At 36.7% G+C, this 144,179-nt stretch overlaps 1 protein-coding gene, 1 long non-coding RNA gene and 1 pseudogene across 4 annotated transcripts; all 3 read right to left on the bottom strand.

The window, feature by feature from the left end:
- Positions 1 to 53,614: 53,614 nt before the first annotated feature.
- LOC122051974 lies at positions 53,615 to 106,761 on the bottom strand (annotated as a pseudogene).
- A 26,632-nt stretch (positions 106,762 to 133,393) lies between these two features.
- On the bottom strand, positions 133,394 to 134,111 carry LOC122053816 (pentatricopeptide repeat-containing protein At4g16470-like). 2 transcript variants are annotated; one of them, XM_042615769.1, is made up of 2 exons: positions 133,706 to 134,111; positions 133,394 to 133,611 (listed from the first exon to the last, which is right to left on the bottom strand). In XM_042615769.1, the coding sequence occupies exons 1-2, from the start codon at positions 134,093 to 134,095 to the stop codon at positions 133,582 to 133,584; spliced, it is 420 nt and encodes a 139-aa protein (XP_042471703.1). In that variant the 5' UTR covers positions 134,096 to 134,111; the 3' UTR covers positions 133,394 to 133,581. The 2 variants fall into 2 exon arrangements, with proteins under 2 accessions (XP_042471703.1, XP_042471704.1); XM_042615770.1 differs by having other exon boundaries at positions 133,394 to 133,608.
- Positions 134,112 to 134,487: 376 nt separating this feature from the next.
- Positions 134,488 to 134,846, bottom strand: LOC122053817. 2 transcript variants are annotated; one of them, XR_006132378.1, is made up of 2 exons: positions 134,772 to 134,846; positions 134,488 to 134,653 (listed from the first exon to the last, which is right to left on the bottom strand). It is a non-coding gene; the product is annotated as an uncharacterized LOC122053817 (long non-coding RNA). The 2 variants fall into 2 exon arrangements; XR_006132376.1 differs by having other exon boundaries at positions 134,488 to 134,663; positions 134,772 to 134,840.
- Positions 134,847 to 144,179: the final 9,333 nt, after the last annotated feature.

Here is a 144,179-nt window from a genome sequence, read left to right as displayed (position 1 = left end):
GGAGGAGGTATTACCTATTTTATTTTGTCAACCTATCTTATGACAAATAAAATTACCTCAAACACTGTGAATTTTGTATGCCGCCACGTTAGTGTGGACGTATACAAATTCAAATATTTTCAAGAGGGGGTTTACCTAGTTTTATGACAAATTAATAGTTGGTGTTCCTTTGGTCACGCAAAATAATAGCAGTGACTCCGTTGGGGAGGATACTATTGAATGTGTCTAAGTGTATACCATTACTTGATACTTAGTCCATTAAATAGGATTATGCCCCTTCAGTCAGAGAAGATCACACACTCCTAAATAATTTCCTATAACCATCCATAAAGGAAGTTTGATCTAGTGATCCGCAACAAACCCATCCGTTGTGGAGGGAGGCACTCAGAGCTAACACGCAAGCTTGATGCATCACTTACAAACCAGTAATGGAGACCGTGAAATTTATTTAAAAATCCCTTTCCCACTTAGTTATTTAAGGTGAGGAATTTTAACCTAGCAAGCACATATCACACACATCACAGTAAATAAAAGCAATAAATATGGAAATTAATTTTCTAACAATTATGGCATTTTCCATCACTGTCCTTCGCGTGCTGCCAACCCTAGGGTTCATGCTGTCGGGTCCATCGAGCTTCCTTTCCGCTGCGCTTCTGGTCCTCCAAGAGCACCACGCCTTGCAAGGATACGATCCGCGACAGAAAAAATAAAATTTTACATACATCAATCCTATATTCCTCAAGGGAATGTACATCAAGTCTAGATCAAACATAAATGTAAAATCCTAGGGCTAATATAGCTCCTGCTATATTAATTAAATACAATCATGAACACATAATAAAATGCCCTTGACTTGTCCAAGGGTCCAATCACACACAATATCTATAAGCTATAATAGTTAGAGCCTGCAACCACAGAGTTAGCATATCCTACTATTATCCTGCCTAAATTATGTATGATATGTACATAATTAAACTGAAAACCAAACACACAGAGGCAAACCCTAGCTCTGATACCAATTGTTGGTTGGTCCTAGGAAGATCGTACCGGTTCCACTATACAAAATTTTTGTACAAGTGTCGAACCTTTCCTAACAACCTATTGCATTCTTTAGAAATTAAATCCGAAATCACAAACAGAACTTAACATTATTGATTCCAAATTTAACTTATCTGTTCTTAATGGTTTAGACTTGGATCGCAAACGATACTTAACATTATAAATCCAAGTCCACCTAGGTTACAAATTTAATTAAATATTTATTTCGTAAATTGGCTCCCACGTCAAACATGGCGAGGCACTTGGTCTTCTTGGGTATGGGAACATCCACCATTGCCTCGTCAAAGCCTCTTAATGAAATTCAATATTTAATTTCCTTATATAATCTTAGGTTTAACTAAAAAGAACAATTGAATCACAAGATCAACAAATAAAATAAAAGAAACAGAACTTCAAATTACAAATCCGAAAATCTAGAATCTCTAGCCTCTTGTGTTTGGAATTCATACAAAGAAAAACTAGTATGATGTGGAAAAGAATTACTAGTTATACCTTTCTTTGTAAACAACAACCTCTTGATCTTCTACCGTATTCCTCTTCTTATCTCGGACGTTGTGTGGGCAATGATCTACCGAGATGAGAATCCACCAAGCCTCCTTCTTCCTTCTTCCAGGTTTCAGCCAAGCTAATTTCTACAAGAGAAAGCAAGTCTCGGCCACCTCCACCAAGCTCCAAGGGATGCTAGAAACAAAGCCTCCTTTTTCTCCTTCTTCTCCAAGCAAGATCCGGCCACCTTCCAAGCTCCAAGAGATAATGAGGTTCGGCCAAGGAGAAGAAAGAAAAAGGAGAAGAGAGAATAAGAGGGCCGGCCACCACCAAGGAGAAAAGAGAGAAATAATAGAAGAGATATTAGTTTTATGAAGGCACCTCCTCCCTCTTTTTATAATCCTTGGTCATGGTAAATAAGGAAATTTAATTATAATTAAAATCCCTTATTTTTCGTGCCATTGGTTAATAATGGAAATTTAATTAAAAATTTCTTTTAACCCCTTCACATGGCCGACCACCTTAAAAGCTCCAAATTAGGCAAGTTTTAAACACAAAATTAAAACTTCCTTATTTATTTCCAAAAATTTTTAAAATAAAAATTTCTCTATTAATTTTTCCCTTCATGGTTGGCTATAAAAGGAAATTTTATAAATTAAAATCTCTCTATTAAAACATGTGGATGATTTCCAAAAAGGAAAGTTTTCTCTAAAATCATCCTTTCAATTTACAAATAAGGAAAGATATCAAATCTTTTCTTAATCTTTTGTAGAAACTTATAAAAGGAAATATTTAATTTTAAAACTCTCTTTTTAAATCATGAACATGGTTACAAAAAAGAAAAGTTTTATCAAAAATTAAAATCTTCCTTTCAATCTACAAATAAGGAAAGATATCAAATCTTTTCTTAATCTTTTGTAGAAACTATAAAAGGAAAGATTTAAATTTTAAACTCTCTTTTAAAACCATGGTATCCACATAAGAAAGATTTTAAAAAATAAAATCCTTTTTAATTTAATGTGGCCGGCAACACCAAGCTTGGATTCAAGCTAGGGCCAGCCACACAACTTGGCTCATCCTATTTGCTTGGCTGACCCAAGATTGGGTTCCAAGCTTGCTTGGCCGACCATCTTAGGATGGGTATAAAGGTGGGTATAATACTTTATTAATAAGAGGCTACGATTGGGACCGAGAGGAGGAATTGATTTTTGTCTCCCGATGAAATTAAGCTTCCCGTGTTCACCCTGAACACCCAACTTAATTTCATCAATAATAATCCATTCCACTAAAGAATTATTATTGAACTACATCACCAATCCCAAATTACATTTTGGGCTCCTCCTTATCATGAGTGTGTTAGTCTCCCTGTGTTTAAGATGTCAAATTCCCACTAATTAAATGAGTTACTGACAACTCTCTTTAATTAATATCTTAGTCCAAGAGTAGTACCACTCAGCCTTATTGTCGTGTCAGACTAAGTCAACCTGCAGGGTTTAACATGACAATCTTTATGAGCAACCTCTTAGGGACAATATCAACCTAGATTACTAGGACACAGCTTCCTTCTATAATCAATAACACACACTATAAGTAATATCATTTTGCAACTTATCGGGCCTATTGATTTATCGAGCTAAATGTCACCCTCTAATAAGTCAAAGAAATAAATACTAAATATATGTGTTTGCTATTATATTAGGATTAAGAGCACACACTAACTATAAAATTACACTAGTACACTCAGAGTGTATTGAGCTGGACCATTTGAGATAAGTTCTTTTTATACTGACTGAATAAAAGAACAAGACCTTTGTTATTATGGAAGTGTGTGCTCTTAATCATGATATAATAACAAGCACATATACTTAATATTCATTTCTTTGATTTATCAAAGGGTGCGATTTAGTTCGATAAATCAATAGGTCCGATAAGTTGGGAAATGGTATTATTTATATGGTGTGTTGTTGATTATAGAATGAAATTGTGTCCTAGTATTATAGGTTGAGAATGACCCCAAGAGGAGCTCATAAGGATTGTCATGTTAAACCCTGCAGGTGGACTTATTATGACACGACAATAAGGTTGAGTGATACTACTCTTGGACTAAGATATTAATTAAAGTGAGTTGTCAATAACTCATTTAATTAGTGAGCATTCAACATCTTAAACACAGGGAGATTAACACACTCATAATAAGAAGAAGCCCAAAATGTAATTTGGGATTGGTGCGGTAGTTCAATAATAATTCTTTAGTGGTATGAATTATTATTGATGAAATTAAGTTGGGTGTTCGGGGCGAACACGGGAAGCTTAATTTCATCGGGAGACCAAAACCAATTCCTCCTCTTGGTCCCTATCGTAGCCTCTTATTTATAAAGTGTTATACCCACCTATATCCACTTTCTTACCCAACCTTAGGTGGCCGGCCAAGCAAGCTTGGAGTCCAAGCTTGGGCCGGCGAAGCATAAGGTTGAGCCAAGTAGAGGTGGCCGGCCCTAGCTTGGAGCCTAAGCTTGGTGTGGCCGGCCATATTAAAATAAAAGGATTTTATTTTAAAAAACTTTTCTTATGTGGATACCATGGTTTTAAAAGAGAGTTTAAAATTTAAAACTTTCCTTTTATAGCTTTCTACAAAAGATTAAGTGAAAGGTTTGATATCTTTCCTTATTTGTAGTTAAAAGGAAGATTTTAATTTTTGATAAAAACTTTCTTTTTTTGTAACCATCTTAATGATTTAAAAGAGAGTTTTAAAATTAAATCTTTCCTATTATAGTTTCTATAAAAGATTATGAAAAGATTTGATATCTTTCCTTATTTGTAGATTGAGAGGGAGATTTTAATTTTAAAGATAACTTTCCTTTTTGAAAATCATCCACATATTTTAATAGAGAAAATTTAATTTATAAAATTTTCTTTTATAACCAACCATGAAGGAAAAATTAATAGAGAAATTTTTATTTTTAAAATTTCCATAAACAAATAAGGAAGTTTTAATTTTATGTTTAAAAGTTGCCTTATATGGAGCAATTGAAGGGGCCAGCCATGATAAAGGGTTAAAAGGAATTTTAATTAAATTTTCCTTATTAACCGGTGGCAAGGAAAATAAGAAAATTTTAATTATAATTAAATTTCCTTATTTGCCAAGACCAAGGAATATAAAAGAGAGGGTAGAGGTGCCTCACCTCATAACAACTCTTCTATTATTGCTCTCTCTTTTCTTCCTTGGTGTGGCCGGCCCTAATCATCCTTTCTTCTCTTCTTCTTGTGGCCGAACCACATCATCTCTCGGAGTTCTTGTGGTGGCCGGATTTTTTTTGGAGAAGGAGAGAAAGGAGGCTTTGCTCTTGCATCCCTTGGAGCTTGAAGATTGGTGGCCAAAACTTGCAAGAAGGAAGTTGTCTTGGTGGTTCAGTAGATCATTGCCCACACAACGTCTGAGATAAGAAGAAGAATACAATAGAAGATCAAGACGTCATTGCATACAAAGAAAGGTATAACTAGTAATTCTATTCCGCGTCATACTAGTTTTCTTTGTATGGATTTTGAAATACCAAACACAAGAGGCTAGTGATTCTAGGTTTCAGATTTGTTTCGAATTTGTGTTTCTTTGTTTTTCGATCTTGTGATTCGATTGTTCTTTTTGGTTAAACCTAGTGTTACTATAAGGAAATTAAATATTAAATTTAGTTGAAAGGCTTTGTCTAGGAAGTGGTGGTTGCTCCCATATCCAAGAAAGCCTAGTGTCTCGCCATGTTTAACTTGGAAGTCGATCTCTGAAATAAATATTTAACTGAATTTGTAACATGGGTGGATTTGGATCAATAATGTTAAGTATCGTTTGCGATCCAAATATAAACCTCTAAGAACAGATAAGTTAAATTTGGAATAAATAATGTTAAGTTTCGTTTGCGATTTCTAATTTAATTTCTAAAGAACACAATAGGTTGTTAGTAAAGGTTCAGGACTTGTACAAAATTTTTGTACAAGAGAACCGGTATGATATTCCTCATAGCAACCAACAATTGGTATCAGAGCTAGGGTTTGCCTCTGTGTGTTTGGTTTTCAGTTTAATTATGAACATGTCATACATAATTTAGGTAGGATAATAGTAGGATATGCTAACTCTGTAGTTGTAGGCTCCAACTATTATGGTTTATGGTTATTGTGTGTGATTGGACCCTTGGGCATGCCAAGGGCATTTTATTGTGTGTGCATGATTGTATTTAACTAATACAGCTGGAGCTGTATTAGCCCTAGGATTTTACATTTATGTTCGATCTAGACTTGATGTACATGCCCTTGTGGAATATAGAATCGATGTATGTAAAATTTTATTTTTGTCGCGGATCGTATCCTTGCGAGGCATGGTACTATTGGAGGATGAGAGACCCGATTGCAGTGGCTAAAGATGGATGCGGCGACTGGACCCGATTGCGGTGACTAAAGATTGCAGCAGGTAGGGTTGGTAGCACATGGAGGACAGTGATGGAAGAAGCCATAATAGTTGAAAAATTAATTTTCAAATTTATTGCTTTTATTTACTGTGATATGTGCTTACTGTAACACCCATAAATTTTCTCTATTCAAAAAGGCAAAAAGAACTAGAAGAAGAGAAAAAGAAATAAAAATAGATTTAAAAATGGCCTTGGGCAGGATTGAACCCAAGACCTCTTATATATGATTGGTTAGAGTTTCCATTAGGGTGGTGGTAAAGCATCACACTAGCAATAGGAAACAATTCCTTATAAGCAGATTTTGGGAGAAGAGATGCTTCAACTTTCACTTAGTATAAAAGGTGAGGGAGGAGATCAAAACCTAAATCTCTTCATTTTCCCTTCTCCCATACCTAGCCGAAACACCTTCCCTCTTCTTCTCTTGTAGTTTTGGCCAAGAACTCTAGGGTTCCAAGGTTCTAGGTTCTTCAAGAAGAGAATCTAGAGGGGAGTACTTTTCATCAGGATTCGTACGTACGAGGTGGCGGGTTTGGAGATCAAGGCATACAAAAGAGAGTGTTGCTTTTCTTACACCCTATAAGAGTAAGATCTAGCGAAAGAAGGTAAGTACTCCACACCTGCAGTATAAGTTGTTTTGATTATGCATGAAGGAACCTATTTGTGGTAGGTTTGTATGATTGTATGCATGGTTAAGAAATTTCATGTTAAAGTGCATGTTAAAGAAGATATAATGCATGATATGTAAAGATGTCCCTCTAAGTTTTGGGATTAACAGCATGTGAGTACTTTGATTTGTTTCCCATTAAGTTTGTGGGACTAAGAAGCAAAATCAAGTGCCCTAAGATGCTTCCCAATATATGTGGGGGATTAAGTGCACATAAGGTGTTTGTCGTAATGACAACAAGTGCAATTATAAGAAAGTACTGAGTAGAAGAAAGTATTTTACTTTAAAATGGCATGTACTGGACACAAGGTCCATGGGATGGGCTCCTAGATTGCCCCTAGGCATAAGTTCGCCTAGTAGTACCTTAATAGGTTCGGGATTAGCTACCTCGGACTTTATTAAGGATGTGCGCTAGTAGTACATTGCTGGGCCCAAGAAAGTTGATTATTATGTTCACTAATATGTATGATAAAGTTTTCAAAGTGCATTGGTTTGTTGAAGTGAAACCATCATTAAGTGGAGAACTTGAGTTATGGAGTGTAGTGTTGGTGAACTCTATAATATGCCAGGATTTCTGTTTTTGTTACATTACTAGCAAGGTTTAAGTTGGTGTTTAGCATTTTAAAAACTGTTTAAAAATACATATCATGTGCATATTTACAAAGCATATGTTTTAGCGTGAACTATACTCAAGTGCATGTGTGTTGTGCTCTTTCCAAGCAGTTTTACAATAAAAAGGCATGTTCTCTTTAATGCGTAGTTTTGTGAGTAGATGGTACTTACTAAGCCTTTGCTTACAGTTTGCATTTCCTTATACTGCAGATAAAGGCAAGGGAAAGCTCGAGTAGGAAGGAGCAGCAGGAGCAATGTTTGATGGTATAGGTGACGGAACAATGGGAAGCGATCCTGAAATTTGCTAGTATCTGACCATGTTAGATTTTGGTGTGGATGGACATATGTTCTTATCTCCACTTAGTATAAAAGTACTATTAAGAATGGTGTACAACGAATTTACAGTTTGGTATTAGTTGAAGTGTCAAATATTCTTCCTAAGGTTGTAAGATAAAATGATAAGTCAAGAAGGAGTACAAAGGGGGGAGAACCACTCCTTTTTGGGTGCAGGGCGTGACCCCCACACGACCGTGTGGAGTCACACGACCCCAACCCTCTCCCTCTCGGCCAGGGTTTCATGGCCATTTGCCACACACGGCCATGCAAGGTTTAGCCTCTGGAAAAGTTGCACGGTCGTGTGCCACACACGGCCATGCAAGGCTTAGCCTCTGGAAAGGTTGCACGGCCATGTGCCACACACGGCTATGCACCTCTCCTCCTCGGGCAAAATGACACGGTCGTGCACCCCTTTGACTCAGCCAAGGTGACACGACCGTTTGATCCATACGGTCATGTCCCTCTTCGTTACGACCAAGGTGACACGGCCGTGTGGAAGCCACACGGTCGTGCCCTGCTCCAGCAGGGAGGATCGATGGATGTAAATTTTATTTTATGTTCGATCTAGTTTACATGTACATTCCTTCGAGGAATATAGGATCGAAAAATGTAAAATTCGATTTATGTCACGGATCGAATCTTGCAAGGCGTGGAACCTTTTAAGGACCAGAGGCGCAGCGGAACAAGGAGCAAGATGGATGCGACAACTAGACCCGGTGGCGGTGGCCAAAGATGGCAGCAGCTAGGGTTGGCGACACACGGAGGACAACAATAGATAAAAGTCATAATAGTTGAAAATTAGTTTTTTTATTTATTTCTTTTTATGCTGTGTTGTGTGTGCTTGTTAGTATGCATGCTAAGTAGGCTAGCATAGTCAAAATTCCTTACTTTAAATAACTGAGTGGGAGAGGGATTTTTTTTTAAATAAATTTCATGGTCTCCATTACTGGTTTATAAGTGATGCAACAAGCTTGCGCGTTGGCTCTGAGTGCCTTCCTCCATATCGGATGAGCTTGTTTGTGGATCACTAGCTTAAACTTCCATTTTGGATCACTATAGGAAGTTAATTAAGAGCGTGTGATCTTCCCGATCGGAAGGGGCACAATCTTATTAATGGATTTAGTGTCAAGTAATGGTATACACTTAGGCACGTCTAATAGTATCCTCCCCATCGGAGTCACTGCTATTATTTGTGTGACCGAAGAAAACCAACTATTAATTTGTCAAATAAATAGGTTGACAAGATAATAAAATTAAAAACTCCTCTTACAAATGTTTGATTTTGTATACGTCCACACTATCGTGGCATACAAAATTCACAGTGTTTGAGGTAATTTTATTTTGTCATAAAGATTTATTGACAAGATAATTAATGGGTAAAACCCTCCTCTTACAAATGTTTAAATTTTGTATACGTCCATACTATCGTGGCATGTAAAATTCACGGTGTTTGAGGTGTTGGTGAATTTAAATAATATTGTTTGAGGAATCAATGTTATTTTAAATTCAAAATGTTTTGACCAAATATTTGATCAAAGACAGATCAACTATTAATTTTATTCGTCATAAAGTAAAGTTAACGAGATAACAAAATTAATGGATAAAATCTCCTCTTTGATTTTGTATACGTCCACACTATCGTGGCATACAAAATTCATGGGGTTTTAAAGAATTGATCTTGACCAAATATTTTTGTGATTCTTAGGATTTAAAATGTTTGTCAATTCCCTAGTTGATATACTATAGAAAAGACTTAGTAGTCCCAATTGTAATGATTGGAAATTGGACTTGGACATTAAGGTAGACTGTCTTCTTAGAACTAAGAGCAATATGAGTGTATTTAATTTATTTGTTCTTGAAACATGTTTAGTGGTGTTATCTACCAGTACCTGGAGTGTAGATACAGATATCACTAATCATGTCTGCAATTCATTGCAGGGTTCCAGGAAACTCGACAACTATATGAAAAGGAAAACACTGTCTGCATGGGCACTACTACAAAAGTAGCAGCTGTTGCAGTGGGAGAGGTATATTCTCTAATAGGAATAAAATATGGATTTTACAAATTGTCTTTACGTACTAAGTTTAGAAAGAACTTTTTTTCAGTTTCTAAACTATTAAAGAATAGATATTGTGTCTATTTTTGATAACATAGTTGTTATCAAGAAAATAGAAAAGATATCTATTTTGGTATGTTAGTTGACAATTTATAATCCAATAACTCCCACGATGCAATAAATGGAAATTGATAACACATCCTTTAACTTTAATAAGAGAAGCAACCTTCGGAAATGAACTAATTATATCTTTGGCATCTAAGGCTAGGTTATATTAACTTGAGTAGGATTCATTGGTAGCTGATGAACTTTTGGGTTCATTAGCAGAGGAAATCTTTCCAACCTGCGAGTCTTACTTGGAAGGAAAAATAACCAAGAAGCTTTTAAGTCTAAGGGGTATGGAGCCAAAGGTATGTTGGAATTGGTTCATTCTGATTTGTGTGATCCTATGACTATCCAGACAAGAGGTAGTATTGAATATTTTATCTATTTTATAGACAACTATTCAAGATACAAATACATTTACTTAATGTACTGAAAGACTAAGTGCTTTGATTAGTTCAAAGAGTATAAGGCTGATGCGGAGAAACGTTAAAGTAAAAGTATCAAGTCACTATGGTAAGATCGTAGTGGCAAGTACCTCTTGGGACAATTTAGGAGTCACTTATCAAAAGTAGGGATTCAATCCCAACTAACTGCACCTGGTACACCCCAACAGAATGGTGTAGCAGAAAGAAGGTATAGGACTCTTATGGAAATAATTAGATTGATGATGAGTTATTCAGAAAATTACCAAGTTCGTTTTAAGGATATACTCTGAAAAAGAAAGTGAACATAGTACCTTCCAAAGACAGAACTCTCTACTCATATAGAATTTCTGAATAGACGTAAGCCTATTTTGAAGCATATTCGGATTCGGGTAGTCCATCACATATGCTGAAGAGAGACAATGATAAGTTGGATAGGAATTCACTTGTTTATGGGTTATCCTAGAGAAACGAAAGTAGGTTTATAGTCTTAAAAATTAGAAGGTCATTATTAGCATCAATGACTGATTTTTAGAAGAGAACTATATAATGAACCACAAGCCCATAAGTAAATTTGTTCTTAATAAAAGACACGTCTAATCTAGTACCAACTGTACAAGATGAAATATCACAAGAAACTGCAACACGTATCACAATTGATACACAATGCATCATCGTAGTGGGAGGGTTGTCAAACAACCTAAAAGATTCATGTTTTGGAAAAATCATTGGACTTGATCCCAAATGAACATGAGCCTGATCCCGAACATATGATGAAGCACTCCAAGACAAAGATGCAGCATCTTGGCAAAGAGCAATGAATATAGAATTAGAATATATGTATTCTAATCAAATCTGGAAGCTTGTAGAACCACCAGATGGTGTAAAATTCATTGGGTGAAAATATGTCTACAATAGGAAAAGATGGATAGATAGGAAGGTGGAAACTTTCAAAGCAAGGCTTGATGAAAAAAGGAAACTTTTTCACTGGTAGCCATGCTTAAGTCTATCTGGATTCTTTTATCTATTTGGCAAGTGGATGTCAAGACAACATTCCTTAATGGAAGTCTTGAAGAAAGCATCCATATAAAGCAACCAGAAGGGTTCATTATTGCAAAGGGCAAAGAGCATCTTGTGTGCAAGCTCAATCAGTCTATGGACTGAGGCAAAGCTTCAAGGTCTTGGAACATCCGGTTTATCAAAGTAATCCAGACCTATGGATTTATTTAGTAACCGGATAAGTCTTGTGTATACAAAAAGTGTGATGGAAACGTGGTGGTATTTCTTGTACTATACGTAGATAACATTTTTGGTAGTTGGAAACAATATCAAAGTGTTGTCAGAAGTAAGGGTATGGTTGTCCAAACAATTCGATATGAAGGACTTGGGAGAATGTATATATTCTTGGGATCAAAGTAATAAGGGATCGCAAGAAAAGAATATTTTACTTATCCCAAGCTTCATATATCAAAAAAATCCTTACTCGTTTTAAGCATGCAAAACTCCAAGAAAGGTTTCTTACCTTTTTGACATGGAGTAACTTTATCTAAAGAGATGTCTCCGTAGACATCAAAGGAGATAGAGGAAATGAAGGCAGGTCTTTATGCTTTGGCTGTCGAAAGCCTAATGTATGTTATGCACGAGATCAGAAATCTGTTTTGCCAAGGGCATAGTTAGCAGATATCGAAGTAACCCTGGACAAGGACATTGGACTGCAGTAAAGCAAATATTGAAGTACCTTAGAGGCACTAGAGATTATATGCTAGCTTACAAGGCAGTTAATTTGGTCCCTGTGTGTTGCACGGATTTTGACTTCCAATCAGATAGGGACAATAGTAAGTCAACCTCGGGGTTTTATGTTTACTTTAGGAGGTAAAGTCATAACTATGGAAGAGTGATAAACATAGGTGTTTTTCTGGACTCCACCATAGAAGCTGAGTATATGGCAAGCCTCTGAGGTAGTCATAAAAGCTGAATGACTCAATAACCTCAAGATAGACTTAGATATGATTTCTGGTTTGTCCAAAGATTATTACAATTTATTTTAATAATAGTGGTGCAGTAGCAAACTCGAAGAAACCATGAGTCTATAAGGCAAGTAAACACAATAGAGTGCAAGTACCACCCAATACGAGAAATCGTATAAACGAGGAGAAGTTGTTGCTGCCTAGATTGCATCAGATGATGACCTATAGATCTTTTCACTAAGGCCCTTAAGGAAAGAGCTTTTGATGGGCATGTTGAAGGGTTGAGAATCAGATGTATGGCAGCAGATATAGCAGCTTAGTCTTTTAGTATAAGTGGGAGATTGTTAGGATGTATACTAAAAGCCTAGCTTTTGGTATAAATATTTATCTAGAAATAAGAATCACATTGGTTAAATGTCTACATTTATGATAAATGTAGTTGTTCAATTAATTTATATTGTAGATAACATGGTGTGTGGTGTCACACACAGAGGATCATGTTATCAGTACCTTATAAATTATAAACAGTGCTCACGACCAAGATGGAAAGGAACAAACCATTGGAAGGTCGTAGTATAATTAGGTATTAGTTTATCTTAACTATATAATTACACTAGTACACTTAGAGTGTATTGAGTAGGACCATTAGAGGTCGTTTCTTTTATACTGACTTTATAAAGGAACAAAGACCTAAGCTATTATGGAAGTGTGTGCTCTTAATCCTAATATAATAACAAGCACATATATTTGATATTTATTTCTTTAATTTATCAATGGGTGAGATTTAGTTCGATAAATCAATAAGCCCGATAAGTTGAGAAATGATATCACTTATAGTGTGTGTTGTTGATTATAGAAGGAAACTGTGTCCTAGTAATCTAGGTTGAGAATGTCCCCAAGAGGAGCTCATAAGGATTGTCATGTTAAACCTTGCAGGTGGACTTAGTCCGACATGACGATAAGGTTGAGTGGTACTACTCTTGGACTAAGATATTAATTAAATTAGTTGTCAATAACTCACTTAATTAGTGGACATTCAACATCTTAAACACAGGGAGACTAATACACTCATAATAAGAAGGAGCCCAAAAATGTAATTTGGGATTGGTGCGGTAGTTCAATAATAGTTCTCTAGTGGAATGAATTATTATTGATAAAATTAAGTTGTGTGTTCGGGGCGAATACGGGATGCTTAATTTTATCGAGAGACCAAAACCAATTCCTCCCCTCGGTCCCTATCGTAGCCTCTTAATTATAAAGTACTATACCCACCTATACCCACCTTCTTACCCATCCTATAGGGGCCGGCCAAGCTAGCTTGGAGACCAAGCTAGGGCCGGCCATGGGTAGGTTCATGGGTGAATTCATGTGGCCGGCCCTAGCTTGAACTCAAGCTTAGGTGGTCGGCCCTATTAAAATTAAAAGGAATTTTAATTTTAAAAATTTTTCTTATGTGGATAACATGATTTAAAAGAGAGTTTAAAAATTTAAATCTTTCCTTTTATAAGATTCTACAAAAGATTAAGAGAAGAGCTAAATCTCTTTCCTTATTTGTAGATTAAAAGGTTGATTTTAATTTTGGTAAAAACTTTCCTTTTAATCATGTTCATAATTTAAAAGAAAGTTTAAAAATTAAAAATTCTCTTTTATTAGTTTCTACAAAAGATTAAGAAAAGATTTAATATCTTTCCTTATTTGTAAATTGAAAGGAGATTTTAATTTTTAGAGATAACTTTTCTTTTTGAAAATTATCCACATGTTTAAAAGAAAGATTTTAATTTATAAAATTCCCTTTTTATTAACCAATCATGAAGGGATAAAAATTATTGGAGAAATTTTTATAAATTTCTGGAAACAAATTAGGAAGTTTTAATTTTTGTTTTAATTAAAACTCTCCTTGTTTTGGGGAAAGAGGTGGGCGGCCATTGTGATTGAAAAAAGAAAATTGTTTTAATTAAAATAATTTTTCTTTTTTATGGCAAAGGAATTAAGGAAATTTTTATTTAAATTTCTTTATTTGCCAAGAACAAGGATTATAAAAGAGGGGGTAGAGATGCCTTCAGTGTGAACGACTCTATTCTTTTTCTTCCTCTCTTTTCTTCCTAGGTGTGGCCGGCCCCTAGAGGTTTCCCTTCCCCTTCTCTCTTCTCCTTCTTGTGGACGAGACTTCATCACCTCTTAGAGACATAGAAGTGGTCGAATCTAGCTTGGAGAAAAGGAGAGAAAGGAGGCTTATTTCTTGCATCCCTTGGAGCTTGGTTGGTGGAAAAAGTTCTTCATCCTTTGGAAGTTTTTGCTTGGCCGAAACTTGAAGGAAGGAAGAAGAAGGTGCCTTGGTGGTTCTCATCTCGGAAGATCATTGCCCACACAATGTCCGAGGTTAGAAGAGGAATACGGTAGAAGATCAAGAGGTCATTAAAAGTTCACAAAGAAAGGTATAACTAGTAATTGTTTTCCGCATCATACTAGTTTTATTTCTTTGTAAAAATACTAAATACAAGAGGCATGTGATTCTAGGTTTCGAATTAGTTTTCGATGTTGTGTTCTTTTGTTTTTTTTTCGAACTTGTGCTTCGATTGTTCTTTTTGGTTAACCTAGAGTTATTTAAGGAAATTAAATATTAACTTTCCTTAAGAGGCTTTGTCTAGGCTGTGGTGGTTGCTTCCATATCCAAGAAGGCCATGTGCCTCGCCATGTAGTCCTGGAAGCCAAATTTGGAAATTAATATTTAATCAACTTTGTGACCTAGGTGATTTGGATCGAACGTGTTAAGTTCCGCAGGAGATCCAAGTCTAAACCTAAAAGAACAAATAAATTAAACTTAGGATCAAACGTGTTAAGTTCCGCAGGCGATCCAAGTTTAATTTAAAAGAACACATGGTAGCTAGGAAAAGGTTCAGACCTTTGTACAAAATTTTTGTACAGTGGAACCGATAGGTTTTCCGAGTAGCAACCAACACCACCAAGTTCTACAAATGCTCACGTTTTCTCCCTTACCAGAGAGGAGGCAGCAAACGCTTCCACCGTTGTCACAGGTCAGATATGCATTTTTAATGAATATGCAACTGTGTTATTTGATATTTGGCAACCCATTCGTTTGTCTCCATAGTATTTGCTGAAAGAATAGGTATAGCCCCAGAAGTCCTAAGCAGATAATTCTTGACGACACTACCCTTGGGAGAGATAATGACATCTACACACTGGCCGTGAGCTGTGCCAGTCAAAATTTCAGACAGAGAACTGCACAGTGACCTGATCTTGTTGAACATGTCTGATTATGATGTTATTTTTAGGATGGACTTCCTGAGCAAGTATGGTGCTTCCATTGAGTGCCATAAGCAAAGGGTTCTATTCCAACCTGAGGTAGAGTCTAAGTTTGAGTTCATTGGAGATTCGAAGAAGAAAACCCAGAAATTTTTATCATCCATGAAGGCTCAGAAAATGTTAGTCGATGGATGTACTGGATTCCTAGCTCATGTGGTTAATACCCAGCAAGAAAGAGATAACGAGCTAGAGGAAGTTAGAGTGGTATGTGACTACCAGAAGTGTTTCTGGAAGAGTTGCCAGGGTTAGCTCCGGATAGGGAAATTGAATTTGAGATTGAACTCATTCCTGGTACCCATCCAATCTCAAAGGCACCTTACCGAATGGCTCCTGCATAATTGAAAGAACTTTAGGGACAATTACAGGAGATACTTGACAAGGGCTTCATTCACCCTAGTCACTCACCCTTGGGATCTCCGGTGTTGTTCGTAAAGAAGAAAGACGGGTCCATGCGAATGTGTGTAGACTACCGAGCGCTGAATAAGGTGACAATCAAGAATCAATATCCCTTGCCAAGAATTGATGACCTATTTGACCAGTTAAAGGGGGCTACAGTCTTTTCCAAGATAGACTTGCGGTCCGGATATCATCAAGTGAAAGTGAAGGCTGATGATGTACCGAAGACAACATTTCAAACGAGGTATGGGCACTATGAGTTCATAGTTATGCCTTTTGGAGTGACGAATGCTTTTGCTACATTTATGGACCTGATGAACAGAGTGTTCAAAGAGTATTTGGATAAGTTCGTGATCATCTTCATAGATGATATTCTTATATACTCCAGAACTCTAGAAGAACATGCTGAACACCTGAAGACAGTATTACAGATTCTCCAACAGAGATAGTTGTACGCAAAGTTCTCTAAGTGCAAGTTCTGGCTTGATCAAGTGTCCTTTCTGGGTCACATTATTTCTAAAGATGGGGTTATGGTAGATCTGACAAAAATAGATGTTGTGAGTAACTGGAATAAACCCAAGAATGTTGGTGAAATCAGAAGTTTCCTTGGGTTAGTAGGCTACTATAGGAAATTTGTAGAGAACTTCTCAAGGATCGCCTCTCCATTGATAGTGCTTACCCGAAAGAATAGGAAATTTGAGTGGACAGAGGATTGTGAGAAGAGTTTCCTTGAACTAAAAAGGAGATTGACCAGTGCTCCAATCCTAACTCTTCAAGAAAATGGCGAGAGCTTTGATATATACAGTGATGCTTCTAAACTGGGACTCGGAGTTGTACTGATGGTGAACAACAAAGTTATTGCCTATGCCTCGAGACAACTCAAAGATTATGAGAAGAACTATCCCACTCATGACCTTGAGTTAGCAGCAGTAGTCTTCGCTCTCAAAGTCTGGAGGCATTACTTATACGGAGCTCAGTGCAAGATTTACACAGATCACCAGAGTCTGAAGTATTTCTTCACTCAGAAATACCTTAACATGAGACAACGGAGATGACTTGAGCTGGTCAAGGACTATGATTGTGAAATACTCTACCATTCAGGGAAAGCAAACAAAGTGGCAGATGCACTAAGTAGGAAATCTTGTGCTGCCTTACTATCTATATCGGCTATGGCCTATCCCCTACAAAAAGAAATAGTAAATTTTGGGCTTGAAATTATTACCGGACAGCTCTCTACTTTGACACTAGTGTCAACCTTGCTTGACGAGGTACAGAAAGGGCAGGAGGAAGATCCTATTATTCAGAAGATCAAGCAGGGAATACAGGAAGGAGAAAATGGAGAGTTTCGAGTAACAGACGGTGGGATACTATATTATGGTAATCGTCTCTGTGTCCCTAATCAAGAAGAACTACGAAGGAAAATTTTAGAGGAAGCCCATAGAACACCCTATGCAATGCATCCTGGTTCCACTAAGATGTACCAAGATTTAAAGGAACGCTTCTGGTGGTCTGGAATGAAGAGAGATGTTGCTAGATACATCAGTACCTGTTTGACATGTCAACGGGTTAAAGCAGAACATCAGAGGCCAGGCAGAGTTCTGCAGCCTATCTAGATCCCAAAGTGGAAGTGGGAGGATATAGCTATGGATTTCATAGTAGGATTACCCAGAACTATGAACGATTATGATGCTATCTGGGTAATAGTAGACAGATTGACCAAGTCTGCTCATTTCCTAGTAGTTAGAACATCCTACTTTATTGAGCAGTTAGCACAAATATATGTTAAAGAGGTCGTTAGATTACATGGAGTGCCCAAAACCATAATTTCTGATAGAGATGGTCGTTTTACTTCACACTTCTGGGAGTGTGTTCAGAGAGCTCTTGGCACTAGGTTACGATTCATCACTACATTTCATCCTCAAACTGACGGGCAAATAGAACGAGTGAACCAAGTTTTGGAGGATATGCTACGGGCTTGTACCTTAGATTTCAAGGGCAGCTGGTGTCGATACCTATGCTTAGCAGAGTTTGCATACAATAATAGCTATCAAGCTACTATCAGAATGACACCTTATGAGGCTCTGTACGGGAGGAGATGTAGATCTCCTATTTGTTGGTATGAAGGTGGTGAAAAGAAAGAAATGGGACTCCAAACAAATCTCATCAAAAACACCACCCAAGCTATTCAGAGCATTCGCCAGAGAATAGAAACTGCTCAGAGCCGACCGAAAAGCTATGCGGATGTCCGTCGTAGACCGCTAGAATTTGAGGTTGGGGACTTAGTGTTCATCAAAGTAGCTCCTATGAAAGGAGTGATGCGGTTTGGGAAGAAAGGAAAGTTGAGTCCACGATATGTGGGGGCATACTTGATCACCAAAAGAGTTGGCAGGGTAGCTTATGAGCTGGAACTACCTCAAGAAATGTCAGCTATCCATAATGTATTTCATGTTTCAATGCTGAAGAAGCATGTTCCCGATGCAAATCATGTGATTGAGCCACCGAAGGTACATGTTCAAGAGGATCTCAGTTATGAAAGTCGACCTATTCAGATAATAGATCGAGAAGTTAAAAAGCTGAGGAACAAAGAGATACCGTTAGTAAAAGTACTGTGGCAAAGTCAACAGAATGAAGAGGCAACCTGGGAGTGTGAGGATGAGATGAGACAGAAGTATCCACAATTGTTCTAGTTCAAGGATGAACTTTTTATAAGTTATGGGGGATTGTAACACCCATAAATTTTCTCTATTCAAAAAGGCAAAAAGAACTAGAAGAAGAGAAAAAGAAATAAAAATAGATTTAAAAATGGCCTTGGGCAGGATTGAACCCAAGACCTCTTATATATGATTGGTTAGAGTTTCCAATAGGGTGGTGGTAAAGCATCACACTAGCAATTGGAATCAATTCCTTATAAGCAGATTTTGGGAGAAGAGATGCTTCAACTTCCACATAGTATAAAAGGTGAGGGAGGAGATCAAACCTAAATCACTTCATTTTCTCTTCTCTCATACCTAGCCGAAACACCTTCCCTCTTCTTCTCTTGTAGTTTTGGCCAAGAACTCTAGGGTTCCAAGGTTCTAGGTTCTTCAAGAAGAGAATCTAGGAGGGGAGTTTTCATCAAGATTCGTACGTACGAGGTGGGGGGTTTGGAGATCAAGGCATACAAAAGAGAGTGTTGCTTCTCTTACACCCTATAAGAGTAAGATCTAGCGAAAGAAGGTAAGTACTCCTCACCTGCAGTATAAGTTTTTTCGATAATACATGAAGGAACCTATTTGTGGTAGGTTTGTATGATTGTATGCATGGTTAAGAAATTTCATGTTAAAGTGCATGTTAAAGAAGATATAATGCATGATATGTAAAGATGTCCCTCTAAGTTTTGGGATTAAGAGCATGTGAGTACTTTGATTTGTTTCCCATTAAGTTTCTGGGACTAAGAAGCAAAATCAAGTGCCCTAAGATGCTTCCCAATATGTGTGGGGGATTAAGTGCACATAAGGTGTTTGTCGTAATGACAACAAGTGCAATTATAAGAAAGTACTGAGTAAAAGAAAGTATTTTAGTTTAAAATGGCATGTACTAGACACAAGGTCCATGGGATGGGCTCCTAGATTGCCCCTTGGCATAAGTTTGCCTAGTAGTACCTTAATAGGTTCGGGATTAGCTACCTCAGACTTTATTAAGGATGTGCGCTAGTGGTACATTGCTGGGCCCAAGAAAGTTGATTATTATGTTCACTAATATGTATGATAAATTTTTCAAAGTGCATTGGTTTGTTGAAGTGAAACCATCATTAAGTGGCGAACTTGAGTTATGGAGTCTAGTGTTGGTGAACTCTATAATATGCCAGGATTTCTATTTTTGTTACATTACTAGCAAGGTTTAAGTTGGTGTTTAGCATTTTAAAAACTGTTTAAAAATACATACCATGTGCATATTTATAAAGCATATGTTTTAGCGTGAACTATACTCAAGTGCATGTGTGTTGTGCTCTTTCCAAGCAGTTTTACAATAAAAATGCATGTTCTCTTTAATGCGTAGTTTTGTGAGTCGATGGTACTTACTAAGCCTTTGCTTACAGTTCGCATTTCCTTATACTGCAGATAAAGGCAAAGGAAAGCTCGAGTAGGAAGGAGCAGCAGGAGCAATGTTTGATGGTATGGGTGACGGAACAATGGGAAGCGATCCTGGAATTTGCTAGTATCTGACCATGTTAGATTTTGGTGTGGATGGACATATGTTCTTATCTCTGCTTAGTATAAAAGTACTATTAAGAATGGTATACAATGAATTTGCAGTTTGGTAGTAGTTGAAGTGTCAAATATTCTTCCTAAGGTTATAGGATAAAATGATAAGTCAAGAAGGAGTACAAAGGGAGGAGAACCACTCCTTTTTGGGTGCAGGGCGTGACCTCCACAAGGCCGTGACACGACCGTGTGGAGTCACACGACCGTGTGGAGTCACACGACCCCAACCCTCTCCCTCTCGGCCAGGGTTGCACGGCCGTGTGCCACACACTGTCATGCAAGGCTTAGCCTCTAGAAAGGTTGCACGGCCATGTGCCACACACGACTATGCACCTCTCCTCCTCGGGCAAAATGACACGACCGTGTGAATTCACACGGCATGCACCCCTTTGACTCAGCCGAGGTGACACGGCCGTGTGAGCCACACGGCCATACCCCTCTTCATTACGGCCAAGGTGACATGGATGTGTGGAAGCCACACGGCCGTGCCCTGCTCCAGTAGGGAGGACCTTACACGACCGTGTGGCACACACGGTCGTGCCCTGCTCCAACAGGGAGGACCTTACACGGCCGATCATCACCACACGACCCAGATCCTCAAGCAGTTCTAAACTTCATCTTAGCTCTACTTCGCTCCCAAAACATGGATTAACAGTCGAAATAAGTTCAGAGTAGATCTCTGAACCCAACAGTGAACATACAATAATGTCCTTAGTAGTATGAAAGGAGTAAAGTCCGTGGCTTGAGTTAGGGTTAAGAAGTGCGGTCGTTACAATATGAAAGGAGTAACGTCCGTGGCTTGAGTTAGGGTTAAGAAGTGCGGTCGTTACACTTATATAGTTAAAATTCCTCACCTTAAAAAACCATGTGGGAGAGGGATTAGTAAATAAATTCCACGGTCTCCGTTACTGGTTTGTAAGTGATGCAACAAACTTACGTGTTGGCTCTGAGTGTCTCCCTCCACAACGGATGTGTTTATTTGTGGATTACTAGATCAAACTTCCTTTATGGATGATTATAGGAAATTATTTAGGAGCGTGTGATCTTCTCCAACTGAAAGGGCACAATCCTATTTAATGGACTAAGTATCAAGTAATGGTATACACTTAGACACACTTAATAGTATCCTCCCCAACGGAGTCACTGCTATTATTTGTGTGACCAAAGGAATACCAACTATTAATTTTATTTGTCATAAAGTTAGGATGACAAGATAATAAAATTAATGGGTAAAACCTCTTCTTACAAATGTTGAATTTGTATACGTCCATACTAATGTGGCATGCATAATTCCCGGTATTTAAGGTGTTGGTAAATTTAAATAGTATTATTTGAGGAATCAATATTATTTTAAATTTAGAGTCTTGACCAAAACTTATTTTGTGAGTCTTAGGATGTCTTTCAACCCACTGTCTATTATACTGAAAGAGAACAAACTTACTGGTCCCAATTATATAGATTGGAAAAGAAACCTGGACATTATCCTAACTACTAAAGGTTATAAGTTTGTACTGTCAGAGGTTTGCCCTAATATGCCTAATAGTGATTCTAGTCAAGAGGAGATTGAGTATCATAAGAAATGGGTAAAGGCAGATGAGATGACGCGGTGTTACATTTTGGCTTCAATGTCAAATGTGTTGCAACATCAGCATCAGGATTTACCAACTACTTATGATATAATGAAGAATCTCAAGGATCTCTTCGGACACCAGGATCGGGCTACTAGGCAAGAAGATATGAGAAAATTAATGATAGCCATCATGTTAGAGAGGACTCCCGTAAGGGATCATATCCTAAAGATGATGGCTTATTTGAACAAAATACAAATCCTTGGGGTGAAATTGATGGGGAAACCCAAATCGATATTATTCTCCAAACGCTACCCAGAAGTTTTGAGCATTTTCGCCTGAACTATAATATGAATAAAAGGATGTATTCATTGGCGGAACTACTGACAGAACTTCAGGTAGTAGAAGGGGTATTTCGTCAAAATTCTCAAATTCACTTTGCTAAAAATGGTTCTACTTCTAAGTCGAAAGGCAAGAAGAAGAAGAAACAGGCTAACTCAGCAAAGAAGGTGAATAAATCTCTAGGTACTGGACCAAAAGCTGGAATGAAAAAGCCGAAGGGAAAGTGCTTCATCTGCAAGCAGACTGGACATTGGAAGGCGGACTGCCCTCGTAGGAAAGAGAACAATAAAGGTATATCTTATTCTCTAGTAGTTGGAACATGTTTAGCGGTGTTATCTACCAGCACCTGGTGTGCAGATATAGGAGCCACTGATCATGTCTGCAATTCATTGCAGGGGTTCCAGGAAACCCGTTGACTATATCAAAGAGAGATAACCGTCTACACGGGTAATGCTACGAAAGTGGCGGCTGTTGCAGTGGGAGACGTCTGATTATCATTCGATAGGAATAGAACTTTGGTTTTAAGAAATTGTCTTTATGTACCAACTTTTAGAAAGAATTTAATTTTATTTTCTAAATTGTTTGTGGATGGATATTCTATTTCTTTTGATGACAAAGTAGTTATCAAGAAGAATAGGGTTATTATCTGTTCTGGTACATTAGCAGGCAATTTATATACTTTAAATCCAATTTCTTCCACTAAGCAACAAATGGAAATTAATAACACTTCTCCTAATTCTAATCAGAGAAAGGAACCTTCGGAAATGAACCAAACATATCTTTGGCATCTAAGCTTGGTCATATTAACTTAAGTAGGATTCAAAGGCTTATAGACGATGGGTTCATTAGTGTTGGAAAACTTTCCAACTTGTGAATCCTGCTTGGAAGGTAAAATAACCAAGAGACCTTTTAAGGCCAAGGGGTATAGAGCCAAAGATGTGTTAGAACTGGTTCATTCTGATTTGTGTGGCCCTATGTCTATCCAGGCAAGAGGTGGCTTCGAATACTTTGTCTCTTTTATAGACGATTATTCGAGATACGGATACATTTACTTGATATGCCGCAAGTCTGACTACTTTGATAAGTTCAAAGAGTACAGGGTTGATGTGGAGACACATCATGGTAAAAGTATCAAGACACTACGGTCTGATCGTGGTGGAGAATACCTCTTTGTAGAGTTTAGGAATTACTTATCAGAGGTAGGGATCCAATCCCAATTGTCTGCACTTGGTATACCCCAACAGAACGGTGTGGCAGAATGAAGGAATAGGACTCTTATGGAAATGGTTAGATCGATGATGAGTTATTCAGAATTACCAAATTCGTTTTGGAGATTTGGTCTAGAAACAACAGTGTACATTCTGAATATGGTACCTTCTAAATCAGTACTCTCTACTCCCATGGAATTATGGAATGGGCGTAAGCCTAGTCTAAGTCATATCCGGATATGGGATAGTCCAGCACATGTGCTGAAGGGAGATACTGACAAGTTGGAATCACATACAGAAGTTTGTCTGTTTGTGAGATATCCTAATGGAATGAAAGGTCGTTTGTTTTATAATCCTAAAAATCAGAAAATCATTGTTAGCACCAATGCTCAATTTTTAGAAGAAGATTATGTAATAAACCAAAAGCCCATGAGTGAGATTGTTCTAGAATAAATTAGAGAGGACACGTCTACTTTAATACCGACAGTACAAGATGAAGTACCACAAGAAACTGCAACACGTGTCACAAATGATGCACAATTACAAACAGTGCCTCGTCGGAGGGTTGTTAACCAACCTGAAAGATTCATGTTCTTAGGAGAGTCTTCAGACTTGATCCCTTGTAAACATGAACCTGATCCCTGGTCATATGACGAAGCACTCCAAGATAAAGATGCAGCATCTTGACAAAGAGCGATGAATTCTAAAATAGAATCTATGTATTCTAATAAGGTCCGGGAGCTTGTAGAACCACCAAATGGTATTAAAGTCATTGGATGCAAGTGGATCTACAAAAGGAAAAGAGGGACAGACGGGAAGGTAGAAACCTTCAAAGCAAGGCTTGTTGCGAAAGGGTATACTCAGAAAGAGAGAATCGATTTTGAGGCGACCTTTTCACCGGTAGCTATGCTTAAGTCTATCCAAATACTCTTATCCATTGCCGCTCATTTGGATTACGAGGTTTGGCAAATGGATGTCAAGACAACTTTTCTTAATAGAAGTCTTGAAGAAAATATCCATATGAAGCAACCAGAGGGGTTCATTGAAAAAGGCAAAGAGCATCTAGTGTGCAAGCTCAATCGATCCATTTATGGACTGAAACAAGCTTCAAGATCTTGGAACATCTGGTTTAATGAAGTAATCTAGTCATATGGATTTATTCAGTGTCCAGATGAGTCTTGTGTATACAAGAAGTGTAACGGAAATATGATGGTATTTCTTGTACTATACGTAGATGTCATTTTGTTAATTGGCAACAATGTCAACGTGTTATCGGACGTAAGGGTATGGTTGTCCAAACAATTCGATATGAAAGACTTAGGAGAATGTGCACACATTCTTGGGATCAAAGTCATAAGGGATCGCAAGAAAAGGATGTTGTATCTATCTCAAGCTTCATATATAGATACAATACTTGCTCGTTTTAGCATGCAAAACTCCAAGAAAGGTTTCTTACCTTTTCGGCATGGAGTAGCTTTATCTAAAGAGATGTCTCCGAAGACATCAAAGGAGATAGAGGGCATGAAGGTAGTTCCTTATGCTTCGGCTGTGGGAAGCCTAATGTATGCAATGCTGTGTATGAGACCGGATATCTGTTTTGTCGTGGGCATGGTTAGCAGATATCAAAGTAACCCTGGACAAGGACATTGGACTGTTGTAAAGCATATATTGAAGTACCTGAGAAGGACTAGAGACTATATGCTAGTTTACCAAGCAGATGATTTGCTCCCTGTGGGTTACACGGATTCAGACTTCTAATTAGATATGGACAATAGTAATTCTACATCAGGCTATGTGTTTACTTTAGGAGGTGGAGCCATTGCATGATATAATAACAAGCACATATACTTAATATTCATTTCTTTGATTTATCAAAGGGTGCGATTAGTTCGATAAATCAATAGGCCCGATAAGTTGGGAAATGGTATTATTTATATGGTGTGTTGTTGATTATAGAATGAAATTGTGTCCTAATAATCTAGGTTGAGAATGACCCCAAGAGGAGCTCATAAGGATTGTCATGTTAAACCCTGCAGGTGGACTTATTACGACACGACAATAAGGTTGAGTGGTACTACTCTTGGACTAAGATATTAATTAAAGTGAGTTGTCAATAACTCATTTAATTAGTGGGCATTCAACATCTTAAACACAGGGAGATTAACACACTCATAATAAGAAGAAGCCCAAAATGTAATTTGGGATTGATACGGTAGTTCAATAATAATTCTTTAGTGGTATGAATTATTATTGATGAAATTAAGTTAGGTGTTCGGGGCGAACACGGGAAGCTTAATTTCATCGGGAGACCAAAACCAATTCCTCCTCTTGGTCCTTATCGTAGCCTCTTATTTATAAAGTGTTATACCCACCTATACCCACTTTCTTACCCAACCTTAGGTGACCGGCCAAGCAAGCTTGGGTTGGCCAAGCAAAAGGTTGAGCCAAGTAGAGGTGGTCGGCCCTAGCTTGGAGCCCAAGCTTGGTGTGGCCGGCCATATTAAAATAAAAAGATTTTATTTTTAAAATCTTTTCTTATGTGGATAGCATGGTTTTAAAAGAGAGTTTAAAATTTAAAACTTTCCTTTTATAGCTTTCTACAAAAGATTAAGTGAAAGGTCTGATATCTTTCCTTATTTATAGTTAAAAGGAAGATTTTAATTTTTTATAAAACTTTCCTTTTTTGTAACCATCTTAATGATTTAAAAGAAAGTTTTAAAATTAAACCTTTCCTATTATAGTTTCTACAAAAGATTAAGAAAAGATTTGATATTTTTCCTTATTTGTAGATTGAGAGGAAGAATTTAATTTTAAAGATAACTTTGCTTTTTTGGAAATCATCCACATGTTTTAATAGAGAGATTTTAATTTATAAAATTTCCTTTTATAACCAACCATGAAGGGAAAATTAATAGAGAAATTTTTATTTTTAAAATTTCTGAAAACAAATAAGGAAGTTTTAATTTTGTGTTTAAAACTTGCCTTATATGGAGCAATTGAAGGGGTCGGCTATGATAAAGGGTTAAAAGGAATTTTAATTAAATTTTCCTTATTAACCAATGACAAGGAAAATATGGGAATTTTAATTATAATTAAATTTCCTTATTTGTCAAGACCGAGGAATATAAACTGAGGTGCCTCACCTCATAACAACTCTTCTATTATTCCTCTCTCTTTTCTTCCTTGGTGTGGCCAACCCTAATCATCCTTTCTTCTCTTCTTCTTGTGGCTGAACCACATTATCTCTAGGAGTTCTTGTGGTGGCCGGATTTTGCTTAGAGAAGGAGAGAAAAGAGGCTTTGCTCTTGCATCCCTTAGAGCTTGAAGGTTGGTGGCCGAAACTTGCAAGAAGGAAGTTGTCTTGGTGGTTCTCATCTCGGTAGATCGTTGCCCACACAACGTTCAAGATAAAAAGAGGAATACGATTGAAGATTAAGAGGTTGTTGCTTACAAAGAAAGATATAACTAGTAATTCTATTCCGCATCATACTAGTTTTCTTTGTATGGATTTTGAAATACCAAACATAAGAGGCTAGTGATTCTAGGTTTCAGATTTGTTTCAAATTTGTGTTTCTTTGTTTTTCGATCTTGTGATTCGATTGTTCTTTTTGGTTAAACCTAGAGTTGCTATAAGGAAATTAAATATTAAATTTTGTTGAAAGGCTTTGTCTAGGAAGTGGTGGTTGCTCCCATATCCAAGAAGGCCTAGTGGCTCGCCATATTTAACCTGGAAGCCGATCTCTGAAATTAATATTTAATTGAATTTGTAACATGGGTGGATTTGGATCAATAATGTTAAGTATCGTTTGCAATCCAAATCTAAACCTATAAGAACAGATAAGTTTAATTTGGAATCAATAATGTTAAGTTCCATTTGCGATCCCTAATTTAATTTCTAAAGAACACAATAGGTTGTTAGTAAAGGTTCAGGACTTGTACAAAATTTTTGTACAGGGGAACCGGTATGATATTCCGTATAGCAACCAACACGATCTGCTACTGCTGCACTACTACCCCATGATATCCGACCGTTGTCGGCAGACCAACACCAACACATGAGCCTATTCAGTTTCCTATCTTCTAAAGTGTTGGTAACGAATTTTTTATTTACTGTTTACCTATTATACTTGCAAAAAGAAAGTGTAGATTGTTACACTATCCTACTTTTATCTTGTATTTGATAACCTCTTCCGGGGGTATCGAAAGAGGCATTTAGTGAATTACCCATGATAGGTCCACGGGGCCTGGGTCTCTTGGAGTAGGAGTCGTCGCAGGCTCCGAACTAAGTAAACCGACTGTGTTTGCGTACTTCCTTGTGTGTCTTTTCTGCTTCATTGTCTAACTTAGTTTTCTGCTGCGTACTTTGATCTTAGTTTTAAAAAGAAAAGATAAGTTTTTCAAAATCACGTGATTCAACCCCCTCTTACGTATGACTCGATCCAACAAGTGGTATTAGAGTGAGGTTCTGCTCTAAATTGGTGCAACCACCAATCAAGCCGGGGGAATAATTTTATTTTGGATTTCAGATTTTTAAAACTTATTTGAATTGGTAAAATTTACCTTTTCAAATAAATCTTTTTCGTACGACTTTACTAGAAGTTGGTGTAACACCACTCGAGTCATCTATAGTTCTTTTATTTCTCAAGCACTGCTAATCCAAGACCAAGTCTTGGTACCTCCCTCTAGTGTTCTTTTTCAGCAAGATTCATGGCCCAAAACGAGGGATACAGCACCGTTCATCCACCACTCTTCAAAGGGGATGATTTCCTATACTGAACAAAGTAGATGGAGATGTACCTGAAGACTGAGTTTGACCAATGGTTCAACATCACCAAGCGGTACAAGGTGCCAGTTGAAAACATTAGAATTCCAATGGACCAGAAGAATTGGAATCCAGAAATGAAGAAGAAGACCTAGATCGACTTCAAGGCCCTCAATACAATCCAGTGCGGGTTAACAAAGGAGGAGCTGAACCGCGTCGGCCTACATGAAAATGCTAATGAGCTATGGGACAAGCTCGTAGAACTACACGAAGGAACTGACGACACAAAGGTAATGAAAAGAGATCCATATTTAAATAAATTATTTAATATAAAAATATAGGAAGGTGAGAATGCTAGTCAGTTGCATGCGAGGATAAAAGATATGCTCAATGGACTTCACACAATCGTCCACCAGATGGAGAACCGGAATCTTATAAAGTACACTCTAAATGCATTTCCTCGAAATGCACTGTGGGCATCCATCGTGGATGCCTATAAGATTTCGATGAACTTATCCAAATTAAAGTAAAATGAACTTTTGTGAATTAGAGCTACACGAACAAACTATTTCCAAACCTAAGAAAGGTATTGCTTTTATTGCAGGAACATCAAAAGAAAAAAAACCAGAACCAAACTAGAACCTGAAGTTAATTCTAACCAAGACTTAGACGATAAAGAACACCTGGTGAACCTGGTAAGAAAGACATTCACCAGGAGAAAGAAGAACTTCACTAAAAGGGACCTGTAGAAGATCAACTCTAGCAACAACAAGACGGACGTCATGTGTTTTGGATGCAACAAGAAGGGACATTATAAGAACGACTACCTAAATCTAAAGAAAAAGAAAGTCCTCAAAGAAACGTGGGATGAATCGTCTGAGAATGAATCAGACAGCGATGAACCAAAACACACCAACTACCTCGCGCTGATAGGATATGGACCAAGATCGGAAAGCGAATCGGAAGACGGGTTCGAACTCGAATCGAGCCATGAGTCTGCAATTATTTCTTAAGGTTCCGATAAGGTACAATTTACTTTAAGCAAGAATTTTTTTTAATAATTGCTTGTCTACATAAGAGATTAATCTTGTATGAAAATAAAGTAAATGAACTAAATTTAGAAAATAAAACACTTAATGAACAATTAAAATCAATCTCAACGACCGAGCTGATTCAAGCTAAAACTCCAACTCAAGTTGCAACACTTGAAAAGGAGAATTTCAATTTAAAAGGAGAAATAGTTGAACTAAAATAACTGCTAGAAAAATTCACAACTTGATCTAAATACCTTGATATGATACTTGGATCACAAAGAGCAAATCTGGACTTGGATACGAGTCTAGCTCAACTAATAAAACATTTATATCTCTAATCACTCAAAATAAAAATTAAACTAAGGTCTGGGTTCCGAAAGTGTTCTTAACCATGCAAGTAAAACTCAACATATACTATGTACCAAAAAATAACATTCACTACATAAAGCAAAATAAATCAAATAACTCACCCTCAATTCAAAAAATTAATGCTTTAAACCAAAAGAATAAAATTAAATATAATAAACCTAAATTAAATAAATTCAACCTAAACTCAATCTATCATAACTATGGAATAAATCAACATAAACCTAAATTAAATAAAAACAAATTAAATCAAAGAAAAACTATAACCAAGTCTATCATAACTATAAAACAAATCGACACAAACTGAAAACCTAAAACTTAAGTCCAATGCTTGCTAGTTTAGTTTATGATAATGAAATATGATACAAAAAGAGCCCTTTACAATCATCTCCTAATTGGTACTAGGGCTAATACTACCAAATTTGACAAGCTATTTTTAAAAGTTTTTGTTACAAAATCACTTTCAAAAGTTATTTAAAGTTATTTGACAAGATATTTTTTCTTGCAAAAAATTTTGCTACTTTTTCAAAATGTATGTTTTACAAATTTACCTACAAGTATTTTGAAAACTGTTTTAAACCATAGTTTGAAAAATGTTTTACAACACCTTACCGAAGAGGAGAAGAGTAGTGGATAAACAACTTGTACATAGGCCTTGCATGTAGCACCCTAAGAGTTATGAACTAAGTAAATAACTGTGTCCATCTTTTTTATCTTAATATGTGTATAGTCTTGCTAAGGAAATAGCAAGAAAAAGAAAGAATTTTATTTGCAGGTGTGCTGCTCACCTCCCTTCCCCTCTAACGATCATTAGCACTTTCGTAGCACTCTCATCAATGAATAGATGGTTGATTCGATATCAATGTTAGAAATTAAATTTATTTGATTTTGTACATTCTCAACCAAAATTTTAGTTTTATGAAAGTTATTTTTCTAGAAAATATATCATTTCTGCATTATAATTTAAAATTTCTTAAATTATTTTTTGTGGTACTTGGTCATAATTTCATAATTTGTGGACATTTTTAAACAAAATTTTCAAGATTGACTAGGTTGTATTCCAAATAATGATCAATTTTAAGTTTAATTGAAAACTCAAAATAGATATATTTCATTTTATTTATACAATTATTTATCCTTATATCCTGAAATTCACATTTTGATATTAGAGGAAGGAGGAATAATTGTCAAGTTAGAATAATTTTATTTAATGATGATATAGAGGGAGAAAAGGATTAGAGAAAGTGATGTGAACCCAAGGAGAAGATATCTAAGAACCCACAATAAATTTAAGAAGGAAAGAAGGAAAGTCTAAATCGATGAGGTGGAAGAAAAGAACCTCAACCCAATGCTTAGGAAAGCACAAACCTTGGTATATAAGATGAAAGATGCCATAACTTTGGGATGTAGGTTGATAAGTCTTTGAACGGCATAAAGGGATGTCTTGATAAGCTCTAGTTCAATGAAGAACCAACGAGTGTTAGTGTTGGGAGCACTAGATAATTGAACATGGTTTTGATATTGGCAATGGTTCAAAGTTAAGACTTATTTGTGATCTAATGACTAGTGTGCAGGAAAGTCCCACTTGAGGCTAGGCAAAGAAGTCCTAGTCGAGTGGGTTGGGCAAAGAAGTCCTAGTCGAGTGGATTGGGTAAGGATGTCCTAGTCGAGTGGACTCGGTAAAAGTCTTGGTAGATCGATGACATAGAGCAAAAGTCCTAGGGTCGAGGACACTAGGCAGGAAGCCCTGGGGGTCATAGACACTAGCAGAAGTCTAGGCAGGTTAAGGATCGAATGTCTAGCGAGAAGTTCCAAAGGTCAAGATCATATGCAGAGCAAAAGTCTAAACAGGTAAGGAGGATCGGATCTTTGGTAACAGGTAAACTCTCTTGAGAGGAGTAGGTGAAGACGCGTTCCCCTTTGAGGGAAAATTAGGCATCTATCCGACCTAGGATTTTAATGAAATTTGAAAGTCAGGACTAGATAGTCCAAAAAACTATCAAACTATTTTATTTTCATACTATTTATTTCTGTACCAACTCTGTGAGGAAGGAATTAAAGCCTAGAAATGCTAATCCAGGCGCTTGGAAGGGATCTAGGTGCCCTAAGCTTATCCAGGTGCCTAAAAAGGATATAGGCACCCTGACCACCCCAGCTCGTGGCAAGATGAGGTGGTAACTTCTGATTGATCAGCGCACTTTAGCATCCACTCATCTGGAAGTGATCCAGGCACTTGGGATAGGATAGACTTGACCAAGATAAAGCTTCAATGAAGTGTCTCCACATTAACGGTCCAGGCGCCTAGGAGTAGTCTAGGTGCCTAGAAGTGGATAAGTTGGCAAAGAAGGTGGATTGAATAAGCCTTTATAGAGGCGCCTGGAAGGGATCCAAGCACCTAGAATAGCCTATAAAAGTAGCCTCAACCAACATCCTTCTACAACAATTCTTCTATGATCAAATAACTTTTGAGCTGCTCTAAAATGCTATTATGACATCAAAATACTACTATGATGAATATACTTTATATCTCTCTATAACCTGTATACTATTAGTGAATTATCCAGTTAAAGTGTTGGTACAGTTAGCATTAATAATCAAACTCATATTTTGATGTATGATAAAAAGTTAAATTTAGATGTTATATATTCTAATATATTTATTAAGTGTACAGCACTAAAAGACTTGATAGGACCTGACACCAAGCTAAAGTCCAGTTAGGTCTAGAAAACTTGATAACTAGAAGGAAGCCTAGATAGGTTGATATCTGATAGGAAGTCCAGTTGGATATGTAGGACCTGACAACTAAATAATGTCCAAATAAGGCATCTATCAGGAAAACTTGGTTGGTCAATGAGATCAGAGTCAAGTAAGTCTACAAATGGTAAGTGAGATAAGCACTAGGAGAGAGATTTAGTGAGGATAAGCCCCAGTGGGGCTATAGGCGCTAGTTCAGCTTATATCCATTTTGGAAGTCTAACTTGAGACCAAGACTAGATTCTAGTTTTGGTAAAATAGGATCTAATTAAAAATATTATATTATTTTTAATGTGCTAACTCTACTTTACAAGTTACCTTTTGTTATTTGGACTAATGTGTCTTATGTTATGAACCACAAGTGTATGGTTATATTGTCAGTAATACAAAAGATATCGAACCTACAGGGACTGTTGATTAAGCACTAATTAACTTCACACGGTGAATTATCTAGACAATTAAAGGTTGGTTCAAGAATGCTAGAAGAGAGGTTGAGAAGAAGGAAGAGAAGGTTTAGAGAAAAAGGAGGAAAGAGAGAATAGAGAGAGGGAAGGAATAAGAGGTGATCTTGGAAGGGGATGGATGATAGATGCTAGGATTTCAATTTTGTTATGATGCTAATTAATTTCCCTATGCATTGATCATCTACCTAACTCTATGCTTATACTCGTGTAGGGCTTCTAACTAGAGTTCGGTACAACCCCGCAGAAGTCACATTGGAGAGTCTATCCAAGTTCTAAAGCCATTAAGTAAAGAAGCAACTCTAGAATGTCCGATTAAAGAGTTACCCTCTATCATAGGGCCCCCAGTTATACGTTCCTAGAGTTATCTGATTTACTTCCTAATGGTAGATTAATGCAATTAAGTAAATGAGGTAACTTAGGAAGTCCGATTAAAGAGTTACCCTCTGTCACAAGACCCCACTGGTCATACGTTCTTAGATTACACAAATTACTTTCTAACATTAATTTAGGAGAACTTTCCAAACTCTAATTGATTCCCTATTAAAGAATTGATCCCTGTTTCAAGGGAATGCCATAGAAAGTAAGCGATACCTTCTGTCACAAGGTCCCATGGTCTTACAATCCAAGGCTCTTCCTCTTTATGGTGATTAAAACCCTACATCTACATGAATCGACCTCACATATATTTCGTCAAACACATACAAGGCACAACACACATAGAATATGATATAAACACTTCATTGCATAGGAAAATGTTCAAATATATAATTCATACATTACATTACATCATAACTACTTCCTACATCCTAAATCTAGAGATCTACTCCATTGCAAAGGATTTACAAACAAGAGACATGAAATTAAGCATCCTACAACCCTAAACACAAGATAGAAAAGAGAGGAATGTTTATCTATGCATCGTCGGTCTTCTTGCTTGCAATCCTTGCTTCAAAGATGGATAGATCAGTGAAGATGGAAGATCTAGGGTTCCCCCAAGGGGGAGAACCCTTCTCCAAGGAATGGGGGTGAGCCTCAAGCGAAAGATTCCAACAAAGGGGAGAAAAAACCCCCTTAAATAGGCTAGACACGGGCATGGCATGGACCGTGTCATGGCCATGTGGATCCACACGTCTACATTTTAGTCTAGTGGTACGACCTTGTGGATTTACACGGCCATAGTCTTCTTGTCCACTGGAAATCTCACATGGCCATACGGAATCACACGGTCGTACTCTTCTTACTCTCTAGAAAGTCAACACGTCCATGTGGATTCACACAGCCGTGGTCTACTTTTGCTCTGGAGAGTCCACACGGTCGTGTGGATTCACATGGTCGTGATCTTCTTCTCTTCTGGAGTGTGGCATGGTCGTGTGAGTTCACACGGCTGATACTTGCTTTGCCACAGGTAAGATCACACGGTCGTATGGTTTTACATGGCCTGAGCTTGATTTCTTTTAGGGTTGCTCTCATGTGCATTTTTGTTCCATTTTTGCTCCAAACAGTGTCTTGTCAATCAAAACAAGCAAAGACCAAATCTTCAAATAGAATATAATGAAAGTACAACATTATAATGAAATAGGGTGCAATAAACATAGATTATGCTAATAAAATACAAGTAAATGTGTATCAAAATATGCATAAAAGTGTATATAATCTACGCACATCACACCCCCAGACTTAAACCTTTGCTTGTCCTCAAGCAAAAACTGCATCTAAACTCATGTGATTAAATAGTGCATTATAATCTCTAGTAAGTCGATCTAATTCTATCAAATGATTTCATTGGTGAGCAAGATACAAAAGTTATTTGAGTATGGCCTTAGTAATAGTTCTCCGTGCTTAGTGCAATAGTGGCATAAATTTATCAAGTATCAATTCCTAAGCCTAGTCAAGTCATCATAAACTATATTCCTTATGCTTCTAGTGATAGGCACTTACATGCTACACACATGGTTCATATCTCTAAAACTGCACAAGGCCTCAAAAGACTACATAGAATCAAGAGAAACATAATATTTATTTCCATAGTAACCTAACTCAGTCTCAAAGGGGTAAATTATTAGTTTTCACTCACGACAATTATTTTTTATCCCTTATTTATATACTTTTTTCTTATTTTTCCTTTTTTTTTCTTTTTTTTAGTGTTTTAAAGGTGTAGCACTAACACAAATACCAAGATTTTGATTTTTCCAAGTGAGTTGCCATGATCTAAGATCATCCAATAACCAAAATGTAATTAAGAGATCACCATAGAACATAACTACTAGTCCAATTCTATGAATCATGATTATTTTTAGAGTTATTAATCATCAAAATTAGGCATAGTGTATAGAGATCATAAAATAAGGCTATCAAAGTACTTAAACTCTCATAGTAAAAATATTGCTCACTTCATGCTATCAAAGTCAAGAAAGATAGATCACTAAACATACTAGCACCATAAGTAACCAATAAACAACATGAAATCTAGAACAAGTGTACTGGTATTTTGTACTAAAGAACAAACAATCATGATATGATGATGATGCAACTAGTAAAAATTTTATTATGCAAAAAAAAATGTGTAAATACTAAACTACAAGTCAACACATCCCCCAGACTTAAACTTTTCATTATCCCAATGCAAATTAGATATGAAATATGGAGGAGATTTTTGAAGTTAGAGAAGTTACCAAGTGATAAGCTCTAAATGGTTGAAACATTCATATTCTGAAGATATTCCTCTATCTTATGCTCACATTCCTCCACAACTTTGAATTCTATAGAAAGAAATAGACAAGAAAAATTAAGTAAAGGGATTAGAGTTATTATGAATGAAGTAAAGAAACTAGAAAGAAACTAAAACTAAAATGAAAGAAAGATTGAACTTGTGTTGCCTCCCAAGAAGCACTTGTTTAAGGTTATTAGTTTGACCCCTTATTTGGTTCATCGAAACTGAGCTCTGGCCAGAGTAGAATACTTCCAGACTTTTCTTCCAATTGCCCAATTTATTATGAAGAGAGTTATTGTTATAAGAGTAATGTACTATATCACCGCTCTCTTCATCTTTGTCTCCTTAAGAGTCCTTTCTATCAGTCGGAGACAGTTCAATGTGAGCTTTCAAATTTTAGCCTCATGAAAACCTACACACCCATAGTGAAAGCAAACCTCCCTCATACACATTAAATAAGTAAGAATTATAACCATATCAAGTTTAGCTAAGCATTTATCAAAAATGGAATCACAACCAACAAAATCAATCATAGGTACCTCTATGAAGTTTTTCAAAGATCACAAGAAATACTAACATTGCTTTATTGAGAGATACCTGAAAGTTCTAAACATGTGGATCTAACTACTTCTGGATCTTGTAGTGGCTCTAGCTCTAGCTCAAGTTGTAAGATACTATTAATTAAATAATAGGTGTTATTAGAGTAATAACCTTATTCGAATTTTCTAAGAATTTTTAGAATTTTTTTAGGAGTTAAATAGAGGTCATATGACATGTTTTAAGGGATAAAGTTATTCGGCTTAGAGAAAGTTTGTTTGGAAAATCAATTAAGTGGGAGTTGATTGGGGAATTAACTTAGTGTTTAATTGATTTAACCTAAGTTGATTAATTAACCTAGGTATGAATGTGCGCCAACGCCTTCTTCTCTTGATTCCCTCTCCCTCTACCATCTCCACCCGATGCTACCCTCTCCCATCTCTCGATCTTGCTACGCCACCCGATCTCCCCTCTCTTGGTCGCAGATACCAGGAGATCGTCGGAAGTCGAGCATCCGAATCCTCTATTTAGTCATGCCCTGGCTTTAATCCACTGCCCGACGCCACAAGTGGATCACGCTAGTCCATCTTCCTCATCTTTGCAGTAGTACAATCCTTGATTGTTTTTTTTACTTGTACATATTGACTTGATGTGACTTTACTTTCATTTTAGTTACTAGAATTCCATTTCTATTTAGACAGTTTCACTTTAGTGATTTGACTTACTATTGCTTATTACATAATGATTGATCTACTATGTTATCAGATTAAGGGGGAGAATTTATTTATATAAGTTAAAAATGATTTCTAAAAATGATCTCTCTATGTTTTTTTCTTTAAAACATCTCTCTTACTTTGAAAATTTTTCTCTTTTTTTGTAAGTACTTTCGAAATTAGCCTTGCATAGTTATATTTTTTAAAGTACTTTGGATTTTTGAATAAAAATGTAATTTATTTATTTAAAAATTCTTGGCAAACTTACTTTGAAAAACTTTAGTCAAATGTCTTGAAAAATATTTTTAGAATGTTTTGAAAAGTTATTCCATTTTGAAATGTTTTTAAGAAGTTTTTACAAAGCTTTACTTCAACAACGCTCTTATATACATAACTCCTTAGAAGTTTTTCTTTAAACTTCCTTTAAAAATATTACTTAGACATTTCTCTCTTTTGAAAGTCTTACTTAGAAAACTTTGAATTTTTGAAAATCATTTTGAAAAACAGCTTTACCATATTTTGAAAAGTTATTATTTTTAAAATATTCAAAATCTTACTTGCAAAATTTCTTAAAATATTTATTCCTCCCTCAAATGAACCAAAACTTTTGTATTGTTACAAAGTTATTTTAAAGTAATTAGTATTCAAAATTCCTTACATTGCCATAATTCTTTGTAACTTGATTCAAGATCTCAACTTGTAATATTTTCTTACTTATTTTTTATGCATTTTGTCTTTATTTTTTTTATAAATACCAAAGGGGGAGGATAGTGGGTTAAGTTAGAAAATTGAACTAAATTTAAAACACTTTAAACATCATACTTTATTATTTTATTGTATTTTTTCTAACTTTAACCCAGGTTGTCATTATATCAAAAGGGGGAGATTATTGGTGCAGGTTGTACTAACAGTCTAGTTTTGATGTATGATAAATAGATTAAAGTTAGATGGATTGTTTGTCTAACCCTTCTACTAAGTGTGCAGGAGTTAACTGGTCTGAAGGACCTGACACCAAGCTAAAATCCAGCTAGGTCCATGAGACCCGATAGCTGGAGTGAAGTCCAGATGGTCCACAAGGCCCGATATCTGGCAGGAAGTCCGGTTGGTCCGCGGGATCTGACAACCAACCGAAGTCCAGTTGGGTATGTGGACCTAACAACTAGTGGGAAGACCTAGTGGGTCAGAGGTAAGTCAAAAACTACAAGTGGTAAGTAAAGGTAAGCAACTAGAGGAGAAATCTAGTGAGGACATGTTCCCTGTTGAGGGAACTATAGGCGTCGATCCAACTTAGGTTCATTTAGGAAACCTAATCCGAGACCTTGACTAGATCCTGATCTTAGGAAGATAGGATCTAATTACTACTCATAATCTATTATGTTGTGCTAATTCTATTTTGTAGGATAAAATATATTTTTGATTGCCTAGACTAACCTGTTCTTGTAGGTGGAAAGGCTGAAGAAAAGAGGTACATGCACCCGGAGCTAGTCCGGACGCCCGAACCAGGCTCGCTTGGGCAAGGCCATGGGCGTCCAGGCAATCCAAGAGCCCGAACTCGGTCCAGGCGTCCAAACCCAAAAATTGATCCACAAGCTTACGTGGAGTGCATTGATTGGCTGAGTCATGTGGTCCAGGTGCCCAGAGTGGTTTCAGGCGCCTAGAATGGACCTATTTAAAGGCCTTTGACCTGGAGCTTCAGAACAAAAAATTGCAATGACTTTCTCTTCTGTTCGGTACTCCGAAAAAGGCTCCCACAATGCTGCTGCACTCCACCTACAACTGGACTTCAACTTTAGTTAGTTTTCTATTGTCGATAATTTTTATATATAGTTCTTGTACTTATAATTTGTAATCATTTTGAACTATTAGTGGATTGCCCAACGAAAGCACTCGATGAGTGCGGGCCTTGGAGTAAGAGTCGTCGAAGGCTCTAAACCAAGTAAAAACTTGGTCGTGTTAGCGTTGTTTCTTATTCTTCCACTGCATATCTATTTTAAATTGAATTTTTGATGATCGCTATTCAACCCCCCCCCCCCCCTCTAGCGTTCTTTTCAATCCTACAACTCATGGGTAGTGGCGGCTGGAGATACGAGTAGCAGGGACCCTATGCTATATAGCTAGTTAGCTACTATGCAAATTGTCCACTCGATCACTCGAGAGTAGTGGCGGCTGGAGTGTTATATAGTTATCATTTATCTGGCCTCTCGACCATACAGGGGTTGTGATACAGAGGGGTGGGCAAGGTGATCATCTGTGCATACGCTTTTATTATTTTACTTACTTATTCTATTGATTACTTACTTATGCAGTTCTTTTGTTGTAACCATGTGATATGCTTACATATGTTGAGTTATATACATGTTGCATGCGGATCGACACTAGCTTACTTACTAGTAGTATGTATATACCTCACATAATACCTTAGTAGTTATGAACAATACTATTACAGTTCCACACTACCCCTGACCTTCTATTACTAGCTTAGTATATGGGTTCAAGTATGGATATTTATTATGATTACACTATAGTTCATGTTACTTTTTCCTATGAGGTTGTACCCCTTTGGCTCTCTAGATTTACATTATTCTCATGCATTATCTGTCTATTACCCGCTGAGTCCCAGCACTCACCACCCCTTGATCTAGTTTTCTTTCACTAGGAAATAGGTAGATGATATAAGGACACTTGGAGGATCCTGACTACCAGTCCCATGTCGCATTCGAAGATATTTTTTTGTTTTGTTTACTGCTTTGTTTGTGCTTTAAATTTGTGAACTTGGTATTGTAATAACTCGATGTGGATTTGGAGTTTAGTCTTGTGGTTTCATGTATTTTGGTTTGTTATTGTGTCAAGTCAGGCCGGCTCGCAATTAGTTATTTTGTGATTTTGTGATCGTTATTTTGTGACTTCCACTGTGTTTTGTTTCAGTCGTGTGGGTTGTTTATCAACTGCGTGGTTGTGTTTACTTCCAGCCATGTGGGTTTATAAATTGCGTGGTTTTGTTTATATCCAGCTGTGTGAGTTGTTGATAGCATGTGAGTAGTCTTGTGGTATTATATATATGTTTCATTTGTCACTGCTACAGGGGAGGTGCTGTTTAATTTTTGTTGGATAACCTTACTCTCGGGGAGTGGCACAAGTGGTGGTACCTTTGAAAGTGGTGATTCTTGGGCTTTTGCTTCCATTTCACAAGTCTCTACACATTTATCATCAACCAATTTTATTCTTACAAATTTCATAGTCTCAATTAATTGTGTGATCAAAGGAGGTGATTCTTGAGACAATGTCCCTACACTTTTATCCAGTCATAGTTTAAATTCTTGACGATCCCTACACTTCTAAAGTTAGTGACATAGGGATCTGCTACTAGGATAGTGGCTGCACACTCTGCTATGGAATTAGCTGGGGTTGAGGGTCCTTAATTTGATAATCTCCCCAGTTATAGCCATAAGTAAGGAACATGCTCATATATATCTTAATGTTGAGGTTAGAATAAGTACTGAAGTTCCATGGAAGAGCTAGCAGCTTTTTGGAAGAAGTAACAAATAGCAGTTGGATGAGTGTTGGTTAGTCCTAGGAAAACGTATCGGTTCCATTGTACAAAAATTTTTGTACAAGTGTCGAACCTTTCCTTAAATAACCTATTTGTGTTCTTTAGAAATTAAATTAGGAATCGCAGACGGAACTTAACATCATTGATTCCAAATTTAACTTATCTGTTCTTAATGGTTTAGATTTGAATCGCAAGCGGAACTTAACACTATTGATTCAAATCCACCTATGTTATTAATTTCATTAAATATTAATTTCTAAAATTGGCTTCCAGGCTGCATGGCGAGGCACATGACCTTCTTGGATATGGGAGCAACCACCACCGCCTAGACAAAGCCTTTTAAGGAAAGCTAATATTTAATTTCCTTAAATAACTCTAGGTTAACCAAAAAGAACAATCGAATCACAAATTCGAAAACAAAGAAAACACAAACTAGAAAAATAAATTCGAAAAACTAGATCTAATGCCTCTTGTGTTTGGAATTCATACAAAAGAAATACAACTAGTATGATGCGAAAATTAATTACTAATTATACCTTCCTTTGTATGCAACAACCTCTTGATCTTCTACCGTATTCCTCTTTTTATCCCGGACGTTGTGTGGGCAACGATCTACCGAGATGAGAACCACCCAAACCCTTCTTCTCCAAGCAAGTTTCGGCCACCACATAAACTCCAAGAGATGTGAGGTTCGGCCACCACCACCAAGCTCCAAGGGATGCTAGAAACGAAGCCTTCTTTCTCTCCTTCTTCTCCTAGCTAGAACCGGCCACCATGGACTTTCCTTATGTTGATGCTGCCGGCCACAAAGGAGGAAGAGAAAAGAAGGAGAAGAGGAGACCCTAGGGTCGGCCACACCAAGGAGGAAAAGAGAGGGAGAAAAATAATAGAGTCGTTCACCCATGAAGGCACCTCTACCCCCTCTTTTATAATCCTTGGTCTTGGTAAATAAGGAAATTTTAATAAAAACTTCTTTAATTCTTTTGCCATGAAAAATAAAAAATTAATTAATTAAAATCAATTTTATTTTCCCAAATTACTTGGTCGGCCACTTTTTCCCCAAAACAAGGAAAGTTTTAATTAAAATAAGAATTAAAACTTCCTAATTTGTTTCCGGAAATTTATAAAAATTTCTCCAATAATTTTTCCCTTCATGGTGATTTGTAAAAAGGAAATTTTATAAATTAAAATATTTCTTTTAAATATGTGGATAATTTCCAAAAAGGAAAGTTATCTTTAAAAATTAAAATCTCTTTTCAATCTACAAATAAGGAAATATATCAATTCATTTCTTAATCTTTTGTAGAAACTAATAAAAGAGAATATTTAATTTTTAAACTCTCTTTTAAATCATGAACATGGTTAAAAAGGAAAGTTTTCTCAAAATTAAAAATTCCTTTCAATCTACAAATAAGGAAAGATTTCAAATCTTTTCTTAATCTTTTGTAGAAAGCTATAAAAGGAAAGATTTAAATTTTAAACTCTCTTTTAAAACCATAATATCCACATAAGAAATAATTTTAATAAAAAATTCCTTTTAATTTTCTAGTGGCCGACCACCTAAGCCTGGGACCTAAGCTTTGGTCGGCCACCAACTTGGCTCATCCACTTGGTCTTGGCCGGCCCTAGCTTGGGTTCCAAGCTAGCTTGGCCAGCCCTATTAGGATGGGTAAGAAGGTGGGTATGTGGTGGGTATAAATCTCTATATACAAGAGGCTACAATAGGGACCGAGAGGAGGAATTGATTTTAGTCTCCCGATGAAATTAAGCTTCCCGTGTTCGCCCCGAACACACAACTTAACTTCATCAATAATAATTTATACCACTAAAGAATTATTATTGAACTACCGCACCAATCCCAAATTACATTTTTGGGCTCCTTCTTATTATGAGTGTGTTAGTCTCCCTGTGTTTAAGATATCAAATATCCACTAATTTAATAATTTACTAACAACTCACTTAATTAATATCTTAATCCAAGAGTAGTACCACTCAACCTTATCGTCATGTCAGACTAAGTCCACCTGCAGGGTTTAACATGACAATCCTTATGAGCTCCTCTTGGAGACATTATCAACCTAGATCACTAGGACACAGTTTTCTTCTGTAATCAACAACACATACTATAAGTGATATCATTTCCCAACTTATCGGGCTTATTGATTTATCGAACTAAATCTCACCCATTGATAAATTAAAGAAATAAATATCAAATATATGTGCTTGTTATTATATTAGGATTAAGAGCACACACTTCCATAATAACTAAGGTCTAGTTCTTTTATCAAGTCAGTATAAAAAGAACTTACCTAAAATGGTCCTACTCAATACACTAAGAGTGTACTAGTGTAATTTATTAGTCAAGATAAACTAATACATAATTACACTACAACTATTCCAATGGTTTGTTCCTTTTCCATCTTAGTCGTGAGCTACTGTTTATAATTTATAAGGTGCTGATAACATGATCCTCTGTGTGTGACACCACACACCATGTTATCTACAATATAAATTAATTGAACAACTACTATATTTATTATAAATGTAGACATTTGATCGATGTGATTCTTATTTCTAGATAAATGTTTATACCAAAAGCTAGGCTTTTAGTATACACTCTAACAATCTCCCACTTATACTAAAAGACTATGTTGCCATATCTGCTGTCATACATCTGATCTTTATCCCTTCAACATGCCCATCAAAAGCTCTTGCCTTAAGGATGTTAGTTAAAGGATCTACAGGTTATCACCTGATGTAATCTAGGCGGCAACTACTTCTCCTCGTTATACGATGTCTCGTATTGGGTGGTACTTGCGCTCTATTGTGTTTACTTGTCTTATGAACTTATGGTTTCTTCGAGTTTGCTACTGCACCAAATTATTTTGGGCAAACCAGAAATCATATCTAAGTCCATCTTGAGGTTACTGAGTCATTCAGCTTCTATGGCTACCTCAGAGGTTGTCATATACTCAGTTCTATGGTGGAGTCCGAAGAAGCACCTTTGCTTATCACTCTTCCATAGTTATGACTTTACCTCCTAAAGTAAACACAAAACCCCGAGGTTGACTTACTATTGTCCCTATCCTATTGGAAATCAAAATCCGTTCAACTCACAAAGACCAAATTATCCGCCTTATAAGCTAGCATATAATCTCTAGTGCCTCTAAGGTACTTCAATATATGCTTTACTGCAGTCCAAAGTCCTTGTCCAAGGTTACTTTGATATCTGCTGACTATGCCCTTGGCAAAACAGATTTCTGATCTCGTACATAGCATACATTAGGCTTCCGACAGCCGAAGCATAAGGAACTGCCTTCATTTCCTCTATCTCCTTTGATGTCTACGGAGACATCTCTTTAGATAAAGTCACTCCATGCTAAAAATGTAAGAAACCTTTCTTGGACTTTTGTATGCTTAAAACGAGCAAGGATTGTTTCGATATATGAAACTTGAGATAAGCATAATATTCTTTTCTTGCGATCCTTGATCGCGAGAATATGTGCGCATTCTCCCGAGTCCTTCATATCGAATTACTTGGACAACCATACCCTTACTTCTGACAACACTTTGATATTGTTTCCAGCTACCAAAAATGTCACCTACGTATAGTACAAGAAATACCACCACTTTCCATCACATTTCTTGTATACACAAGACTTATCCAGTCACTAAATAATTCCATAGGTCTGGATTACTTCATTAGACTAGATGTCCAAGACCTTGAAGCTTTGCTTCAGTCCATAAGATGCTCTTTTCCCTTTGCAATAAACCCCTACTGGTTGCTTTATATGGATGTTTTCTTCAAGACTTCCATTAAGGAAAGTTGTCTTGTCATCCACTTGCCAAATCTCATAATAGATAAAAGAATACGGATAGACTTAAGCATGGCTACTGGTGAAAAGTTTCCTTTTTCAACAAGCCTTGCTTTGAAAGTTTCCACCTTCCCGTCTATCCTCTTTTCCTATTGTAGACCTATTTTCACTTAATGGATTTTACACCATTTGGTGATTCTACAAGCTCTCAGACTTTATTAGAATACATATATTCTAATTCTGTATTTATTACATTTTGCAAAGATGCTGTATCTTTATCTTGGAGTGCTTCGTCATATGTCTGGGGATCAGGTTCATGTTTACTTGGGATCAAGTCCGAAGACTCTCCCAAAAACATGAATCTCTCAGGTTGCCTCACAACCCTCCCACTACGACGAGGCACTATCTATTGTTGTGTATCAATTGTGATATTTCATCTTATATAGTTGGTACTAAATTAGACATGTCCTTTATTATTTTCTTAAGAACAAATTTACTTATTGGCTTATGGTTCATAGTATAGTCCTTTTCTAAAATCGGGCATTGGTGCCAACAATGACCTTCCGATTTTAAGGACTATAAACCTCTTTTTATTTTTGTAGGATAACTTACAAACAAGTGAACTAATGTTTAACTTATCAGTGTCTCTCATGTGCTAGACCACCCAAATCCGAATATGCTTCAAACTAGGCTTACGCCCATTTTGCAATTCTATGGGAGTAGAGAGTTCTGACTTAGAAGGTACTATGTTCACTTCCGTTTCCAGTGTATATCCTTAAAACGAATTTTGGTAATTTTCTGAATAACTCATCATCGATCTAATTATTCCATAAGAGCCTCATACCTTCTTTCTATTACATCATTCTGTTGGGGTGTACCAAGTGCAGTTAGTTGGGATTGAATCCCTACTTCTCCTAAATTCTCCCAAGAGGTACTTGCTACTACGATCTTACCATAGTGACTTGATACTTTTACTTTGACGTTTCTCCGCATCAGCCTTGTACTCAAAGCACTTAGTCTTGCGGCACATCAAGTAAATGTATCTATATCTCGAATAGTTGTCTATAAAATAGATGAAATATTCGAACCTACCTCTTGTCTAGATAGTCATAGGACCACACAAATCAGAATGAACCAATTCCAACATATCTTTGGCTCCTTACCCCTTAGAAGCTTCTTGGTTATTTTTCCTTCCAAGTAAGACTCGCAGGTTGGAAAGATGAACTCAAAAGTTCACCAGCTACCAATAAATCCTACTCAAGTTAATATAACCTAGACTTAGATGCCAAAGATATAATTGGTTCATTTCCGAAGGTTGCTTTCTCTTAAAGTTAGAAGATGTGTTATTAATTTCCATTTATTGCATCATGGGAGTTATTGGATTTATAAATTGTCAACCAACGTATCAGAACAGATATCTTTCCTATTTTCTTGATAATAACTTTGTTATCAAAATAAACACAATATCTATTCTTTAATAGTTTAGAAACAGAAAACTAGTTCTTTCTAAACTTGGTTCGTAAAGATAATTTCTTAAAATCCATATTTTATTCCTATCAGAGAATAAACTTCTCCCACTGCAACATCTACTACTTTTGTAGCAATGTCCATGTGGTCGGTGATTTTCCCTTCATATAGTTATCGGGTTTCCTGGAACCTCTGCAATGAATTACAGACATGATGAGTGGCTCCCATATCTACACACCAAGTATCGGTAGATAACACCACTAATCATGTATTAACTAATAAATGAAATACACCTATATTGTTCTTAGTTCTAAGAGGACAGTCTACCTTAATGTCCAAGTCCTATTTCTAATCAATACAATTGGGACTACTAAGTCTATTCTATAGAATAACAACTAGGGAATTGATAAACATTTTAAATCCTAAGAATCACAAAAATATTTGGTCAAGACCAACACCTTAAAATCCCCATGAATTTTGTATGCCACGATAGTGTGGACGTAAACAAAAACAAAGAGAAGATTTTATCCATTAATTTTATTATCTCGTCATCCTAACTTTATGACAAATAAAATTAATAGTTGGTCTATCAAATATTTGGTCAAAAACTTTGAATTTGAAATAATATTGATTCCTCAAAATAATATCATTTAAATTCACCAACACCTCAAACACCGTGAATTTTGCATGCCACGATAGTGTGGACGTATACAAATTCAAACATTTGTAAGAGCAGGGTTTTACCCATTAATTATCTTGTCAATAAGTCTTTATGACAAATAAAATTACCTCAAACACTGTGAATTTTATATGCCACGATAGTGTGGACGTATACAAAACCAAACATTTGTAAGAGGAATTTTTCCCGTTAATTTTATTTTCTTGTCAACCTGACAAATAAAATTACCTCATACAAGGTGAATTTTGTATGCCACGATAGTGTGGACGTATACAAAAACTCAACATTTGTAAGAGGGGGTTTTAATTTTATTATCTTGTCAACTTGTCTTTTTGATAAATTAATAGTTGGTTTTCTTCAGTCACACAAATAATAGCAGTGACTCTGATGGGGAGGATACTATTAGATGTGCCTAAGTGTATACCATTACTTGACACTAAGTCCATTAATAAGATTGTGCCCCTTCCGATGGGGAAGATCACACGCTCTTAATTAATTTCCTATAGTCATCTAAAATGGAAGTTTGATCTAGTGATCCGCAAACAAACTCATCCGATATGGAGGAAGGCACTCAGAGCCAACGCGCAAGTTTGTTTGCATCACTTACAAACCAGTAATGGAGACCGTGAAATTTATTAAAATAAATCCCTCTTCCACTTAGTTATTTAAAGTGAGGAATTTTAAACTATTATAATATACATCACATGCATACACACACATCATAGTAAATAAAAGCAATAATTATGGAAATTATTTTTCCAACTATTATGGCCTTTTCTGTCAATGTTCTCTGCGTGCTCCAACCCTAGTTGCTGCCTTCTTTAGCCACCGCCACCGGGTCGAGTCGTCGCATCTATCTTGCTTGTTATTCCGCTGCGCCTCTGGTGCTCCAAAAGTACCACGCCTCGCAAGCATCCAATCCGCGACAAAAATAGAATTTTACATATATCGATTCTATATTCCACGAAGGAATGTACATGTAATGTAGATCGAAAATAAAATTCTAAAATCCTAAGGCTAATACAACTCCTGCTGCATTAGTTACATACAATCATGCACACACAAAAATAATGCCCTTGACATGTCCAAGGGTCCAATCACACACAACATCTATATGTCATAATAGTTGGAGCCTGCAACCACAAAGTTAGCACATCCTACTATTATCCTGCCTAAATTATGTATGACATGTGCATAACCTAATTTGAAAACCAAACACACAGAGACAAACCCTAGCTCTGATACCAATTGTTGGTCAGTCCTAGGAAAACGTATCGGTTCCACTGTACAAAAATTTTTGTACAAGTGTCGAACCTTTCCTTAAATAACCTATTTGTGTTCTTTAGAAATTAAATTAGGAATCGCAGACGGAACTTAACATCATTGATTCCAAATTTAACTTATCAGTTCTTAATGGCTTAGATTTGAATCGCAAGCGGAACTTAACACTATTGATTCAAATCCACCTATGTTATTAATTTCATTAAATATTAATTTCCAAAATTGGCTTCCAGGACTGCATGGCGAGGCATATGGCCTTCTTGGATATGGGAGCAACCACCACCGCCTAGACAAATCCTTTTAAGGAAAGCTAATATTTAATTCCCTTAAATAACTCTAGGTTAACCAAAAAAGAACAATCGAATCACATATTCGAAAACAAAGAAAGCACAAACTCGAAAACTAAATTCAAAAAACTAGATCTAATGCCTCTTGTGTTTGGAATTCATACAAAAGAAATACAACTAGTATGATGCGAAAATTAATTACTAATTATACCTTCCTTTGTATGCAACAACCTCTTGATCTTCTACCATATTCCTCTTCTTATCCCGGACTTTGTGTGGGCAACGATCTACCGAGATGAGAACCACCCAAACCCTTCTTCTCCAAGCAAGTTTCGGCCACCACATAAACTCCAAGAGATGTGAGGTTCGGCCACCACCACCAAGCTCCAAGGGATGCTAGAAACGAAGCCTTCTTTCTCTCCTTCTTCTCCTAGCTAGAACCGGCCACCATGGACTTTCCTTATGTTGATGCCGCCGGCCACAAAGGAGGAAGAGAAAAGAAGGAGAAGAGAAGACCCTAGGGCTCCTTCTTATTATGAGTGTGTTAGTCTCCCTGTGTTTAAGATATCGAATATCCACTAATTAAATAATTTACTAACAACTCACTTAATTAATATCTTAATCCAAGAGTAGTACCACTCAACCTTATCGTCATGTCGGACTAAGTCCACCTCCAGGGTTTAACATGACAATCCTTATGAGCTTCTCTTGGGGACATTATCAACCTAGATCACTAGGACACAGTTTCCTTCTATAATCAACAAGACATACTATAAGTGATATCATTTCCCAACTTATCGGGCTTATTGATTTATCGAACTAAATCTCACCCATTGATAAATTAAAGAAATAAATATCAAATATATGTGCTTGTTATTATATTAGGATTAAGAGCACACACTTCCATTATAACTAAGGTCTAGTTCTTTTATCAAGTCAGTATAAAAAGAACTTACCTAAAATGATCCTACTCAATACACTAAGAGTGTACCAGTGTAATTTATTAGTCAAGATAAACTAATACCTAATTACACTACAACTATTCTAATGGTTTGTTCCTTTCCATCTTAGTCGTGAGCTACTGTTTATAATTTATAAGGTGCTGATAACATGATCCTCTGTGTGTGACACCACAAATCATGTTATCTACAATATAAATTAATTGAACAACTATATTTATCATAAATGTAGACATTTGACCAATGTGATTCTTATTTCTAGATAAATGTTTATACCAAAAGCTAGGCTTTTAGTATACACTCTAACAATGAGACGTGCTACCACACATACTACATTCAAATTAATCATCTTTTGAATCATAATTTTTATTAATGGGAGATTTTGCTATTGCACTCAAGGGTGTCAAAAATTCTATCAAGGCCTGCATGACATGTTAATACTCATGGTATCTAAAAAAATTATAAGAAAAACTAAAAATATATAACTAAAGACAAGAAGGAAAATGCATAATGAAAATAGAAAAAAAAATATAAAATATAAAAGAAAAAGAAAAAAAATCTAGAGTAACTCAAATGCTAATAAACTAATGTTAATCTAAAATAATCTCCGGCAATGGCGCAAAAAACTTGTTACAAACCGCAAGTACACAGTTATGTCGTCAGCAATACAAAAGATATCGAACCTACAAGAACTATTGATTAATCACTAGCTAACTTCATATGGTGAATTATCTAGACAATTAAAAGTTTGTTCACGAACGCTAGAAGAGAGGTTGAGAAGAAGGAATAGAAGGTTTAGAGAAAAATGAGGAAAGAGAGAATAGAGAGAGAGAGAGAGAATGAATAAGAGATGATCTTGGAAGGCGATGGATGATAGATGCTAGGATTTCGATCTCATTATGATTCTAGTTAATGTCCCTATGTATTATTCATCTACATAACTTCATGTTTATACTTGTGTAGGGCTTCTAACTTGAGTTCAGTGCAACCCCATGGACGTCGCATCAGAGAGTCTATCCAAGTTCTAATGTCATTAAGTAAAGAAGAAACTCTAGAAAGTCTGGTTAAAGATTTACCCTCTGTCACAGGGACCCCCGGTCATATGTTCCTAGAGTTATCTGATTTACTTCCTAACGATAGATTAATGCAATTAAGTAGAAAAGGTAACTTAGGAAGTCTGGTTAAATGGTTATCCTCTATCACAGGGCCCCCCAGTCATACGTTGCTAGATTATACAAATTACTTTCTAACATTAATTTGGAAGAACCCTCCAAGCTCAAATTAATCTCCCTAGTAAAGAAGTGATCCCCATTTCAAGGGAATGCCGCAGAAAGTAAGGGATACCTTATGTCACAAGGTCCCATGGTCTTACAATTCAAGGCTCTTCCTCTTGATCAAAAACCTACATCTACATGAATCGACCTTACATACATTTCATTAAACACATACAAGGCACAACACACATAGAACATGATATAAATACTTCATTGCATAGGAAAATATCCAAATACATAGTTCATACATCACATCATATCATAACTACTTCCTACATTCTAGATCTAGAGATATATTCCATTGAAAAGGATTTACAAACAGAAGACATGAAATTAAGCATCCTACAACCCTAAACACAAGATAAAAAAGAGAGGAATACTTATCTATGCATTGCCAGTCTTCTTGCTTGCAATCCTTACTTTGGAGGTGGATAGATCAGTGAAGATCGAAGATCTAGGGTTTCTCTAAGGGGGAGAACCCTTCTCCAAGGAATGGGGGAGAGCCCCAACCAAAGATTCCCATAAAGGGGAGAAACCCCTCTTAAATAGGCTTGGGTGCGGGCCTGGCACAGCCCGTGCCATGTCCGTGTGGATCCACACAACCATAGTCTAGTCCAGTGGCACGACCATGTGGATTCACATGGCCAAAGTCTTCTTGTCCACTGGAAATCTCACACAGCCATGTGGAGTCACACGGCTATGTTCTTCTTGCTCTTTGGAAAGCCCACATGACCATGTGGATTCACACGGCTGTGTGGATTCACACAGCGATGGTCTGCTTCTGCTCTGGAGAGTCCACACGAGCGTGTGGATTCACACAGTCGTGGTCTTCTTCTCTTCTAGAGTGTGGCACGGTTGTGTGAGTTCATATGGCCAAAACTTTGCCATGGGCAAGACCACACAGTAGTATGGTTTCACACGGTCTGAGCTTGATTTCTTCTAGAGATACAGTGAGGATGAGCCCTAGCGGGTACTAGTTCAACTTATATCCATTTTGGAAGTCTAACTTGAGATCATGACTATATTCTAGTTTTGGTAAGATAGGATCTAATTAAAAATGTTATATTATTTTTAATATGCTAACTCTGCTTTACAAGTTACCTTTTGTTATTTGGACTAATGTATTTTACAGGAGCAAAGTGAAATATTTAGCCTTGAATGAATAATGTTTGAGGCACCTTGAAGCTAACTGGAGGCATCTTAGATGGCTGAAGGCGCCTCCTTGTAGATAACTGTTGCAGATGAAGTTTCAACAGCTGGAGGCGCCTCAGAGTAGATTGGAGGTGCCTTTAAGAAGATAAAATGCGACAATTATACATCTAATCAATTTGATGTTGGAGGCTACTTGGTTAAGGTTGGAAGCTCCATCAACGATCATTATAAGGAGGATTCAGCCATAAACTTAAGATAACTTCAAAACACGACCATTCTACTACGACGTTGTCGTTCTACTGCTCTATTACAACGCTACTACACCTAACTGCTACAATCATACCAACTCCAACACTCAAGCTCAATCCAGATCTTCATCTTCACGTTTTGGGTAATAAATTCCTGTTATTTCAATTATTGCTTAGGAAGTGTAGGGTTGTTACACTTCCCTTATCTTGTAACTGATTTTATGATTGTCAGTGGATTGCCCGTCAGAAAGGTCCAAAATGCTTGAGTCTTGGAGTAAGAGTCGTCGAAGGCTCCGAACCAAGTAAAAATAATAGTATTCTATTTTCCGTTTCGATTCTTTTTCTTACTTGGCCTTTTTCTGCTGCGGACTTAGTTTTAAGAAATTAAAAATAAATATTTTTTAAAATACGCGTGATTCATCCCTCCCCTCCTTCTCATGTGCATTGATCTTATAAAAAATACTCAACGAGTGCAGGCCTTGGACTAACAGACGCTTGGCTATAAACCAAATAAAGGAACGATGTTAGCTTTGTGTTTGTTTATTTTCGTATTCATTGCATTATCTCTCATGTTTTATGAAAAAAATTTTAAAAAAACGATGGCGCTTTCGATCCTTCAATAAGAGCCTCACTATACTTTATATTGAAAAATGCCAAAAGATACATGTGTGGCTATCACCCCCTTTATTTATAGTTATAGGGTGACCTAAAAATCTTAAAAGGCCAAAAGAAAGCACGTTTAGTAAGGTCTATGTAGACTACTTGGTCATTTTGATCTTATGGCACCATTACAATCCAAAAAAGGTAGAAATTGAGATTACAAACCAAATATATCCCTACTGCATAGACATGAGACTTAAGTGGCTAAATTAAGCTCATCTAAGGCTTGAATTATGTTGATTAAGCAGCATGACTTGCTCTTGGTAAACCTTCTTCAATTGTAGCTTTGACGTTCACATCTTCAATTAACATATTAAGTGCTTCTTTTATTTATTTATTTATTTATTTTTACCCTTAGCCCTTATAATTGAGCCTTCATTAATACATAATAGATCGTTAGCATAGTGGGATGCTCTTTTTCTTCCACAGTCTTAACTTGATCTCCATGTTTAACTCCATCAGAGAGTATAAATGCAAGAGAGTCAATTATTTTCATTTACTATTGGTATTTTTTTATTATCTGCATTTCAATAAAAATTTAAAATTTTACCTTAACTTAGATTATATTGATATATATAAATAAACAAACAAGAGATTGTTAATATCATAAGATTGTGTGATTGTGTAACTAAGTGAGCCGAAAGGATTCATACATCCGAGGAATAATAAACTTAGAGAATTTGTGCATGTTAACTAGTGAGATGAGTGACTTGCACTTGCGACTAGATAAGTTGAGGGATTTTTTGTTTTTTTTTGTTTTTGTTTTTTTTTTGTAAAACAAATACTTAGTAGTTATAAGTGTAGTGTGAAAGTACTATCAAGGAAAAATGAAAAAAAAAAAAATTATAACAACCAATGTCTACTTGTCTATTTTCCACTCCCGAGACAATAGTTCCACGATAAAACACCTTCTTAATTTCTTAGACATTTAAAAATCAAATAAATTAACAGATAAATTTTTTTTATTTAACAATTTAATTTAACAACACTAAACTGATGGACTACTTACTACAAATATTTTCCGATTTATCCTAATGACTAATAACAAACTTCCGTGGAAGTCATATTGATCATTCCAAAATTAATCGACATAAATTAGATATATGATACACACTAAAAAAATATATATATACTTGATCAAATTGAAAGACTCAACCTAATGACTTGGTGAATAGCAACTCAGCTCAGAGTGGCCTGACTCGAACTAACTCTCAACTCGAATTGGCTCAATAGTTAGACAAGCTCAGCCATGAGTGGCGCACGATCAAGCATAGCCCTACTAATGGTGAATCAGATGGACGATTTGGCCAAATTAGGATAAAGCCACATAAGTATATCCTATTGTCCTAGAGTATATCTGCGGTAACAGTGACAATTAACTACGTGCGATCGGCCACGATGCATGCATATCTGATAATTTTAAAAATGCCTATTGAGTGGCTGAACTTTTCCATGTAAAAAACTCCTGGAGTCAGGTAAAATATCACCCATAATTTATTTAACTGAACAACTGGCGATACTGAATCGTGACATGAGCGTTATTATTTTTTACTTCAATATTTGATAAGCTTAAAAAAAAATTAAATACGAAAGGAAAATTTACTTGATCACAGTATACATATTCCTTTTATTCCTAATGATTTTGAAAAAAAAAAGTGAATACAATAGACGGGATTTTTATGAGTGCATAAGAAATACAGAATAATTCAATCACATAAATCTTAAACGAATAATAGTTTAGAATAGGGGCAATAAATACTTTTATTTTTATTACAATTAAATGACAATAAAGACGAATGTCTCATTTCCCAGTCAACGTTTGTCTCCCACGTTAACATATCAGGCAAAGTATGAAGAAGTGGTAGTGTCCGCAAGAACCTGCAGGTGCACTCCCAATTAAGAATGAGAATTTGCAAACAATATAGAACAAACTTTATCTCTTAATAGGAAATGGAGAGTAGAATGGTTTACCTCGAGTTGTTCTTCACTAAATGCAGCCTTGTGAATGTTCCAAGTATCTGCATGGGTTCTCCGAAACTCTGCAACTGCTTTTGCCACGGTGGATTTGATGGGTGATGGTTCACCGATAAATTTGGCTAGTAGTGTTAAGTGATCCGGAAGCCAGCTAGTAGTATTGATTCAGATATGAGTGTACAATACGTTGTGTTTAATATTCTAAGACTACTATAGCATGGACATCCATTGTTACTTAGTCTGGTTACTTGTACAGAAAATATAAGAGAAAGGAGAAAAAGGGTCACAAATTTACATAGAGAGCTCCAACATATATATATATATATATATATATGATGATGATGGAGAGTGCATAACTAAAAGCTGTAACGGTATATGATTACCTTGGCATGTCATAAGGAACTGATAACACTGATGCAGTCAATGCAAGAACAGCACCATGTGTAGAAGCTATAGATTGATCAGATCTAGAATTTCTACAATATAAAAAAGTCACTTCATCTATGTTAAATAAATACAAAATATGTAAAATGAATCAATTAAACCTTAGCTTTCGCTTCATGATGACTACTGTAGCATCTGCATATGATCTTTCCCGAAAAGCCTTAGATAAGTGCTCATCTCCACCCTTCATTAGTCCTGCAAGAACACCTGCAGCATGTTCTCTAACCTGTTTGTGTAGAGATAAAGACAAAATCCTTTACAAACAGAAGGGCGGAAAGAAAGAAAAGTTAAAATGCTTCACAAAAGATAAGAGTAGATTGGATCTAATGCAGGTTGTGCAGCATCTCTGCCCCTAAAATGTCATAAGGGTTAATTCCAACGCCAAACTGACAGATAATGACTGTCCTACATCGGGTACTACCTCAAGCTTTGCACCAATTGAAAATACTCAGGCAAAGATTATGATGGAATCAATATGGTACAAGAGTGCAACAAGGCCAGGTTGCTTTTCTCTATTTACAATAGAACTTAAAATCTCTTGTCCAACTTTAGGAATGATTATTTCTGTGGTTGAATTATGTACCCTTTTACACTTATCTATTGATGCTCCTACTCACATCGGCTCTCACCTACCGTTCATAAATAATATCCTCCAGCTTGTCTTCCAATGCTCAGGTCCTCAAGTGTGTTCAGGCTCAGGCCCATAGGTTCTCAAGCTCGGGCTCTCAGGTTCGAGCCCTTCAAACACTCGGGTTAGGGCTCCTACGCACTCAAGGTGGATTAAGCCACTTGGACATGACCAGTACAAAGACCCAAAGGGTTCGACTGTAAAATACAGTATTAAGGAAATTTTTAGAAATTTTCTGAGAATTTTTCGGAACTCATATGACGTAGGTTAAGGGCTAAATTATTGGACTAAAGGAAAGTCTGTTTAAGCTACCCTATTTGAACGAGAAAATGTTTGATTTTTTTAAATCTTTCTTTTCTTTTCCTTTTTTTTCCTTAGACGTCGTGCCCTAGCCATCCACGCCGCTTCCTTCCTTCCCTGATCTCTTCGGCTTCTCTATTGACGGCGCAATTTCGCATCGTTTTCTCTTCTCCGCAAACAAAAGCCAGAGGACGAGGGGAATCTAGGCACTTCAGAGTTTTCCCCTTCCTCTCGACGCTGCCCCGACCCTTCTCTCCCAACGACACCGTACGATTGTCGGCCACCTCTGCTCTCGGTCCCCCATCTCACCAGCGCCGATCTGCCCACCTCCTCTTCTCATCCAATCGTCGAAGCTTGACCCACTGCAGAGCTCTCCGAGATTTGCCCTATTTCGACTAATGCCCTAAGCCCTAATCTACCACCGCCGCCTAACGCCACCACCCGATGTCGTCGCTGTCGTTGCGCCGACTATCGTGAGCTCTGCTATCGGGCGCGACCTCTCTCCTAACTCCCTGTCGTCGCCACGAGAAACCCCTAACCATTCACCGCGGCCACCACCTCGCGGCAAATCGCTGACGCTCAATCATTTGGTACCACCCAGCATCAGCTGACCGCCGTCCTTGTCGCAGCACCTGGGCACCACACCTTCGACTAGTTGTCTACCCTAGGACCGGTGTTGGACTTTCCTCCTGTTCGCCGGCCACGAGGAAGACACGGGTGGTAAGCAGAGAGCTTCTCTTCCTCATAGTTGGACTGGGGATCTTCATCTAACCACCACAGTAGCGATCGGATTTGGGTGAGGTTTTTTTGGATTGGTCTTGGTATATCCGAAATCTAAAGCTATGTTTAGGTTTTAAGACTTTTGGTGCTTGATGGATCTCTCTGTTTTCATAGTTTTGGCTAGCAGTGTTGTTCCGTCCATCTTCCCGACAGTAAGGGGTTTTTTGGAAATGGGCTGATTCAAAAGCAAACGGATTAGGGTAAGTTTAGTTGTAATTATTGGATAAGCTAAATTAAATTTAGTTGTACAATAGTTGGGATTTATAATAATTCATTGTAGTGGCGATATGTTACTAGATGAAATTAAACATGGTAGCTATTTTGTTTAGCTATTTTGTTTATAATAAAATTTAGCTATACTGTGCATATGCAGGACGTTGATTCGAGATGGGTGTCTCGACATAGGATTTCTGGTCACGATCTTCTTTTGAGACGAGTACCTTGACTTATCTTTTAAATATTGTCATTTGATATGCATAGTGAATTTTAATGAGTAGTAATAATTATGTTATATCTGCATCAGTATGTCATTACTTAATTCCTTCAGCATGCTTATTTATTACCTGTTTTGCATCCATCACCCTCTTGATTATTTATGCTCATAGAGATAGTGACAAACCATGCTTTATGATATACCGGACTAGACATTTATCATATCTGATACGTGTACCTAGATCTTCTTATTTGAGTCGTTTATTTTTGGTACATGTTATATGGAGGTAGATATGATCAGGATTTTCATATTTAGTATCATGCACCATCTCGCATGATTGCATGCTGAGTGATTGTCGGCTCCATTATTGTTGAGCAGATCGTCAGTTAAATGGATCTGCACACACAACCACTCATGGATTAGTGGTTTTATTCAAGCAGGGTGTGTTGCAACAGGTTGCTCTGTTAGTGCTCCGCTAGTCCACTCATGGGTAGCGTGACGTAGCATGGTAGCAGGACCAGGATCCCTTCCTTTGGACTGGCCTCAATGAGATGAGAACATTGAGCTCCCCCACTTATGATTTGGGGTTGGAGGATAGGTGTACTCCGACAGCATCCTGTCCACTCGGTCACTCAGGAGCAGTGATGGCAAAGTGCACAGTTGTCACAACTCTACCCACTCGGTCTCACCATCGTGTGTGAGATGGCTAACTGACGTCAGGGATGACCAGGACATGTCATTTGCATCATATGCATGATTTCATTTATTGCTTGTGTTTACTGCACTTTGTTTACTGTATATTTGGTGGATGCATATGATTGACATGCATACAAGAGATATGACATTTTCAGTCTGACGACATTATTATTTTGATAGCAGGTCCTGGAGATTGCAGCTTCTCCCATTTCCTTCAGTTTTGCATTTTCCATTATTATTCTAGGAGACTGTACGCATAATTGTTCCTATTGGTTATTTCCTACTATGCATGTCAGCTTGGTATCCGCTGAGTGTTGGACTCACCCCGTTGATATATTTTCTATTTCAGGTTGAAGCCGTCAGGAGGTTCCAGTCGCTAGTCCCCACTAGGTATTGAGGTGGTTTTATATATATTCGGATTTGTATTTCCTTGTTAGTGAACTACATACTTATGATGTGTGGTTATACTCGAGGATTTTTATATCGAGTTTTGGTCTACTAGCTTTGTTTTTCCACTGTGATGGTTTTCCGTTGTGGGTTGTGTTTTCCTTGAGTAGTGGTATAGGTTTATTAAACTGCATGGTTGTGAATTGTTGTGTAATCAGCCGGAGGCTGATTTATTATAAACTGCGTGGTTGTTTAAATATTTTATTGTATATGTTCTGGCCATGTTGGCCGAGGTTTGTGAGCCCTGAGGGCTATGTAGATAAGTTTCATATTGTCACCCGTATAGGGAAGATGCTAACTGCGTCAAGAAAAAGGATGGTACGCTGAGGTTATGCATCGATTATAGACAGCTGAATGCAGTGACCGTTAGAAATAAGTACCCCTTACGACGGATTGAGGATTTGTTTGATCAGCTCAGGGGTACATCAGTGTATTCTAGGATTGATCTGCGATCCGGATGTCATCAGCTGAGAGTCAAAGATTCTGATGTTCAGAAGACGTCATTCCACAGCAGATACGGACATTATGAATTTTTGGTAATGCCATTTGGGATTACCAGTGCTCCAACGGTATTTATAGATTTGATGAACCGCATCTTTCTGGAGTATTTAGATCAGTTCGTTATCGTCTTCATCGATGACATTTTGATCTACTAGAGTTCCGAGGAAGAACATGCATAACATCTTCGCATAGTCTTGAAGACTCTTCGATGACATCGACTGTACGCAAAGTTTAGCAAGTGTGCTTTTTGGCTATCCTCAGTTGATTTTTTGGAACACGTGGTGTCTAGCCGAGGTATTTCCGTATACCCTCAGAAGATCGAGGTTATCATCAACTGGGAGCAGCCGAAATCAGTGCAAGTATTTCCTAGGACTGGCTGAATATTATAGACGGTTCGTCGAGGGTTTCTCTCGCATAGCTATGCCACTGACACGCCTGACCAGGAAAGGCGTGAAGTTCACTTGGTCAGAAACTTGCGAGACCAACTTCCAGGAACTGAAGCGGAGATTAGTGTCGGCACCAGTTCTGGTTTTGCCCTCTGGAGAGGACGGATTCGTGCTCTACACTGACGCTTCTCTACGGGCACTGTTTTGATGCAGCACGGCAGGGTAGTCTCCTATGCTTCTCGTCAGTTGAAGGAGCATAAGAAGAACTACCCAGTACATGATCTGGAGCTGGCCGCCATCATCTTTGCTTTGAAGATTTGGCGGCATCATCGTATTACATTTGAGATTCTCACTGATCATAAGAGTCTCAAATATCTTTGCACTCAGAAGGAACTCGGTCTCCGACAGAGGAGATGAATGGAGTTCCTGAAGGATTATGACTGTACTATTAGCTACCACCCGGGGAAGGCTAATATGGTTGTCGATGCAAATAGCCGAAAGTCCAAAGGGACTTTAGCGTGCCATCGAGTTGTGGTCACAAACTTAATTTAGGGTCTCTCCGAGTTGGGCCTTGAGGAGTAGGGACAGACAGAGCAGGGTATTCTGGTTACCATTGTTGCTCAGTCGTCGATCAGGATGAGGATCCGAGAGGCCCAGACCGATGATTAGTGCTTACAGTTCATTGGCAGCTGGATAGCTTACAGGCAGCAGACCGAGTTCAACCGAGATGACGAAGGCATTATTTATTTCCATGGCAGATTGTGCGTACCTTGATCTCGCCCGGTCTTGCAGGAGCTACTTCAGGAGGCTCATCGCTCTCAATTTGCTATCCATCCAGACGGGACCCGCATGTATCGAGACTTGAGGCATTCCTACTGGTGGAACGGCATGAAGAAAGACATCGTGGAGTTTGTAGCTAAGTGTCTAGTCTGTCAGCAGGTGAAGGCTGAGCACCAGAGACCTGCCGGATTATTTCAGAAGATTCCTATTCCAGAGTGGAAATTGGAGCACATTACCATGGATTTTATGATGGAATTGCCTAGAACACGACGAGGCCATGACGTGATTTGGTTAATCGTTGACCGATTAACCAAATATGCACACTTCTTAGCGATCCGGAAGACGGATTCTCTGGATCGATTGGCAGAGCTGTATTGTCGAGAGATCATCAGATTGCATTGTGTTCTTTTGAGCATTATATCGGATAGAAACCCACGGTTCACGTCCCGGTTCTGACAGAGTCAGCAGCAGGCCTTGGGCACATAGCTCCGTTTCAGTAAAGCATTCCATCCGCAGAGAGATGGACAGTCAAAGTGGACCATCCAAACTTTAGAGGATTTGTTGAGGTCTTGCGTTATGGATTTTGGAGGCAGTTGGGAGGATCACTTGCCATTAGTGGAGTTCGCCTACAACAACAGCTATCATTTGGCTATCCAAAAGGCACCATTTGAAGCGTTGTATGGTAGGCCTTGTCGGACACCCACCATCTGAGAGGAGGTTAGGGAGGCCCAGCTGCTAGGACCGCAGAGAGCTCAGCAAGAGGAAGAGTTGGTCCGCACTATCAGACGGAGGATGTCAGAGGCGCAGGACCGCCAGAAGAGTTATGCTGATCGAAGACGCAGACCCCTGGAGTTTTCTACTGGCGACCATGTATTCATGAGAGTTTCACTCACAAAAGGGGTGAAGAGATTTGGCCTCCGAGGTAAGCTAGTTCCACGATACATTGGGTCTTTCCAGATCTTGGAAAGAATTGGAGTAGTAGCTTATCGTCTGACGTTATCACCGGCTCTGGCAGGCATTCATGATGTGTTCCATGTGTCCATGCTGAGGAAATACGTACCCGACTTAGCACATGTTCTGTCAGATATATTAGTTCTCATCCAGCCTAACATTACCTACGAGGAGGTTTCGGTACGAATTCTGGACCACAAAGAGCGTCAGCTGCGAAACAAGACAATTCGGCTGGTTAAAGTCGGATGGCAGTATCATTCTGACGAGAAGGCTACTTGGGAGTTCGAGGATACGATTCGAGCTCAATACCTCTATCTTTTCACTTGAGGTATGTGGGTTAATTTCCGTTCGACATTTATACTGTTTAACTATAGCTAGTACTTGCTGATGGTAAATAACGAAAATTTGGGGACCAAATTTTTATTAGTGAGGGAGAATGTAAAATACGGCACCTAAATATAACCTTAAAGGAGTTTTCAAGAATTTTTAGAAATTTTCTGGGAAATTTTCGAAGCTCGTATGACGTAAGTTAAAGGGATAAATTATTGGGCTAGGGGAAAGTCTATTTAAGCTACCCTATTTGAACGAGAAAATGTTTGATTTTTTTTTAAATCTTTCTTTTCTTTTCCTTTTTTTTTTTCCTTATACGCCATGCCCTGGCCATCCACGCCGCTTCCTTCCTTCCCCGATCTCTTCGGCTTCTCCATTAACGGCGTAATATCACGTCGTTTTCCTAGAGGATGAGGGGAATCCGGTCACTTCAGAGTTTTCCCCTTCCTCTCGACTCTGCCCCGAGCCTTCTCTCCCGACGACACCGTATGATTGTCGGCCACCTCTGCTCTCGGTCCCCCATCGCGCCAACGCCGATCTGCCCACCTCCTCTTCTCATCCGATCGTCGAAGCTCGACCCACTACAAAGCTCTCTGAGATTTGCCCTATTTCGGCTAATGCCCTAGGTCACGATCTTCTTTTGAAGCGGGTACCTTGATTTATCTTTTAGATATTGTCATTTGATATGCATAGTAGATTTTAATGAGTAGTAATAATTATATTATATCTGCATCGGTATGTTATTGCTTAATTCCTTCAGCATGCTTATTTATTACCTGTTTTGCATCCATCACCCTCTTGATTATTTATGCTCATAGAGGTAGTGACATACTATGTCTTATGATATACCGGACTAAACATTTACCATATCTGATACGTATACCTAGATCTTCTTATTTGAGCTATTTATTTTTGGTACATGTTTTATGGAGGTAGATATGGTTATGCTTAATATCATGCACCATCTCGCATGATTGCATGCTGAGCGATTGTCGGCTCCATTATTGTTGAGCAGATCGTCAGTTAAATGGATCTGCACACACAACCACTCATGGATTAGTGGTTTTATTCAAGCAGGGTGTGTTGCAGCAGGTTGCTCTGTCAGTGCTCCGCTAGTCCACTCATGGGTAGCGTGACGTAGCATGGTAGCAGGACCAGGATCCCTTCCTTTGGACTGGCCTTAGTGAGATGAGAACATTGAGCTCCCCCACTTATGATTTGGGGTTGGAGGATAGGTGTACTCCGACAGCATCCTGTCCACTCGGTCACTCAGGAGCAGTGATGGCAAAGTGCACAGTTGTCACAACTCTACCCACTCGGTCTCACCATCGTGTGTGAGATGGCTGACTGGCGTCAGGGATGACCAGGATATATCATTTGCATCATATGCATGATTTCATTTATTGCTGGCGTCAGGGATGACCAGGACATATCATTTGCATCATATGCATTATTTCATTTATTGCTTGTGTTTGCTGCACTTTGTTTACTGCATATTTGGTGGATGTATATGATTGACATGCATACAGGAGATATGACATTTTCGATCTGACGACCTTATTATTCTGATAGTAGGTCCTGGTGAGTACAATTTCTCCTATTTCCTTCGATTTTGCATTTTCCATTATTATTCTAAGAGATTGTACGCATAATTGTTATTATTGGTTATTTCCTACTATGCATATCAGCTTAGTATCCCCTGAGTGTTAGACTCACCCCATTGATATATTTTCTATTTCAGGTTGAAGTCCTCAGGAGGTTCCAGTCGCTAGTCCCCACTAGGTGTCGAGGTGGTTTTATATATATTAGGATTTGTGTTTTATTATTAGTGAACTATATACTTATGATGTGTGGTTGTTCTTGAGGATTTTTATATCGAGTTTTGGTCTACTACCTTTGTTTTTCCGCTGCGATGATTTTTCGTTGTGGGTTGTGTTTTCCTTGAATAGTGGTATAGGTTTATTAAACTACGTGGTTGTGAATTGTTGTGTAGTCAGCCAGAGGCTGATTTATTATAAACTGCGTGATTGTTTAAATATTTTATTGTATATGTTTCGGCCATGTTGGCTAAGGTTTGTGAGCCCTGAGGGCTATGTAGATGAGTTCCATATTGTCACCCGTACAGGGGAGATGCTGCCGAAATTTCCTCTGATAGGGACTTCCCCGGACATTGACTGACGGAGAGACCAAGAGAAATTACTTGACCAATGCAGAGATGAGAGAAATAAAATTCATCCTGGCATAGGGACTAGGAGAGCTGGACTGGCATAAAGAACAGGAGAAATTATTCAATTAGCGCATCCCAACACAAAGACTAGGAGGGCTCAACTAACACAAAAACATAAAGAAATAATATTCATCCCAGCATAAAGACCAAGAGGGCTTGATCGACATAGAGGCCAGGAAAATTGCTCAACCAATGCAGACACTGAGACAAAATCCAAGAGGGCTCGACTGACGTATAGATCGAGAGAAATTACTTGACTAATGTAGAGACCAGCGTTGTAAATGGCAGTAGACAGCGGCAGGGCGGTCAATGACCACCTACCACCTTGGTCGCATATGCAGTTGAATTTTTTTTACTATTTTTTATATATAATATTATAAATAATCAATATTCTTTATGATGTTTATACATAAATAAACTTCATACAATATAATACGGTGCAAATAAATATATAAATGTAACTAATAAAAAATAAAAAATCATCACCATATTAATACTAAACAAGTAATATCATCACTTCTACCAAAAGTCCAAGTTTAAAATGCAAAGTTTAAATCCAAATTTCAACAAGCCCATAACAACTAGATTAAACATAACTAATCTTTTAAATCTACACATGCACCATCAACTACCTCCATAATCCTCTCATCATCAAACTCAAAATCAACATCTTCATATCCCTCTAATGAATCTAAATCCTCATCAAGTTCTCTAATGGGGATGCTCCTTACGTTGCTCCTTAGTTGTAGCACTTCATCCGCTCCCGAGGCCTCTACTACCATTCTTAAGTGAGTCCCGAACCCTGATCGACCTCATCATCATCACCACCATCAACAAGCCAACCTTAGCTTCACTAATTTGCGAGGATAGAAGCAAATCTCCACCCATTTCTCTTTTACTCTTCTTCATAGGATTGGGGTTGAATTTGATATATACAAGATCATTCAATCTTGTTGTCTCGAGTGTATTCCTTTTCTTAGCATGTATCTAAACAATTAGAAAATTATTAAAAACTAATAAAAAGAAAAAATAGATAATATAATTTATGAATTGTTATTTACCCCTTTAAATTAGCTCCAATATTTTTCACGCTCGATGAACTATTTGTCAAACACAGAAATTTTATTATCATTTTTGTAAGTTTGGAGTGTCACTACCATAATTAAACCACTATCCAACTTAAAAAGTAAAGAGATAAAAAACTAATAACCCCAAAAATAAGTAAAAGAGGCATGTATGTTGGTGAAAAAAAATAAAAGAAAAAGATGTACCCGGATTAAAGTCGTGGTACACATCCACCTTCTCATATGTCGTGATCGTCATTTTTCTTCCAAAGTTTTCAGATTTACTCTTATACTTCAACAATTCATCATTAGAAATGTTGGATTGCAAGTCCTCGTCGTTGGAAAAAATTCTCTTAACGCAATTCAAGAACGCATTCATAACATTGGTGTCATTTTGCATGCTTAGATCTTTGAAGTAAAAAAACCAGATTCAACAAACGACATAATGCAAAGGACTATCAAGTCTACTCCTAGACTTCTCATCAATAATCTTCAAAATAAGGGTGGCATTTTCTTCTTTTTTTAAAGTCTTTCTAATCTCTTTCTTGGCTTGTTTAAATGCACCCAATAAAAAGGCCATTGAGAGCTTTTTGCCACCATCAACAAGGCGTAAAATTTTCACTAAAGGGATGAAAACATTCAAAGCCAACGAAATGTCATTCCAAAAAGAGAAACTTATTATCATCGCCTTCGTCATTTTCCCCTTCACACTACTCCTTAATTTTGTGTTGCTCTACTTCTCGGATGTAAACATGTCTCAATTGATCTTTCTTGCCTTTGAGACTTTCCAAAGTCAAAAATGAAGTAGCAAATCTAGTCACCACGGGCCTGACAATATCCCTCTTCTAGGTATATTTCCTCATAATAGCGAAAGTTTTATACGTAAATGAATATTGTTAGTCTTTTCTTTCTCAAGCATTCTGGTAAACTTAGGTAGCTTTCCAATTGCTTTAAGCATGAGGTTAATTGTATAAGTCGCACAAGAGATTCAAAAAATTTAAGGTTGTGTAACCTGCATGTATTCTTCAATAGAACGAAGGAATGAAGTATCTAGTTTGCAAGTAACACATAAATTCATAATGTTTCTCCATTTGCGATCTGTCTATGTATCAGTCATAATTGAACATCCATTCTTCTTCATATTATTGTAGAGATAATTTGATCCTCTCAACTTCTTACTTCAAAAGTGGCTCTCTTAGAAGATATTAACTTGAAGGTTTGTAACCCGGGCCGAATTGTCTAACTGCCTCTACAAATTGTTGAAAGCTGTGATTGTTAATTGCATAAAAAAGAACACCCACCTCATAAATCCATCTTGCAAGGTACTTAAGCACATCATTTGTAAACTTAACTTCAATGCATCATTTATGTTTTGTCATCTTGCCTTATTGGATCGATTGTGGATGTCCAATTATCAATAGGTCCGAGGTGTTTTGACTTCTTTTTAGAAGAATCTCCCTCAACTTGACAATCTTCATCCTTACATCAACACCTATATTTAATTCTACCCTCTCTTCTTTTAATTCTTCCACCCTTTATCTTTTCTTATTCTTGTTATTTTTAAGATAAACTCTTACACTTTTTTATCTTCATCGGATGCTTTAGGACATGCTTCAACTTGTCCTATAATACTCGCAATATAAAGCTTCATCCGATAAACTCCTCCCTTAATAAGTCTTACACCATTTGCATGTGATCCAATCTCTTTTTCCTTTGCAATACAACACCACATAATCTCAAACAATATTAGTAGACTTTCACTTCAACTTCATCTCCGATGTTTCTCATTTTCTATCATTAATCTTCAATAATTAAATAGAAGGCAGCATGCACGAAGCTCCCGTCATGCAGGATCCCGAGGAAAGATTCATTGTACGCAGCGTTACCCTAGATTTTGCAAGAGGTTATTTCTAAAATCCGAACCTGTAACCTTTTGGTCACAAAGCAACAACTTTACCGTTATGACAAGGCTCCCCTTCTCTTTAGTAATTAAATAAAAAAATAAAAAGTTAGAACACAAATTTACTATAAAATATATTAACTAAAAATAAAAAAGTTAATCTATATATTTTTTTAAAAAAAATTTAATATATATATATAGGATAATTTTATTATAGTTTAATAAAACCTAATAAAATTATTCTAATCATACCTAAGGAGTTTATTATAATTATTAATATTAAATTATTCGATTAAATCCTATGTGAAGTTAAAAAAATCAGAAAACCTCTTTGTTTGCTTCGGCGTCTCAACTTTGGACGGATGACTCATCGCACTAGCCCGGATGTGTTGCCGAAGCCCGGCGATAAGCCCAGAGGCATTGGCCAAGCCCGACAAAGGGCCTGAAAGCATCGCCCAGCCCGGGGACGGGCCCAGACGTGTCGCCCGAGTCCGATGACACATCCGAAGCGGCGAATATGAAATGCCTAAACCGAGAAGCTAGGTTTTTCGTTTGTTCTGTGTCGGAATCGAAATATGTAAAAGCTCAACCTCAACAGGCGATGGCAGCAACAACAACGATGGTGGCGTCAGCGGCGACGGGTGACAGCAGTGATGGGGCAGTAGCTGCGGTGGTTCGAGGCGGAAGGAGGTGTGAGTTGTTTTGAAATTACCTAAGGCATCAAGATTTATTAACCTAATTTAAACCACCTAAAACACTGTTTTCCATAAAAGCAATGCAATTGCGGTTCGTCGCCTGCCTAGGCAGCCGCCCCAACCGCCGTTTAGAACACGTGCAAAGACAAGAGAAATAAACAGAGACTAGGAGAGCTCAGCCGACATAAAGAATGACAGAAATTATTCGACTAGTGCAGAGACCTAGGGAAATAAAATTCATCCCAACACAAAGACTAAGATGGCTCAACTAACACAACATAGAAAAATAATATTCATCCCAGAATAGAGACCAAGAGGGCTCGATCGGCAAACCGAGAAAATTGCTCGACCAACATAGAGACTAAGAGAAACAAAATCCATCTCGGCACAAATCAGAACAGAGACCGGCATAAGGAGGGCTCAATTGTCCCGGAAACCCTAAGAAATTGCTTGATCAATGCATAAATCGAAAGAAATAAAATCCATCACGGCACAAAGGCAAGGGTTTAAATAGGAGGTTGAATGAAGACGCAAATGCATAGATAATTTTTCTATGGAAATCAAAGTAATATAAAATATTGTCATTACTCTATCACTATAGATTGAGAAAGAAAAACTACATAGTACTGAAATTAACTACTAACTAAAAAAAGGTCGAAGGTGGAGTGTTTCATAGTCTCGTGAGGGTTTTCCTTCAACATCTTGAAATAATGAGCTTCACCACTCGGCTTTTAGTTTACCTTCAATGATCCCTCTTATTGAGGAGTTAGTGCCCCCACCTCTCCAGTCGATCAAGCTTTGCATAATACCAACCCGAATGGGGTACAACCTTTCAATTAAACAAGTGGCAGACTCGCTTCCGTTAGGCTTCTATGCAGATGTCAGCCCCCCCCCCCCTCCCTAAATTGAGCTCTACCCCTGGGCTTAGCATTACCTTGGGGATCATAAGCCTACACCCAAGCACTTTCCACCCCTATCTCTACTAGTAGTACTGCTTCGACTCCGTAAATTGAACTAAAAGGAGTCTCTCTCGGGTAGCCGTCCTGAGGTTGTCCTGTGTGCCCATAGCACTCCCATCATAAACTTTTTGTTGAAGTAAATACTTTCTCAATCTTAAGTGTAAGTACCCCAAGTAGTTGAGTCACTATTTTGATATGAGTTTAACAAGATTAAATTAGATCTTGTAGATTTAACTTGCGTGTCTAAGTATATAAGAACATGAGGAAACACACAAGCATCCAAGATGGCAAAAAACACAAGCGGCCATAAAGATTATATGGGAAAAAGCTGACGGGCTTAGTGCTTTCAAGAGATAGGAAGATGCGGAAGAATACTCAGGTGGAGTAAGGACACATGGGATGCATTCAAAGGACGAGAAGTCAGGTGGAAGACTGCTCGTGAAGAACGAAATTGAGTTGGGGTGAGCTCAATTCCGAAACGGAATCACCCAAACGACCGGAGAAGAAAATGGTCAAATCCACAAGTTGAACATTCAAGGCACTCAGATTCCAAGCACCCGGATCCCTTCGGAGCGTTCGGAAGTTGTGACCATGTCAACAGGAGTTATTGTCAAAACATATCAGGATGGCGTCCACGTCAATAGACGCAAGCGCCCGAAATGTGAGAAGTCATCCAGAGCCCATTAGCGGATCATTACCAGAGTGGATCAACTTCGACGTGTCCAAACGTAGGTATCTGGAAGGTGCCACGTCTGTAAACATCACATCGTCGACGGAGGCTATAAAAAGGACTAAGGCTTGTAGTTAGACACAAAACACTTGTTTAGTTCACGTTCATTCAATCTGTCTTAGTCTTGTACTCAAATGTTGTAAGGGGCTTCTCCACCTTCGACTCATGTTCGAAGGAGATTTTCATAGTGCTCTTTATAGTCTTGGACAAGCACCATCCTAATTGCAAACCAAGTAATTCGAATCTCTTACTTTTATGTTTTTGATTAATTAATATGTATGTCTTTGCTAAGTTGTTAGCAAGGGAAATATCGTTTTAAATTTGTAGGTCCTATTCACCCCTCCCCTCTAGCTAGTCGAACCATTTCCGCTACACCAACAATTGGTATCAGAGCTCGAACTGCTAGAAAGACTAATCGTTGACTGCAATAAGAGGGGATCAAGAAAATAAACGAATCAAACATCCATCTACCTAAGTTCGAGAGCGAGTTCACAAAATAGAAAAAGAAAATAGAGATTTTTTTTTAAAATTGATTTTGATATTATGCTTTGTATAAAACATGGTTTTGAAGTAACCAGGAACAAGGATGGTGAAGAAATGAAGGAACAACTATGGATCAAAAATCAACGAGACGAGTTCACGACTAATGATAAGGCTGAGTTTCACTTGCTAAGCGTACTACCAGTATAAGAACTCAACCAGATTGACGCCTACAATTCTGTCAAAGATCTTTGGAAAATTTTCTTGGAACTTCATGAAGACACCTCGAAGGCAAAACTAGCAAGACAAGATCTGCTCAGAAATCAACTCAGCAACCTCTGACTGGAAAAGGTAAGAAGGTTGCACAATTACATGCGAAGTTGAAATAAATCCTCACCCACCTCAGCAACCTCAGAGAAATAATCACAACCCGAGACATGCTCAAATCTACACTCAATGCATTTCCAAGAACTTAAGAATGAATATCAATAGTAGACTCCTACTATATATCAAAAAATTCTCAAGGTAAATAGTTTAGAAGAATTCTTTTCAACTATGAAATTATACGCATCTAGATGTGCAAGTATGAAAGAAACATGAACGATGAACCACAACATCACTCTAAAAGCAAAGAAGAGTGAATCGGAATCAGACACATCTTTGGACAGAGATGAAGAAGTTCATCTGGTAAGAAAGATAAATTTTTTTAAATTTAACAAGTTTGATAAGAAATAGGCCTTCAGATATAGCTAAGAAGAAAGGAGAAAAAGAAAAGAAAGGTGCTTCAATTATGATGAGAATCGTCGCAGCAAAGACAACTGCCTCAAACTCAAGAAAGAAAATAAAGAAAATCGCAAGGCCAAGAAGCCTATATAAGTCAAATACAAGAATCTAAAAATGTGGGATGACTCAGCAAATTCGGAGTCAGACCAAATAGCAAGACTTGCAATGATGGTGACTCATCAAGATGCAAAGTACAGTTCATCGGGAGAAAGCAACAGTATAGGAGCCTCAATCGACGAATCTAAATCAGTAAGGTACGTAATCTACCCGCAGATTAATTTTACAATGCAATAAAAATGTTTTCTAATTCCTTATGCAAAGTTAAAAATAAGTGCATAGAATTGGAAAAGATCAAATTAGACTTAGAAAATAAATTGGGCAATTCTTACGAAAAGAAGATTTTGAAAATCTTAAAAATTAAAATACACAATTAAGGGAACAAGTAGAAAGCCTTAAAGTAGATTTAGAAATATTTTCAATTATCTTAAATAATTTAAAATTATTAAAGAATCAAAGAACAAAAATTAGAAAAGAAGGATCAAAATTTAATTTTCAAAATGCTAAGGGCTCAATTAGAAAAGTATCAAAATATTAGATCCATAAAAATATTTGATAAATCCCGTAAGCAAGAATTTATTATGGATGCCTAAATCTATTTCAATCATTTAGAATTTATTTTTTTGTCAACTAAGAAAAAAGTAATTTTTTTAATATGATTGACTTGATATGCATGAGTGAATCATTTTTTTCGAATAATCAGTACAAAATTTTTACGAAAATTATTTTTATGTGAAATATAACATATTCTCTATCATTACTAAAATTTCAAAAATTTTGTATGTTTTAATATTTTTTAATAATTGTCCAAAGTAAATCCTACTTATTGATAATAAAAAATTAATTAACATGAATTTTCTATAAAATTAATTTTCTATAGTAGAAAATATTGTGCTCTATATCTGGTAAATATTTTAGAATTTTTCATTGTTCGTGTCATTTTTTTAACCCTGATTTTTTTTTTATATGTTCAAAAGGGAGATATTATTTAAGTTATAGGAAAAAAAATTGCATAACTCTAGGGAAATAAATTGCATAACTCTATGATTTTTTTTTGTTGTAATTAACTTAATCTGTGTTAACTCACATCAAAAAGTGGGATATTGTAAGTAACTCAAGTGGTAGCGACTATTTTGATGCGAGTTCAACGAGATTAAGTTAGACCTTGCAGATTTAACTTGCATGTCTAAGTGTACACGGACTTAGAGAAACACGCAAGTATCCGAAATGGCAGAAGACGCAAGCAGTCATGAAGGATGCACGGAAAGAGTCAACGGACTTAGTGCATCTGAGAGACGAGAAACTATGGAAAAATACTCTAGTGGAGTGAGAATGACGCACGGGATGCATCTGAGAGACGAGAGCCGGGAGGAAAACTGTTCGTTTTTCTCCTCGAGCAGTCTTCCTCCCGACTTCTCATCCCTCGAATGCATCCTGTGCGTCCTCGCTCCACTAGAGTACTCTTCCATAGTGTCTCGTCTCTCGGACGCACTAAACATGTTGGCTCCATCCCATGCAATCCTTCACTACTGCTTACGTTTTCTGCCATCTCGGACCTGTACACTTAAGACACCCAAGTTAAATCTACAAGATATAACTTAATCTCGTTGAACTCACATCAAAATGGTGGTTCAACAACTTCAAATACTTACAACCTCCCCTTTTTGATGTCAGCCAACACAGATTGAGTTAGAGACAAAAATACAAAAAATGCAATAATTACAAAAAAAATACTCCCCCTAGAATTATGCAATTTCTTTCCCTTGAGTTAATGCAATATCCATCCCTCTAACTTGGATATTATAAGAGCTCAATTTCGAGATACAATCACCCAGACGACTTGAAAAGAAAATGGTCAACTCCGCAAGTTAATGATTCCAGGCGCTTGGACTCCCATGCCTGGATCCCTTCCAGACGCCCGAAAGTCGTGGCCATATCAGCGGGAGTCGTTGCCAAAACATATCAGGATAGCATCCTCGTCAGCAAACTCCAAGACTTGGATCACTTCCAAGTGCTCGAAATATGAAAAGTCATCCAGAGTCGTTAGCGTACTGTTACCAAAGTGGATCAACTTCGACTAGTCCATGCGCTCACATTGCTTCCAAGCACTTCCAAGTGCTCAAAATGTAAGAAGTCATCCAAAGTCGTTAAAGTACTGTTGCCAAAGTGGATCAACTTCGACTAGTCCAGGCACTCACACTGCTTCCAAGCGACAGCAAACAGTCACATCGACGACAAAGGCTATAAAAAGAGGACTGAGGCTCGTAGTTAGACACAACACACTTATTTAGTTCACGTTCATTCAGTTCTTTCTTATTCTTGTACTCAACTGTTGGAAGGGGCTTCTCCGCCTCCAATTCATGTTCAAAGGAGGAGATTTTCGTAGTGCTCTTCGTAGTCTTGGACTAGTAACATCCTAGTTGCAAGCCAAGTAAATTCAAGTCTCTTACTTCTATATTTTTGATTAATTAATGTGTATGTCCTTGTTGAGTTGTTAGCAAGAGAAATATTATTTTTAATTCCTAGGTGGCTATTCACCCCTCCCCTCTAGCTATCTGAACCGCTTCCGCTACACCCACTATCACTTACAAATCAATGAGGAATCCCAAAGCAACATATAATATTCTTCTATAGGAATTGAATTACTCTATCCACAATTATCTTGACCATCGCCTCAGTTTCAATCCATTTAGAAAAAAAAATCCACCATCACAATCATAACATTTCTCTAGAGGAGAGCTATCGAGAAGAATCCAACGATATTCATGCCCTATGGTCGAAAGGGCATGAGGCCACCACTGCTTTCAATAGCTTCACATGCTTACTAAACATCTATGAACAAGTTAAGGAGTCTTCACCAATTGGGCAACATCCTTGATTATAATTGACCAAAAGTACCAACCAAAATAGCTTTCCAAGCTAATGTCCATCCTCATAGATGATTTCCATGGCCCAAGGCAGCAAAGCAAAGAACGAGCGAAATATCTCTTTAACAGTGTCTCCTCTATCAACATAAAATATTGGGCCTGCCATGAAGAGAAACTGTTGCGTTTACATCAGTAGGTAAAGCACTTCCCTAATGGTAAGATAATAACTCAACCCGTCAATATAACCCAAGTCATGTTTCGCTAGTCGACTCCACTTATTGTACATTCAATTACCGAGGATTGAGCTTTGTGCACTAAAGGATCCTACGAAGACCATCTAGTCAGTAGCTAGCCATCTTAACAAGCTCATTTTCCTTATGGTTGTCCTCCCGTGAGATTTGTTGCAAGACTAACTCATAGGCCTTTGTATACTTTATCATCCCATCTTCCCTAATTGTGAAATATTCATTCCCTTGGTAAGTCCTCAATTATTAATCGTAATAAAAACTCTGACTCAAGTAGCACCTACACTCTGGACCACCTGGAGCCCGATAAGCAAAGACTTGTACTCCGCCTTATTATTAGAAGCCTAGAAGTCCAACTGAAATGCCAACTTAATTTCATCCCACAAACAACGCCAATTATATTGTGGCTGAATTCTACACCCCTTTATCGAACACTCCAAGTAGTCTTAAACATCCGTGACAATGTCCAGTCCAAGATTAACACAACTCAGAAGGCGCCAAAGTGATCTGGTGAAGCCCCTCTGACCTTGTGGAAGAAATGCAAGTAAAACAAAATAAAAAGAATACTGAATCTTGGCTTAGCCCCCTGTCTCAAGCTACTATATATCCCCTTCTCTTCCTAACCGCTGGCCCCCTTTTGTAACTGTTGTAGCATACTAGTTATACTGTTGCGTCATAACTGCACCCCCCACCCCCCTTCCTTTACTTATCCGTTACTACTACTCACATTTGGATCCCACTTACCATTAAGATTATCCTCAAGCCTCTCTTTCGTTGCAAGCCCTCAAGTGATTGGGACCATTAAACACTTAGGTGGGGCTCCTATGCACTTGAGATAGGTTAAACCAGATGTAGTCGGTGTGGTTTGAAGAATACCAATTCGCTTAACTCTAGTGCCCACTCCTCGCACACCGACCTAGGTGTATCAATTATCAAATTGTTACATCTAGATGTTCATGAAAGTTGTAATTTCCTATATATGTAGTGCTCTAATGTTGATGGTTGAAATTTGTCAATTAAAGGTCACGTGTGCTTAAACAAGTACTATTTATCAGATTGATTCTATGTATAGCATGAAATGTAGAAACTAGCATTTCCAGAGAATTACATCAAGGAAGAAATAAAAAGAGAGAATGTTAATTGGCAGCTAGGAAGACTGGAAATGAGATGCATAATAAAGATCATGGTTTAATTTCATTTCATACTAAGTGAAATGGACGAAATTTATCTTTCCGCCTACGGCTCCACACCGGCACTGAGGTGCAATAGGATCACGGAGGTGCCGCGATTCCACTGCAAACTCTGCATGTCATGAAGACCGTCATGGCCTCTAAAGATCCTCTGCAGATAGCAGCGAGGATACTTGCGGTCACGTGAGTCGTGACAAGGACACCCGCGAGTCGCGGAGGGATAACAGTGGGTTGCTGCAAGGAAGCCCACGAGCACACGGGTCACGGTGAGGAAACCCACAGGTGCGTGAGTCGCGGTGGTGGCAACGACGCCAGCGAGCATGTGGGTCAAGGTGGGGGCGAGGACGTCCACTGGCACAATTTATGTAAAGAAAAGAAAAAAAATATTATTAAAATTAAGTTCATAATTTTAATCAACTCTTAACCACGGTTCAAAATTTCATTCTAAGCCAAGCAGAATGGGCGAAACTTACCATTCCGCTGGCACACTGAAACCGGCACCAAGCCAGCGACGATTTCATCGCGTCATCAAGTGCACCAGGAAGAATCGCACGCACGCAATAGCATGGGTAGCATCACGGGTCACCTGAAGCGTCACAGGCGCCGGAGGAGTCGCGACGCGATATTTCTGGCGAGGCCGAAAGCATCACTAGACGCCTCCGATGCCACTGGAGGTGTCGCCGGACGCCTCCGGCACAGTCGGAGGGAACCGCGGGTCGCGAGTACATCGCGGTTGCTGTCACGGGAACTGGTACGTTGCGGTCCCCAGCGAGCATGTCATGGGCGTGCGTTTCTGTGCAATTCCCAATTCTTACTTAACTATGATATTTTAAAGAAGCATCCATAAACCCTAATTAAATTATCCTAATAACATATAAAAAATATATCCAAATTTTTAAAAAAATTAATAAATTTTATTAAATAATATTCTGAAATTTTTTTTACTGTTATAAATTTTATTTAAAATTTCTGAAAAAATATAAAAATTTATAAAAATTCTAATAAATCAAATTTATATTCTTATATATTTTTAAATTGTTTTATATTTTTTATTATTTTAATGTTTAATTGATATTCTAATTTTTTTTTACTATTTTAAATATATATTATTTTAATTATTAAATAAATAAATAGTTAATTTATATGATTATTATATATAAAATATTATTTTGTATTAATTTATATAATTATAATTATTTAATCTAGACATTGGAAAACTATAAAGGTTACCTAAGTAAAATATTACAAAAACCCTTCAATTTGATTCACGCCACCCCTTTTAGTATTAATAATGTATAACATATGATATTATAATATTATGATGTATCAATTTTAATTTGAGTTATTAATAGATCAAATTTTTTTTAAAGATAACTATATTAAATTATTTTTTCTAATAATATTAAATTGTTTAATAATGGAGAACTTATATAAAATCGATATATAACTTATTTTAAAATTAGACTCAATAAATTTATTTATCTAATAATTACTATATATAAATAAAAAATACCAAAACCGTATCAGAATGGCATGATACGATATCGAAATCGTATTGTTCCGGTCTAGGACCGAAACCTCGACACGGGTCGAGATTTTAAACCTTGCTCCTAACTATAAATAGGTTAATTTAAATAGATTTAATCAAAGTCTAATAAAACTATCTCATTAATTTAATGTATATATATATAAATATATATATATTTTTTATTTTAAAAATATATATATAATAATTTTATTTATTTGTTTACCATATGGATGTGTCGCGATATATATATATATATATAAAATAAATTTTTATTTTTAATTAATATATTTCATATTTAAAAAATATCAAAATCATGTTACAGTACCGAAATCGTATTAATTCGATCATAAACCAAACTCCGATATGACTCAAGATTTTAAACCATGAAAAAGATACGAATAAAGAACAATATTGAAATACGAGAGGCTTTTCTTGATGAACAAAATCTATAAAATAACTAAAAGAACCAATTGACATACAAGGACTTTGATGCACTTTTTTCATTCACATTTTATTGAGAGACCTTCATAGCACATAAATTAAATTTTAGATAATAAAGACAAACAAAATCCTATAATTAAAACCAAACTTACCTCGACTTGGTTGTCCACAAGTAGCTTTTCAATATGGTCCCATATTTCTTTTCTTTGTGCTCTTGAAAGGATAAAAATGTGTCTATAAAACGAAACAAAAAAATTAGAACCCTCAAATTAGATACCCCCTATTATTTAGATCTTCTAGCTAATGAAACAGTCAATGTTCTGCACAACCTCGAATAAAAAAATAACATAAGAGAAAAGAGAATCTACAGCTCCATACACTACTAGAGTATACAATGATTATGCATGATATATAATGATGAGAAATTAACTGCAATATACAAAACCATTAGGTACTCCCATTCCCACATACCCCTTTCCTCTTCTCATATTTATGTAATTCTAAATAGGAAGAAAACTTTAAAAAGTGACACATTGATGTTTTTTTTCTTTGAGAAAGGTAAATAGTTTATATATCAAATGAAAAGGTACATATTATACGCACACAAAGCGATAGAGATGCGTTTGAATCTTACGAAATATCCTCTCAACATCATGGACATCTCCCTCAAATTGGCAGCGAGTACACATTTGCCATAACAAAAATACCATGCACGACATGCCCAAGTATCTAGCTCAAGTCAAGTGGCTATTGCCACGGTATCTCCGGAGTAAGACCTCTAGCATTTGCTCGAAGGTGCTCATCTCATGCCGTAGGTGAAGCCAAGTCTTCACCTTGTTCCATAGAGCAACGCTCATGGGGCACCGAAAGGTGTGATCTAAAGATTCATCCTCATGCTTGCATAGAGGACAAGTTTTGAACGGCACGTACTCTAGCTGATCCTTTGTGCGTAGGCGGCCCTATGCAAGGAGTCATAGCATGAACTGATGCTTGGGCATAAGGTAAGTCTTCCACACAGCCTTTGCCCATGGCTTGGGCTCACCTCGTGAACATATTGATGTTGTTGCTACACTTACAAATAGCTTTAATATAAGTAGTTTTAGTCTAACATGATTATTTTATTTCTTACATTACATTCTAGTCAACTCCATTATGGTCAATTGCTAAGCCCGGGTAAAGGTAGATTGCGGTAGGTTGTTAGCCAATGTCAAAAAAAAATGTTATATATAAACCCATCAAACTATTGTGATAATACTAAATTATTCTCCAAAAGGATTGTATTGCAAGTTCCAACTGCAAAATCTTGACAAGGACCATTACATTTTCATGAAAATTTAATACAATATTAAATATGTAAGAATTCTCACACCTAATGTTGGATATGAACGACATTAAAAGAATACAGATTGTCTTACATTTAGAACCTGAAAAATATGAACGCTCATTAGCAAAGCAACGAAGGTAGTAGAAACACTGATTAAAAAAATGCATTACGTTTTTTTTGTACTTATAAGAGACAAAATAAATAAGAGAGATGACAAAGATACAAGAAAAGTCATCTATTAAGTTATAATACACAAGAAATAGTAAAATGAAAAATAGAGTATGTATTGTTGTAGATAGTTCATCCCTAAGAATAGTTAGATTGGGAGATAGGATTATAGCTCTCAAAATAATGGTAGCAAATAATTAGCATATATGCACTTCAAATAGGATTAAATGAGATATTAAACATTAGGTCTAAGAAGACCTAGATGGGGTAGTATAAAAAATTTGTACAAATGAGATAATTTTAATAGAAGAAAATCGAAATAGGCATATAGGATTAAGAAATGAAAAATATCATAAAGTGCATGGGATCATAATTTTGGACTAAGGAAAAAAAAGGACAGTCCAGTGCACGAAACTCCCGCCATGCGAGGTCCCGGGGAAGGATCCATTGTACGCAGTCTTACCCTGCTTTTTGCAAGAGGCTATTTTCTAGATTCGAACCCGTGACCTTTTGGTCGCCAACAATTTTACTATTGCGCCAAGGCTCCCTTTCCTTAAAAAAATATTGAACTAAGAAATGAAGGAAAAAATTATATTCAATTTCACAATAGCATATTAACTTACAACAACTAATACGTTTTCAAATGAGAGCACAAGAATTTATTATGTTCATAAGTAGGGATGACAAGTCACAAATTGACTTTCTTATAATCACTATGGGATAGAAAATTTTGTTAAGATTGCAATGTAATCCCTGAAGAAAAGTTAACACCCAATATAAGTCAGTGGCGTTAGATTAGTATAGTATTAATAAAAGGCAAATATGCATACTCCTATAATTAAATAGTGAAAGTTAAAGAATAGTAAATAAAGTATCTTTAAGGAGAGGATGGAGCACAAGTATTAGGAGAAGCACATGACGACTCAACTATGACATGAGATAAGATAACATCAAATTTTAAAAAGGTGGTCGAGAGCATACTTGCTAAGTCAAGAGGACAAACACTATCAAACAAAGAATCTTAGAGGTGGAATGAGGTCCCCAGGGCGTAGCACAGCTGGGGGCGCATGGTTTCGTGGCCGAAAGGTCCAGGGTTCGATCCTCGGGGTGTCATTGCCTGGGGTTAGCGTCCCGGCTATGCGCTTTCAGCTGTGTACCTGCATTTACCTCCCTCCATATCCGTGGGACCGGCTCTAGGGGGGCCGCCGATGTGGCGGTTCCATATTTTTTTAGAGGTGGAATGAGAAAATACAAAAAAAATAGTGAAAAAATGAACAATTTACAAGTTACTATACATGTAAATTTGAATTTTTCAAATTTAAGATTTTATTTTTGATAAAATTATAATTTTTTATAATAGAATTTTTTTTATATTTTAAATTATTTTAAATAATTTTTAGATATCAAGTTAAACTAAATGAAATTATTATTTTGAATTTTATAATCATATAAAAGTTAGTTTAGGGTTAAATAAAGTTTATAAAATAGATATGTTGATTAAAATCATGTTAATTCAAATCGAACTCGATTTGAATTTATAAACTAATAGGGTGTTCAATCATATTTAATTAGACTAGTTGTATGTTTATGACATTGAAAATTATTTGATTAATTAATAAGGTTATTTTTTTCTCCTTATTTGATGTTTTTTGTTAACTTCGTCTTCCCTCTCTTCCCAATTTTGGTGCTGGTACGACCATATCGCATGCTAGTTGGTGGATAGAACAATAAATTTCACCTCTGTCAACCAACACAACCCAACACTTCAAATGTTGCTATCATCGTATGTTCAATAACACCAAACAAGAAAAATGATTAACAAAATAATTACACATTCATATTTTGACATCAAATTAAATAAAGGAAGATAACTCGGAACCTAAGAGAGTAGGATTATACCTATACATAAAGATGCGGAGATATGTAAGAGATGTCGATCTTATTCGCCAATTAGGATTAATAACTAAAGAAAGAACCACGGAAACAGCACTTTCCAAGAAAGCTTGAGGTAATGGCATCCATTTCAGTAATTCAAAAGCCGTTTTAGCTAGCACTGACAAATCTTTGTTTGATGTTTCCTGCAATAGAATTAAAAAAAAAATTCAAATGAATCTAGCTAAAAGCATCCTAGATCATTACAGCATAATCATTTATCTAACATAGTCCTATGTAATAGGTTCAAGTCTTGGAAACAGCCTCTTGCAAAAAACAGGATAAGACTGTGTACAATGAATCTTTCCCCGGGACCCCACATGACGGGAGTTTCATGCACTGGACAGCCCTTTTTTTTAGTCCTATGTAATAGGATTCTGAAATTCAAAAGAATTCTAAAATCTTGAAGCAACGGGATAGCAATTGAATCCATGGATTGTCACACATTCAACCTCATACCTGTAATGAAATAACCGGATAGAGGAGCTTGACAATTATGTCTAACATATAAGATGATCTTCCAGATTTCAAAGATGAAATAATAAAATGGAACACCTGCAAAGTTCCAAAGAAAATAACTTGCATAAACAAAGCAGATTTTGAATGTAGCAATGGTTCTAAAAATAAAATAAATTTACGCACCGTCTCCATTTGATCTCTTAACTTCTAATAGAGGCATTCTCAAAAGTTTCTTCTCCATTGATCTCAATGCTTTCCCAATGATTTGTGCTTAGGATATTCACAGCCAACTCAGAAACCCCCTCAGTTAGGACATTTATCCAAGCTTCTTTTGGGGGCAATTCAAGCAACTCTACATAGTCAACCTTATTAAAGGAAGGATCCATTGATGCTGAATTAAGCCTTAAATTCGAACACAGGACTGAAAGTGTTACGCCTATGGCTTCCCTCACCTGCCTCAGTCATATAATTCATAAAATTATTCTCAGCAACTGTACTATCTAAAAGAAAATCAACCGTCTTTAGGAGACATTCAAGGATGAAATATTAATTTAAATTAATTATGTCAAAACAATAGATAATCTTACAACAGAAAGCATCTCAGAAAGAACCATGATTATTTGATGCTAGCTTAATTAAGAATCTTTGTATCAGTAAAATTAACTTGTATCAAGCTAGAAAATGCCGACGAACAACTAATAGTAAACATGCCCATGCTAAGTAGCATTATTAAAATTTGACGAATTCTGATAACTCCATCTATTCAATACTAGATGTGGATGCTCCAACTTCTGAAAGATGGCATGGTAGAAAAAGAGGTTTAACATATGAATAGATTTTAAAGCATATTTTTTGGAACAACTATTTAGGTTTGGTTTAATTTACCATTGTCTAAAGAATAGCTTGGTACCAATGCATACAGTTTCAACTTTGTACTGAGCTGGACAGCACAGATGCTAATCTTATGATAATTGGAAAGATGTGCACGCAAAAATATGTCGCCAAGATCCTTGAAGAACATAAGGAATGCAGATTTCTATATTAATAGATTTGAATAAAGGAATGCTTGTTTTTATATAAATGCATATGTTTCTCCATTGATAACCATCATCAAGCCACATTTGTGGTCAGCCTACACATCTTATTTCTCCATTGAACTCGAGGCAATGACATATTACTAGCAATATTCAGAAATAGTGCAACTAGAAGGATACAATAAAAGTTGATGTTTTGCTAGAATAAACAAATAAAAAAAGATAACCAGGTGATAGTTTATTAAAAACACAACCATTGCTAAGAGCACATAAAAAATAAAAAAATAATGGAGCAAAACCTTGTTAACTATAACATACTTGGGCAGATGGATGACTCATATTCTCCAATAATTCTTCCAAGAGTTGGCAATGGAAGTGAAATTCACCAATGGGCATTCTGGGTGGAGATATTTCAGCAAGTGCAACTGACAGGAAAGCATACCTTTTTGAAACTACACTAGTTGTTGCCGTTTGGGGTAAAGGTGCTATTAAGCAGTCTAATATTTGCTTTCTCAACAGAGGAATTCTTTTTCCATATCTCCCTTTTCCAGTGACTGCATAGCGTATACAAGCTGCCCAATCAGGTATTGTCTCTACAGAGGGGGCCACCATAATCTTGTGAAGTTGATCCATCAGCCACTCATTCCATGCTTCTGAAAGCCCATTAACATCAGAATGAAGAATACCAGCCATCACTTCAGCAGCGACACACTGCTTTGGTCTCTCTTTTGCACTAGAAAATTCATCTAAAGTGTGTTGAAAGGCCTTCAGAGCTGGCATTCCACACTCCTGTGTCAGTCGTTTAAAAATTCTTGCAAAGTTTGAATAGAAACTATCTCCTCCATAAAATGATATCCAATTTGGGGTTCGTGGCCATGAAGCTAAGAAATCAAAATAGAAAACAGTGATGGCTTTATCAGCAAGGCTTTGGAAGGATGACTCTCCTTGGCTCCCTCTGTTCACCAACATCTCATCAGAAATTAAATGGACATGGGAAAGGTTACTCAGTACGTCATGGAAAAATCCATCCTCCATTAGTATTTCACTCAATACTCCTCCAGTAGTTCGTAGCAGCTCCTGACTCGGGATTTTGTGAGGTGGGCCTTGCAATAAAGTATTTAAGGCAGATACTGCAAGTATTCTTGACTGCGGAAGTTGACTTTTCAAATTTCTGAGAAAATGACCTGTAGTCACAATATTTTACATATAAACAGATTGCAAGTGTAAAATATATCAAGCATTGGTGTTCAAATTATACCAAGTAAACAATATTCATCAGGATACCATATCAATTTTAGCAAACAAAGTTTCCAATTACTGACCTGCAGTTTCCCCTAAGATTTTTAAAAATAGATGTGAATCACTTCTAGAAGCCAAAGTAAGCAAAAGCAATACTCTGTATACCTGAAACATTTAGCATACATACAGCAATGAAAAGGAAATGAGAATATGATCAAAATTTTCTGAGAAATAAATGACTACATGAAAAGAAAATTTTTGAGGCAACAAAACCATAATTTTTGAGACAATCACAATTCATTGCACAAAAAATGTTCATCAAATAAATTTGTAAAGAAAAACATAGCCATTACCTCCAATGCAAGCCTGTGTTCTCAAAGCCCAAGGAACTAATTTGGGATATTAACTTGATAATTTCTAACTCTCCTGATTCAGCATCTGAAGCCTTGAAAAAACTTCTCGATATTCCAGAGAAATGATTGTTGTATTTAACAAACAACTGGAAGAATGCAAAACTTGAATTTGAGGGAAAATATAAATGCATTAACTTATGAGATGATCCGCCATTGTACAATGGCCTATACCTCAATAATAGCTTTTTGAGCTTTCAATGACTCATGGTGGGAGCTTCATGGATAAGCAGAGTAGGTGAGATTCAAATACGGCAGTAGTTAAAGTCATAACATGGGGAAGATATAATAATAAAAACTAACCTAGTTAGCAGACCAATGATAAATGCTGAGAACGAAGCTGCATCCTAAATATTGACATAAGTGAAGGAATGAGTGTGCATAGTTAAAGCAATGTATTTAAGACAAACAACATAAACAAGACAGTAGAAGAATACACTACCACAGCCAAATGCCTGAAAACAGTTTGAGTTGAAAGAACTGAGCAAGAACCTAGTACTAAATGTTCTGGAGCTCTTGAATCCTGCAATTTTGCACTCAGTATGAGGACACACTTGGAAACTAATGATGGCCATCGCTTCAACATTTTTGAAAGAGATCTTCCAGCAAACCTAAAGATTAGAAAACAATGAAAAAATTAGCTAAATTGATTGTTTTATCTTAACATCAACAAGATCGCCAGTCAATTGAGAAAATCACATTCTCCTGATAAATTTTAGAAGTGCCAGCACACAACAAGTACAATAATCTGAACACAAATAAATGAACTAATAAACTTAAGGACTTCAACTAGTAAGGGTTTATATTGTACTCTTCATCTAACCACCACCATACTTGTGGTCAATACCAACACTCCAACAAAGACACTGGGTGGACACTTGTAATTACTATTGATCATGATTAAGAATTTTAAGAAATAGTTGTGCAGAACAATTGCATCCACATTTGTATCAAACACTAGTACCCGAATCCTAGACATAGCCATTGGGAAGCAAGATCAATGATCAATACTATAACTAAATGATAGTCATGAACCTTAGTTCTTCCAATGCTAACTAAATGTCTTTTCATTTTTCCTTAATTAGTGTATGACGCAAGCTAGCAAGTCAGTGAGACAATTATAGGTGGAGTCAATGAAACTTTATAAATAGAGAAATAATTAGGTAAGCAGACTGAAACAATATACATTCAAATCTTTATAAATAAAGAAATTATAACCAGCAGAAAATCTGAGAGAAAACTTACGAGCGAATAGTTTCATAGTTGTGCAAAGAGAGATTTAGAAGATCCTCCATCAATAGGAGCAAGTGCTCCGACGGAGATATATTGTCATCCGTACAAAACCGGTGATATGAGGATTGCGATGATCTCCACGTGTTATGCATGTATGCCTTGTCAATAAGTGCCCATCTTGGCCTACAAGAATGAAGTAGTATAAAGTCTTAATAATATTGCGTTCAGCATTCCAAAAAGACAAAAATAGATAAGGGCAAGCACCTTTTTTTCCCTCTAGCATGAGAAGATATAATGAAGTTACATGGAGGCTCAATTATAGCAACTGACTCCAATTTCCATGCCTGAGTGTGACTTGACCATTCTTCATATTCCAAGCTTCCTACATTATGAAAAGGAAAAGATAACAAATAGCAAACCATTTATATCAGTAGGATATCATTCTCATTAAGGAATTGTTAGATATCTATTTATAGTGTTGACCACTTACCAAAATTTCCTAAAGCATCTATTATACGAATGATAAGTATTAGAAGTACACTATCTTCAGACCATTCTTTCAGTAAATATCTGTCAAAATTACAACAGAAAATTAGGTCAAGATAGATACACATAGCTAATATGGGCATACCTGCATGCTGCATGTATTTGCTGAGCAGCCCTCTCCCTCATTTCTGCACTACCAATACTTGGTCCAACAGCCCCAGCAATAACAAAACTATCAAAATCAACTACTTTGGCTTCTCTATTCTTGCAGGAAGGGTGCATATCAGGCAAGCATGACATTACACCTTGCAAAGAAGAGTAAATACGCAATAGCGTCACCTTCAAATGTTCCTTCTCATCCCCTGTGCAACATATACCAGCCATATTATCATAATGTACAGAGAATAGAGTCAAGTCAAGGAACATGAGTAAGGTACATTATATATATATGGCTTGTAGGGATCATGACAAGGAACTCAAATTTAAGGCCAAATTTAAGCCATCAACGGTTGACAAAAACAAACTGTTGCTGGATGATTAGGAGTTAAGGCATGTTTATCTCACCTGCCTCCATGGGCATTTTTGTATGGCAAATCTTGAAAAGATCATCAAGAGCTGATTGGAAATGAATATCCAAGAGTTCAGTTACAAAGGAGAGTTCATCATGAGTAGGAATATGCCACCAAGGAAGGGGTACCACTTTTTCATTCACTTCATTCTCGCTAACTTTGCTACAAAGCCATTCTTCTATAAATGAAATCACAGGCTTACTAGAAGACGACCTACACATCCACAACAAATAAGCAAGCAATCCATAAGAAAAAACTGCATAAGCCATAATACTAAGGGGAGAAATTCCTGCATACTTAAACTGGTCAATAGGGTAATAGAGAATCAGACTTGCAAGAAGAGAGCAAAGGATATGATTGCCAGCTCCATTTACCTGTTATATCACAACTAAATCATTTTTAACAACCCTCAAAGTATAAAAAAAATTAAATTAGTTGTCAGGCTACAAAATGATTCTCTATAATTATTATTTTAAAACCTTCCAGGAAGGGGCCTGAAATGCACATCTAATTGCTAACTTCAGTTCATCTCGAAACTGCAATAGCACTGGTCCTCCATAAGTTATGGCTATTGCAAGAACTTTTAGATGATACTCCAATGTTGTTTCAAGTGCAGGCGAAAGCATAGCCTACATGAACAATAATTCAGAGAGTGAATATGACAACAAAACTAACATAAAAAGTATAGACAAACCTTTCTAGTTAGAGCTGCATTAAAATTTCTTTCACCACCACCAAAATCTGTGACTGGGGAACCTTCAAAAGAGGATAATATGGTCATTAAGATTGGTTTAATAAGGTGGGCTGCTGCCTCTTCAGAGTTTGACAAAACGGAGGCACAACAAAGAAGCCCAACTTCAGTCGTAGCTCCAGGAAGAATATTTGACTTCACAAAGATGGATATTTTCCTCAAGGCCTAAAAAATATCTTAAGAGTGAGAATTCACACGAGTACAGAAGAAAACTGCAAATTACTGCACTCAAATAGTTTCTGAAGAAAAAATGGCTCAAACCTGATCAGATAGTGTTTTTGGCAATTTTCCAAGCAAGATTTTGAGCATACAAAAGTAGTATGGACTCTCTGCAAGAAATGTTCTTGATGATGTTGAGTTTAATGGAACATCATTGCTGAAAGAATCACCAATAAATCAGCACAATGGCATCCAAAAGGAACACCAACTAAAATTACTATAACTCCTTACGTCACACTAGACTGTTCCAAATGCTGAAGGAGAGAGAACAAATGGCAAAAGAACTCATCTAGCCATTCTGAAAAATTGATGCTTTGCAGGAACGAATGACCATCATTGTTACCAGAAATCATAGTTATCTATAATTAAATGAAATTTAGTAAGAATAAAACACTACCAATCATGCTCATTTACAGTTAGAATAAAGCATTACTACTCATGTGCACATAAAGGAATCAACAAAAGTACCTACACTGGAAAATATGGAACCAATCAACTGCATTGTTGCCATTGTTTTTGGAGGATCATTAGCATCCATGCCAAGTAGTGCATTGGAGAGTGATACTACTATCAACTCCGGCAATGACTCATAGTAACAAACCTCATCATCTGTTTGAGAAGCACAGAGAGAAGCAAGAAAAAGTGCCCGACTAGTAAATGCCATGGATGTGACAGCAGATTTCAATTGGTGGGTGGCAGTCAACTGTTGCAAAATAAAGAACAATTAGACTCAGTTAATTACTTAAAAAAAATGCAAGAAAAAGATGGGGTGAAATATAACATTGAAAATTTGTTCAAAGTTAATAACTTGTTCAAATACAAGAACAGAAGATGATACCAAATGAAGTGCCAAAGATAGGCATTTCCTTAACTACTTTCCTATTCAAATAACAATCCTAATGATACAAATGAATCCAGGACAAATAAAATAAACAACAAATGGTAGTATTCTATTTTACTGTTTCTAGATAACTTAATCTATTTTGTAAAGTTTTAACTCTTAGAAGCCTGGATTGTTGGAGGGCTTACACAAAAGAAACTCTCCCCCTTTGTCTTACATGGTTTGTTAAGTCATCAATAAATGTTGCTTCTCTATAACAGTTCCTTTTTACTTGTGAGACTTTAACTGAGGCATGCATCCCATAAGCATCACAGACTGATGAACATGAATTTATCCCATCCCACTCATGTTGGGTCAAGCGGCATCACAGCTCAACCACCAACTAAACATTGAATTCATCATACCATCTTCCATCTTTTGCTGCACAAGTTGGAACCTCATATTTTCCTTGATTCCTTCACTGTTGTCTTCTCTACTAAATAAAAGTCCCTGATTGTCTTTCAACTGTATATGAGCCCATCCACCTCCCAGCTGTGTCTAAAAGCTACATAATACAAGCTAGGCAATTAAATTTGTGGAAATTTTAGATTTAAAAAATATATATATTTGGTAAGATCTTTTCTTTGGGAGGATAAAGTCTTTAAAGGTGGTTTCCAAGTAGGTAATTACCTATTTAGTGTTGAAGGAAATTCCTGTAGAAGTTTCATTTAATTGGGTCAATTTCTATTTTTGCAAGTTGATCTATTTCCAAGTTTGATTGAGTCCTTTTAGATATATCATTATCTTTTTCCTTAATTGTAGTTAGTTTATTTTCCATGTTGTTTAGGTCAGAGTCTCTGATCTTAAACCCAATATAAATCAATTTTTTAGGATGAATATTTTAAGAAAAATTCTCTTTGTGAATTTTCATTTACTGCATGAATTCATATATTTCTTTGTATGAGATAGTTATCTTTTATGTCAAGCGAATGTAGACAAATTCTAAGTTTGAGTTCAATTATAGTGTTGCTTGCTTGTTTACTCACATTTATTGTTCTATTTATATTTCCTTTATCCTCTCCTTTTTGTTGTTTGTCATCTAACAGTAGCCATCGATATCCCTCCCCAGTCATTAGATTCTAGCCACAGTTTGCAACTCTTCCCTTGTGTCAACGACCACGAACCAGAAAACCAAATGGCAGGTGATAGACACAATATAACCCACTAAATGTTCGTTGGCATCCTATAGTAGAAGACACATATCCCGCGTCACCACCCGAACATAATATCACTTCTCATATCAACAATTACCCCAACACCCTCACTTGCACCTCCACTACCTTGAGCTTTGGCACCAAGTCTCAACAAGTGCCTCCAAGCCGCCACCACCACATTCATCACGCCTAGCCACAACACAAGTTTGTTTGTCTCATTAAATGGCGTTCACTAAAGCCTCCTCCTAATGCAATTGCTAGCATCCTCTACAAAGTGATCACTCACTTCAACTCCCTTGAAGTCAATCTCGATCAAGACCCAACCTTGCTACGGTGAAAGGGCAATAGAAAGAAAAAACATTTACTGTAGCAAATTAACTTTGTAATTAGTTATGAGTCTAAAGTTTGTCAAAATACTATTTTTTTCTTGTCACATCTCAACCTAAATAAAAATGTCATTGAGAATGTACATCGGCTCTTCACAAAGAGGAATTCTAGAGAAAAAATAAAGGCAAAAGACACACACAAAGAAACTGTCCTTAAAAGTTAAAGTGAAGATGAAGATGCAATTGTTCCACACTCATAGGATAAAACAACCTAAATGAAGATGAAGATGCAATTGTTTCTTATTGGATAAAACAACCAAAGTGGAGATGGCAGCTTGTTTAGGAGTCAGGTTCACCAAGGTAAAGAAGGATGATGTAAATAAATATAAACTAATTGAAGTACACCGATCCAATCGAATAAACCAGATCATGGTTTAAATTTTAAAATGTTATTGATTTTATTTTATTGTTCTAGATAATTTAGTTTATGTTGCACCAAGTCTCAGAATATGGGATTATTAGATCCCTTATATGAGGAACCTTTCCTTAATTTTGGATAATCTATTTAATGAGGAATAAAAATTTGCTCCTCCATAATTCTTCTTTCATAGCAAGGCATTTAATGAAGCACCAAACTGTGAGATTCACCAACTGAGGTAGATAGATTATCTCACTCCGCTCATGCTGTAACATGAAGAAGTAAATTTCAGAGAAGAGCAAAAGGAAAGAATGTTTTTCAATGCTAGTAATGTCCGAGGGCATACTTCTATGCTCAGTTAGGTAATCCAATTTTTTAAAGTGCAGTATAATAACAGTTACTCACACTTTCCAAGGCCATCTGAAACCTAGATGCAACAAATGGAAGAACCAAGGAGGGATTCATTCTTGCTATACTGACCACGATCTATTAGTTTTAGTATCACTTTAACAAACAAAGCCCTTTCCAACTTTCCCAAGCAGAAGTCAGGGGATTTACTTTGGCCTGAGTTACTGAGCAAAAACAGTTTTGATTAGAGCTAACTGTTTCTAGAAGGCAGTCTGATATAATTTTCTTCATCTATATGAATATCATACCGTTGCTCATGTTGGAGACGCTTCTGGAAGTTAATTACTAAGTATCGAAGAAATTGTTCCAAGGAGTAAGTCCATCGACCTCCATTTGAAGGATGATAATATCTAGGAAATCAAAGAATTAACCAGCAGCAAAATGATAAAACAGAAAATTCAGAAAAATAAAACACAGAATAGAATTAGGATAACATAGACAATACTGTTCTAGAAGATTTGCTAAGCACTCAAAGTGCTCTTGTGCTGGGCTACCTGGCCTCAGGAGATATACCTGCAGTGATAATATATGCATCAACAAGATAGTGTGAACTACATACGGATTAAAGTAGAAAATGATTCTAAAATGCTTACAATGGACTTCCCAATAGCCTTAGCAAGTACGCCACTTTTGCTAGAAAACAAGAACTTCATATTTCTGGGGACTTCCAGAGGAAAGGGATATGAACCACTACCACTCGATACAGGAACCTTAAGCACAGAAATATTAGATATAGGAAAGAGTATGAAGCAAAGTTTGCATCTGTTACTCTACAATATGAAAACAGGAATAACTGGAAAAAAATCAAGTAATACGCACAAGGAATTATCCTTAAATTTAATGCAATAAATAAGAGCCATTCTCAACTAACAGCTGCAATAGATGATGTTTAAGAAAAATACGTAATAAAGGAGCATATATTCCATATTCCATATATAACAAACACACCATCATTACCGTATCATCGTTATCATGACATGTTTGTCTTAATAATTTGAGATTGGCTACATATATCTTATTCTTTATTGAACTTCACATGAAGTTATTTCTCTAATAATGTTTAAATTAATTAAATCAATTTTATTTTATTGAATTAGATTTTTCTTTGACTTCCCTCTGCACCTTATACCTTCCACTCTAAATGATTTAGCTCATCAAACAATAAAATGTATTCGACATCTTTGAATGTTTTCATAGCTCACAAGTAATAATTTTGTTTTACTTGATCTTTTCTAGTAATAAACCAGCTGCATTGTCTGATAATGTAAAAGAAAGTCAAATAAAGAACAACAACAAAAACAACCAAGCCTTCCCATTAGGTGGGGTTGGCTAAAAGTCAAATAAAGGGCAAATATTCAATTTGCTTCACTCACAGCACCCTCATAATGAGTTGTCCTCAACATGTTCAGCGATGTTCAATCCAGATACACATGGCAAACAAAAAAACTACGAAGCTAAATGATTTGACTACTGTGTTGCTGTCTTTTTATGATGTCCCATAGCTTTATTTTAGACAAAATATGAGGCAAGCATGAAAAGGAAGAAAGAAGAGCATTGATAAGTTTAAAGGAAGAAAGAAAAAACATTGATCAGCTTCACAGGAAACATTCTGTTTCATTCAGAAACCTATCATCTATGTCACAAACTGATTAGTTATTTCGCACCTCAAACATGTTCAAGAATCGTGAAAAAAGTGTAGGTAAAAATTGTTCCCAGTCAATGGCTTTGCAAGTCTTTATGCAACGTGCAAGAATAGAAGTCCACTGAATATCCCAAAACTGACAGTTTGGTAATGTCTCCCAAAGATCAAGGCACTCCTTAATCCAACAGCTGCAACAGGGGGAAAAATCTGAAAATATTGCAAGACAACATTATTGGTTTAGTAATAAAAATTAAGCATTATACCTTGTATAGTAATTCTGATTCTCCAAGTTAACAGGAAGGAATAGTTGCACAAATCCTGAACCTTCAAATGCCGAGTTATGCCATGGGTTTTCCATTGACACCCTACAAATAGTTATCTAGAATATGAATACTCAATTTCAAAAAAAAAGCAAGAAAAAATGGCAGTTGAAAAGCATACAACTAGAAAGAAGTATAAATACGCTAAATTCACAACCCCAATATAAAATCCACAAGGAATACATTTCTAGTTGAGTAAATTGCTCAACTACAAAGTTTATATTTGATATTGAAGATGAAAATCAAGCATAAAACGACAACAAAAAGCAGAAAAATATTAACCTACAATATCAACTCTAGTTACTCTCAGAAAACAATCCTTACTATTTCTTCTCTGGTCAAATTTATCCAATTAATTTAAAACATCTTCTGATTGAATTGGTAGCACAACATTCAAAATTAGACCTAATAAGTAATTAAAAATCAAAAGAGTAAAAGAAAATATAAGAGGGAATTGCACTATCCAAAATGATAGAAAGAGTGACCTAAGTAACTTTCAATAACATATGTTGGTGGGATCACAGATCAGTCTTTATTCTTGAAGGAGTAGACAGAGCACAGCTGTTTAGAATGTCTTACAGGATGAATTAGAAAGCATATAGACTTCTGCTTGTGAAACTAGAGTGAAATAAACAATTGTCAAAGTTAGTATTTTTTTATGAAGAATGAGTTACCATCAAAAGAAAGGAAGTTCCAATCAAGGCTTGGTCCAGATTAGAAAAGAATTTTACATCAAGTGTCGGTTTGAACAAGAATTGGTTCCCAAATATGACAACTTGTCTCAACTCTTTAAATAAGTCAAGCAAGTATTGGTGTTTCCCTTTTGTATCTATGAGTTTAATCAAACGTGTTCTAAGAATGCAAATTTATTTCACAGCTCAAAAGCATCAATGACTTTCTCAATTTCATAACTCATAGGTTATGTATGAAGTTAAGCTCATCTCAAAAAAGGTAATACTTACTTAAATTCTGACCAAATCTCAGCTGCAGCACCTACAGGAAAGAACTTCCTACAGGATCGAACAAGAGATGTCACCATCTCAAAATGGCGTTGCCTTAATCTCCATCCTTCAGGACCAGTATTTCTGCTCAACCCAACCAAGTGAATGTAAGAAACAGTGGAGGTATAGACGGAACAGTTGGTTTTAACTAAAGAATTTAAAATAAGTTTAAAAAGAACTAATGAACAGAAAATAGAGCATTGCAAATGCAGCCAGAAAGATAAAACACTGACATACAATAATGGAGGAGTCAAGAATTCATTATTTGGTTGAAGTGTTGACAAGACAACTCTTCAAAAAGAGATGTTATCTCCTATCAGTGGATAAGATGCAGCAAACTCACCCAAGATCTCACAACCAACAAGTATTACATAGGGGCTCTCAAGATGCTTGAGATTTTAAGTCCCATGGAACCTCAAGAAGAAGGGGAAAAAACAAAGATTTTACATAAAAGTAAAGATTTTTCCATTAACAAAAAATAATGAAATAAACCACAAAATCCTATTTTACAAAGTCAGACAACTGCAAAACAGGGTTGCTACAATACATAAACCAATTAAAAAAAAATCTCTAAATGTGAAGCTCGGTACACGAAACTCCAGCCAATATGAGGTCTCGGAGAAAAGTCGAACCAATTGGATCTATTGTATGCAGTTTTACCGTGACTTGAACTTGTGATCACAAGATCACACGGCAACAACTTTACCATTGCACCAAAACTTCATTTCAATTAAAAGAAATTCTATCCATGAAAAAAAAAAAAACTACCTCGACCAAAACCATTACAATAAAAAAGTTACAACATACATTAAAAGACTGAATTATTTTGCAAAAAAGTTCCTTTGTGTCACATATAAGGAACAAACTCGACTATCTTATAATAAATCGCAAGATGACTTTCTTATAATTAGGAAGAAGAATAGATAGATTTGTAAAGATTACAAGGTCATCCCTGAAGAAAGCTTAACTACCAAACATAGGTTATTAATGTTGGATATACATCTCAAGCATAGTATCAATAGAAAGAAAATATATATGACTCTAAGAATTAAGTGATGAAAGATAAAGGATAAGAAGTAAAATATATTTAAGGAGAAAATAGGAGTACCTGCATTAGGTGAAAAATACGGTGATTCTAATACGACATGAAATAAGATAGTATCAAAGTTGAAAATAGTAGCTAAGAGTGTACTCGGTGAGTCAAAGGGACATGTACCACTAAGTAAGGAATCTTAGTGGTGGAATGAGAGTGAAGGAAAAACGAATAGCTTATAAAAAATTATATATTTGTAAGAATGAGGAAAACTTTAAAAAATAGACAATAGCAAAGAAAAACGCTAAGAGAGTAGTGAATGAAGCAAAGAATGAATCTTTTGTACGATTATATCAAAAATTGGATACAAGGAAAAGGTCATTTATAAAATAGCTAAAGTGAGAGAAAGGAAGACAAGAGATCATATCCAAATAAAATGTATTAAAAATGAATGTAATAAGGTACTAGTAAATAATGGAAAAATAAAAGAGTGGTGGAAGGGATATTTTCATCAACTTTTTAATGAAAGTTTAGATGATCAACTCAACTTAGGTAATTTAATTAGGTCAAATGAACATAGAAATTTAAATTTTTATCATAAAATTCAAACTTCAGAAATAGAACAAACTTTAAATGAGATGTACAATGGAAAAATCGTTGGACCAGATGATATTCCGATAGAGGTATGGAAGTGCCTAGGAAAACAAGATATTAAATGGCTTACAAAATTATTTAACATGATATTGAAAACGAAAAAAATATTTGATTAATAGAGAATAGGTACTCTAGTTCCTTTATATAAGAACAAGGGAGACATACAAAATTGTGCAAACTAGGGTATTAAACTAATGAGTTATACCGTGAAACTTTAGAAAAAATAATAGAAAAAAGATTAAAGAAGGAACCCACGGTGACCGAAAATTAATTTGAGTTCATGTCTGAAAGGTCGACAATAGAAGTTATACATCTTAGACAATTAATTGAAAAATATTGGGAGCAAAAAACAAGATCTACATATGGTATTCATTAACTTAGAAAAAGATCTACATATGGAGAATTCTAGAAAAGAGAGGTATTAACGTAACATATATTGAACAAATTAAGGATATGTATGAGAATGTAACGACTAAAGTAAAAACTTCAAGCGGAGTAACTTAAGTATTTCTAATAAAAATAGGGTTACATCAAGGATCAACTCTAAATCCCTATCTTCTTACACTAATTATGGCGAACTCACTGCAGACATACAAGACACATTACCATGATGCATGCTATTAACAGATGATATTATTTTAGTAGATGAAACGCGTGAAGAACTAAATGCTAACTAGAATCTTAGCAGAAAACACTAGAAGGAAAAGATTTTAGACTTAGTAGAATAAAGACAGAATATATGAAATTTAAGTTTAGTAATATTAGACATAATGAGACAATTATTAAGATAGGAGATGATGAGTTGTCCACAATTGAGAGCTCTAGATATTTAGTTTTATTTTTGTAAAATGATGGAGAGATGTTTTATATAGAACACAAGTAGGATGGTTAAAATGGAAAAAAAACATCGGGTGTTTTATGTGACCATAAAATTGTTAGGATGAATACTAAATGTCTAGCTTTTTGTATGAACATTTATTTTGAAATGAGAATGATATTAGTCAAATGTCTGCATTTAGTTAAATGCAGTTGTCTATTTAATTTATATTGTAGATAACATGGTATGTGGTGCCACACAAAAGATCATGTTATCAGTTCTTATAAATTATAAATAGTAGCTCACGGCCGAGATGGATAGGGACAAACCATTGGAATGATTGTAGTATAATTTGGTACTAATTTATCTTGACTATAAAATTATACTAGTACACTATGTGTGTATAGAGCAGGACCATTTGAGGTTGTTCCTTTTATACTGACTACATAAAAGAGCAAAACCTTTGTTATTATGGATGTGCGTACTCTTAATCGCGATATAATAACAAGCACATGTACTTAGTATTTATTCTTTAATTTATCAAAGGGTGAGATTTATTCAGTTAAATCAATAGGCCCGATAAGTTGGGAAATAATATTATTTATATGGTATGTTGTTGATTATAAAAGGAAACTGTGTCCTAGTAATCTAGGTTGATGATGTCCCCTTGAGGAGCTCATAAGGATTATCATGTAAACCCGGTAGGTGGACTTAGTCCGACATGATAATAAGGTTGAGTAGTACTACTCTTGGAGTTAGATGTTAATTGAGTTGTCAGTAACTCATTTAATTAACGGGCATACGATATCTTAAACACAAGGAGATTAACGCACTCATGATAAGAAGCTCATATTGTAATATGGGATTGGTGCGGTAGTTCAATAATAACTCTTTAGTGGTATGAGTTATTATTGATGAACTTGAGTTGGGTGTTCGGGTCGAACACAGGAAGCTCAAGTCCATCAGGAGGTCAAAACTAATTCCTCCTCTCGGTCCCTGTTGTAGCCTCTATAAAGCCTCGCATTCACCCGTTTTGATTTTGCTTCCTACCCAAGAAAGGGGTCGGACACATCCTTGCTTGGTGCCCAAGCAAGGGGTCGGCCAAGCCTTGCTTTCTACCCAAGAAAGGGGCCGACCAAGCCTTGCTTAGTGCCCAAGCAAGGGGTCGGCCAAACCAAAAGAAAAAGAAAAGAAAAAAAAAAGGAGAAGATTTTGGTACCACACTAAACTAACATCTTAGAATCTCTAATTAATTAGATTGGGTTGTCATTGTTAGTGGTTAATTTGCCATAGTAAGTGAAATCATACTAAGCCTTAGCTTCATTTTCCTTAGCGAACTCTTCAATGGACTTATAATTCAGTCCTTTTAGGAATGCATATGTTATATTATCAACATACACCACTCCATAAGACGATATCTCTAAAATAGTTGGAGTTCCTTACCTGTCTCTTCTATTTTTGGTTATCTAAAGAGCTCCTATTTTGATTAATTGTGATTTCGTTATCATAATATGTCAAGATCGCATGAACAAGCTTTTTTAACAAAGGAATATTGTTCATTAGGAAACCCTTAAAGGTTTAAACCAATCAACCTTTGTTATCGAAGAAGAAAACTCATCTTCTAAAGCAACATGAGATATAGTATCATAGTTTGAATTTTGAGCCATGTTAGATGGCACGACCAAAATTTCTCATTCCATTCCTTCATCGAAATATAAAACAAGGCAAAACAACAAAAATTTGTTATGTCATCCACCAGGCGGAGAGAGGAGGCAGCAAACCTTATAGAAAAGGAGAATCGGGCAACAATGTTAAAAATGTTGAGCCATACTGCCAAACATGAACCTTATTTACTATTTCAGGATCGGCACCGGTACCAAGACCACAAGGTCACAAAAGGTGCCACAACACTGTGACTGCCCTCCGCGAGAGCACGAAGGTTGTTGCGACTCCACGATGGCCCTCAACGAGTATCGCAGAGGGTGTCACTGCCCCGCAATGGCCCTCCACTGAGGTTAAGGTGTCGTGACGACGGCCTTCCACCGGGTCTCAATGCTGCGGCTACCCTCCTCCAAGGTTGCAAAGGGTGTCGTGACCCATGGCGACCTCAGCAAGGTCGCGGCAGCCACAATTTTTCCTTTTCAAATTATAAATAAATTATTAAAAATAGTTATAATTATTATTAATAATAGTTATAAAATATTAGGCATTTTAAAATTGAAAATAATTTTAAATTATATAGTTTATAAAATAATTTAAAATTTTTAATATATATTGAAAATTGAATATAATAAAAATAGTATAACTTTTTAAATTTTATTTTTGAACATTTCAAATCATTTTTAAAAATTTAAAAATGTATTCAAGAAATAATTTAAAACCATCAAATAATTTTATAATTATCTTTAAGTCTTTCACATAATTTTGTATTTTAAGTTTAATTTTTAATTTCGAGAATTACTTATTTTTTAAAATAAATTTTATAAAACTTAAATAGACATGGTGAGAAAATCAGTGTAAATCATGGTAGGTGATGGCATGTCAATCACCACTTATTTCCTATTTATACATAATTAAGATTCATACAATACAATTTATATAACATACAAATAAATATATAAATACAACTAACAAGATTATTAATAAAGATTCTTCTCAATACACAACAACAACCGAGCCTTATCCAACTAGGTGGGGTCTGATATATAGATCCTTTTACGTTATTAAGCTCTATCTCTAATTATATTATTATCTATATTTAAATAAAATTTATCTTGTTTTATTGTTACTAACCAAGTCTTTTTTTATCTTCCTTTTCCTCGTTTAATATGTGTGTTTGTCATAGTTTCATATCGCCTAACTAGAACATTTATTGGTCATCTAAGTACATGCTCATACCATCTTCCTCTTCACAATATTAATATTAAAAAACTAATATTATTACTTTTACCAAAAGCCTAAATTTAAAATTCAAAATTTTAATCCAATATGGAAATAAGCCAATATGGACTAAACTAAACATAATTAATCTTCTAAATCATCTACACATGTATCATCAACTACACATCCATAATTCTCTCATCATCCGACTCAAAATCAATATCTTCATTATCCTCCTTCGATGTATCTAAAATCCTCATCAAATTCTCTAATGGGGATGTTCCTTGCACTCCTTGGTTGTAGCTCTTCATTCGCTCCCGAGACCTCCGCCACCATTCTCCAAGTGAGTTCCGAACTCGGCTCAACCTTATCTTGATCACCACTATCAACAAACCAACATTGAGCTTCACTAGCTTGAGAGAATTGAAGCAAATCTCTATCCATTTCTCTTTTACTCTTCTTCTTCATATGATTGACATTGAATTTGACATATACAAGATTATTCAATCTTGATGTGTCGAGCATATTCCTCTTCTTAGTATGTATATAACAATTAAAAAATTATTAAAAACTAACAAAAATAAAAGATAGATAACATAATTTATGAATTACTACTTGTCCTTTCAAATTTACTCCAATTTTTTTCATACCCTGATAAACTACTTGCCATGTAAGTTTGGAGTGTCACCACCATAATTAGACCACCGTCCAACTTTAAAATGTAAAGAGGCAAAAAAATAATAAACCAAAAATAGGTAAAAGAGACATGTATGTTAGTGAATAAAAATAAATGAAAAAGATGTACTCGGATCAAAGTCATGGTATGCCTCAACCATCATTTTTTCCAAAATTTCCAAATTTACTCTTATTCTTCGACAATTCATCATTAAAAATGGTGGATTGCATGTTCTCATCGGTGGAAAAAATTCTCTCAACATAATTCAAAAACTCATTCAAAACATTGGTGTCATTTTGTATGCTTGGATCTTTGAAGTAAAAAAAACCAAATTCAACAAATGGCATAATGGAAAGGACTATCAAGTCTACTCTTAAAACTTCTCATCAATGATCTTCAAAATAGGAGTGACATTTTCTTTTTTTTTTTGAAAGTCTTTCTATTCTCTTGCTTGGCTTGTTTAAGTTGTTGGCGCTGGGAGTTCCGTTCTGTGTAAATCCCCTGTACAAAAATTTGTACGAGCACAGAACCTTTCCTAGCAACCCACATGCTCGATCAGACATGTGTTTAATCAATCAAGCAAGTTCTTGATTGATCAAAGCGCACCTTGATCGAAGCACAAGATCGCTGGTCTCTTGTGTTAGTGTTCAGGATCCATACGAAAAAAACAAACTAATTGCGCTGCGAAATAAGAATTAGTTGTATCTTTCCTCGTATGCTAAGACCTCTTGATCTTCTGCTGTATTCCTCTCCTCCTCTTGGGCATCGTGTGGATGACGGTCTACAAGACAAAACCACCCGACTCCTTGTTTCCAAACTTTCGTCCATCAAGAGATGCTAGAATAGGATGCCTCCTCTTCTTCTTCTCCTCCAAGCAACCAGCCACAAAGTAAACTCTTCTCTAAAGGGGTGTCAGTCCTAATGAAGAGGAAAGGAAAGATGTCGCCGGCCCTAGAGAAAGAAGCAAGGGGAAAATAAGAGAAGAGGGGTGCCGACCACAAGAGAATAGAAGAGGATTCTTAGGTTAGATTTTAGGCACCACCCTCTCTTCTTTTATAATCTTTGCTGGCGGCTAAAAAGGAAATATTTTAACAAAATTCTGTTTTAAATAAAATTTCTCTTTTATTCCTATTGTGGATGGTTACAAAAAAAAGAAAGATTTTAACAAAATTAAAATCTCTCTTTTAAACCATTGTAAATAGCTATAAAAGGAAAAATTTTAATAAAATTCTGTTTTAAATAAAATCTCCCTTTTATTCCTATTATGGTCGGCCCCTTGCTTGGGCACCAAGCAAGGCTTGGCCGGCCGTTATCTTGGGCACCAAGCAAGACTTGGTCGGCCCTATGCTTGGGCAACAAGAAAGGCTTGGCCGAACCCTTGCTTGGGTAAGAAGCAGGGTTTGGGTGGATGTGAGACTTTATATATATAGAGGCTACAACAGGGACCGAGAGGAGGAATTGGTTTTGACCTCCTGATGGACTTGAGCTTCCTATGTTCAACCCGAACACTCAACTCAAGTTCATCAATAATAACTCATACCACTAAAGGGTCATTATTAAACTACCGCACCAATCCCATATTACAATATAGGTTCCTACTTATTATGATTGTGTTAATCTCCCTGTGTTTAAGATATCGTATGTCCGTTAATTAAATAAGTTATTAACAACTCATTTAATTAACATCTGACTCCAAGAGAAGTACTACTCAACTTTATTATCATGTCGGACTAAGTCCACCTGCAGGGTTTATATGATAATTCTTATGAGCTCCTCAAGGGGATATCATCAACCTAACTAAATAGGACACAATTTCCCTTTATAATTAACAACACACCATATAAACGGTATTATCTCCCAACTTATCGGGTCTATTGATTTAACGAATAAATCTCACCCATTGATAAATTAAAGAAATAAATACTAAGTATATGTGTTTGTTATTATATCGGGATTAAGAGTACACATATCCATAATAATAGAGGTTCAGTTCTTTTATATAGTCAGTATAAATCAACAACCTCAAATGGTTCTGCTATTTATAATTTATAAGGAACCGATACCATGATCTTATGTGTGACACCACACACCATGTTATCTACAATATAAATTAAATGGACAACTGCATCGACATATATACAAATATAAAATGCAGACATATGACCAAAATGATTCTCATTTCAAAATATCTCAAAAATAGATGTTCATACAAAAGCTAGGCTTATAGTATACATCCCAACATAAGTGAACCTAATAAAAAAGCTTTTTGTCACCATCAACAAAGCATAAAACTTTTACTAAAAGAGTGAAAACATTCAAATCCAAAGAAATACCATTCCAAAAAGAGCTAATTATTACTGTCACTTTCCCCTTCACATTACTCCTTAATTTTATTTTGCTTCAGTTCTCGGATGTAAACATAAGTCTCAATTGATCTTTCTTGCCTTTGAGACTTTCCAAGGTCAAAAATGAAGTAGCAAATCTAGTCACCTAGGCCTCACAATATCCCTCTTCTTGGTATATTTTCTTATAATAGCTAAAGTTCTAATATGTGCATAAATGAATATTATTAAGGTTTTTGCTTTCTCAAGCATTCCGCTAAACTTGGATAGTTTTTCAATTGCTTCAAGCATGAGGTTAATTATATGTCACACAAGATGTTAAAAAAAATTGAGGTTGTATAACCTAACTTCGCCGCCACCATATTGCTTATTGCATTGTCCCTCACTACTTAAACAACATGTTAAGGATCAATTTTATTAATGTATTTTTTCACAAACTTGAAAATGTAAGCCTAGGGTGTGCCTCTATGGATTCTTTAACAGAACTAAAGAATGAAGTGTCTAGTTTGCAATTAACATATAAATTCATAATGTTTCTCCTCTTACGATTCGTCCATATATCGGTTATAATTGAACATCCATTTTTCATCCACTCTTCTTCATGCTTTTTTAGAGATAATTTAGTCCTCTCAACTTCTTAATAAAAAAAAAGCTTCTTTTTTTTTAACTTCTTGCTTGCTCTCTTAGAAGATATTGATATGAAGATTTGTAGCCCGAGCTGAATTGGCCAACCGCCTTTACAAATTGTTTAAAGCTTTGATTGTCAATTGCATGAAAAGAAATCTCTGCCTCATAAATCCATCTTGCAAAATACTTATGCACATCGTTTGTAAACTTTAACTTTAATACATCATTTAAATTTTGTTGTCGCCTTTGTTGGATCGATTGTGAATTTCTACTTATCAATAGGCTCGAGATGCTTTGACTACTTTTTAGAAGAATCTCCATCCACTTAACAATTATCATCCTTACATTAATACCTATATTTACTTCTATCCTCTCTTCTTTTAGTTCATCCATAATACCTATATTTACTTCTATCCTCTCTTATTTTAGTTCATCTACCCATTATCGCTTCTTATTCTTGTTATTTTCAAGATAAGCTCTTACTATCTTTTTTATCATCTTCATCGGATGTTTTAGGACATGCTTCAACTTATCCTACAATACCCGTAATATAATGCTTCATCTGATAAATTCCTCCCTTAATAAGCCTCTTACACAATTTGAATAGGATCCAATCTCTTTTTTCTTTGCAATACAACACCTCATAATCGCAAACAATATCAGTATTCTTTCACTTCAATTTCACCTCCGATTGTTTCTTATTTTCCGCCATTAATCTTCAATAATTAAATAAAAGATCAAAAACTAGAACAAGAACTTATTAGAAATATATAAAAGCTAACCTAAGGGCAGCAGGCGGCGGTGCAGCAGTATGGTGGTGGGGGCGATTATAGGCGAAAGGTGGGTTATGGGTAACTTGGTGAGTTGGTAGAGTTATTTAAGTTTTGGAAGGGAGAGTGTATTAATATATCTAAGATTTTTTTTATTTTTGTTGACTTTGACCGCCTAACCTACTATCTTGACCGCCTCATCCACTGCTCCCGCCTGCCCTTATCTTTGACGGCCTAAAAACACCCCCTAAGGCAAAGGCGGTGCAGTTGATACCCGCCTTCTGCCTAGGCAGCCAAAGCGATTGCCATTTAGAACATTAAAATATTGAAATATAAATTCAACATATCAAAATATAGAACATATTTAATAATCAAATATTAATAAAATTAATATACACTCGTATTTAAAAATTAAAAAAAATATTGAAACTTCATCGGCACAATACGATACCAAAATCGTATCTTTCGATCGGGGATCAAAACTTTGGTACGAGTCAAAATTTTAAACCATGCTGGATAATAATGAATAATGGAGGTGCTCAACATCGAATTTGAAGCAATTGGGGACTTAGATGCAGACAAGTGAGAGGCTAGATCGCGAAAAGAATTTTCTCTATATAGCGCACCTCGCTAGAGTCTCATTTTAACGATTATGAATAATGAATCACACGATTGAGACACAATTACAGTTATGAAGAAAAGAAAAGTTGTGTTTTTCTTTTTTTAAGGGTTATCATTTAAATAAAAAACTAATGTATAGATATAATAAATTAAATTAATACAGATACATAATATAATTGATGCATATAGAGAGATAGCTTATATACATATGATTAATACAATTTAACTAATTGATACACATATATGTAATTAACACGGTTAACTAATTCATATATATTTATAATTGATACATATATAATATTTGGAATCAATTGATTATATATATATTTAATAGTATTTAATTAAATGACAAATACTATTTAATTATAAGTATAATTATTTACATATATTACTCACGTATAATTTATAATTAATTGTTATTATGTTGTATATTAAAACATATGCTAATTAATTTGAATTATTATGATTCACTTTAGTTAGTATTATAATTAATTATTCTTATAATTAACAATAATTACAAGGAAATAATTATTTTTAAGTTATACTAAGTTTTAAAATATTAATATAAATATTCAACTTATTAATTCATATTATAATTCAAATATATTAGTGTTCAATCTGAATGCAAATGCTAACGTAAATTTATATAAAATATCTTAAAATCATACCAACATGATGCGATATGATATGTAAATGGACTTATACCATTTCAGTGAAATTCTAAAACTTCAATAGAGCTCGAGATCTAAAACCTTGTATAGTAGTATGATCAACACCTACTTAACACACCTCGAAGAGGTAGCACTATCAATCAAGTGTAAACAAATAAGTAGTATTGTTTACTAGTTTTGTTTTTAAAAAATAAAATCAAAAGAATCATATGGTGTAACAATTATTTTTGCATGAATACAGCCAAATTTCCCTAGAAGTGTTTAAATATAATAAGATTGAAAAAATTACTATTCCATAGGTCAACGTCCTAAGATCACTTCCTCAAGTTCTTTGTATTAAATTTTCTAAAGTTACTTTAATTGTCATCTACCTAAAAGTATAATATAAAGTAATTATCACCTTTAATTTTGATATAAATTCATTTAACCAAGCTATTAATTTAGAAGTCAATGAAGAATGACTTCATAAAATTCTTTATGTTAGTATACTTTTCTTCATTATCCCTTTGTTTTAATGAAAAAATAAAATGAGTGTGAGATTGTTACTAATCATAAGATGGCCAATGAATTTGAGCAAATAAAAATATGACATCAACACAACCAGCAAGGCCTCACGGACACCTCACGCGAGGCACTGCTGCCAGGTGGACTCCTCACGTGAGGCCCCATGGCCAAGCGGAGTCCTCGTGCGAGGCCCTGTGCCAAGGCTCCTCACTCAAGGCCCCGTGGCCAGGTGGACTCCTGACACGAGGCCCTATAGCCACATAGAGGCCTCGTGGAAGGCACCACACGGCGATCATTAAGTTCTTTTTCCAATTTAAAAAATAATAATATAATAAGAAGTTAATTTTTTTGCAATTTTAAAAACTTTTCTTTAATTTTTTCAAGCAATCATAAAGAGGGATAGAAAAATCTATAAAGCACTAGAGAAACTTTAAAAACCCAACATAAGTTAATGGTGTTAGATATATGACTCAAGCTATCAATAGAAGGAAAGAATGCATAACTCTTAGAATCAAGTGGTGAAAGTTAAAGAATGAGAAATAAAGTATCTTTAAGGAGAAGATAGGTACACAAGTACTAAGAAAATGCATGACAACTCTAACACGAATGGGATAAGAAAATTTGAAAATCATGGCTAAGAGTATACTCGATGAATTAATAGGACAAACATCACCAAATCAAGAATATTGATGATGGAATGAGAAAATATTTTTAAAAAAAAGTAGAAAACACAAAAAATGGTTTTCTGTAATGTTTGTAAGAACTTAAAAAATATATATATATATGAGCTCAAAAAGATGTCAAGAAAGTAGTGAGGGATACCAAAAATGAAGCTTTCGACAGTTTAATACAAAAGAAAGTGAAAGGATATCTATAAAATAGGTAAACAAGAGTGGAAAACAAGGGATTTTACCCAAATAAGATGCATTAGTGAACAATGAGGAAATAAAGGAATGATGAAAGAACTATTTTCTTCAACATTTTAATAAAGGTCTAGATGACTAACTTAGTTTAGGAAACTTAAATAGGTCAAAGGAGTAGAAAATTTTAATTTTTAATCAAAAAAATCAAATTTCAAAAGTAGAACAAACATTAAATAGGATGTAAAATAGAAAAGTAGTTGACTAAATGATATTTCAATAAAGGTATGAAAGTGCCTAGGGAAGAAGGTATTGAATTTGATATTGAAAATGAAGAAAATGTATAATCAATGGAAAATAAGCACTCTAGTTCCCTATACAAAACAAAAAAGATGTACAAAATTATGCGAATTATAGGGCATTAAGCTAATGAGTCATACAATAAAACTATGGAAAAGAGTGATAAAAATAAGATTGAGGAATGAGACAAGGTGACCGAAAATTAATTTGGATTCATATATAATAAAAGGTATACATCTTCTCGATAACTGATTAAGAGAAAAAAAAATGAGAATTACACATGGTATTTATTGATTTAGAAAGAACTTATGACAAAATTCCAAGAAAAATTATAAAAAGAATTCTAGAAAAGAAAGGTGTTAGCGTAGCGAATATTGAAATAATTAAGGATATATATAAAGATATAACGACAAGAGTGAAGACTCTATATAGATTAACTTAAGCATTTTTTATAAAGATATGATTATCATTAAGGTTCAACCCGAAGTCTATATTTTTTTTACAATCATCATAGATGACACATTAGCCACATCCATCCAATACATGTTATCTTGATACATCCAATAAATATCTCAATTAATAGAGGAAGAGGGAAACCAAAAAAGATTTAGTTAGCAAGATAAAATAGAATAAAATACATTTAAATATAGATGATATAGTAGCGGATCGAGCCTAATAACATAGAAGGATCCATATAGTCAACCTCACTATATGAATAAAGGCTAGGTGGTTGTTGTTAGGCGTCAATAAACAATGGCAAATAACCAAATCAGAAGCTATAAGAGGAGATGGAACAACTTTGAAGGTTAACATTCCCAACATACTTACAAGCATTGTAATTTTCTTTTAGTCTTTGGAGAAAGGATTAGTGGTTGTTTGAGGATGATCCACCTGAAACGTCAACGGATCATGGAGTAGGAGCTGAGGCTAGCAAACTACATTAAATCTCGGTATTGATGGTTTGATTGTTTTTAGTTTATTTCCACTGTATTTTATTTGAACTAAGAGCTAATTCATAAGTGAGTGTTGTGAAGTCTTATTAATGACCAGGATGTTTGATATTCACCTCCCTCGAGTTTTCTCAGTTCGGTCATCTGATCTCCAACAATTAACACAAGAGAGAAATATATACAAACACAAATATAGAGATACAGAGTGTGAAAACCCAACATTATCAATTATAAAAACTATATCACCTCTTAAAATGTGTGATTGTCAAACAGTCGTAGAAGGGTCTCCAATCAATGCTTAATTCTAGCTTCTTTCCATGCTTCTTTAAAAGCTTGACCAAGACATTTCCCCATCTAACCTAATTGCGAGAAACGCAATACTAAAATCATGAAACACTTGCTGCCACCAATTAAACAAGAACATACTGAATCGCATTTCCTTTCAAAATCATAAATTTCAATATTATCATCCGCATCATCACCTGGACATGTAGTTTGTTCTGGGATGAATGAAACAAATCCAAACCAAACACCAGGAGCTCCCTCACGTCTTCTGGAGAAACTTCACTCTTTGCTTTAACGAAACTGTCAGGATAGGTTATAGCTAAAAGTCAATCAAAATAGCGACTTCAAAGCACTGAAATTAACAAGATTAGATAAAGTAATCTAACTCATCAAGATAAATGAAACAGTCATCGAAATCCACTCCGGTTCGCATCAAAAGTAATTTAAAAATTAACAATATAGACAATCTTTATCAAACGACAATCTTTATCAAACTAAAATTTTCAGAATTAGCAACAAGTAAAATTCAGTCAAGTTCTACGAAGGGGGGAAAGGATCGAAAATAATTAACCAGAAAGGATGAAGCTAAACTAGCAAAAAAATTTTAAAAAAAATAGGCGTATTCAACCATAACATAGCGAGTTCGCGAAACTTAAACGTTCATAAAAGTGAATATTAGAGCTCCAACACCAAATACAAAATGAACTGAACAACAGCACCGATCAAACCAAGCAAAGGACTCAGGAATTGGAAACGAAGAACGAGGAAAGTACTAACACTTCGATTACGGCGATCCACTTAAGGGTAGCAAAAACGGAGTCGGGGTCGTCCTGTCGCCACGTTTCCTTCACCGATCTCACAACGGCCGCGAAGGACTCCGTCTCCCGCCTCGTCTCGGCCGCCACCGCCGGAGGAAGCCATGCGTTGTAGAGATGCATCGCCTGTGTTCTGCTCCCTGTCGCTCTCACCGAAGCTCGGATTTGTGTTTAGGGATGAGGAGAGCAAGGTGGAGTAACATAAGTATATATATAACTTTCTTGGAACTTTCTTCTTCCCCAAGACACACAGAAGAGGACCGCATAGTGTGGGATCCGGTGCGCCGCGGGTAGCTGTAAGTCATACGGCCTAATTGCCAACGCACTCGACCGAAATCTGGATACCAAAAAAACAGACATTGGAACTGCCATACAACCTAATATTTATCTATAAACTATTTTCAAAAATTTAAGAACAGAAAATTAAATTTTAAAATAAATAAATAATGATATAAGTCTTCCAATCTAAATAAAAACAAAAGGAAGGTGTCATAATTCGTGATCGGGAAGTTTTCAGTTCCACAGATGTCTTCTATTGATTACCAACATTATGGTAAATCCAAAAGTATGAATTGTTTATCGCTCTATAGTTAACAATCTAAAGTTATCTTTTCGTTGGAGAAAATTAATTATATAGTGCATTATGAAAGTATTTTTATCATTACACTATATAACCCAGAGCAATGTTCTAGATCTTAGTGATTCATTCCTAAGTGGCTTACCATCTTCATTGGTAGGTCATCAGGTTTGCATCCAACATTATATATAAATAATCAATTATTGTAAATATCTTTCCCTCCAAAGCTCTTTGAATTCTTTGCTTGCTTGAATTAGGTATACTTAGCATTTTGAAAGAAAGAATGCTGAGCCTCGATTTACTTGAAAGGATAGAAATAAAAATTGTGAAAATATTTTTATTATGAAAAACTTCCTCTTATTTACTTTGTCAAAAATAATGAATTATATTTCTTTATCTTATTTACTTAGCATGTTTGCGAATCATTTTTAATATATTTTCATCTGTCCAAATTAGATGCAAAGTAACGTTTTCTTCGTTCTTCGATTTTTCTCCCAATGTGCTCACAACTATGAACATGTTATGCATTTGCAAGGTTGTCTCGCACAACCATCGATGATGCCCCCACAGGGGAGGACACCTCGAAACCTCACACGGCCACCAACAAGATCACGGATGACAACCCCGCACATGAGGTGATAACACATGTTTTGTGTCGCACTACAGTATTAAACAAATTACCCAATCCTTCTATACTAATATAGTATAGGGAATTGTTCGAATCATCTCTTATAAGGAATGTAACCCACGAGTGATAATCTTAGAATCAATTATTAACGAATAAGGGTTTTGGGGTTTTGATGTTCAAAATGGGGTTTGATTTTGAGATGTAAATGCTAAGACAAATAATGAAAAGCAATACAACTAATCACATGGTAACTATACTAAGCTCAAGACCAAATGAAATGGACTCGTGGAAAGACATGTAACCCATTCTAAACTCAATTAATTTGCCAACATTCTTTGATCCAATGAACTAGCAACATAACACACAATTAAATGCTAACTAACAATGCAGAAATGAACACTCTAAATTGCATTAACTAAAGCAATAGAAATGAAAGAGGAATTTAATCAACACAACCTAAGCATCATTCAATCAAAGCTAAGTGCGGGGCGCATGTTCTTAGAAAAAACTCCTTCCACCTCGTAACTACTTGACTGCCGACTATAAATTGACTCTAAGATTTATCTTCCATCACATAACCTAGGGATAGATTATGAAGGGCGCCTGGGGTGAGCATAGTTATCTTTTGCTACAATCAAAGCTAAGTGGGGAAAATCATAATCGTATAAAACTAAACTCTATTACAATTAATCAATAACCAAGTAGATCAAATCAACACATTGAAAAAAGCTTCAGGTGAATGGAGATGGATGGTTCAACAAGGAAGGGAATTCCCTTTCCTCTCTAGTGGTGGTGTGATGAAGATGTCGTCAGTTGAAGAAGATGGCAATGGAAGAAGTAGTGTTTCCTCCTTTTTTATTCAAATATGTTTGTGAGATTGAAACCTCCCTTCGTGAGATTGTGATCAGATCCAGATGAAGGGGAGTTGTCGGTGTTGGATGGAGGAGCTACTGTGAGATTCGGTGGCTAAAGATGGAGCTATAGTTGGAGCTTGTTGTGGGATGAGGGATGGAGAAGATGAAGTGGAGATGTCAGGCTACTTTCCGATGATGGGAAACCTCAAGCTCCAAGAAGAATAGATGATAGTGAGATGAGAAATGAGAGGTGTGCGTCGGGAGAAAGATGAGATAAGTAAGGAAGGGAATCCCCTTTACCCCCTTTGGTGGTGGCTTGTGGTGGAGGAGGATGATCGAAGCAAATGGTGGATGAAGTGGAGAGGAGGTGCAATGAAGAGATTGGTGTATCAGGGAGAAAGAGATCACGATTGTTAGAATGTATATTAAAAGCCTAGTTTTTTGTATAAACATTTATTTTGAAATAAGAATCACATTGATCAAATGTCTGCATTTAGTTAAATGTGTTGTCCATTTAATTTATATTGTAAATAATATGGTGTGTGGTGTCACACAGAAGATCATATTATCAGTTCCTTATAAATTATAAATAGAAGCTCACAACCAAGATGGATTGGGACAAACCATTGGAATGATTATAGTATAATTTGGTATTAATTTATCTTGACTATAAAATTACACTAGTACACTATGTGTGTATAAAGTAGGATCATTTGAGGTTGTTCCTTTTATACTGACTACATAAAAGAACAAAACCTTTATTATTATGGATGTGCGTACTCTTAATCCTGATATAATAACAAGCACATGTACTTAGTATTTATTTCTTTAATTTATCAAAGGGTGAGATTTATTCGTTAAATCAATAGGCCAGATAAGTTGAGAAATAATATTATTTATATGGTGTGTTGTTGATTATAAAAGGAAAATGTGTCCTATTTATTAAGATGATGATGTCCCCTTGAGGAGCTCATAAGGATTGTTATGTAAACCCTGCAGGTGGACTTAGTTCCGACATGACAATGAAGTTGAGTAGTACTACTCTTGAAACTAAATGTTAATTAAGTAAGTTGTCAGTAACTCATTTAATTAATGGACATTCGATATCTTAAACATAGGGAGATTAATGCACTCATGATAAGAAGGAACTCATAATATAATATGGGATTGGTGCAGCAGTTCAATAATAACTTTTTAGTGGTATGAGTTATTATTGATGAACTTGAGTTGGGTGTTCGGGTCAAACATAGGAAGCTCAAGCTCATCAGGAGGTCAAAACCAATTCCTCCTCTAAGTCCCTGTTGTAGCCTCTATGTATAAAGTCTTGCATCCACCTAAGTCATCCTTATGGCCGGCCACATCCTTGCTTGGTGCCCAAGCAAGGGGCCGGCCAAGATGGGTTTAAAAGTGGGTTTTTACTTTTTTAAATCTTTCTTTTGTAGTCATCTACAATGGAAAATTTAAAAGAGAGATTTTAATTGTTGTTAAAATCTTTCCTTTTTAGCCATTATCAAGAATTATAAAAGAGGATAGATGGTGTCTTAGAGGAAATAATCATCTACACAATTTCTATTCATCTTCTATTCTCCTTGTAGTCGCCCCCCTCATATTCTTATTCTCCCCTTACTTTTCACCTAAGGCAAGCGGCATCAAGAGGCTTCAACCATCTTGTGGTCGGTGAGTTGCAAGGAAGAAAGAAGAACAAGAGGTGGTGTTCCTAGCTTTGATCCCTTGGTGGCTGAAAGTCTTGGAAGAAAGAAGGACTTGGTGTTGGGGATCATGCGACCGGCTTGAAGGGGGGTTGAATGGACGATGCCCCCAAATCGATCGCTTCCTACGTATTTGTTAGTTGCACAGTGGAATAATACAAAACTAAAATACGAATACAAAAGCTAAAGACAAAGAAGGAAAATGCAAACCAATACACGTAAATGTAGCGTGGTTTGGAGATAACTTGCTCCTACTCCATGATTGTCCGTAAGGTGGACGATCCCGATCCGTCGGTGGATTAGACCCCGGCAAACTCCAGCTACTCAAGCAACTCCTTGTGGGTGGAGAAACCTCACCACAACACCAACCAAGAACACTTGAACACAAGAGAACCTTGAGCACTTTGGTGACAACTAATTAGGCTTTAACCAAGTCTAATTTCGTCACCTTGGCCGACCATCTCAAGCTCCTTCTTATAGAGCTTGGAAGAAAACAGCTCTACTGTTTTACCGTTACAATCAACTGGTCCTTGCACTAGTCGACTGGTGCCAGCCCAACGGCTCTCTCAACGGCTCTCTACCAGTCATCTGCTACAATGCACCAATCGACTGCTACAGTATAGCAGTCGGCTGCTACAATGTACCAGTCGACTGTTGCAGTTCCTGCTACAGTGTCGTTGACTGCTACAGCCCCCCCCACGGGATTTTCCCCCGAGTACAATCTCTCATGCACTCGAACCCTCACGATTCACTTGACTCTTCTTTACAGCCTTGACCTCTTGCCTTCAAGCCTACTTCCTTTGGCTCTTGTCCCTCGGATGCATCCAAGGCCGCAGCTCGTCCCCAATGTCATCCTTCGCGTATGCCTCGAAGTCACTTCCCTCGGCCCTTGTCCTTGCTGCCTTGTCTACGGTCCCTCGAATGCTCCATCTTTCACCAGACCCGAAGCCATCAAGCTGAGTCATATGTGTATCCTGCAAACCTGCACACTCACATACACATATCAAATAACAAGGGTAAACCTAACTTAAACTTTTTGTCAAAACACCAAAACATATGGTCACACGGACCATTGGGATTGCTCCAACAATCTCCCCCTTTTTGATGTTTGACAATACATTTAAGTTAGGGAAACTAAAAAGAAACAATGGACTTATGTTGCCAAGGTTACACACTTGGACTTATACCACCGAATGGACTTACGTTGCCAAGGCTACACACTTAGACTTACACCTCCGAATGGACTTATGTTGCCAAGGCTACACACTTGGACTTACACCGCCGAAACAAAATGCACCATGCATTGGAACCTATCCCAAGGCTCCCCCTACACCTAAGCTCCCCAATGAGCTAAGATTTTCCAACAAGGATTTTTAAGAACCTATCACAAGGCTCCCCCTACGCAAAGACACTTAAGGTTTGCCCAACTAAACCTTACTTCTCCCCCTTTGTCTAACATTTAAAAAGCTCTCCAACAATATCCCAATTGTTGCAAATTTATAGTCCAAACTAACCCTAAACTCATGTATTTATCCCCCATGGATCTCATATATCTAAACGAGTTGACACGGTCAAGAATAGCATTGAAAAATAAGTTCAGGCTGGTATCAGTCGACTGATCCCCTCGACACAACCTTACAGAAGCATTCTGTGGTCGAAAAACACTGGTACCAGTCCACTAGTATTGGCACCAGTCGACTACCCTCGATAAAATGAGCCTACAGAGACATTCTATGCTCAAAAATACTGTTACCAGTCGACTGGTATTTGCACCAGTTGGCTGGTACCATATTTCTGAAAAAATCAACCTTTTCTAACCAATTTCAGAAATGCACCAGAAATTCCACATACCTCGAAAAATTCTCAAATTTTATGGAGATGTCTGTTTTACTAATGTCTACTTGGAAAAAATACATTACAAAATGTATATATAACAATCCCAAGATTGACACAAAATCTAAAACTAGCTAAATGATTCAATTGAACCTTGACCTAAAGTCCTAGTTTTGTCTTCCTCTTGATGTATTTGCCCATACCAACCCATAATGCATCCCTAGCATTGATTTATATGGCATCTATACATCCAAAATCAATTATCATGCTATATGACCCTAAATGTCATATTTCTTGCATGAAACACAAACCATGTGTGCCAAATCCCTAGGTTTGAGACTCAAGGCCGTCTCCAAACCATTTGGCACACTCCATGGCTCCTCTAGACTCCCAAGTAGTACCCACCTGAGATTCATTTGCTATGGGCCCTAAATTGACACTTTGAGCTCCCCCTCCCCCTAGAGCCCTTAGCCTTAGCCACCTCCCTAGGTGACTCATCCACAATCGCTAGGCCACATCGGTGCACTTCCGATGACACTTGGCCTACAAAACTAACCTTCTTAACCTTGGACACCTTGTCCTTGGTTAATTTAACCTTACCTTTAAATGACTTTCTCTTGCCATTTATTGGCTTCTCCTTGCTATAGTCATATGCAACCCTGGCATAAGACTTTTCCTTAACATTGGAGACATTAGATCGGTATCCCAAACCCGATCTATTGTTGTTGGGTCTTTGGCTACCCAATACCATATCTAAACCCTTAGATCCAATAGTGAATCTCTTAAGAAATTTCTCCAAATTATCAAACTTTGACTTCAAAACTTGATTTTCCCTTTCTATGTTCCTAAACCTAGAGTCAACATGTCCACCTTGGATATTTCTAGACCTACCCTTCCTAAGCATATGTCTCCCCTTCTTGGGATTAATATCTTGGTTCTCTATTACCTTCTTCTCCTTAGGCAATGAGAATTTTACTTCCCAAGGTTTATCATGCATAGGTCTCCTAGGGTTATGATCGATATTTACCCTATTCCTATCATGATACTTAAATCCAAAATTTTGCATGGGCATATAATGATAATCAAAATCATTTCTCCTAGCATGCATGGGAACATAAAAATTTGAATTTGACTTTGAATTACGATTCAAATTAGGGTATACCTCCCTTACCCTTGAAGCTTTCCCTTGATTTGAGCTCCTCTTCTTCTTCTCTCATTTCTTTAGATGTGCCAACTTCTTAAGTTCTTTCATCTTTGGGCATTTGGTGTGGTAGTGACCCATTTCATCACACGTGAAGCATCTAATGTGCTTCTTCTCCTTCTTCTTATTGGCATCATCATTCCTACAACCCACATTAGTATCTAAAATAATTTGAGTAGGTTTAGGAGTTATCTTCTTCTTATCCATTGGACACCTATTCTTGTAGTATCCCTTCTCATTGCATCCGAAGCAAATGATATGGTCTTTTGACTTTACTTCGGTGGAGATGCTCACTAGGTTGGTTTCCAAGACTCCTTCTTCTTCTTCTTCACTTGTCTTGGAATCTTCTTCAATTCTTGAGGATGTAGATGATACTTCCTCATTCTCCTTGTCCTCCTCGGATGTTGAGCATGGATCAACTTTCGATTGCTCCACCTCCTCTCCTTGAGAAATTGGACTCATTTCCTTGGGCTCTTCTTCTTCTTGTGTAGACATAGGTTCTTCCTATGGAACCTTCTTTATCTTGCTCCACAAATCGTGGGTGTTCTAGTATTTGCCTACATAACTCATCACATTAGAAGGCAACATATCTATTAAAATTGATATTACCTTATTATTTGCCTTCGATCGTACGGTTTGCTCCTCCGTCCAGTATCGTGGTCGGAGCTTCTTCCCTTTCTTGTCCTTCGGGACTTCGAATGGCTCCTTGATCACCATCATAGTGTCCCAATCCATATCAAAGAAGACCTCCATCTTCATCATCCAATACGTGATGCCCCATAAGCCTCCTCCATCAAACTTTGGAGGTGCTATCAAGCCGGTCATCTTCTAAAGTGTTGCTCTTCTTGGCGGTTAGTCTAGTGAAGTGCGACCTTGGCTCTGATATCACTTGTTAGGGATCGGTGGCTGGCTAGAAGCGGGGTTGAATGGACGACACACCCAAATCAATCGCTTCCTACGTATTCGTTAGTTGCACAGCGGAATAATACAAAACTAAAATACGAATACAAAAGCAAAAGATAAAGAAAGGAAATGCAAACCAATACACGTCAATGTTACGTGGTTCGGAGATAACTTGCTCCTACTCAACGGCTATCCATAAGGTGGATGATCCCAATCCGTCGGTGGATTAGACCCCGATAAACTCCGGCTACTCAAGCAACTCCTTGTGGGTGGAGAAACTTCACCACAACACCAACCAAGAACACTTGGACACAAGAGAACCTTGAGCACTTTGGTGACTACTAATTAGGCTTTAACCAAGTCTAATTTCGTCAACTTGGTCGGTCATCCCAAGCTCCTTCTTATAGAGCTTAAAAGAAAATAGCTCTGCTATTTTACCGTTACCAGTTGACTAGTCCTTGCACCAGTCGACTGGTGCCAACCCAACGGCTCTCTACTAGTCGACTGCTACAGTGCACCAATCGACTGCTACAGTACATCAGTCGACTGCTATAGTGCACCAGTCGATTGCTACAGTAATTGCTACAGTCCGTTGATTGCTACAGTACCCCCACGGGATTTTTCCCCGAGGGCAATCTCTCATGCACTCGTACCCTCACAACTCACTTGACTCGTCTTTACAGCCTTGACCTCTTGCCTTCAAGCCTACTTCCTTTGGCTCTCGTCCCTCGGATGCATCCAAGCCTGCGGCTCGTCCCCAATGTCATCCTTCACGTATGCCTTGAAGTCGCTTCCCTCGACCTTTGTCCTTGCTTCCTTGTCCACGGTCCCTCGGATGCTTCATTCTTCACCGGACTTGAAGCCATCAAGTTGAGTCATATGTGTATCCTGCAAACTTATGTGCGTAGATTGTATACTCTTGTTTAGCATGTTTTGACACACATTCACATACTTTGAGCATGTTTTATCTATGCATTTTCGTACTTCCAGCTTTCCTTTTAGCATATTTACTCTTTTTGTTCGGAGATATGCTTTTGTGCATTTTCTGTATACAGGGGTCGAATTTGGTGAAGGATTCATGTTCGAGGCCAAATCTACAAGCGAAGCTAGAAAGGAAGGCGATGTACCTAAACCTCACACGACCCTGCCATGGGGGGTTGCCCAGGTCATGTGGAGATCCTTGGCTGTGTGGTTGCAACAGAAAAGGAAGTGGCCTCGTCTATATGAACCACACATGACCGTGCCAAGATTTGAAGTCAAAAGAAGCCCCGGTCGTGTACACCACACGACCGTGCAAGGTTTCCAGAGACCAAGAAGGCCCTGGCCGTGTACACCACACTACCATGCAAGGTTTCCAGAGAACAAGAAGGCCCTGGCCGTGTGCACCACACGTCCGTGCAAGGTTTCCAGAGACAAAGGCAGTACAGGCCGTGTAGATCTACACGACCATGCAAAGGGAGTTGTGGAAGAAGCATGTCACAACCATGTATCACACACGACCGTGTAAGGTAGGCAGAGAAGGAAGTGGCCTTGGCCGTGTGAATCTCACACGACCGTGCCTTGGGACCGTGTAGCGCCCAAACCTCTCCTCTATATAAGGCCTCCTTCATGAATTGAAAGGAGGATCTTCTCCCTTTTGGGGGGAAGGAGTTTTGGGGCGTTCCTCCACCTTCTTGGAAGGATTTTTGATGATCTAAGGGCAGATCTTCATCGTTTCAACTCTGAGGAATGAGGATTGGATCCGAAAACGGTTCTTCATCATAGATAAGCTTTTCTTCCCTTTCTTTCTTGGATTTGGGATCAAGATGCTTGTATTCTTCTTCTCTTTAGATTTCTTTCCTTGTTCTATGGATTAGATCTCTTGTTCTAGGATAGAGGGAGTATTTGTAATGAAGATATGATGTAAAACTCTTGTGGATTTGCCAATTTTCTATTTCAATGATTTTGTCCTGTTTTGTATCTCTTTGATCTTGTGTGGAATGTTGTGATTTAGACCTAATGTCCACTCTTGATTGAATGTTTGAATACCTTGTGGATCTTGTAATGATTATTTTCCATTCAATTTTCTGAGGGACATTCATGACAGGAACAAGCCCGTGTAAGGACGTTTGAGAGATGATCTTGAGGGTGAAATAGGGTTATTCAAGGGGGTAGGATAGATTGTATGTGTTCATATCTTATATCTTGATGCGGTTGAGGAGAGATGAATTCTTATGTTGATTTTCTGAGGGACGCAAGTGACAGGCAAGCCCGTGTAAGGACAACATAAAGTCATTCCTAATTGATCACATTTAGGTATAGATTTCAATCCTACGTCGGTTGTCTATTACAAGAGGGAATCGACAACCTCCTACAAACGATGGACAATTGAGGAATAAGATTTGGTAGATCATTTACATTGAATAATCTTACAAAGAAATTGAAACTCCTAGAACATACCTTTATCATAGCCCTTATTCTTGTTTCTTATTCTTTAGTTTCTATGTTCTACTTTGCATAGTTGTACTTTACTTTTGTCAATCCATTGATTTGTTGTTTAGCTAATTCGAGTTGAGATATCTTTAGTGCTTATACCAATCCCTGTGGATACGATATCTTTTATTATTACTTACGACATTTCCGTACACTTGTGGAGCGTCAACAAGTTTTTGGCGTCGTTGCCGCGCTATAACATTAGGGATTATCAATTGAGTTAGACTAAACATAATTTTTCTTTTCTTTTCATTAACATAATTGAATCTAATTTTTAGAATTCTGTTTTCATAACTTTTTCTTGTATTCTTTTCTACTTCTTGCTTGTTGCAATTTTAATTCTACACTTTCAATTTTCTAACATTCTAATATAATTTTTCTTTGTCTTTCTTGTCTTTGAATCATTTTCATTCTTCTTTCTTTTTCTTTTGAACAACTATCATTTTGCAATCTTGTTCTTTTGTATGCGAAGATCTAACTTTGCAGGAGAACTTCTTCCTCTAGACCCTAAGATAGACAGAACATTTCATAGGAGAAAAATTCTACAAAGACATTTAGAAGAACAAGAACATTCTATCATGGCTAATAGACCACTAAAGGATTATGCAACACCTTATGCTAGGGGTTTTCGATCTAGTATTTCAAGACCTTCAGTGGAAGCAAATAATTTTGAGATTAAACCTGTAATTATTTTTATGGTGCAGCAAAATCAGTTTGGTGGAAGACCACATGAAGACCCGAATCAACACATGGAGGTCTTCTATGAGATATGCGGCACAATGAAGGTGAATGGTGTTCCTTCCGAAGCTATGTACTTACTATTGTTTGGGCTTTCTTTAAGAGATAGAGCTAAGCAATGGTTGAATTCTTTAGCTTTAAATAGCATCACCATATGGGAACAATGTGAGCAGTAATTTCTTGATAAATTCTATCCTCTAAGTAAAACGACCCATATGAGGAATCTTATTGTAAGTTTCAAAAAAGTTGACTCAGAATCTCTATTTGAAACTTGGGATAGATATAATAGTATGCTCAGACAATGCCCACACCATGGTTTGAAGAAGTGGTTAGTGTTACATATATTTTATAATGGCATCAATTATCATACAAAGGTGTCCCTTGATTTAGCTGCTGGAGGAGCACTTATGAACAAAAGCTTGGATGAAGTCAAAGAAATAATTGAAAGTGTAGCACAAAATCACCATCAATGGGCTAATGAAAGAAGTGATGGCTATTCCGGTGTAAACCCAACAAAAGCATCAGGGAAGATTGATGTTGATGTAGTTACTTTATTGGCTGCAAAACTGGATGCTCTTACAAAAAGATTTGAAAACATGGGAGCTCCTTCAAGTACGGTCAATGCCATTGTTTTGTTTTGTGAAGTATGTGGAAGTTCTAAACATTCGAATGACTCATGTCCTTTGGGAGCTATTTCTGCACAAATCAATCAATTAGAGCAATGTGACACCATCATGAGTCTTAATCAAAGACAGAACAACCTGTTAGAGTATATACTAAAAGCCTAGCTTTTGTAAACATTTATTTATGAAATAAAAGAATCACGTTGGTCAAATGTCTACATTTTATTTGTTAAGTGTAGTTGTTCAATTAATTTATATTGTATATAACATGGTGTGTGGTGTCACACACAGAAGATTATATTATCAGTTCTTTATAAATTATAAACAGTTGCTCATGACAAAGATGGAAAGGAACAAATCATTGGAATAGTCGTAGTGTAATTATGTATTCGTTTATCTTGACTAATAAATTATACTAGTACACTCTAAGTGTATTGAGTAGGACAATTTTAGGTAAGTTCTTTTTATACTGACTTAATAAAAGAACTAGACCTTAGTTATTATGGAAGTGTGTGCTCTTAACCCTAATATAATAACAAGCAAAAATCAATATGCCTGATAAGTTGGGAAATAATATTACTTATAGTGTGTGTTGTTAATTATAGAAGGAAATTGTGTCCTAATAATCTAGGTTGAGAATGCCCCCAAGAGGAGCTCATAAGGATTATCATGTTAAATCTTGCAGGTGGACTTAGTCCAATATGACAATAAGGTTGAGTGGTACTACTCTTGGATTAAGACATTAATTAAAGTGAGTTGTCAGTAACTCAATTAAATTAATGGACATTTGATATCTTAGATACAGGGAGACTAACACACTCATGATAAGAAGGAGCTTATAATGTAATTTGGGATTAGTGGGGTAGTGCAATAATAACTCTCTAGTGGAATGAGTTATTGTTAATGAACTTGAGTTATGTGTTCGGGGCGAACACGGGATATTCAAGCTCATCGGAAGGCCAAAACCAATTTCTCCTCTAGGTCCCTGTCGTAGCCACGTTAATGCCTTAAATCCACTTATAGAAAAGCTCATCTTGGTGTCCAAGAGAGGGTCGGCCCATGGCTTGGTGACCAAGCCATGTGGTCGGCCACTTCCTCCTCAATAGGACCGGCCTCTTGCTTGGTGCCCAAGCAAGAAGGGGGCGACCACACTAATTCAAACTAGGAGGGGTGTTTTGAATTTTTAAAATGTTCTATTTGTAGAAATTTATAAGTTTTAAAAGAGAGATTTTAAAATATAAAACTTTCCTTATTTGAATTAGGCCACATGGTTTAAAAGAAAGTTTAAAAGCTTTAAAACTTTCCTTTTTTAACAATCCTCATGGTTTTAGAAAAAAGGAAGACAAGTTTTAAATTTTAAAATTTTAATTTTATAATCATGTTTAAAAAGAAAATTTTAGAAGAGAAGTTTTAAATTTTAAAACATGGTTTTAATTTTTAAAACTTTTCTTTTTTAACATCCACATTAGGAAATCAAAAGAGAGCTTGTAAAATTTTATAAGAGTTTTTTCTTTGCTTATAAAATTTTTTACAAGGTTATTTCTTTCCTTTTAAGGAGTCGACCACCCTTGCTTGGTGCCCAAGCAAGGGGCCGACCAAATCAATAAATCATCCAATTAATGATTTGATGATTGAATCAATCAAAGGAAAGGAAATGGAAAAATAAAAGGGGAAATGGAAAAACAAGAGGAACATTTTATTTTTTGCAAAAAGTCTTTCCTTATTTGCCTTGGGCAAGTAATATAAAAGAAGGGGAGAGGAGGCTTCAATTATTATCAATTCTTATTCTTTTGGTGGAGTTCCTCATTGTGGCTGGCCCTCTCTCCCTCTCTTTTCCCTTTGCTCTCTTTTGCTCCTTGGTGGTGGTGGTGGCCGAAACTTAGAGAAGGAGGAGAAGCTCTTTGGATGGTGTTCATCTTGGAGAATCGTCGCCCACACGACGTCCAAGAGGAGGCGAGGAATATGGTAGAAGATCTCGAGGTTATTAGCTTATGAAGAAGAGGTATAACTAGTAATTTTCTTCCGCATCATGCTAGTTATTTTTCTTTATATGAATTCTAAACACAAGAGGCATTAGATTCTAATTTTTTGAATTTGTTTCGAAGTTGTTTTTTTTTTTTTTTTCGAATTTGTGATTCGATTGTTCCTTTTAGTTAAATCTAGAGTTATATAAGGAAATTAAATATTACCTTTCCTTAAAAGGCTTTGTCTAGGCGGTGGTGGATGCTCCCATACCCAAGAAGGTCATGTGCCTCGCCATGCAGTCCTGGAAGCCAATTTTGAAAATTAATATTTAATTGAATTTATAACATAGGTTGATTTGGATCAATAGTGTTAAGTTCCGCTTGCGATCCAAATCTAAACCATTAAGAACATATAAGTTAACTTTGGAATCAATAATGTTAAGTTCCGTTTGCGATTCCTAATTTAACTTCTAAAAAACACAATAGGTTGTTTAGGAAAGGTTCGACACTTGTATAAAATTTTTATACAGTGAAACCGGTACGATCTTCCAAGGACCAACCAACAATTGGTATCAGAGCTAGGGTTTGTCTCTGTGTGTTTTGGTTTCTGTTAATTATGCACATGTCATACATAATTTAGGTAGAATAATAGCAGGATGTGCTAACTTTGTGGTTGCAGGCTCCAACTATTATTGTTATAGTTGTTGTGTGTGATTGGACCCTTGGACATGTCAAGGGCATTATTTTGTGTGTGCATGATTGTATGTATTAAATACAGCAGGAGCTGTATTAGTTTTAGAATTTTACTTTTTTGTTCAATCTAGAATACATGTATATTCATTCATGGAATATAGGATCCTATATTTAGAATATATAAAACAAACCCATCCGTTGATAGAATATATAGGATCCGCGACAAATATATAGAATTTTATATATCCTACATGTACATTCCTATAGGATCACACCTCTGAGTGCCTCCCTCCACAACAAATGGGTTTGTTGTGGATCACTAGATCAAACTTCCTTTATGGATGGTTATAGGAAATTATTTAGGAGCGTGTGATCTTCTCCAACTGAAGGGGCACAATCCTATTTAATGGACTAAGTATCAAGTAATGGTATACACTTAGACGCATTCAATAGTATCCTCCCCGACGGAGTCACTGCTATTGTTTTGTGTGACCAAAGGAAAACCAACTATTAATTTTATTTGTCATAAAGTTAGGATGATAAGATAATAAAATTAATGGGTAAGACCCTCCTCTTACAAATGTTAAATTTGTATACATCCACACTAACGTGACATGTAATATTCACGGTGTTTTGAGGTGTTGGTAAATTTAAATAGTATTGTTTGAGGAATCAATATTATTCTAAATTTAGAGACCTAACCAAAGTTTATTTTGTGATTCTTAGGATGTCTTTCAACCTATTGGCCATTATATTGAAAGAGAACAGACTTACTGGTCCCAACTATATAGATTGGAAAAGAAACCTGGATATTGTCTTAACTGCTAAAAGCTATAAGTTTGTACTGTCAGAGGTATGCCCAGATACACCTAATGGTGATTCTACCCCAGAGGAGATTAAGTATCATAAGAAATGGGTAAAAGCAGATGAGATGACGCGGTGTTACATTTTGGCTTCAATGTAAAATGTATTGCAACATCAGCATCAAGATTTACCAACTACTTATGATATAATGAACAATCTCAAAGAACTCTTTGGGCACTATAGTCGGACTACTAGGCAAGAGGCAATGAGAAAGTTAATGACAACCACCATGTCAAAGGGGACACCCGTAAGGGATCATATCCTCAAAATGATGGCTTATCTGAACGAAATACAAGTCCTTGGAGGTGAAATCGATGGGGAAACCCAGGTCGATATAATTCTCCAAACGCTACCCAGAAGTTTTGAGTAGTTCCGCCTGAACTATAACATGAATAAAAGGGAGTATACGTTGGCGGAACTTCTGACAGAACTACAGGCAGCAGAAGGTATATTTCGTCACAGTTCTCAGATTCACTATGCTGAAAATGGTTCTACTTCTAAGTCAAAAGGCAAGAAGAAGAAGAAACAAGTCTTTTCAGCAAAGAAAGTGAATAAACCTCAGGGTACAGGACAAAAAGCTGGAATGAAGAAGCCGAATGATAAGTGCTTAATCTACAAACAGTCAGGACATTGGAAGGCGGACTGTCCTTGTAGGAATCAGAACAATAAAAATATATCTCATTCTCTAGTAGTTGAAACATGTTTAGCGGTGTTATCTACCAGCACCTGGTGTATAGATATAAGAGCCACTGATCATGTCTGCAACTCTTTGCAGGGGTTCCAGGAAACCCGACGACTATTTGAAGGAGAGATAACCGTCTACATGGGCAATGTTACTAAGATGGCAGCTGTTGCAGTGGGAGACGTCTACTTATCTTTTGATAGGAATAGAAGTTTGGTTTTAAGAAATTGTCTTTATGTACCCAATTTCAGAAAGAATTTAATTTCAGTTTCTAAACTGTATTTGGATGGATATTCTGTTTCTTTCAGTAACAATGTGGTTATATATAGAAATAGGGTTATTATCTATTCTGGTGCATTGGTTGGCAATTTGTATACTTTAAATCCAATTTCTCCCATAAAGGAACAAATGGAAATTAATAATACATCTTCTAATTCTAATAAGAGAAAAGAACATTCGGAAATGAACCAAACATATCTTTGGCATCTAAGGCTTGGTCATATTAACTTAATTAGGATTCAAAGGCTTGTAGCCGATGGACTCTTGGGTTCATTAGAGTTGGAAAACTTTCTAACCTGTGAATCTTGCTTGGAAGGTAAAATGACCAAGAGATCTTTTAAGGCTAAGGGGTATAGAGCCAAAGATGTGTTAGAACTGGTTCATTCTGATTTGTGTGGTCCTATGCTAATCCAGGCAAGAGGTGGTTATGAATACTTTGTCTCTTTTATAGACGATTATTCAAGTTACGGATACATTTACTTGATGCGCCGCAAGTCTGAATACTTTGATAAGTTCAAAGAATATAAGGTTGATGTGGAGAAATGTCTTGGTAAAAGTATCAAGACACTACGGTCTGACCGTGGTGGCGAATACCTCTTTGGAGAGTTTAGGAATTACTTATCAGAAGCCGGGATTCAATCCCAGTTTCCGCACCTGGTACACCCCAACAGAATGGTGTGGCAGAACGAAGGAATAGGACTCTTATGGAAATAGTTAGATCGATGATGAGTTATTCAGAATTACCAAATTCGTTTTGGGGATATGCTCTAGAAACAGCAGTGTATATTCTTAATATGGTACCTTCTAAAACAGTTCCTTCTACTCCCATGGAATTGTAGAATGGGCGTAAGTCTAGTCTGAATCATATCCGGATATGGGGTAGTCCAGCACATGTGCTGAAGGGAGATACTGACAAGTTGGAATCACGTACAGAAGTTTATCTGTTTGTGGGATTTCCTAAAGGAATGAAAGGTGGTTTGTTTTATAATCCTAAAAATCAGAAGATCATTGTTAGCACCAATGCTTGATTTTTAGAGGAAGATTATGTAATGAATTATAAGCCCATGAGTGAAATTGTTTTAGAAGAAATAAGAGAGGACACGTCTACTTTAGTACCAACAATACAAGATGAAGTACCACAAGAGACTGCAACACATGTCACAGATGATGCACAGTTATAGACAGTGTCTCATCGTAGTGGGAGGGTTGTGAGGCAACCTGAAAGATTCATGTTTTTGAGAAAATCTTCGGATTTGATCCTGGGTAAACATGAACCTGATCCCCGGTCATATGAGGAAGCACTCCAAGATAAATATAAAGTCCCTTGGCAAAAGACAATGAATTCTGAAATAGAATCTATGTATTCTAATAAGGTATGGGAGCTTGTAGAACCACCAGATGGTGTAAAAGCCGTTGGATGCAAGTGAATCTACAAAAGGAAAAGAGGGATAGACAGGAAGGTAGAAACCTTCAAGGCAAGGCTTGTTGCGAAAGGGTACAGTCAGAAAGAGGGAATTGACTATGAGGAGACCTTTTCGCCGGTAGCTATGTTAAAGTCTATCCGGATACTCTTATCCATAGCTGCTCATATAGATTATGAGATTTGGCAAATAGATGTCAAGACAGCTTTCCTTAACGGAAGTCCTAAAGAAAACATCCATATGAAGCAACCAGAGGGGTTTATTGAAAAGGGCAAAGAACATCTAGTGTGTAAGCCCAATCGATCCTTTTATGGACTGAAGCAAGCTTCAAGATCTTGGAACATCCGGTTTAATGAAGTAATCCAGTCATATGGATTTATTCAGTGTCCGGATGAGTCTTGTGTATACAAGAAGTGTAATGGAAATGCGGTGGTATTTCTTGTACTATACGTAGATGATATTTTGTTAATTGACAACAATGTCAAAGTGTTATCAGACGTAAGGGTATGGTTGTCCAAACAATTCGATATGAAGGACTTAGGAGAATGTGCACACATCCTTGGGATCAAAGTCATAAGGGATCGCAAGAAAAGGATGTTGTGCCTATCTTAAGCTTCATATATAGATACACTCCTTGCTCATTTTAGCATGCAGAACTCCAAGAAAGGTTTCTTACCTTTTAGGCATGGAGTAGCTTTATCTAAAGAGATGTCTTCGAAGACATCAAAGGTGATAGAGGACATGAAGGCAGCTCCTTATGCTTCGGCTGCGGGAAGCCTAATGTATGTAATGCTGTGTACGAGACCTGATATCTGTTTTACCATGGGCATGGTTAGCAGATATCAGAGTAACCCTGGACAAGGACATTGGACTGCTGTAAAACATATATTGAAGTACTTGAGAAGGACTAGAGATTATATGCTAGTTTACCAAGCTGACGATTTGCTCCATGTGGGTTACACGGATTCAGACTTCTAATTAGATAGGGACAACAGTAAGTCTACATCAGGCTATGTGTTTACTTTAGGAGGTGGAGCTATTGCATGGAGGAGTGTTAAGCAGAAATGCGTTTCTGACTCAACCGTGGAAGCTGAGTATGTGGCAGCCTCTGAGGCAGCCAAAGAAGCTGTATGACTCAGGAACTTCCTAATGGACTTAGATGTGATTCCTGGTTTGCCCAAAATCATCACAATTTATTGTGATAATAGTGGTGCAGTTGCAAACTCGAAGGAACCACGAGCCCATAAGGTGAGTAAACATATAGAGCGCAAGTACCACATGATACGAGACATCATCAAGCGAGGGGAAGTTGTCGTCGCCAAGATTGCATCAGCAGATAACCTGGCAGATCCTTTCACTAAGGCCCTTCCAGCGAAAGCTTTTGATCGGCATGTGGAGGGGATGAGAATCAGATGTATGGCAGCAGATATGGCAACTTAGTCTTTTAGTATAAGTGGGAGATTGTTAGAGTGTATACTAAAAGCCTAGCTTTTGTAAACATTTATTTATGAAATAAAAGAATCACATTGGTCAAATGTCTATATTTTATTTGTTAAGTGTAGTTGTTCAATTAATTTATATTGTAGATAACATGGTGTGTGGTGTCACACACAGAAGATTATATTATCAGTTCTTTATAAATTATAAACAATTGCTCATGACTAAGATGGAAAGGAACAAATCATTGGAATAGTCGTAGTGTAATTATGTATTCGTTTATCTTGACTAATAAATTACTCTAGTACACTATAAATGTATTGAGTAGGATCATTTTAGGTAAGTTCTTTTTATACTGACTTAATAAAAGATCTAGATCTTAGTTATTATGGAAGTGTGTGCTCTTAATTCTAATATAATAACAAGCATATATATTTAGTATTTATTTCTTTAACTTATCAAAGGGTGAGATTTAGCTTGATAAATCAATAGGCCTGATAAGTTGGGAAATAATATTACTTATAGTGTGTGTTGTTGATTATAGAAGGAAATTGTGTCCTAATAATCTAGGTTGAGAATGTCCCCAAGAGGAGCTCATAAGGATTATCATGTTAAACTCTGCAGGTGGGCTTAGTCCGATATGACAATAAGGTTGAGTGGTACTACTCTTGGATTAAGACATTAATTAAAGTGAGTTGTCAGTAACTCAATTAAATTAATGGACATTCGATATCTTAAATACAGGGAGACTAACACACTCATTATAAGAATGAGCTTATAATGTAATTTGGGATTAGTGGGGTAGTGCAATAATAACTCTCTAGTGGAATGAGTTATTGTTAATGAACTTGAGTTATGTGTTCGGGGCGAACACGGGATATTCAAGCTCATCGGAAGGCCAAAACCAATTTCTCCTCTAGGTCCCTGTCGTAGCCACGTTAATGCCTTAAATCCACTCATAGAAAAGCTCATCTTGGTGTCCAAGAGAGGGTCGGCCCATGGCTTGGTGACCAAGCCATGTGGTCGGCCACTTCCTCCTCAATAGGACCGGCCTCTTGCTTGGTGCCCAAGCAAGAAGGGGGCGACCACACTAATTCAAACTAGGAGGGGTGTTTTGAATTTTTAAAATGTTCTCTTTGTAGAAATTTACAAGTTTTAAAAGAGAGATTTTAAAATATAAAACTTTCCTTATTTGAATTAGGTCACATGGTTTAAAAGAAAGTTTAAAAGTTTTAAAACTTTCCTTTTTTAACAATCCTCATGGTTTTAGAAAAAAGGAAGATAAGTTTTAAATTTTAAAATTTTAATTTTATAATCATGTTTAAAATGGAAATTTTAGAAGAGAGGTTTTAAATTTTAAAACATGGTTTTAATTTTTAAAAATTTTCTTTTTTAACATCCACATTAGGAAATCAAAAGAGAGCTTGTAAAATTTTATAAGAGTTTTTTATTTGCTAATAATTTTTTTTACAAGGTTATTTCTTTCCTTTTAAGGGGCCGACCACCCTTGCTTGGTGCCTATGTAAGGGGCCAGCCAAATCAATAAATTATCCAATCAATGATTTGATGATTGAATAATCAAAGGAAAGGAAAAGGAAAAATAAAAGGGGAAAAGGAAAAACAAGTGGAAGATTTTATTTTTTTTATAAAAAGTCTTTCTTTATTTGCCTTGGACAAGTAATATAAAAGAAGGGGAGAGGAGACCTTAATTATTATCAATTCTTATTCTCTTGGTGGAATTCCTCATTGTGGCCGACCCTCTCTCCCTCTCTTTTCCCTTTGCTCTCTTTTGCTCCTTGGTGGTGGTGGTGGCGGAAACTTAGAGAAGGAGGAGAAGCTCTTTGGCTGGTGTTCATCTTGGAGGATCGTCGCCCACACAACGTCCAAGAGGAGGCGAGGAATATGGTAGAAGATCTCGAGGTTATTAGCTTACGAAGAAGAGGTATAATTAGTAATTTTCTTCCGCATCATGCTAGTTATTTTTCTTTGTATGAATTCCAAACACAAGAGGTATTAGATTCTAGTTTTTCGAATTTGTTTCGAAGTTGTTTTTTTTTTTTTGAATTTGTGATTCGATTGTTCCTTTTGGTTAGACCTAGAGTTATATAAGGAAATTAAATATTAACTTTCCTTAAAAGACTTTGTCTAGGCGATGGTGGATGCTCCCATACCCAAGTAGGTCATGTGCCTTACCATGCAGTCCTGAAAGCCAATTTTGGAAATTAATATTTAATTGAATTTATAACATAGGTTGATTTGGATTAATAGTGTTAAGTTCCGCTTGCGATCCAAATCTAAACTATTAAGAACAGATAAGTTAAATTTGGAATCAATAATGTTAAGTCTCATTTGCGATTCTTAATTTAACTTCTAAAGAACATAATAGGTTGTTTAGGAAAGGTTCGACACTTGTACAAAATTTTTATACAGTGGAACCGGTATGATCTTCCTAGGACCAACCAACACAACCCATACTCAAATACATACAACCCTGGGTGGAAAAGTCTTCCTAATTTTTCCTATAGAAATAATCAAGATCAAGGACCATCTATTGGGGCAAGACCTAATTTTCAGTCTGGGCAGCAGAATTTTCAGCAACAATCTTCTCAAGGCTTTCCTATATCTAAAATCGAAAAAGATATTTGAAGAAATTATCTCTAATCAGAATGAAATGAAGTAGGACATTTTGAAGCTTACTAAGAGAATGGATAATTCTAAAAGACATCAAAAGATTCTGGATAGCCAGATTGCCTAATTAGTTTCCTCATCTTCTAGAGCACCAGGATAATTACCTGGTAAACCCGATGCTAATCCTATGGAGCATTGCAATAGAATTGAACTTAGGAGTGGACGGGCCTTGGGAGATCCCCAAGTGATTGCTCCAAAAGGGATGTAAATTGAAGAAGAGCTCTCTCCTCCAACGCCAAATCAGATTCAAGATGATGAGGAGAGTACCACTAAGGTTGAAGAGACTCTTCCACTTAACCAACAAAGTAGAGTTGTCCCTTTGCCTCAAAGAATTGTAATGCTCAAGAAGGATGAAGAGTTTGGCAAATTCTTGGAGAGAAGGTTAAAGAGATATGTGTTGAAGTGCCACTTATTGATGCAATTCTACAAATGCCCAAGTTTGCCAAATTCTTGAAGGACATCATATCAAGCAAGAGAAGAAGAGGGGATATAGAGACCATCGCACTTATAGAGGAATGCAGTGCTCTTTTTTAGAAGAATACTTCCCCAAAGTTGAAGGATCCAGGGAGCTTCTATATTCCTTGTAATATAGAAACTGAATTTATTGAGAAAACTTTTTATGATTTGGGGGCAAGTGTTAGCCTCATTCCTTGTTCTATTTGTAATAAATTAGGTATCAAAAATTTTAAACTTACTACTATGACACTGCAACTTACTGATCATTCCTGCAGGTACCCTATGAGTATTGTTGAAGATGTGCTAGTAGAGGTAGGTGGGAGTATAATTCCCATATATTTTGTTATGTTAGACATGGAGGAGGACCCAAAAATTCCTATCATATTAGGAAGACCATTCCTTGCTACAGCTGGAGCTATTATAGATGTTAAAAATCATAAACTTTTTTTGGTAATTGGTAAAGAATGGTTGGAATATGATTTTCTAATGCCTCTAACCATGTCTCTTCTCTTTTGAATGCTTGTAGTAGGGCAAGCATTTACAAACTTGAGGAACGAAATTTCCATCCTCATGGGAGGCCACCAAATGGGGAAAATATTATGTTGGAAGATGTTGGGAGAAGACCTCCCAACAAAAATGACAAATATGTCTGCCCTCCAAGGGCTAGAAAAAGAGAAGAGTGATTAAGATTGGTCGAGTTAAAGACCCTAAACAAGCGCTTCTTGGGAGGTAATCCAAAGGTTCTTTTAGTTAGTGCATTTTATGTTTCTATTTTTTTCATTAGTAGTGTTTTTACTTTATTTCCAGTTTGGTTTTCAGGTTAAATTTCACTACCATTAGCTGGCCATGACTTCTTCATGGGCATAGAAGTGTTAGAGGAGCAAGATAGGAGTTGAATATCAAGTGGAGCAAAACAGAGCATGGTCGTGTGCTATACACGGCCAGACATATGCTATAGAGAAGGGAGATGCTCTGGCCGTGTCTACATGACACGACCATGTAGAGTCCCCAGAGAAGAAAAGGTGCATGGCCGTATCCCAGACACGACCGTGTGAAGACTCCAGAGGAGGAGCATGCACTGGTCATGTCATCCGACATGGCCGTGTGCTAATTTCAGAGGAAGAAATGGGTGAAGCCGTGTCCCAGACACGGCCATGCAAGGATAGCCGAGGAGAAGAAGGTTACGGCCGTGCCAATTGGCACAGCCGTGTGAATCAACTCGAGAGGGAGAAGGGAGGGGCCGTGTAGATCTACACGGCCCGTGTGGAGAAAACTGTTCAGGCCGTGTCTCCTATACACGACCAGATTTAAGCCGTGTCCACTACACACCCCCCTCATCTCAACACCCTCTTCTCTCCAAATCTCCTTTCTTCTTCAATCTTTTCTCTAAATCTTCTCAGATCTAAAACTCTTTCTTTTCCACAAACTTCATCTAGATCTAGATTTTTCTTTTCTCTTAGACTCAAGATCTCCACTTTCATATCCCTAAGATCTTATTCTTCAAGATCTATTTCTTCAAGATCTAGCTTCTCTAATCATAAACAGTACCCTTCCTCACTCAAACTTGACAATATGTCCAACATTCTGAAGAGACTTCGCAAGGGGGGTGGTGGATCTAGTGGAGACAAAGGGAAGGAGCCAACCAAAGATAAAGGGAAACAACCGGTGAAAGGCAAAGGAAAGAGGACCTCACGCGACGAAGGTAATGACAACGAATTCAATATCGTGTTTAGAAATGATGATCAAATAACTAGATTTGCAATTCTTGTCAATAGAAAGATCGTGTGCACTAAGTATATGGACCCAACCGTTTTAGATATGATTGGAATTAGAGATGATATAGATTGGATGATTGAGTTCTTAGATTGGAGTGATATTTTGTACACACATCTACCTACTTATTCTCGCCTTATTTTGGAGTTTCTAAGTTCACTAGATGCCCATTTTGCCAATGAGGATGATTATGTTGGCAAGATAACTTTTAGATTAATGAGTCAAGAATTTCAATGGACATTTAGTGACTTTAACACTTGTTTTAAATTGTCTTCCGATAGCTCTCGGAGGTTTGATTCTAGGTTTAATTGGAACAATTTTTAGAGTTCGATCACCAGATTAGATCAACCCTATGAGCCCTCTAGAGCCAAGGCTTCTCACATGCAAAACCCTCTTTTTATATATCTACATCGAGTCATGAGCAAAACTATTTTTGGTAGAGGGGAAAGTGATGGAGTCGTTAAGAAAGTAGAACTTTATTCTCTATGGGCTATGTTACATAAGGTTGATTTTGATTCCGATTTTTATTTTTTCCAAACCTTAGTGAGAGCTACGAGGGCATCTTCGGGATCAATAGTTCTTGGTGGTTTGATTAGTCAAATAGCCATTAACTTGGAACTTGATTTAGATGGGTTGGAAGTTATTCATGGCAATGATATGATCGACATGGATGTATGTCTTGCTATGAAAATGATTGTTCGGGATGAGAATGGTCTTACATTTCCTAAGAGGAATGATTTTCTTTTACCTCTTCCTTGTCCTAATCGAACTTCAGTTCGCAACCCAGCTAATTGGGTAATCATTGATTTAGACCCCGAGAATGTTCCTTCCATATCCGGAGATACAGAGCCACACATTGAGCCCTCGACATTTGGATACCCACAACTCTCTGGTCATTCGGATCCTACTAGGCATTCTTTTGCCTATGGTATGGGTCCCTCCAGATTTGACTTTTCAGATTTTCGTGCATCTTTAGACTCACTTCATGAGAAGCAAAATGCCCAACGAGCAATGTTGGAAGGTTGTTTCTCTTTATCAAATGACCAGTTTAGAGAAGTACAAAATTACTTTCAGTTCACGAGAAATTTTCAAGGTCAAGTGGCTGAATTTGTCCAGGATTATGATACTAATCAGGCTAGAATGAGAGATTTTATGCAGAGCATGAGTGTCACTAGCCAACAAGTTGATTCTTTGTTTGAGTATCAAATAATCCTGAGCGAAACTCTAGGTTTTCCTAGTTTTCCCATTGGCCAACCTCATAGGCCTAGGCCTCCTTTCCCTCGTCCACCTCCACTTCCTCCACCATATTAATTTCATCGGGATGATGAAAAGTTTAAGTCTGGGGGGTGTTAATAACCTGAAATTTTTTCGATTTCTTTATGCATTAGTTTTCAGTTTTTACTTGTTTTCTGCATGTTTAGTTTTTTGTTTTGTATTTGTTCTTGCTTTGATTGCTTGATTTTTGATAGTCACTTGACTATCTTTTGAAAACTTTGTGTCATACATCTTGGGAACATCAAAACTTCACTTATATGCTTTCTTGTCTTCAAGATTAAATGTTAGCACGTTCATTATCTAGATTCATGATGTTTCAAATGATGCTAGTAGTATGCTTAATGTACCTCTTTTCTTTATCTTAAGTAGCATGAAAAAAGCTAAGTATCTTATGGAGATGAGTTTTAGTTTTGGCTTGACCTTAAGGATCTTACCTTCACTTCACTATACTTGAGCTTGAATGGTTAATATCATTGAAATAGTCATGATTCATCTTGTTTTCTTAGTACTTGGTTTTCATGGTGATTTTTAAAACTTCATTTTGGTTACTAGATGAGGCTTAAATCATATAAGCTCATTTGAAAAAAAATCAAAATATCCCAACATTTATGCTAAAAGTACATTTGTAAATAAGTTTTGCACAATGCAAATACTTATGAAGAAAATAGAGTGAAAAAAGCAAAAAAAAATTGAATAAGGGATATAAAAAATAGTTGTCATGAGTGGAATCTTGCAAGTCACCCCTTTGAGACCGAGTTAGGTTATTGGGGAAATGACTGCTTAGCTTCTCTTGAGATTGAGCACGCCTTTGAGACCTTGGGTTGATTACGAAATATGAACCAAGTGTGTGGCAAGTAATTGCCTATCACTGGTTACTTGTCTATCACCGGAAATATTAGGAATTCAAATTTGATGACGACTTGACTAGGACATAGATTGAAACTTGAAGAGTTTTGAGTTACCTTGCACTGTGTACAAGAGACTTATGCTTACGCCATACTTAACTTGTTTCCATGATCATGCTTGTTAATAAAACTTTTTGATAGATTTAGGAGAATGCATTAGGGATATGAGAGCATTGTAAAACATATGAATTTAGATTACGACATTTTGCTTGAGGACAAGCAAAGGTTTAAATCTAGGGGTGTGATATCCGTAGATTGCATACTCTTGTTTAGCATGTTTAGACGCACATTCACATACTTTGAGCATGCTTTATCTATGCATTTTCGTACTTCCAGCTTTCCTTTTAGCATATTTACTTTTTTTGTTCGGAGATCTGCTTTTGTGCATTTGCTGTATACAGGGGTCTGTTGGATCGAGACGCGCTAGAGGGGGGGGTTGAATAGCGCTCGCGGCTACACTACAAGAAAAAAGTTGATAGACAACGCTTTAAAAGCGTTGTCTATATGCCTGAAAAAGCGTTGTTAAAAGCACTGTTGTTAAAAGTCTGCTCAATGACAACACTTTAAAAGTGTTGTCGTTTGTAGCAATGACAACGCTTTTGCAACGTTTTAAAAGCGTTGTTGTTTTTTTTCAAAAACAACATTATTACAACGCTTTAAAAGCGTTGTTATTTTTTGCAAACAACAATACTTTTACAATGCTTTAAAAGCGTTGTCTTTTTAAAATAAACAAAAATCTATTTACAAAATTATTATTTTTATATTTAAAAAATGATTATTTTTCTTTTACCACAATAGTAAATTCGAATGTTTACAAAAACTATAATATTTACAAAAAAAATTCTATTTACACAATCACAGCCTACATAAGATTATGAACTCCTCTACCCAACAACAAAGCTCCCAAGTTAGTATATGCGACAACTAAGGCCCTTAGAGCATCCTTACAAGGCTTAATTACAGACTTTTGCATTCTTTCAAACACGTTGACAGCTTCCAAGAACTCACCATTCTGAATAAGGCCCCACATCATGATGCTCCATATGGTGTTGCTCTTCACTTGGCATTCATCATGCAACATGACTGCTGATTTTAATTCACCACATTTAGTATAGAAATCGACGAGAGTGGCACGTAGAACTGAGTCAATCTGTCAAGTTTTGATGGCATTGCAATGTACCTCTCTTCCACCAGGGAGATGCTCACACTTGGCGAATGCAGAGATGGGCAAAGTTAGAGTCTCATTGCTAGGAGTCACCTCTAGTCTCATCTTCCTATAGCACTTGACTACTCTGGAAACATCCCCTATGAAAGAGTAGGATGATAGGAGGATATTCCAAGAGGCAATGCTCCTGTTTTGAATGATGACAAACTTCATGACCTCTTTGAAGCAAGCCAATCTACTGAACATGCTCAAAATTGAATTTTGAAGCAACTCATGACTTTGGAGGCCTGCCTTGTTCGCAAATGCTTGTAGTTGGCACCCTGCGACCTTGTCTTCGGAACCATAGCATGCTCGAAGCAAGACCGCCATTGTGACTTGATTCACCTCAAGACCCTCCGCTCGCATTTAGCAGAACAAGTGGAAGGCCTCGGGAGAGTCTCCCGCGCTAACATAGCTGGATAATAAGGACGTCCAAGTTACCACATCCCTAAGAGGCATTTCTTCGAACAGCCGGCGGGCCAAGGGGACTCGACCATTCCTAGCGTACACCTCCATCATGGTGTTGCACAAATAGACATCACCTGCGAGACCAATCCTGATAGCGAGTGAATGGAAGGTTTCTCAGAGCTTAATCTGATTCTCCGAGGCACAGTTGAGGAGGGGAAGCGTGTAATGGTTGAGGTTGGCGTCGCCTTGATGGCGCATGGCGGAGAAGAGGGAGGAAGCGGTTCGAAAGTCGTCGACATCGAAAGCGTTGATTACAAGCGCGTGTTATCCTATCTTCAACAATCACAGCCTACATAAGATAATTTCACGTTAAAAAACGAGCAACTACCAACAATCCTTTAGAAATCGCACAGAACATATTTAACCATTCAGGGCGATCTGATCATCTTTAGCGCTCAACTTCCAAACGAAAGCAAGAGCGAGATTGAGGGGAAAATGTCAAAAAAATTCGAACATCTGCGAAAAACTACAACACCAAATCAGAGTTTAGATCTTTCCTCAAGTTATAGATCAATAATTCAATCACTGCGATCATCCCCTCTCCTTGAACGACGATATTTGTTAAAAGTGTTACCTGGGTAGCCAACTTAGCATCTCCAAAGAGGACGACCTCTCCGCCAAATCAGAGGCAGAGGTCATCGAAGAGGCTAAAGACCTCGCTGCTGGGATGGTGGATGGAGGAGACAATGGTCTTATTGTTGTCCACCACGATGTGCTTCAGCGTCTCCACCACGAAGAAGGCGACTGCGTTATCGAGCCCGGTGGTGGGCTCGTCGAGGAAGAGGAGTCACGGCCGTGTCATGATCTCCAGCGCAATGCTCAGTCTCTTCTTCTCCCCGCCGTTGATCCCCCTCATGTGCTAGTTCCCGATCAACCGGTCTGCGCACTCCTGTAGCTCCATCTTAAGGATCGTCACCTCCACCACCTTCACCACTGCTGCCATCTCTGCCTCCCTCTTGCCTGCAGTCGGAAGTCGCAGGTGGGCCAAGTAGGTGATGGTTTCCCTCACGGTGAGTGCCCCTAGGAACACGTTCTCTTGCCTATATGCCGGAAAGGAAATGTCGCTTGGCTTCATTTGGCAAAGAGGAGTTAGGAGGGGGAGGTTCATGGAAGAGTTCGCCGGAGAGGGTGTGAGATGAGGTTTGTGTGAGAGGGGTTCTGGAGGAGATCGAAGACGCGTGAGAGGGGTTCGGGGGGTATTCGGGAGATAAGTGGCGCCGAGTGAAATCTAGGGTTTTTCTACTTCTTATCCAACGCTTCATATCATCCCAAATTTAGATGAAAACTTGACAATAGACAACGCTTTTTAAAAATTGTTGTCATAGATACTAAAAAATTGCTAATAGACAACATTGTCTTTGACCTATAAAAATCAGTAATAGACAATAGTTTTTAAAAAAACGTTGTCTATTAGTAAGAAAACAAAGAGATAAACAACGCTTTTCACTAAAAGCATTGTAAAAAAAAAAGACAACGCTTTTTAAAAAAAACGTTGTCTTTCAAGTGTTGTTAAATCCCAATTTTCTTGTAGTGCTATTTCGTTCATATCGGAATCGTAAAAAGCGTAAGAGTTAATGCAGTGGAATAAAAACAAACACTCAAAGACGCAAGAGATTTTTACTTCGTTCGGAGCCTAAGGCGACCCCTACTCGAAGGCCCGCGATCCTTGATCGCTTCCGGTGGGCAACAACTATAAGCTCGATTATTACAAACTAAGTATTACAAGAAATGCAATAAAAGAAATCTATACCGACGATGAAAAGAGAAATCTTGGTGCTCTGGGTCGTCGGAGACTTGTAGCAGCACTTCCGGGAGTCTTTCGAAGCAGCACGTTGAAGAGAGAAGACTTGGAATTCATTGAACAAAGCTGCTGGTCGAACCCCCTTATAAATAGTGTTCAAGGTGCCTTGAATGCTACCCAAGGCGCCTTGAGTAGGCCGAGTCAGTCGCGGAGATGAGGAGCGAACTGGTCGAATCTTATCACAGATTCAAGGCACCTTCCACTGTTCACAGGGCGCCTTCATCTGTTCAAGGCGCCTTCTACTGTTTCTCGCAGCCAACTCCAGCCTTGCACCCGAGGTGCCTCCAAGCTCCATGAAGGCGCCTCGGACACTGTTCATCCGAGGCTTTAGGTTGCTTCTTTGCACCTGCAAGATACGTTAGTCCCAAACACTATCCTGCAGCACAAAGTTAGCACATAATATAATAAATATGACAAATGAAGTATTGACAGTCTTCGGACTGTCCGAGTCTGACTTCGGGTTTCCAACCGGAAATCCTAGGTCGACCCGACGCCTACTGTTCCCTCTACGGGGAACGCGCCCTCACCTACTCCACTCAGGAGATTTACCTGTTGCCAGTATGATCCTCCAGATCGATTGGACTTTTGCTCAGCACTCGACGCTTCCGGACTTTCTGCTGGACATCCGCTTCCCGGCTAGTCCAGTCTTTCACCTGGTTCGCGACACCAGGACTTTCCACCTAGGGTTACAACCCCCTAGGACTTTTTGCCTGAAGTCATCGACCTGCCAAGACTTTCCGCATAGGGTTACCACCCCCTATGACCTAGGGTTACCACCCCCTAGGGATTTTCCCTTTGCCTAACCGCAGCTAGGACTTTCCTGAAATCCTCAAGTAGACTTGTTAGAATACAATACACCTTAACTTTGAATCCTTTGCCATTATCAAAACACGAGTTCGATCGTCGGATGCTTCCCGCACCAACAATCTCCCCCTTTTTGATTATGACAACTCAAATTCAATGTTATGTAAACAAACGAATAGATAACCATTTTTAACACAGGCAAATTTGCTAAGTATAGATGAACACATTAACCAAAGCAAATTTGCTAAAATAAACTATAGGCTCCCCCTTAACTATTGCTCCCCCTTTTATATTAATTTAAATTTGAATTTTACATTTGCATTTTGCTACTCTCCCCCTTTGCCATATATCAAAGAAAAATAAGCAATAATAGACTTTTGAATAATTTAACATTCATTTCTTATTTATAGCTAAGTGAAAAGATGTATCTTTTTGATAGATTTTAAAAGCTAGGAGAAAAGTTGTTTTTTAATTTTTTTTGGAGGTAATAACTTAAGTTTTTTTTTTTTTTAAAAATCTCTGTAGGAATTTATAATGTTAGATTAGGATCATAACTCTAGGCTCAACAAGGATTTGAACATTAAGATCATAGCTTAGCTTAGCTCTTTAAAAGTATTGAATTTGAAAACTTGGGTTAATAGTAAACTTAAGTTTGAACAATATTTAAATTTGGTTTAGGTTAGTCCAAGCATGAGTCATATTCAATAAACTTACTAGGTATCAGAGCCCTAATGATCAAAACATGCTTAATCAGAAAACTGAGTGTCTTTTTACCAACTGTCTAACTTTTAGCTACTTGCTGACTGCCTATGGGGCAACAACTTTCACATGGTTAGTCAAGTCAAGTTGATTTGGTCCAGTTAGATTTGACTAGAGCTGGAAGACTCAACTTGATTAATGTATATTGCGTATTTAACGCCCAGACTCATATCGATGCACTGATATAAGCATTCTTGAGTCCAGGCTGTACCCTATGCATCTCACGCCGTTCTATGTTTTTCAAACACAATCAAGGTAAGCCTAGGTGATTGTGAGATGCTCTGGCTTAATTCTAGGGGAACATGATTTCTAGGGGAAATGCTTAGGCTAATTCCAGAATTTTGAAAAATCTAGGAAATTGGGAATTTTGAAATTTATTTTTCCTAGAATTTGAAGAATGATACTAAAAATAAGATAAGACACCTACTCTACCCAACACATTCCTATTTGCCTTCTAAGTGCACTGAACTCAAGTTCAGGTAAGGGATTTGTAAAGATGTCAGCTAGGTTTGATTTGGACTCAACATGGTTGAGTGCAATTTCACCTTTAGTTACGTGATCCCTTACAAAATGGTGTTTTACCTCTATGTGTTTAGTCCTAGAATAGTGAATAGGATTTTTGGTTAGATTAATTGAGCTGATATTATCAATAAAGATTTTTGTATTTTTATATTCTAGTTGATAATCTTTTAATGTATGCATAATCCATAATAATTGAGATGCACATTCTCCTAGGGCTATGTATTCAGCTTCTGTAGTGGATAGAGCAACACAATGTTGCTTTCTGCTTGACCAACTTACTAGGCACTGACCTAGAATCTGGCAGCTACCACTTGCACTTTTCCTATCTAATTTGCACCCAGCATAGTCTGAATTAGAATAGCCATAAAGGTCAAAGGTGCAAGTTCTTGGATACCAGAGTCCTACATTTAAAGTTCCTTTACTATACCTAAGTATTCTTTTAACATATGTTAGGTGTGACTCTTTTGCACAGGATTGGTATCTTGCGCACATACCTACTGCAAACAATATGTCGGGTCGACTTGCAGTTAGATAAAGTAAACTACCTATGGCACTCCTATAGTATTTTGGGTCAACTGGTTTTCCTTCAGGGTCAGAGTCAATGTTTATGTTGGTTGCCATTGGAGTATTTATAATTTTTGAATTTTCCATACAGAATTTTTTAATTAACTCCTTAGCATATTTAGTTTGATAAATGTAGATTCCATCTTTGGTTTGTTTTATTTGTAAGCCTAAGAAAAAGTTGAGTTCCCCAACCATACTCATTTCAAATTCACTTTCCATTAATTTGACAAATTCTTTTAAGAATTTTGAGTTAGTTGAGCCAAAGATTATGTCGTCAACATAGATTTGGGCTATAAAGATATCTTTTTCTATAGTTTTCACGAACAAGGTCGGATCGATTTATCCTTGGTTAAAGTCTTTGGATATTAAGTAATTAGATATTCTTTCATACCATGCTCTAGGGGCTTGTTTTAGTCCATATAATGCCTTTTTTAATTTAAATACATGGTTAGGGTAGTCTATGTCTTCAAACCCTGGAGGTTGGCTCTGATACCAATTGTTAAATCGAGACGCGCTAGAGGTACAGGGTACTGTAACACCCACTAAGCTTTTAAGATAAATATGAGAATGATGAATTTGCCTTAGAAAAATATTAGTAGAATGTTGAACCAAAAAGAAATAAAAAGAAATAAGAATAGGGAGTGGTCAAGGATTGAACCTTGAACCTCTCATGATGTAAATGATAGGATTAATGGGTAATAACCAGTTGGGATAGGAATGAAATATTGATAGCAAAGGAGGGAAACTCATGATAAGGATGAGAGTAAAAGCTAGCCAAAAGAAAGCAAGAAAAGAGCAAGAGAAAGACAACTCGCCTTCCTTCTTTTCTCTCCCTCTTCCTCTCCCTTTGCCGTGACTTAAAGAGGAAAATTAAGGGGATTCATTCCCCCTTGTTTCATCATGAATGATGAGAACAAATAAATAAATAAAATAAAAAGAAAATGGAAAAAAAGGGGCTAAGGGAGAAGGAAAGCAAAAACCAATTTTGCTACCTCTTTCCCCTTAACATAAAAGGGAGCATGTAAAGAGAAGATTTTTATTTTTTCTCTCATTTCTCTCATTCTCTCCTCTCCATCACTGAGAGCCTCAGCCCCCTCTCCTCCATTTTCGGCCCCCAAAACAAGGTTCCTCCTAGGATACAAGGAAGGCTACCAAGGGAAATCAAAGGAGGAGAACAAGAAGAAGAGACCCTTTCTTCCATCACCACACTTTAGAACCACAAGCGAAAAGGATGTAAGTATCCTCTCACCTGTGGTACAAGTGGTTTTAATGTGTTTTTGGATTTTATGAGGATTTTAAAACCTAGAAACAAAGTTGTGAAAATTCGGCCAAAGAAAGGACTTGTTGATCCTAGGAATGTTTAATATAAGCCTTGATTCATGATAATTTTTCTATGCTTTGTAAAAAGGTTTTCTCTCATATTTTTATATATATGTGATGCTGGATTAGAGATGTACCTAACCATAGAGTTTCGGCCAAAAAGGTTTTATAAGGGCTAGGGAATTTTTTTGTTTACCTAACTTGCACAAAACCCTCTAAATAAATGGTTAAGGATCCATTATTGTTTTCATACTTGAAGGTTACTTGGAACCAAAAGTACCCCACTCACAAGTTTCGGCCAAGGAAGGGTTTAGGGTTAGGAATACTTTGAATTTAAACTTACCATGTTTATATGATAGAATATAGAGTTTCTTAAAGAGTTGCATGCTTGTATGTTGATAGAAACTCATGAACATCACTTTTAATGTTTCGGCCATGGTAAGGTGGATGCTTTAGAATAGCTTAAACAGATTTTTAACATGCTCAAAACCTCCATGACAATAAGATATGAAAGTTGTTTGATGCTCCCATGCTTAATTAGAGTATAGGAAAATTAGTTGCATGATATATGATAATTATGACCACAAGGGTCCTAGTTTGTTTGTGAACCAAACTTATATGTATAGTTTCTTTGATATTTTTGCCATAAAACTTGTTTAGGTTTTCCATACTTTAGGCCACCTAAAACCTAGTTTAAAGACTTGGAAGGTTTCGGCCAAACATATGCTATGAGATAAAGAGAGGAAAAACCTAGGAAACCTAAGACACAATTTAAATGTATGCTTATAGTGCTTGACTTTTATACATGTTATGAAATGTGTTATGACTTTCTATGCTTTTATGCCATTTGAACAAATTCCATGCTTGATGAGGTTCGGCCATGTAGGGTTTAAAGACCTAGAAACCTTAAAATTTAGACCTCATGTGTTAAAGATGCTTCTTATGAAATTGAGACAACATGTTTATTGTGTTCACATGCTTATATATTTAACTATGATTCAAATGGACACCTTAAAGTCTCGGCCATGAAGGGATACATGCCTTAGAAACCCTAAAACTTGCATTGAACATGCTCATGTCACTCTCCATGAAATATGAAATGTAGAAAGCTAAAAAATTCACATGCTATATGTTGTTAGTGACCTAAATTGATGCTAAGGGAAGTTTCGGCCATAACCACTTGTATGATGCCATTTATAAATTTATACATGATGTTAGAGTAAGTTCACATGCTTGTATGCTTGCTTGAAAACCTAAATGAGTACTTGTAAGTTTCGGCCATGACATAATTTTAAGGGCTTAAAGGATTTAGGAACTAACTCAATTGTGCTTACCATATTCCTTGAAACAAATGCTATAAATATGGTTAAGGTTTCCATGCTTTATGTCATTTAGAACCTTGTTTCACACTTGTTAAGGTTCGGCCAAATGAGGTTTAAGGAATTGGAGAACTTAGAGTCCAAGTAAATCTTGTTTATAATACTTCCTATGAGAATGATATGTGGATGAATTAGGTTCTACATGCTTGGATGTTGTTTAAAACCTAAATTGGTACCTAAGAGGGTTTCGGCCAAGATAAGAACCCAAGGGATTAGGAAGCTTAGTACCCAAATTAATCATGTTACATTGTTCCTTATGATTGGATGAACACATGATACACTTTTATGCTTAGACATGTATGCTTGTGAACTATACAAGATGAGAAATTCTACGATATGTTATGAGTTCAAAATATGCATGTTTTATGTTATGATATGTGGGAAAATTTTACATGCTTTGATGATATGATATGAGCTTAAAATATGCATGCTTTCATGATATGCTATGTGGTTAAATTATGCATGCTTGATGATATGCTTTATGCTTAAGATATGCATGTTTTTATGATCTATGCCTAAGTGATGCATATTGATATGATATGATGTATGCCTAAGTGATGCATACTTTTATGGTATGATGTATGCCTAAGTGATGCATGCTTATGTTATGATATGTGGTTAAATTATGCATGCTTTGATGCTATGTTTAGTGCTTAAAATATGCATGCTTTCATGATATGCTATGTGGTTAAATTATGCATGCTTGATGATATGCTTTATGCTTAAGATATGCATGTTTTTATGATCTATGCCTAAGTGATGCATATTGTTATGATATGATGTATGCCTAAGTGATGCATACTTTTATGGTATGATGTATGCCTAAGTGATGCATACCTTTATGACATAATGTATGTCTAAGTGATGCATACTTTTATGATATGATGTATGCCTAAGTGATGCATACTTTTATGACATGATGTATGCCTAAGTGATGCATACTTTTATGATATGATGTGTGCCTAAGTGATGCATGCTTTTATGATGTATGATATGTATAAGTATGACATGCACTTTACTTTATATGGCTTGTACCAAGGGTGGGCTCCATAAGCGCCCCGGGGTCGATGGAATAAGACTCGGGCCTCGTTAGGGATGGGCTCCTAAGTGCCCCTAGGTCGATGGAGTAAGACTCGGGCCTAGTATGTTGCCTTGTAGGGTTCAAGACTTGCTACCTTGGACCTACATAGGTTGCGCGCAATATGTAAGTGGTACATAGCCGGGATCCCCTTTAAGTTGAGATTATGTTCAAGTATATATGTAAGAAGAAATGATTTTAATGATCATGAGACATACACATATTTTTCGGATACATGTTTTTCAAAATCATATTGCATATACCTTATGATGATTTATGATATGCCATGGTTAGATATGATTATGTTATGTTCCATGATATGTCCATGTGTAGGATATGCCATGACTCCTTATGACGATATGTCATGATTAGATACGATTATGTTATGCTTCATGCTATGCTTTACGCTATGATATGCCATGACTAGTTATGATTTCTTCATGTTGCATGATATGCTTAAAAGAGTATGTTACATTATGTCATGACTAGTTGAAATGATGCCATGTTGAGACATTCTTTGATTATACTATGATTTTCGGTTTTAGTGAGTAGGAAAGGAACTTACTGAGCCATGATTGCTCACAGCTTACTGTCCTTATACCACAGATAAAGGAAAAAGCTGGATGAGCTAGAGGAGCAGCAGGAGAGGCAAGGAGATGTGTGTGACAGTGGCTAGGCAACCAAATAAGAACCTGCTTTAAAAACTTTTTAAGAACTACGCTTTGGTATCATGAATTGTAGTACCGTATGTATGACTTGATGTTATGTTTCTACTAATTTTGATATCATGTTATTGAGGCCATGATAGTGTAGTTCGGATTTGATGAAAAGGAAAACAAAAGAAAAGTTTTTATTAATCTAAGAAAAGTATTTTAAGTCTTCCGCTGTTTTAAAAAGAAAAATTTGTACATAGAGTATCGTAGCCCCGTCCCTTAGGGTTAGCAAGGAGGGCAGGCGTTACACGACGTGTTCTTCCTGAGTTCCTGAATAGATAAGGATGTCATCGATGAATACGATAACAAACTTATCTAGGTATTCTCTGAATACCCTGTTCATGAGGTCCATGAAAGTAGCTGGAGCATTTGTCACGCCAAAGGGCATGACTACGAACTCGTAGTGTCCGTATCTAGTCCTGAATGCTGTCTTGGGTATATCCCCTTCTTTAACTTTCACCTGATGATAACCTGATCTGAGGTCTATTTTCGAAAACACTGCTGCACCCTTTAGCTGATCAAGCAGGTCATCAATTCTGGGAAGAGGATACCTGTTCTTGATTGTGACTTGATTCAGTGCCCGGTAATCTATACACAGGCGCATGCTCTCGTCCTTCTTCTTCACGAACAATATAGGCGCTCCCCATGGGGAGTGACTAGGATATATGAAGCCTTTGTCAAGCAGCTCCTGTAGTTGTTCATGAAGTTCCTTCAGTTCTGCTGGAGCCATGCGGTAGGGTGCCTTGGAGATAGGATTTGTACCGGGAATGAGTTCTATCTCAAATTCAATCCCCCTGTCTAGTGCTAGACCTGGTAACTCCTCAGGGAAGACTGCTGGGTAGTCACATACGACTCGGACCTCTGCTAGCTGTTGGTCCTTGTCCTGTCTGGTATTGACTACATGTGCTAGGAATCCCGTACATCCTGAATCCATTAATTTCTGTGCTCTTAGAGCTGAGAGAAACTTCTTGGCCTTTCTCTTTGGTTCTCCGATGTACTCGAACTGTACTTCTGCTTCCGGTTGGAATACGACTTTCTGTTT

This window comes from Zingiber officinale, chromosome 3A, assembly GCF_018446385.1.
Source record: "Zingiber officinale cultivar Zhangliang chromosome 3A, Zo_v1.1, whole genome shotgun sequence".
In the NCBI taxonomy this organism is placed as follows: Eukaryota; Viridiplantae; Streptophyta; class Magnoliopsida; order Zingiberales; family Zingiberaceae; genus Zingiber; species Zingiber officinale.
Note: the sequence above shows the minus strand (reverse complement) of the source record. Positions and strands in the feature narration are given on the sequence as shown.

Excerpts from the sequence above, each read along its gene's own strand:
- LOC122053816 (XM_042615769.1), bottom strand. The coding sequence starts at position 134,095 with ATGCGAGCGGAGGGTCTTGAGGTGAATCAAGTCACAATGGCGGTCTTG. Across the intron at positions 133,612-133,705 it reads ATCTCCCTGGTGGAAGAGAG|CAGTCATGTTGCATGATGAA; the intron begins GTACATTGCAAT and ends AATTAAAATCAG.